Here is a 144,179-nt window from a genome sequence, read left to right on the forward strand (position 1 = left end):
ACTGCTTATGTTGTAATACTTTGGATATTGAGGATGAATACCACTTTGTTTGTATATGTAGATGTTACGCTGATATTAGAAAGAAATATTTAAAAGCTTTTTATTATAGACATCCATCAGTATATAAATTTATACAACTTTTAAATACAACTAATAAAGCTTTATTTCATGTTTATTTTCACGTTGGCAGTATATATGTGAACTATGTGAATTAGACGATGTACTACGTACAAGTCTGAATAAAATATCTGTTCTGTTCTGTTCTGTTCATAAATTTGACATTTTGTTACAAGCAAAAACGTAGCGTCTTTACAACAAAATACTGGGTAATACTGGAATGCTGATTTTTTTTTAGATAAATAAGCTGATAAAAATATCCGAAGTTATGGCGTTGTATCTAAAACTTTTTTTTTTATTATTTTCCACTCATTGTGCAAGGGGAAGGGAAGTAAAACTAATAGATATCAACACTTGTTTGTTGCAAGAGTTGTCATTCTTTGTGAACATTGCAAGTTAAACTTGCACAAAATTCACATTCTTGGTTATTTGAAGGATTTAGAAATCAATTTATAGACTTTCTTAGATGTGATTCCCTGCACATTTTCATTAAAATAAACAATTTCGAAGCGTTTGGTCTGAACAACCCTTATAATACAGCTGCCCATTCTTCGAAACTTAAGTTTGATTTTGGCCAGAAAAACTTATGTCTGTCCATATATATAATACTGATTTATTTGATTTGAAGAGTAAATGGATATTCATTAGGTGACCCTAGTACAAAGACATGTGTGAGGATAAAGATAAATCGAAGTGTTAAAGAATGTTTTTGTAATAATGAAAGGAAAAAAGGAACATAACAAACATTAAACAGGATAGTACATGCAGTCACCACAAATAAATCACTCGACGAAAAAAGAAAAAAAAAAAAAAAAAAAAAACGTGTATAGTCTAGTTTTGCATATTTTCAGTGTTTTTTTTTTTTTTCGTCGAGTGATTTATTTGTGGTGACTGCATGTACTATCCTGTTTAATGTTTGTTATGTTCCTTTTTTCCTTTCATTATTACAAAAACATTCTTTAACACTTCGATTTATCTTTATCCTCACACATGTCTTTGTACTAGGGTCACCTAATGAATATCCATTTACTCTTCAAATCAAATAAATCAGTATTATATATATGGACAGACATAAGTTTTTCTGGCCAAAATCAAACTTAAGTTTCGAAGAATGGGCAGCTGTATTATAAGGGTTGTTCAGACCAAACGCTTCGAAATTGTTTATTTTAATGAAAATGTGCAGGGAATCACATCTAAGAAAGTCTATAAATTGATTTCTAAATCCTTCAAATAACCAAGAATGTGAATTTTGTGCAAGTTTAACTTGCAATGTTCACAAAGAATGACAACTCTTGCAACAAACAAGTGTTGATATCTATTAGTTTTACTTCCCTTCCCCTTGCACAATGAGTGGAAAATAATAAAAAAAAAAAAGTTTTAGATACAACGCCATAACTTCGGATATTTTTATCAGCATATTTATCTAAAAAAAAAATCAGCATTCCAGTATTACCCAGTATTTTGTTGTAAAGACGCTACGTTTTTGCTTGTAACAAAATGTCAAATTTATGAACAGAACAGAACAGAACAGATATTTTATTCAGACTTGTACGTAGTACATCGTCTAATTCACATAGTTCACATATATACTGCCAACGTGAAAATAAACATGAAATAAAGCTTTATTAGTTGTATTTAAAAGTTGTATAAATTTATATACTGATGGATGTCTATAATAAAAAGCTTTTAAATATTTCTTTCTAATATCAGCGTAACATCTACATATACAAACAAAGTGGTATTCATCCTCAATATCCAAAGTATTACAACATAAGCAGTGTCTTTCCTCACGAGGAATTCGATTTCTATTATATCTGCCAGTCTGTATTCTGAGGGGCAGACCACTCATCCTAAGTCTACAGAAATAGAATCTAAAACATCTTGGCAGAATATCTAAATAACGTTCATATTCAAAAGAACATTTAACATTTTTATACATATACAAAACAGAGCTGTTTTCCAAATTAGCATACCATTCTTGTTTAACAGAGTCAATAATGCGACATTTAAATTCGCGCAAAAACATATTCTTATTTATACCGCTAGAATTACCAAACATATATGAAAATCCATAATCGTTCAAAAGCTTTTTGCCGTTTGAAACCCAGTTTTTAAGACCATTATTACTATCATCCACTGCTAAATTATACACTGTTTTTAATATTATATTATCAGTATCAACAATTTTCAACCAATACTTTATTATTCTTACATATCTATGTACATATAAAGGGTATCTTCCCAGTTCACCATAGACACTGGCATTACATGTATTTGGTCTCACTTTCAGTAACTTTTTGCAAAATTTTAGATGTATTCTTTCAATTTCTTTGGACTTAGTATAGACCCAAATTTCACATGAATAATTCAATATAGATGATACAAAAGCATCAAATAGCTGACATAATGTTTTGGGACTGAGATCAAATTCCTTACATTTATACAAAAGTACATTCATGGCCTTTAGAGCTTTACCGATCAAATGTTCTTGATTTAATATAAATTTACCCGTGTAATTAAATATAGTACCAAGATAATTAAAATCATTAACTACTTCGATTACGTGGCCATTATAGGTCCAATACTCAGTGGCTAAAAGTCCACCTCTTTTACGAAATACCATAATTTTCGTTTTTGACGTGTTTACTTTAAGACCCCAGTTATTACAGTATAAATAAAGAAGATCTAAAAGTTCTTGTGTTTCTTCTGGTGTTTTACCAATAATGGCCATATCATCTGCAAACAAAAGAAGTATTAGGACTATATCATCTAAAAGCAGACCGGACTCAGCATTATTTTGTAGATATAACTCAAGATCCTCTACAAAAAGAGAAAATAATAGAGGAGACATTACCTCCCCTTGACGTAAGCCGACAGCATATTGAAAATAATCAGAATAGTTAGAACATGATTTAACACAAGACTTAACTTTTTCGTACATATCACGTATTATTCTAAGTAATCTACCTTGTATTCCACATTTATACATTTTCAACCATAATCCATTTCTATAGATAGTATCAAAACATTTCATCATATCAACAAATATAATATATAGTCTTTTATTTTCATTTAAATATTTTTGAACTAGTGATGTAAGTATAAATATAGCGTCTACAATAGACCTTCCTTTACGAAATCCGGGCATCCGAAATTGTGTTATGTTCATTACAAAATTTCTCAATCCGTGTATTGATAATAGTAGTAAACAATTTTGACAAACAGCTAACAAGTGTTATACCTCTATAATTATTAACATCTGACTGACTACCTTTCTTATGCAGAGGAATTATAATGCCTTCAGTCCACTTATCGGGAAAATATCCCGAATTCAAAATACAATTAAATAAATCACTTAAATGAAAGGATAAAATATCTACACTTTCAATGAAATATTCATTTAAAAGACAGTCACTAACATAAGCTTTACTACGCTTCAGTAACTTTACAGCTGATAAAATCTCGCCAACAGTAATTGGCTGATCTAATTCAGGGAATGATACATTTGGATTACTAAAATCATTATTCTTACAAAAATCTTCAGCCTCATCATTGTAACAATCAAACAGTTCATTGCTTATGTTAGAAAAATATTCTCTGAATTGTTCTAATGGTATTTTATTTCCGAGCTTGACCGAACCCTTCTTAAACAATTTCCAAAAATCTCTTGGTTTACTTTTCTTTAAATTTTCTATTTCAGACATTTTCTTTCTATAATGAATATTTTTCTTTTTACGTAAGACATTTTTATAATAAGATTTATGATCACACAATTGTATTCTATTTTCATCAGTTTTATTGCAATTAAACAATCTCAGTGACTCTAAATATACATTTCTTGCTTCAACACAATCCTTATCAAACCAATCGGCATGATTTATCGATGTTTCTGCTTCAAAATAATTAACATTCTTAAATTTATGAATAGGTGTAATTCATGACAGGAAATATTTTTAAAGGTGTAATTATATTGATCTGTATTATGTGGTTTCAGATAATCACGATTATATTTTTTAAGTCAAATATTTAGTGAAAATCATAAACATGGTAATTTTGAAGACTGAATAAGCACTTTTTTAGAAACGAACTAGCATTAATGGAACATCTTTGTCAAACTCAAGATACTGTCTAATTACTCCCCCACCCAACTTTACATTAAATAAAGAATATATCTGGATATATTATAACTGTTGAATGGCATATAAAGATACTAGTGAAAGAAAAAGATTATGTGCATTGAATCTATTGAATGGTCCACTTTGACCATTACAAAACGATAGATCTTTTACTTTTTTTTACTTTTAAATTGCTACGGTATATGATAGTCTAATAGTACAGAGAAACTTTATTGATGCTCCGAAAATACTATCTGTGTCCTAGGAGTCATGACAAAATGTCTTGTACTTTTAAAGCTGCGACAGAATCCACCATTTGTGTCTAAGAGAAGGACAGAACGATGGAAGAACGGATGGATAGAGAGAAAAAATAATGTTCATGTTCTCTCATTGTCTTCTTCTGTAAACCAAATTTTATATAAAAAATAGCTCTTGTACTTCCTAAGTTATTACACATCAGCTCTTGATGATAGTGATCAATGTATCAGACCATAGGTCAATTGTCAAAGCTTTAAAACTTGGAAACAGCAATTAAATAGAAAAAAAAACCCCAAGAAACACGAGTTTCTAAGATTAAGAGAATCTTCCTGTTGTCTATCTACCTGTTACTTGCATAGAATGAAAATGTTTAATGCTTCGGTCAGATTAAATTAAATACTTGGAAGCATAGAAGGAAACATATAAAATAATAGCGGATTTGGTTTGATTGATTCTATCCACGAGAGCTAATGAAATGTGCAACAACCTCACACTCCATAGCTCTGGTTTTATACAGACACTGGAATAACAACTGTCATTCATATTGTTGAAATAACTCGTTAGCTATCAAGTGGAATAGATTTTAAGTATTTTACATATTTGATAAAAGGCATGACGCCCTATATAATTATGTATATTTATTCCTTAAATAATTTTCTAACAGTACATAGAAAGTGAAAAATGTCATATTATGCTGCTAAATTGCAGACCGAAGTCAATCAACATTGTATCATTAACATCATTTTCGCGGCATAATCATACCAACATAGTCGTGGTGAAGATAGAGTTATTGACCATTCTTACACGACTCGACTTATATGTCGGTTAAAAAAGAAGGGAGACATTTACAGTTTGTCGCCAACATGCGGACTGGCGTCGGTTATGATATCTTAATTTACATTTGGCGATATCATGAAGTACTAGTATGTAATATTTCAATATATCACTAGATACAATTTATGTTATCATAAAACGAATTAATCATAATGATTAATACAAAATAAGTTAGATATCACAAAACAGTAATTTAATAGTGAAACGGCGCCCGATAGGTATCCATGGATGTAAGGACGTAAGAAAATAATCGTATTTAGAGATATCCAGTATTCTGTTTTATATTCGTATGATATATCTTGAACTTTAAAGCAGCATGCCTCCAGATCATTCGACAACAAAAAATAGAATTTTTTTTAGATATCTTGAAATAAATGCTATATTTCTTAAGAAGGCTTTAAAACTTAATTACTGACAAACATTATGTTACGGAAATTTGCTGTTTTTACTACTTTTTACGATGAAAATCGAAAAGCATTTGTCACGCTTTTACTCCAGGTAAACTGTCTCGATTATAAATATCTATATTTTGAAGTCATTATTCGCTACTTCAGCTATAGCGCTAATGGTTACGACGACGGGAAAATGTCTTTATTGCCGCGGCGGTCCGGGGTTCGATTCCCGACGCGGTCATATTTTTTTCTTGATTTGGAACTTTTAAAATATTTTAGAAACAAAAATTCATATTCTAATGTTCATAATATGACCAAACTTCAATTTGAAAGAAAGATTATTTTTTAGCCAAATCTGGAGGCATGCTGCTTTAACATTAATAAACCCAATAAGGCGTAAAAAAATAGTTTGTTTCCGGTATCCCGACCTACCCTAAATTTTTGGCCCGACCCTAAATGTTTTTATGGCCTTGGAGAATTTTTTTTCAATTTTTTAACAAAATGTTGCAAAACTGCACTTTTTATGCTTTAAACATGGTCAGTGATGTTAGAAATCAACTTACTGATGCTCTAAAGGCATAACCCTCATATTTGTATTCATTTTTTGACACAAAAATAGTTTCCGAAAAGTCTCACTTAATAAAAAATAAATTCCAAAAAAACCCCAAATTTTCCGACCTACCTACCCTAATATTTTTTAGCATGTTTCCGGAAACAAAGAATTTTTTAGGCCTAAATCAGAATCTCCAAGAATTCCTGACCATAATGCCGATGATCTTTTGTAACCTAAATATTATTCTATATCAGTCAGGCCATACCATCCGCATTTTATCAGACTATATAATGACAGGTAAGAAGGAATTTGCTGAGATAGTAAAAGCGAAAAAAAAAAGTAAGAAAAAAGAAAAATATTTACTAAGGGAAAGTGAGTTGTCAATTTTTTCATAGCCAGTGCATAGACTTCTACAAGACACTAAATAATGAAGATTGGCAGGTCAAACTTTACAGAATGTCTTTGGAACTCAAAGAAATGTATGTGTATTATGTTGAAATTTCAATGAACCGACAGAATGACCCCCCAGGTCTTTTTAATTTTCTTCATACTTCATAGAAAAATAATTGTACATATACTGCGATTTATTTCGAATTTCTACATACCAACTTTCATTTTCCAACAAAATGAAATAGTTTCTGTGCTTTTTAAAAGAAATTAAAATGTTCACTTTCCTTAGTATTGGACCTTTAAAAAATCTTGTCGGTAGCCAGACAACGTAATAATGTGCGATGCCGAGTCCATCAATTGGTCATGTAACCTGGCTCTGAGAAGATATTTAGTCTATATACATTTTCAGTCCTCTATAAGTCCTATCGCCGCGTCCGACCAGGTGACACCAATGCATTGCTGGCTGTGAAGATAGACACTGGCGTCATAGGTGTCGAAGGCTACAACCAGCTTGTGCCCATATCAGGTACCATCAAGGAAGACATGAAGAAGATCGTCATAGCTGTTTTCTTCCGACCCCTCCCTCCACACTCTCCCACCAACCGCCTGCCGGATAGGGTTGACAATACGTAACTAAACATGACTTCCGGAGAAATTCTCCATACTTTTTAAGCTGAAGTATGAAAAGGCCATCTTCTTCGTTGTTGGGGACTTCAAACACACAAACTAACCTTACAGAACAGAGTTAACCAGACATTCTTGGATATTACCATGAGTCAGGGGTGGGCTAGAACAGATTTTCGACTTTCCGACAAGGCTACTTCAATACCATTACGCTAATCTTCACCACCCACCCATGCTACAAGATACGCTATAAACATCTGTCACTTACTATATCAACGGTGACCTCTGAACAATACATCTTCGTATAGAGAAGAGTTGATATTAATAGATGACACCAAACACTAATTGCACAGATTCACCAGCACATTCTTGAAGGTCACACATTGATCAGTCGGTGGGGATGTAGACATTGTTCAAGTCAGCCATCATGTCATCAGTAGAGAAGTTTGCTCCAGTTCCAGGCAAACTCATCCATGGGTTGATACGAGACCAATACACTCAGAGGGCCACCAAAAGAACCACAGAGACAAACAAGTACAGACTCTGGTGTATATATATATATATGAAACTAAAGGCATCAGCTCACTAGGCCACGCGCCAAGTTGAGGAAAAGGTCAGTAAAGACATGACGTCCAACCAGAATGGTTTTAATTCACACAGGAACCTGAACTTACCAACTAGGAAGGCTTCCTACAGAGAAGGCGGACATACTGAATGACCCTTCTGTCTCTGTACACTAGAGAAGACACATACTCCGCCCCAGTTAAAGGCCTTAAGTTTGATTTTGGCCAGAAAAACTTATGTCTGTCCATATATATAATACTGATTTATTTGATTTGAAGAGTAAATGGATATTCATTAGGTGACCCAAGTACAACGACGAAAAAAAAAAAAAAAAAAAAAAAACACTGAAAATATGCAAAACTAGACTATACACGGGCACTAAGAAGCAAAACATATATATATGAATACGAAGTGTTAGTAAAATCCAATCATGTACGTTTTTATATTATCCCGGCAATATTTCATGATAGAGAGACAAATATTTGCAAAATTCTAAATTTTCTGACCAACTTTAGAGAGGTGGTCAGGGTAGTATTAAATTTTGTCTAAAGGTCTATAACTATGCTATATCATTCAATTGTAAAATTCGAAAATATGAGGAATTAAGCTATGCACTGATCTTTCCTCTGAAATTTGATTTAAATCCCATAAGTAGTTTAGATACATTTCCCAAAAATGACCTATTAGGGGATGTAACTACACCAAAAACATTCAATTAAAAATACCGACAGAATGCAAAAGTTGTCTTTAGATTGAACCTTCCTATAACATTTGGTTGAACTCCAACCAGCAGTATTAAATAAATCCGGACAATTTGGAACAGTAGTCTGGACAATATATATATAGGTCCAAATCTCTGCAAAAAATCACTGAAATGTAATTTACCCGTAAAATATGCGTAGCTAAGCTTGGTCATTGAAATTTCCATTAAAAGTAGAGACCTGGTAGTTTGGAAAATTTCGTTTTACAGAATTACCTTTAAGGTGCCAATTACTTCACAAAAAAGCATGTAGAAGTAAAACATTGACAATGTGCGAAACAAATTTTGATACTGAACTTTCCCATGAAGTTTAGTTCAAGTCCAACAGTAACCTAGAAGACTAGTAGTTTGAACATTTCATGTATTAACATGTATTATAGTAATCTGGACATTAGCACGTTTTATAACATATTCAACCATAAAAACCCGTTCAGTATGCTGTAAGTAGCACTCTGCTTGGAACGGAGTTTCACGGTAGTATGGGAGAAATAAATAGTGCGACAAACTTTATCCAAATAAGGCAGGGGCCATAACTCTACCAAAACCACTCAACCGGAAAATGCGGAAAATGCCGAAAATACGAAACTAGCCTTGATACTAAACCTCTCTAAATGTTTAGTTGAGATTCAATAATAATATAGTTTCAGCTATGCAATCCTGGCAATTCACAGATATATACTAAAGACATGATTAATATATTTGCGATTTCATAGCCCCGCAACTCCGACGGGTGTAACTGAAAATCTTCAAAGGCTGAATCACGACATTCAAATCCCATTTGAGTAGTCCAGACAGTCTTTATCAAAGAAGTCATAACTAAAATAAGAAAATGCCGATATTATGCGTTTAAAAAGCGTTGAAATTGAATCTTCCTACAAAGTTATGTTGAAATCCAACCGTGCACACAGGGGCGATGCGGGAGAACAATTGATAGTCTTTTGAGCGCCGATGAGTTCTTTGGTCAACGATTTCGGCTAGCTTGGCTTGCATATATCAGTAGTATTTATGATTGATAAAGAGGCGAAAGATATTGCCAGTGTAACTGTGGAAGTCTGAAACTGAAACTCTGAATCAATACCTATTTTACACAACGGCGTTGAACAACAAGTTTTAAAACATAAACATGTCATTATGATACATCTTGATATCGTAAAATACAATTTAAAATATCCAAATTACGTAAAGAGTACATTTATAAACCGAATTTTATTGAATGGCACAACTGAATGCTCCCCTTAGTCCCTGGTATGTTGGACAATGTGGAGAGTCTATGTCAAATAAATCAGATTGAGAGGGTCCAGAGAAGAGCCGCAAGATTTGTCACCAGCCGTTATCACAACACTAGCTCAGTCTCAGACATGTTAAATAATTTGAATTGGCCAACCCTAGAAATCAGAAGAACTAAGGCAAGACTCATCATGTTTTATAAAATAGTCCATCATATTGTAGCTATTTACCCTGATAATAATTTAATGGTCCCTACAGGTTCAAGAACAAGGTATGGTCGCATATACACATTCAGGCACATTGGAACATCCAAACTCCTACAAATTTTCATTCTTTCCAAGGACTGTTAGCCAGTGGAACATGTTGCCTATTACAGCTCATGAAGCAACCACAGTTGACACGTTTAAAACCATCGTCACTGTGCCTGTTATTCAACCATAGAATATTAAACAGCAACTATTCATTCTACTGTAAAAAATTTTATTCTAATTTTGAAAAAAAAAAGCTTTTAGTATGACGTACCGTTAGGGTCGAAAATGCCGATTTAGCTTTAAGACAATTCGATTTAGTATGACCCAGGGTCGGACATATTCAAATTAGTATGACCCTGGGTCAGACATATTCCAATTAGCTTTAAGGCAATTCGGAATTAGTATGACCCTGAATTAAGATAAATCTATTTAGCTTTAAGACAATTCGAATTAGTACGACCCCTGGGTCGGATATATTCCAATTAGTATGACCCTGGGTCGGACAAATTCCAATTAGCTTTAAGCTAATTCCGAAATAGTATGACCCTCAATTACGGCAGCCATCTTTAGTACGACCCTGGGTCGGACATAGTTACAATTAGTATGACCCTGGGTCGGACATATTGACAATTAGTATGACCCTGGGTCGGACATATTCCGATGGTCGTACTAAATATGAAATAGCTTTAACTTGAGCTAATTCCGAACCTGGGTCATACTAAATATGATATGTCCGACCCTGGGTCGTACTAAATGAAATAGCTTTAAGCTAATTCTCAACCAGGGTCATACTAATTAGAATATGTCCGACCCTGGGTCATACTAAATCGAATTGTCTTAAAGCTAAATCGGCATTTTCGACCCTAACGGTACGCCATATTTTAGCACTTGTAGCTCTACTATTATTTGCGTATGTACAAACACTATATTTTTAGTTGTTTTAAATTCACCAGCGCCTACACATAATCTTCATTATTATGAGGGAGTGGTGACTTGCCAAAAACAACGACCAAGGGACGTATGCCCCAACCCATCCCACCACCAAACAAAAATAGAACCGCCCCTGTTTACAGAAGAAGAAAAGTATTTTGAGATCACCCCTAAGAATTAAACGGGCACATGTCAGTAGCCGTCCGCGCTAAATGTAGTCCTCAATATTTGTATTTTTCTCTCGCCAGTCGATAGTTTCTTTATGAATATAAATACACTGTATTCATAAAAATATATCAAAATGTATATTTTTTAATTGTTCTGTCAAAAATACAGAGTTTTTTGCCTTCATACAGAATTTATGACGCGTAAGGATATCTTAAAATTAATTGTCTGTTCGGCACTTAGTAGTGTGTGGGCCCTCTGGCGGGGATTTAAACAGTAGGCGAACGGAAATACATACCGGTCAGTGTGTTATAAAAATAGACAGCAATTTTACAGGTAGATCTATATATACTTTACCATTGTTTTAGCTTCTAAATTCTGCAGAATTATTACTGTATTTTATCAGATGTTTATTCGTGTCGCGTGTAATTTCGTTGTTACTGCAGTGGCATTGTTCAAGCGGTTACGTGTGCATGTAGCGTGACGATTTTATTTACATCCTTGCTTCCGTAACTTTTCAGATAAGTGTTGAGTGACTTAGAGAAATGTTCAAGTTTTTGAGGAGGCATCCTCCTAAAGAAACCGAGGGACGTGAAAGTCAGAAAAAGGAGTTATTTGGTTTTCGCAGGGTAAGAGTTTTTCTTTGTTGGCACAGCCATTATTATTTAAAAGAGGGAGATGACTCACCCTTCTTTTTGTTTACACAAGAAATCAATTGCATATTATTTTTTGTCTTTGATTTCTGTAAGCACATACTCCTGTTATTTCAAGTTGAAATGATACAATTTAAACGTGCTTACTATTCAGAACATACTTTTCTGAACAAACTGGTCACATAATTTGATTGATTTATGAATAATGTTGTCATACAAGATCAGAACTTTGTATGTAATTATTTTATCCAAAAGCTATATGTTAATGGCCATAATCCATGGACCATACTGCTAAGAAGAACTTTAATGTTGCTTATCAGGATGGCTTATACTGTTATAGGTCCTATGATCTGATACATTGATCACCCATCGTCAAGAGGAATACAGGCTGACTCGGACCATGGCTGATTCGGACCAGATTTACTTGGCTTATTCAGCCCAAATTGTTTTAAGTTTTCCTGACACTGATGTCATGAGTAAAAATAACATTTATGAGTATTAAGTTTAATGTCTCATGCAAAGAATAATTAAAATCATTTAAATGCATAAATGATGCATTTTAGTTTGTCAAAACTTCTTACCTGCTTGTACGGTGTATATTTTATCCTACCATCATACAAGATACAGCACAAAATCCGTCCTCTAAGACTCTAACAGAGCTCCAGATAAGATGCGTATTTGCGTAAATACGTTTTGAAATTTACAAAAAAACGCATTTAAAATCAAACCTACGCGTACTGATACGCATTGAAAAAACGGGATACGAATTTTACTTGATTTAAGTGCGTAATCCAATTTTATCGTAAATCAAGCACATTTTTGTATTCGAGTTCAACAAATAAAAATGGTGTCTCATAAAAGCAAACGCAAACGATATCGTAAAGTAATGCCATTTTCTTCTTCAAGTATATTAGTGTGTGACAAGAGATGACTCGGACAATGCCTATCGCTAAGCACGTGATCTATGATATATATAATAGGTAACTGTTGAAAAAGCCGAAGCACCATACATGTTGGTGTTTCTGAGAAAAACATTGACAGTCAAAGTATCACTGGCTGTTGATATATCGCAGTGGTCAGTAACTGAAATTAAGATGTAGTGTAAGATGTAATGTATGCAGTAAACAAAATGTTAAAACTATTTGAATGAAGGCTAAAAAATATTCAGGAAAACAGCATTGGTCGACAAAGGCACTTCAGCGGAGCACATGAATATCAGAAAATTATACAAACGAACAGTTATTATTATTACCCTTTTAAATGATTTCGAATTCTGAAAAACCATTTAGAATTCTAAAATACCCTTTTGGAAAAACATCTAGGAGTAAAATACCATTTGAAAAAAAAACTAGGGGGTAAAATACCCTTTAACCTAAAATCTTATCTGGAGCTCTGCTCTAATAAATTTTGCTAAATATCTAGTCAGTGTCAAGATATCACTTTTGCGGGAACTTTTGAAATCACATATTTTATCAAAATTTTGCATTTAAATCATCACCATTGTATTGGAAATGTCTGAACTTAGAAAATGAGGTGTCAAATCAAAGGTTTTATCCTGAAACAAAAAAGTTATTGCTATTTTTCACTTTTACAGCACTTCAGCCGAAAATTTTGAAAATATTTATTTTTCGTATTTTTCATTGAAACTGTTATCATTGTATTGGAAATGTTCTAACTAAGAAAATAAATGGTAAAATCACAAGTTTTTATCCGGAAACAAAGAAGTTATTGCATTTTTTCGATTTTCCACAAACTGAATTACACTTGCAAACGTCATATTATATGACGTCAAGTCTGCACGCTGTTGCTCTTTCCAACGTCCTTTTCCCAATTTTCTGAGCAGGTAGGATAAATGGAATATTAGATTACTGTCTGAAAAAGTTTAAATTTATTAGGCTCATCCACGAAAAAATATATGGCTCGGCAGAGCCTCGCCTAATATATTTTCTTCAACTTGCCAAATAAATGTTTATGCCTTCTGGTTAGGGATGAGGCAGCTCTGAAATGTACAGTACAGAAAACAATGTTTAAATGTAGGGAAATACGCAAGTCTGACTGAAGTTTCTGCATGCAGAGTTAAACACAACAAAAATTATAAATTGTTGGCTTATATATATATATGGATGAGAATGATTATCACCTCTAATTGTTTACAATTTATTTTCAGCTGATTGAACATGGATTTCCTAGCAAGCCATCAGCTCTTGCCTTTGACCCCAAGTTGAAGCTCCTGGCTATTGGAACAAAGTCTGGTGCTTTAAGAGTGTATCCTTTTTGCTTACATGTTTTTACAAAGTTTTTATATTTTACACTGCCACTCTGGTGCATAATTATAGAAAATAAAGTAAAAAAATGTACTTCAGGATGATTTCTTAAGATCAGATAAGGGAGATACTTGAAAGTGGTGGATCCATTACAAGTTTAGTTTTACCTATCTAGGTCTAACATGATTATTTGATAGACGAATACATGTCAGAATTGCTTAACGAGGCCCTAAATTTAAGTTGTAGAAGAAAAATGTGCGTCTAATTACAGATCAATACCACTCGTTCTTTGCATTTCAACTTGACAAAATAATGAAAAAATGAACTAACTGCTCCATTGTAACTTGTGAATCAATGGGCTTTGTGTATCCTGTTTAAAGTGGTTTTGAAAAAATATTTTCATAGTGCAAATGAAGCTGAATGTTTTCAATGGTGTTGTTTAAATGAAGCAGTCAACCTCTCGTATGTTTACTTAGAGGATTTTTGGTTATTTGTCAAATTTTTCTGATCACTTTGTGCCAGACACCAAATGTTATTACAGGGTTGCATGTATTCATATAATGAGGCATTGTTCAGATTGAGTCATTATTTATTCAAAGGAGGACTGAAAAGTTGGATTGTTTTAAATAGAAGCTTAATTTTGGCATATTGGTATTTTCTAGTCAGTAAACTTGTTAAAAGGGGAAACTGGACTCTTCTTGTTTTCTGTTTATTAGGGGAAAAGTAAATTGCATGGCCTAGATCAAATTTAATGAATAAAATTCCTTTTTTGTACATGCAGTGACATTTTTCCTGGTTTTTGCATAGATCTATTTTAGCAGCTTTAATGTGTTAATGGTTATATGAGGTATTTAATTATTCAAAGATATAATGTGCAACATCTGTTGCTTCTGGTGACATGTTTGTATGGATTTTAATAATAATACCATATGACTAGTTATTCAATATGTGAAAAAATAGCTATATTTACATGATCTGTTAAAGTTTCAGTTTTGGGTATTTTTAAAGCCAGTGTACAAGAACTTGACTCATGTCTTAAAGGGTATCATCTGTTTGAAATGTTTAAATGGGTAATCAGATTGCAGTTGTTTCGGTGAACTTCACACAACCCCTCTCCCACACCCTCATAATGCGCTGTCATCTGGTTTATATGAATTAAGGACTCCCATTAATTCTTAATACTCAGCGAGAATTTGTTGATAAAAAATGACAAAAAAGGATTCATGATGGATTTTATCATTAAACTTACCTGGACATGTTAAATCAAATTCAATTACTACCTTATGTTATAGGCATATTGTACCCTAATCTTTGAGAGCAAGATAAAAACCATATTGGTTTAATGAGTCATCATGTACATCATGATTTGTGAACCTTCCGTTTTGCAGGTTTGCCCATTTAGAAAAAAAATAGCGATAATTTCCTTCATATGCACAGGTATCATTACTTTTTATCTTTCAGAGCCATTGTTTCAAACTTTCTGGGGTATTGAAGCTTTGTTTGTGTCATTTGTGTAAACTTCCACAGATCCCTTTGACAGTTCATGAATTATAATCTCTTTATCTTGCTTCACATTGCATGGTTCTAAAAGTTTGTTCAACTGCACCATTGTTTACCTGTCAAAACAAAATAAAGTGTTAACTGTTTCCCTAACATCTCAATTGAAAGATTATCGCCTTAATTTGGCCAAAAATTTCGTTTTTGTAAATCTGTTTTTTGTGCTTTTAAGTTTAACTGCTCTAATGGTTTTCAGTTAGAATGGTAACTAAAGAGATTTTGTTAAAGACGACAGATGTATTACTTTAAATGTGATTTTTGTACATGTTAGTTTGGTAATATTTGTATTCTGTTAAGCAGTCTTAAGCTTAATGTTGTTCAGTTTTTTTTGTTGTTCTAGTTTTGCTTGAATACATATATTATGTACATTCATCATTTAAGAGACATAAATTATAATTATTCAGTTTTAATATATAATGATGACAGTTACAGCTGTCTATTTGGCTTTGGATGATGAGTCAGTCATGCAATGAAAATATTTCATGAGATATTTATCAGAAATAGTTTTGATTTATATTACATTACGAGTCAATTATGCTTTGATGTCTCTGGCTTTATCTTAAATACATTCAAGAAAAGCATATTTGCAAATAAATATTTGTTTATTATAAAGTCAAATTGCCTGCTGCACAGTAAATGGGCCAATTTTTTCAAAAAACATGTAACTGCATTTTATTTATAGAGGAACATCTGTTTCAAGTTTTGTTAAAACTGTTTTCAATGTGTCTTATTAGTATTCAAATGCTGCAGTAAAAAAAAAATCACATAATCAACCAAAAAAAATTTTGAAAGCCATTTTATGGCTGAAAATAGGCCGTTTTTTCATGTAATGCGTTAGCATTGGATTTTTACACTTTTCAAAAAATGCTACACTATTTTCAAATAACAAAATATAAGTTTGATTTGAATACCTTTAAACAGATAATTTTATTAGCTTTAAAATGATGTAGAACATTGATGATCACTGAAGTCGTTACATTTTTATGAATATGATAATAAAGAGTGACTCATGTAACACCGCTGTTTTTAACAAAAATGCTAAATTTTGAACTGAACACAAAATGTCTTAATTTTACATATTCAAAATAATTTTCTTGCTCACTGTCTTACTATGTTTTTGTAGAATATGAAAAAAATGCTTGCAGCACTTATCAATTGACATTTTAGTAAAAAAAGTCCATTTAAGCTCCCAAAAAACCATTTGCGTGAAAAAAAGTGTAACGTCCGTCCCCCACTATTATTTTATAACTGAATATGAATATATTGATATTAATTACTTTCATATATGCTTAATGACATACCTATCATGAAAAAATTAAAAATAAATAGATCTGCAGCCTTGCTGGGGAAAAAATGACGAAATATCAAAAGTTATGTGTAACGTCCGTCCCTGTAACGTCCGTCCCCCTATATATGCTTTTCTTAATCATGTACAAAATGTAGTGTTTTCATGTTTTGATGGTAATATCTGATACTATTATTTCACAAGAGTATGTAAAAAGTATGAAATTATCAAAAACAATGTTGAAAAAAATTTTTTTTCCATACTTTTGAGGATTTTAAATTGAAAACTAGAAAAAAAACTGAAAATTAGAGCAAAATCTTTGTTTTTTATGCTATGTGAGGAAATTTAAATGAAATTAACTCCTGTTTGATAGGACATGCATCAGTAAGTAATAAATATATAAAAAGATTCACTTAGATTTATATGATGTTGTATCATCTTCATCTGAAACATAGGGGGACGGACGTTACAGAAAAGGGACGGATGTTACAAAAATTGTGATAATTGAATACTTCATATGTTCTGATTTTGTTATCCATCAATAACTTTTTGAAGGTTATATATTGATAAATAAAGATGCTGTGTGTTAAATCATTCCCAACAAAGCATTTATTTACAAATATGAGGCCATTATTCAAAAGAATAATATGTCACATGTAACGAGACCTCTGCTGGAACAACAGTTGGCTATAAAAACAACATGAGAAAAATATACAAAACTGATAAAATGGATCCACTTAACTGGGCCCAGTTTATACATGTATATATCTCTGGATCCTTGTAAGATTCTAAAAACAACACTTACCCTCTTAACGAGTCTTGTATAAACACATACTTTGGGAAAACTTAAGCGTTATACAAGGTGCCATAAAACTGGACCCTGTATATACATTTCTGGATCCATACCTAGTCTTTGTAAAAACACTGACTCGTTAATGAACCTTGTATATACAAAGTGATTTCTTTTGAAAAACTGAGAAAGGGGAGGAGCTTGCTGTCATATGCAGATTAGGAGTGGGACTAAATGTGTGAAATTCTTTTAAGTTGAACTAATTTTATGATCCAGGCTCATGCCAGTGATGATGGCCATATGGTTGTGTAGACCCTTAAATTGAATAATTTTTTTTTCTAAATTATGCTCATTTCATAAACAAAATCTGATGTGTCATGGCAATGAACCACAGATATTTTAAGTAAATGTACCAACTGTTGTACAGGGTGCAGGGTATTTTTTTTTCAAACTCATATTAAGGACCCAAATAGTATTTGTCATTACGACATATTTTCCCCTCCTAATGGATCCTTCCTTCAATCCCCAAAACTGGGGAATAGAAAATACTGTCTATCTAAATGTATTTTCAGCATTACTTTCAGATTACATACTTAAGGGATTTTTCTTAATCTATGTATATGAGTATGATTTATAGTGGTATCTGTGAAATTCTAAGTGAAACAAAATGATCCTCCTCACCTCGGTTAAAAAAGTGTTTGATGTCAGAGCTCTTATCCCCTTCTTATGCTGAGATGATGATTGCTGTCACTTTCTTAAAAGTGTATGATAGTATATGATACATATCATTTACATGTTCATGAAAAGAAATACATTTGTATTTTAATACGTTTTCTCATTTTGTTCTGTTTCGTTTTGTTTTATTCTTCAACATAGTTTTTGCAAAAAAAATTGTTAGAAATTATGGTGAATTTGTAACGTCCATCCTAATTTACTTAACTATAGCAGTAAGATGTACCATTACCACACACATATCTTTTATTGAATGACATTAGCATAATAATGAAAATTTAGAAACACTTTTCATTAAGTCAGTGAATACATAAGACGAACACTATCAATTTCCTGATTAAAAAATATTACTGTTTTCTTTTTCCCTCCATATTTTAAGACTCTAATTCAGCATATTTCTTTTTATTTTATTACTTTGTATCATTTTTCATTCATCTAGATAGGTTTAACATTAACAAAATCTGTTTTTATTCAGTAGAGCCACATTAAAGCTTGAAAAACAAATGTATATAATTAGTGTAACGTCTGTCCCCTCAAAATGTAACGTCCGTCCCCCTTTGCCATCAGTTTCTCTTTACTAGTTTTGAAGCCTAAATAAAAAAGAAATGTACAAAAAACTTAAATGTTTAATAACTTATGTTCTTGTGTTTTCATTTAAAAGGTTGTTATCCAATTAAGTATAATATTATAAATGGTAACAGGAAAAATATGAGTATGGCTGTTTTTTCCTTCTCTGCTTCGACAGGTAAAATAACAAAAAAAAATTTTTTCCCAATTTTTGGTAAATTTTTTATAAGTTTCTTGTAAAGATGTACTGGTTTATTGATTTGGTGAATTTTCTCATCTTAATGACAGTAAACAGCTTCAGAAACAAGCTTTTTACATTCCCATGTAACGTCCGTCCCCTTGCCCAACCACTGATAGAAAATGATGTATAAAAACAAAAATTAGCAAAAAGTTATCTATTATTTTACTTTTTCATGAAGTTAAAACATATAACTTCATGAAAAAGGCTTAACAGGTAAGAAATCTTTAACTTTAATTTTTAACTTTGATGCTAACACATTTGGCCCATTTACTGTGCAGCAGGCAATATGCACTGGGGTGAACTAATTGAGGTCAGGCATGTTGTGTATAAATTGGGACTTAATTAGAGTGCACACATGGCAAAATTACAGGACATTTCTTTAATGAGGCAATTAAGACATTTTGACACTTTCTTTGATGGTAACTAATAAGGCCACATTGTGGTAAAGCTGTTAAGTTGTGCAAAAAAATTGTTGAAAACTGCAAAAAGCTATCCAGGGAAGTGGTTTTTAGAAAGCATGAATGCTTTCACGTCGCTCATTTTGATTTTAAAGTCTGATTTGTTTAATTATAGTAAGGTATGATATAAACAAAGGAATATATTTAAAAGTGATGGTTCATATATATTCGGACAGAATTTATACCTCTCTCCTTATTAAAGTTATTGAAAGGTTGAAATTAGGTGAACTATGAAGCATTAAAATTGAGAGAAAGATCAGGAAAAAAATTGCAGACAAGAATTTTCTTACAGTCTTGCATGTCACACTGCAAATAATATTGATTGAATCTTAACTAAATGATAATTCTTTTGTTTTGTTCACTCTCGCATTGCTATGCATGTTTAGTATATTTTAGTTCTTATAACGATGAACTGTACATGTTCAAGTTATATCAATTATAAATTACTGTTCTGTTCTGTTCTGTTCTTAATTTCTCCAATGGTTGGAATATTATCCAGTATAGGCAAAATGCTGAAGTTATGTTAATTGAAATTCAATTATAGATTATTAGATGATAATTAACCAGATGTGGTATCTACACCTATTGTTACGCTATTCTAGACAGGTGCATGCACAGTTGGCAGTTACTCCATTTGTAATAATATGTTGTAATTATATCAACCAAGAGTAAATTATCAACATTCCACGCATACATTATTTTCATCGGTTGTAAACATTGCCAAAATATATTTGTAGTAGTTACTACAATAATTGAAGTTGGTAGAGTTTCAAGATTTATATACCCATCATTCACACCAACTGTGATTATTGCTAAATAGTTTTTATACCATATAGTGGAGCAGGATATTGCAAAAATACTTCAGTTGATGATACAAGCATCAAATTTACAGGACAGTAACTACCTGGCATGCGCTTTAACATAAGATCAAGGGCCACTTGAAATAATGTCGTTTTCAAGATGGCCGCCGCGAAAACAAAATGGCCGCCATTTTGTATTTACTTTTCAGTACTTTATTTGAGGCAAGCATGTAATACATTAAAACGATAGCAATTTTATGCCCCCAGCATCTACTGATGCCGGAGACATATAGTGATTGTCCTGTCCGTCCGTCCATTCGTTCGTTCGTTCGTTCGTTCGTCCGTCCGTTCGTCCACACGAGGTTAACCAAATGGGACCGTTTCATCTTGCATCAATACCCCTTACTAGAATGATTTGATACTAATACAGATGTAACCTGTGACCATTCCTCATCTTTAGACATCACCTGACCTCAGTTTGACCTTGACCTTGACCTCATTTTGGACTAAGGTTGCTTTACATGGGCCATCTCTTGGTTAACCACATGGGACCGTTTCGTCTAGCATCAATACCCCTTACAAGAATGAATTGATACAAATACAGATGTAAACTGTGACCATTCCCCATCTTCAAACATCACCTGACCTCAGTTTGACCTTGACCTCGTTTTGGACTTAGGTGCAAAATCTACCGACAAGGATGCCACTGGGGGCATCAAGCGTTTATTGAACGCAGCTCCTTGGTTTTATTTATACACTTTCGTTTCAGTTTAGAACAGAATATCAATCTGTAGTATTAATATTCTTTTAATTTGTAATCATTTTTTTTATAACTAAGCTCATGGCTTAGACATCTCAACACTTAAGTTTTTATAACTTGCAGTTTTGTTTTCGAACAATGATAAAATCTGGAGCACACCAACCAATATAAGTTTTATATACATTTCACTCAGATTACATTCAATGCAATAAATTAACATCGTTAGTAAATGCGTCTTATAAACCACGAGGGGATACAGCGTGAGCACTTGCACAGTCAAGAGCAACATTTTCTTATAAGGCAAACCTTAAGAAACTAATTCTGTTGATTTACTATACCCATGAAACTATACACATCGGAAATCGTGTTCTAGACGAAACAAAAAAAAATATGCATATACTGCATTTAGTCATTTTCTTAACAGTTGCAACATCAAATTGCTGTGCATAACAGATCTAAGTGGTGGCACTTGCAATTTCCAGTACAGGAAGTCTTTTTGCAGCCACACCTTTGAAGGACCTGGAAGCATTCAGATATAACCGACAATTCCATCCGATAAGGGATCCACACATTGTTCTGCTTCAGCCATCCCCAGTTTGACAGAGGCGGCAGTTGCTGCATGGTAACAGCTGCTTTACCCTAGACATGGCCTGCCTGAAAAATTGCTCGCTTGATGAATTGTTTCAGAGCACTTTTTGTTGGTGGAATCGCATTATACGCTCTTTGTTTCCGGGCAAACAAATCAAGTCGGGCTTCATCCATCTTGCATGTAGTGCTTGATCGAGCATACAATATAACTAATTTTTTTTTCTAATGTATCCATTTCCTACTCAGTTATTGTGTATTTGGCAACACTGAGACTATGAAATACTTTGAACTATAGCTGTTTCACAAACATTCCATTCCTGCCATGCAGATTTCTTGCCCATGTCGACAAATGCAGAAACAGTGTCGCAACGGGTAAAAGCAAGAAACAATGGCAATGCCTCTGAGTGAGGACCAAGTAAGCAAGCCACAAAACACCAATACACTGCCGTAGCAAGAACTAACTAATAATTGTAATTGTTCGGTTTCCTGTCAATGAGGCATGCTTTGCATGAACAAAGATACGATTATCGGCTTCTTCGTGATTACGTGGAGCAAGCGCATTTCTGTTTATATATAAATTGCAAACAATATCAGCACCTTTTGTTGCTGTGATCATTTTATTGGTTTGCACAGTTATCATTATACCCCGAGATATCTAGGGGCTATTCTGGATTCCAGTCCGTCCGTCTGTATACGGAATTTGTCTGCGCTATTTCTCAGCAATTATTTGCCAGTTTTCAATCAAACCCTGTTATTATTATCAGTACAAAGCCAAGTTGCGCCTGTGCGAAGCGGGTTCCATTTGGATGATTTTTCACTTAGTTATGGCCCTTTATTTTTCTTTCTTTATATGTATATGGAAAACTTTTGTCCGCGCTATTTCTCGGTCATCATATGCGAGACTTTTATCATTTTAACTTTAAACCTTGCAGTTATCATTCGTACCAAGTCAAGTTGTACATGTGCAAAGCATGTTCCATTTGAATTATTTTTCACATAGTTATAGCCCTCTATTTTTTCTATATATGTATATGGAAAAAAATGTCCGCGCTACTTATCAGTCATTGTATGTCAGACTTTTATCACACCTTGTTATTACTATGATCATTGATACCAAGTGTAGTTATGCATGTGCAAATACGTTCCATTTGAATTATTTTTGACTAAGTTGTCGCCCTTTATTTGTTTCAAATACGAACAGAGTTACACTGGATTTTTTAACATACTTTATTTGTTAAGTATAACTAGTTGATGACCCTTGGTGATATAATAAAATAAAAAAGTGGAAACCCATAGGTCTCCAAACACGACATAAACGAAAATATTGCAGGCTTGATTTGATTTGTGGTTATGGAGCCTTCATATCACAGAAACTGCCAAAAGACAAGATTAAAAAGCAGATTACATGGTCCCATGTCCATGACCTTGACCTACTGACTTAATTTCTTCTTTTTTTAAGATATTGCCATAAAATTCGAACCACTTGTACAGTTTTGAACAAACATTTCAAAACTGATTTTCAGTGACCTTGATCTTGGCCTACTTTCTTCTTTTTAAGGTACAGCAGTGAAGTATGTAGATCTTATACAGTTTTGCACACCATTTTTTGTGCGTCTTTGTACATTTTCGCCCTGTACAATATACAAAGCAATGTATCATATTTTCAATAACCCTGTTCCTCTGACAATAAGCTGATATCTGGGGGTATTCATCACCATTAGTGATACGTCTTGTTTTATCCGCACGAAAACTAATTAGTTTAGTTTTATTTTCAACGCATCTAAGAAAGCTATTCCATAGGTCTTCTATTAAACTCTTTTCGACATTATCAAGAGTTTGAAATAGAACATAAACAAAAGCACAGATACTTAAAATTACAATGATATATTCAAATTTGGTATCTGTTAATACAAAGTATGTACTATTATGATTTGAAGGCCAAGGGACTATCCTTTTACCGCCTTCAATATATATTTTAACATTTTGCTGTATGGGATACGACTTGTTTTTTTTATATACATATACGTATTGAAGTTGTCACTGAACCCCATGCTGAGAAATATGACATTATGAACTATATCAGTGTGCCCTTGTAGTGTTTGTAGTTCATTCTATATAATCATTACACATATCATTTAATTAAAGATTTTGTTTCAACTGATAAGCAATGGTTCAGTATTGTCATGATTTTGAGATTGTTTCTCAGTGAAACAAAGCAAGAAATGAAGGACAGAACAGAGAAGAGATTGAAAAGAAGAGACGTCCATATAAACCATATTAGCTTATTTCAGGCCAATATCATAATAATATGCTTTCAGGTTTATCTGGGACCAGGATCTAATCAATAGCCGATGGTTATAGCACTGAAAGTAGAAGACTCACAAACATTCCATTCCTGCCATGCTTGGCCGTGATAAGAACGTTATCTAAAAGTCTGGCGGTCATTTTAAAGATGGCGACCTTCTTAAATGGGTCGATATTTGGAAAAGGCAACATTAAAAATAAAACTATCGGATTATGGGAACAAATTGATAGGGAAAAACATGTTACATCCCAAAAAATATGATATTTTAGAAACTTACAGATCCTGATTATATGAAAAATGCCTCAATTCTGGCAGCCATTTTGAAATTTGGAGGCCATCTTGAAAATGGATGATTTTTAGATGGCCCTCGATCATTTTTGAATTTGGGCCATATGATGAACATTTAATGTAAATTTCATACTTGTATCATCAAGTGAAGTATTTCCTTAGATTTTCACACTAAGCTGCTCCACTAATAAATGTAGTTAATGCCTATTTATTTTAGTTGATACACATAAATTGCAGTATACTATTGTGCCTTTGAAAATAATTTTCATAGTAATTAAGTTGGGTGTACATTGTGTAGTGAAACATTCAAGGATCACTTGAAGAGCAATTCTTGGGGTCACACATTAAACCAGAATCCACCTAAAAACCGGAATACACGGGAATACACTTTCTATAACCGGAATACACCTGTATTTTTTTTAATTAAAGGTATTTTTGAAGTTTTTTTGATATAATTCAATTATATATACCATAAATAATCAACATACCAAAGGAAAATAGAATACGTTCACGCAAAACGATTTTATAAGAGATTGAAATTCGGCGACCGCGCGGGAAATTACCATAACCGAAATACACCCGTATTTCTTCAACAAATGCTATTTTTGAAGTGGTTTATGATTGAATTCAAAAATATATATCATAAATAATTAATTTTCAAAATGAAATTAAAATACTTTTGTGCATTACGTTTTGTACATGATTGAAAATCGGCGAAGGCACTGGAAATTTGCGTATTCGTAAATGGATTTCCATGCCCTAAAATTCTCTAATGTACACCCGTATTTCTTAAATAAATCGTATTTTTAGGGTTTATGATAGAATTCAGTCATATCTAAAATAAATAATTAATTTACAAAAGGAAATTAAAATGCGCATAACGTTTTATACAAGGTTGCAAATTTGTTGAGCGCACGGGAAATTTGCGCACTCGTGGATGAACCATAATTTTGTTAGTTCTTTCAAGTTTCGATTTTTTGGTTCAAATTATTTCAAAATAGTCTTTTTATGCAATAATATAATATTCCTTTATGAAATATAGTGTAACCATATCAGCTTCTTTAATTTGTTATTAAAAGCGATTGTGCATAAACTGACAGGTAAATGTGTCAAACAATTATAGCGGATATCCTAGCTGTATGACTTATTTGCCCTTAAGGAAATTACATTATTGTTTAAGAAGAATATCTTAAAAGTAAAGTGTCGTGTCAAAAATATACATGTACAAAGATGCATTTAAAACCGCAACGACATCATATTGCTTTATTTAAAACCACATTTCTATTTACGTTCCCGAGGTAACGTAACCTAACTTATTATGCCACACTAAGAGAAATCTGTTTGCCAAAAATTGTTTTACTCCATTTATTTAAATTGCTGCTGCTTTTTCAGAACAGAACAAAACTTTTCATTATTTGAGATTTTTTTTATTCTGTTCTTTGTACTTTTCTGGTTAAAAGTCTGAATATTATGGCCATAGTATGTATCATTTATTTTACTTTTAGAAAGAAATAAGTAATTAAGATCGCGCTGTTTAAAGTTTTACAAATAATTATGTGAAAATTCGACCGTTTTTATAGAATTTTCCCTACATTACTGACGATATCTTATTAAAATCGTTATAGAATTCAAACTGTATAACTTCTTAAGCGGTGTTGAAAACTTGAAGCGATAATATTAAAAAATGAATGCACTACGCGCGTTTTTTTTTTTGGTACGTGTTGATTAACAAAAGTAACGTCGTAATTAGATATTACGATAGGTCACACGTGCTCGTGGAATGGAAAATTACCGGCATGATGTTTTGTATTTACGATTCTCGGGTAAATTCCAGTCAATCCAAATAATAAGTTTGTTCACGTTTTTCACGATGTAATTTCTGAATTTTGGTTACGACGTAAAAACACTTTTCCTAAATTTCCGGAGTTGACTGGAATTAATAAAACTGATTTTAACAAAATAAGGAATTCTGTAAATGAAACACTGAAAAAGTATTTCAAAAGACTATGTTGATAAAGGAAAACGACTACGATACCCGAGACATTATGATCGAGACTTAGTGCATCCTGAAGAGAAGGAAGGAGTAATGAAAATGTTTAAATCTACAATACATCGCTGTTTTAGCAAAACATTGAATTAATATTGATACGTTAAAGTACATGAAAATAAAAAATTATACTGAATGTACCTGTTTTTCTTCAATTTTTCAATTTGCAATTATAACGACAAGTATGAAATTAAATAAAAGCTTATCATATTTAACTGCACATACCTTGTCAGACATTATTTGTCACATGTCGCACGTGTGTGCTTACAAATATACTGATTAATTGATATAATCAATAGGTGTGATAATCCAATCAAACTCTATCATGACTAATCAGAGGCACGTGTTTGTTACGCTGCATATATTCAAAGGATATTAATTGTGCTTTGGAAGTATCATTCATAGTTTATTTTCTTTTTTATTTGTTAAATGAAATATGAAGAAACAATTAAATAAGTTTCAGTAATAAACACATGTGACATGCCCTTTCCGATCCGCGCGATTTATGTCGGGACCCGTATTTTCTTTATGATTCATTTAAAATCGAATATTGATAAATTTTTTATCTTAAATTATTTTCTTATTGTTTGAAGAAACAATTAATTAAATTTTAATAATCAGCATTCCAGTTTCTAGTCATAGCGACGTAAGCGTAAAACCTTTCCGTAAGGTCGTAAAGTTATAATCTCGTATACAGAATTAACTTTTAATAAACTTCTCTCAAATATTCATTCATATTTAATCTGATTGAACATGGTTCTACAACTTACAAAAAATGATAAAAAGTGTTTATTTAACAGAATACTATTCATTTTTTTAAAAAAGGACGAGTGCATTTATGTTATGGAAACTTCCCGTGCGCTCGCCGAATTCAAATCTCGTATAAAATCGTTTTACGTTAAAGTATTTTATTTTCCTTTTGTGAACTTATTATTTATATTATACACGAATGATTTCTGGAATAAACCCAACAAAAATACCATTTATTAATAAAATACGTGTGTATTTCGGTTATGGAAATTTCCCGCGCGGTCGCCGAACTTCATTCTCGTATAAAATCATTTTGCGTAAACGTATTTTGTTTTCCTTTCGTATGTTAATTATTTATGATATATATGATTGAATTATATCAAAAACCCTTCAAAAATACCTTTAACTTAAAAAATACAGGTGTATTCCGGTTATGGAAAGTGTATTCCGGTGTATTCCGGTTTTTAGGTGGATTCCGGTTTAATGTGTGACCGCAATTCTTGTGGTCTACGGTCGTTTTCCTCCGAATGTTCTCTTCTAGTTTGAGACCTCAAGCAGTCTGCAGTTTACTTTAAAATTAGACTGCATTTTATACATTTTTAGTGGGTCGATTTTCTAGCAGTAAAACATTCTTTGCGCACACTTTTATAGTGATTATTTCCTCCACCTCTCGTTTTATTGAGGTTGTTAAATAGTTGATTGGTTTGTTTGTAATGTCATTCACCCTGCAGTTGGTATTTTTCCTGAAAACAGATACTTCTAGTGAAATGACTGGTAAAATGTACATGTATTATATATGTCATATGGGCTATATCAAAGATAGGTACAGTAAAAGCTGTCTTAAATTAAGCAGCCAGCCAAGGGAGTACATGTATAATGAATTATATATTTGCAATACATATACAAGGCAACCTTTTTGTCTAGTGTTTGACCTGACCATATTCCAAACCTGTTCTGTTGTTATTTACCAGTCTAAGACAGTTCATCCCAGGTGACTTACATGAGAAAGTACAGTAGATACAGTCAGATGTCAACAATGATTATAGTTTTATTGCTCACCTGGGGCCTCTAATGAGGTAAATGGAATATGGTGTTGGGGAGGGAACCTGGATCTGACCGAACCAGTTCCTGGTTCATAGAGCAGTTTTAGAGATGTTGCTTGTTTAACTAATCAAGTTCTCTATATACTTAAATTGTGTAGAAAGTTTGGAATCAAATGTTTTTCTTGTTGTAAATTTATAGAATTTCCATTACCAAATGCCAGTTCTTGAATAGATAGACTTTCCTCAAACTTTTCACCAAACAGCCACCAACCTCATAATTTGTTTATAACAAATAACATCATAATGGTTTTAACTGGATATTTGTTTATGATAAGTGTATAGGTTAATATCTTTTCCCAGTAAGGTTTATGGTCAGGGTTAGGTTATTAGGTTAGAAGAATGTTAACCCCAGACAGAATTGATTTGGATTGATGGCTTAACTATGGTGTTACCCCAGGATAAAGGAGAAATCTATAGAGAATTTTTGCAATCCTTGGAGAAATGAAATATTTCAAATGTCAGGATTGCAAATTTGATGATATTGCAGATTTTTATCTTCACTTTTCAGATAAATGTCAGAGTCATCTCATATAAAAGACATCATCTAAGAAGAAAGAAATACTTTAAGGAACCAAAATGTCCATTTAGACTGTCATAGATCCTTGATCTATAGATATATATGTTACTTCACTTTATAAAATTTTGTAATAATTGGAAGTTTTTAAGGTCAGCTGCAGTTCTTTTGATTTTGATATAAACTTGAGTTTTATATACAATATCCATTTGATAGATAATGGGGGTATTTCAGCAATCTGAACCATAACTCATGGGCAAAAGGGAGGTAATAATGATTGATTTTACAAACTTGTGAATTATGGCTGAAATATTCATGAAGATGCAAATCTTTGATAGAATCTGATGTATTAAAATTGTTCTTATATTATTATCATTCCTAATTAGGCAAAGTGTGATTATCAAATTTATACTTACTCTTAAAACTATTATGAATTGGCAACCAGAATAGAAAAATCAAATTTCTAGAAATGTCTCTGATGAAAATCTTATATGCATTCAGAGCTCAGTGAACATTTTTAATATGAAGTTTCAGACAAATTCATAACTTTACGAAAATCATATTGACCATCTTTAAGTGAAAATGGTCTGTTTCAAATTGGTGTCCATGCTCAGTTTGACAGTAGAAAGAGTCCATACAGACTGCAAGTCTCAATTCTGTAGTTTCAGTTCTCTGACAAAGCGTAGTATGACATTCCCATGTCTTTGTCAGAAGTCAGTCACTTCACTTACTCTGTATATAAAAATATATGATTGTTTTTCCAGAGGACATCTAAATGTAACAGACAATCAGACAGATGCCATAGTTACCAGACTGTTGGGATCTAATAACTGTTCCCATAAATATGTAGTGCAGTTCTTGACTTCCTGATTGTTGCACTGGTGATATATTTCCATTTTGTCATTGTCTCAAAAGGAGGACACTTGGTGACATATTTTAGCTCATGGATTTTTCTCTTCAATACAGTTGTATTTTAAGATGACTAGTTCAAAGGGAAGAGTTGAAACACTCTCAGTGGATTTCCTGACATTCAGATATCAGCCTGCCTGGCAAGTTTACTCTTAATCATACATACTTCTTACCTGTGGGTTGTAATTGATACAAATAGAACTTTGGTTGAGTCACTAAATTACTCAGGATCAACTGGACATTGTGGTTTTTGGTACTTTTACCTATTGGGGGCGGGGGGGGGGGGGGGGGGGGGGGGGTGTGAATTACTATAGTAAATAACTATCTTATGTCCACACTTTGACCTGTATGCTGGCCTGCAGCCAAAGAACTTTCGTTTCATTCATGTCATTACGATTGTCATTTTAGTTTACAGAAATTTGAGCCAAGTGTATTTTCTTTAATTTGTATAGTGCATAACCATGTATGCAAAAGATTAAAATCACAGTAATACTTTTAAGAATGTTAAAAATTAGAAATTTTCAGATATTTAATGCATTAATTTTGAAATCTTTTACTTAACTAGGTATAGTTTATATAGGAGGGGGAAACATCAACATTATGGTGCTCAACCTCAGACCCAAATACACTTCCCTCCAAGTTTTTGGCTCAAAAGCATCATCTTGAAGAAAAAACTGTAAAGAATTCAGTAGTCGTCTGGTTTTGTATTTGAACCCAAACTTTGATTTAAAACTCTTATTAGTTAATGTGTTTGGCACAAAAATTTAAGCTTGTGTTTCAGTAGGGGGTGTCTGTGAAAATGCAGGCTTTAGTTTTAAAGTGACCAAAACATAAGTGTGAGATTTCTGTAGAACAGCATATAAAAATGTAGCAGAGTGAGCTAGATTGTAAGATTTTCTGAGAATGATTTCTGAGGTTTATCTTTCACTACATGCATAATGAATTAGTGAAATCTTGTGGCACAAAGATCAATGGATAGGTGTTGTGATGAATCATTTGATTAGATTATCAGGGTTGCTTACCCCTTAATCAGTGTTATATCTAACTTGAGATCTAGATCAGGAGAGTTCATGATTTTGGTCAAGGAAAGTTTTTCTGCCTTCAGGCTGTACATAAATTATTTTGTTTACAATTTCTTGGTGTAATTGCATAGAAGTTCTCTTCCTTAGGAGATTTGGCAAAAAATCTAAAAACAGTTATGGATCACATGGACCTTTTTAGGGTATGATTATCTGAATGAATTACATTTTAATCTAACTTACCATCAGATGGATTGCTTTTGTACAAGAAATAATTTTTAATGGAAATCACTTTAGTTGAACAGTAGGGAGGCTGACATGTTAACGTTACGGCCTCCCAGCAGCAGTATCAGCCCTTGTAATACACACAGATAATGTTTTCTGAAACAGTGTATTATCAGAGGCTACGGGGTGGGAATCACTTTTGGGAGGGGCTATTGTTTGGCGTGTGTCAGTGTTATAGTATGGTTGTATATTTGTACAATTTTGTTGTTTATGTTTATATATAAAGTTATAGATACTCTCCAGCTCATATTTCAAATTTCTCATAGCCTTATAATTATTATGGCTACAGTTATTTGATAAGTACTGAATAACAGATAGGTAGTGTAAATAGAGTAACTCATCCCTGAGCTTTTATATACATTCCTTTGCCTACATGTGGTATGTGACCTGGTTTTTCTCTCCTCAGTAAAAACTATGAAAATACCCAGATTATACAAATTTCAAAAGTTTAATCTACCGCAAAATTGTCACATTGACCGCATTATTTTTATAATTTGAAAAAATAACTTGTCAATGTTGTTTTTGAAAAGGTAGAATGTGCATACTTAAACAATTGTATTGAACTTATGTTGATCATCTGATGGGATAGGTGTTGTGTTAAATCTACTGTACCAATAAATAGCTGATTTATGATTCCTTGAATAATATATACCATTACTATTGCATTATATGGAATATATTGACATTTTTTAACCAGTTATATGACGTACCGACTTGCTCTTCACTGCTGTGGGTAGCTGAAAGTTGGGATGTAGAAATAGTTCATTTGTCAGCTGGCATAAAGTCCGGTCCTTCCTACATCCACAAAATCCAGCTTACTGCATGGTTAGCTTGATGAAAAATAATCAAAATTAAAACCCGTACTGATCCAGTTCAGTTAAAATTTGATTTTTTCTAGTCCTTCAGACTCATTTTGATTGAAGAGACCTTATTTCACAATGTTTCAAGATTGTTATCTGTCATCAGGCATCCAGATGTTTCATTTTTGTGTCTAGTTGCCTTTGTTGTTGAGCTTGTAACTGCCTGGAGGATGTTGGAGGCAAAACATGACAGAGATATGTAGGGGGAGGACAGCTTTGGAGCAGTTTAAAAAGTAGCAAAGTACATGCAAACAGATACAACAGGAAGATAAATCTTGTTTTGAAACTGAAATTTTATACTTAAATTCAAATATTTAATTGTGAAGTGTTCAAGGGCATTTTTTGCAGTTAACCTTCTCAGTTTTTTAGTTGTTGTGATTTGAATTATGCTAGTGAATGGGTGGTTGGGGGGAAAGGACCAGTTAGTATGGGTAGGAAAGTGAACTGGGAAAACTGCATTTCAAACTATGATATGACTTGACTTACCTATAACAAAATGTCCTACCAGGACTAGCCGAAGAGCATTTTTTTTAAGACAAGAGCATGGTTTTTGCCTCGGAATTGGATATACGTGTAGAAGCTTGTTACATTATTCATTCATATGGCAAAGTCCATTATACTAGTGCCCTGGTTTCAGTTTGTGAAATATTGATCATTACAGATTTAGTCATTAGGCTATAGATAGCAAAATTACCTAGAAACTGTGAGGCCAGGTAGAAATGTCATCATTTCCTATTGATTTTAACTTGATTACTCATTAAAGAGAACAAGATTATGTGCATCAGGCCAAAGGTAATATTGATCAGTTTTCAGAGTGTCAATTTTCTCCAATTTTCAAAGACTGATTATTGATTAGAAATGGTCTGGTTCTATATCTGGAGGTGTTAAGTCATCATGCAAGTTCTGAGATTAACTGCATTTAGAGGATGAGTAGAGTTTAATAGAATAAGAAGTCAATAAATCCTTGAAGCGTAGGAGTCACACAGAGTGAAGACTGAATTTTGATATTAGGATAAGCATATCTTTTTCAGTTCATTTTTGGGGATTTTAACGCCCACTGTACACTCTTAATGTCACCAGTGTCTGTGGTAGTGTTTAAGAATGTTCTGCACTTGATGAATTCTTGGCACAGTAGATCCTTAATTTATTATCCCCCGCCGATGAAATCGGGAGTGGGGTATTGAAATGGCGTTGTCCGTCCGTCAGTCCATCAGTCAGTCCGTCCGTCCATCCGTCCGCAGCCATTTCTCAGTAACTACTTGGTAGAATTTCATGAAACTTGAAATAAACATGAACCAACATACTTCGATGATGCCCGTCAAGTTTTTTTTTTGATTGGTCAATTTCCCTCAGAGTTATTGCCCTTGATTTAATAAAAAATGTCCGTCTGCAGCCATTTCTCAGTAACTAACAGGTAGAATTTCATCAAATTTGAAATAGACATGAACCAAGATACTGTGCTGATGCCCGTCAAGTTTTTTTTGATTGGTCAATTTCCCTCAGAGTTATTGCCCTTGATTTAATAAAAAATGTCCGTCTGCAGCCATTTCTCAGTAACTAACTGGTAGAATTTCATCAAATTTGAAACAGACATGAACCAAGATACTGTGCTGATGCCCGTCAAGTTTTTTTTTTTTGATAGGTCAATTTCCGTCGGAGTTATTGCCCTTGATTTAATGAAAAATGTCCGTCTGCACCATTTCTCAGTAACTAGCAGGTAGAATTTCATCAAACTTGAAACAGACATGAACCAAGATACTGCGACGATGCCCTTCAAGTTTTTTTTCGATTGGTCAATTTTCCATATAGTTATTGCCCTTTAATTGTTTAAAAATCCACAGATCTGTACATAACAAACCAACCAATTGGAAGAATTTCATTAAACTTCTTTCATTCTTTTCCATGAACATTTATTATAAACATGTGATGTTGTGTACCTACACCTGGTCACCACCTTACCTTGGTCCCCCCCCCACCCCCCCCCCCCCATTTTTTTTTTTTTTTTTTTTATTTTTATTTTTTTTTTTTTCATTTTTAGCTCATCTGATTTTTTGAAAAAAAATGATGAGTTATTGTCATCACTTGAGCGGTTGTCGGCGTCGGCGTCTGCGTCGGCGTTGCCTGGTTAAGTTTTATGTTTAGGTCAGCTTTTCTCCTAAACTATCAAAGTTATTGCTTTGAAACTTGGAATACTTGTTCACCATCATAAGCTGACCCTGTATAGCAAGAAACATAACTCCATCTTGCTTTTTGCAAGATTTATGGCCCCTTTTGTACTTAGAAAATATCAGATTTCTTGGTTAAGTTTTATGTTTAGGTCAACTTTTCTCCTAAATTATCAAAGCTATTGCTTTGAAACTTGGAATACTTGTTCACCATCATAAGCAGACCCTGTACATCAAGAAACATAACTCCATCTTGCTTTTTGCAAGATTTATGGCCCCTTTTGTACTTAGAAAATATCAGATTTCTTGGTTAAGTTTTATGTTTAGGTCAACTTTTCTCCTAAACTATCAAAGCTATTGCTTTGAAACTTGGAATACTTGTTCACCATCATAAGCAGACCCTGTACATCAAGAAACATAACTCCATCTTGCTTTTTGCAAGATTTATTGCCCCTTTTGGACTTAGAAACTCAGTTTTCTTGGTTAAGTTTTATGTTTAGGTCAGCTTTTATCCTAAACTATCAAAGCTATTGCTTTGAAACTTGCAACACTTGTTCACCATCATAAGTTGACCCTGTACAGCAAGAAACATAACTCCATCCTGCTTTTTGCAAGATTTATGGCCCCTTTTGGACTTAGAAAATATCAGATTTCTTGGTTAAGTTTTATGTTTAGGTCAACTTTTCTCTTAAACTATCAAAGCTATTGCTTTGAAACTTGCAACACTTGTTGACCATCATAAGCTGACCCTGTACAGCAAGCAACATAACTCCATCCGGCTTTTTGCAATAAATATTGCCCCTTTTGGACTTAGAAAATCATTTTCTTGGTTGAGTATTATGTTTAAGTCAACTTTTCTCATAAACTATCAAAGCTATTGCTTTAAAACTTGCAACAGTTTTTCACCATCATAAGTGGACACTGAACATCAAGAAACATAACTCTATCCTGCTTTTTGCAAGAATGATGGCCCTTTTTAGACTTAGAAAATCATGGGTAGGACAATATTTCTATTACACAAAAAAAATCAGATGAGCGTCAGCACCCGCAAGGCGGTGCTCTTGTTCATTTTCTATCAATATTTATAATCAACATGTAAACTGTTGTATCCTCACCCCACCCCCACCCCCAGCCCCACCCAAACAAACCATTCATTTTCTTTTAATTTGATTTTGACTAATGAAATTGTTTGCTTCTTGGTAACATTCTGAACTTTTTGCTGGATATATTTTTTTGCCATTCATCAACTCTGACCCTTTCGGCGGGGGATTCCAATTCATCGAATTTGCTTGTTACTAGCAGATCTATTGCTGTAGATTATATGTAACAGGCTGTCTAAAACATTCCCTGCACTGTTTTCCAGAAATTCAAGAAGGTTTCTCAGCAGTGTATACCAGTATCTCTAGAAGGTTTCCCAGCAATGTACCGGACTGTCTAAAAGGGTTCCCAGCACTCTACTGGACTGTCTAAAAGGTTTCCCAGCACTGTACCAGGCTGTCTAAAAGGTTTCCCAGCACTATATACCAGACTGTCCAAAAAGGTTTCCCAGTAATATATATGAACCTGAGGCTGTCTAAAAAGGTTTTCCAGCACTGTTTATAATATCAGGCTGTCTAAAACATTTTCGAGAAGTTCTAGGTTTCTCAGCACTGTATACCAGTATCTCTAGAAGGTTTGCTGTCTAAAAGGTTTTCCAGCACTGTATGCAAAGTTGTCTAAAATGTTTCCCAACACTGTATACCAGGCTGTATAAGACATTCTCAGCACTGTTTACCAGTATTTCTAGGTTTCCAAGCACTGTACTAGGCTGTCTAAAAGGTTTCCCAGCTGTCTAATTAGGTACACAGTACTATGTACCAGGCCGTCTTAATGGTATCCCAGTACAATGTACCAGGTTGTCTAAAAGGTTTTTTAGAAAGTTGTATACCAGGTTGTCTAAATGGTATCCCAGTACGATAAAAGGTTTTTCAGGCTGTCCAAGACTAAATTTGGACAATGCAGTCTGTCTAAAAGGTTTCCCAATATTATGTACCAGGTTGTCTTAAAGGTTTCTCAGCACTATATTCTAGGGTGTCTAGTTGTCTTTGACATTTATGTGTTTGCTGCTGTTTTATGTGCTAATCACTATGCAATTTCTTTGTTGCATCTACCAATAAATAAGGAAATTGCAGAATTCCAGGAAACTAAAGGTTATAGTTGGATCAATAAGTCTGCATTTTACAGTAATAGGTCTGTAGTGAAAGATACTACAATTGATTCTGTCATTTGGGAAGATGGTGCAAGGAGAAAATTGTATTTCCATAAATTTTTGTGTCACTGGTTTCCCAGTCAAGCAAGTTGATATGTTCAGATATTTGATGTCTTTGTAATCTTTTCTTTTGAAGAATTTAAATATGCACTATTTGTTACAGATAATTTGTTGCTATGCAAGAAGCATGTAAGTGAAAAAGAACCAGTAAAATAATTTTTGCATTGATTTGGAGGTAAATAGAGTAGTATATTAGGTCATCTGAGCACGAAAATTTGTGCTCAAGATGAGCTTTTGTGATCGCCCTACAGTGTCCGTCGTCCATCCATCGTCAACAATTTGACTGTTTTATATTTAGTGTTAACACTCTAGAGTCACATATTTTGGCCCAATCTTAATAAACTTGGTCAGAATGTTACCCTCAATAAAATCTTGGAAGAATTCGATATTAGGTCATCTGGGGTCAAAAACTAGGTCACCAGGTCAAATCAAGGAAAAGCTTGTTAACACTCTAGAGTCACAATTTTGGTCCAATCTTAATTAAACTTGGTCAGAATGTTATTCTCAATAAAATCTTGGACAAGTTTGATTTTGGGTCATCTGGAGTCAAAAACTAGGTCACCAGGTCAAATCTAAGGAAAGGCTTGTGAACACTCGAAAGGTCACTTATATGACTGTATCTTCATGAAACTTGATGATCTTTAGGTCAAGTTTGAATCTGGATCATGTGGGGTCAAAAACTAGGTCACCAGGCCAAATCAAAGGAAAAGCGACTTAACACTCAAAGAGGCCATATTCCTGGCCATAGCTTCATGAAAGTCAGAATGTTAATCTTGATGATCTTTAGGTCAGTTACGAACCTGGGTCATGTGGGGTCAAAAACTAGATCCCCAGGTCAAATCAAAGGAAAAGCTACTTAACACTCGAAGAGGCCACATTCATGGCCATATCTTCATGAAACTTAGTCAGAATGTTAATCTTGATGATCTTTAGGTCAAGTTTAAATCTGGGTCAGGTTGGGTGAAAGACTAGGTCACCAGGTCAAATCAAATGTAAATCTTGTTAACACTCTAAAGGCCACATTTATGACCTTATCTTAATGAAACTTAGTCAGAATGTTAATCATGGTGATCTTTTGGTCAAGTTCAGACATGGGTTATACGGGGTCAAAAACTAGGTCACCAGGTCAAATCAAAGGAAAAGCTACTTAACACTCTAGAGGCCACATTTATAACCATATCTTCGTGAAACTTGGTCAGAATGTTAACCTTGATGGTCTTTATGTCAGGTTTGAATCAGGGTCATGTGGGGTCAAAAACTAGGTCACCAGGTCAAATCAAAGGTAAAGCTTTTTAACACTCTTGAAACTAATTTTAAGTCTGAAACTCATGGGAATTGATCAGAATGCTTGTCTTGATGACCTCTAGGTCAGATTCGAATCTGGGTCATGTGGGGTCAAAAACTAGGTCACCAGGTCAAATCAAAGGTAAAGCTTGTTAACAATCTAGAGGCCACATTTGTGACCATATCATAATGAAACTTGGTGAGAATGTTAATCTTAATGATCTTAAAGCTAAATTCCAATCTGGGTCAGATGGGGTCAAAAACTAGGTCACCAGGTCAAATCAAATGTAAAGCTTGTTAACAATTTAGAAGCCACATTTATGACTGTATCTTCATGAAACTTGGTCAGAATGTTAATCTTGATGATCGTAGGTCAAGTTCGAATCTGGGTCTTCTGGGGTCAAAAACTAGGTCACCAGGTCAAATTACAGGAAAAACTAGTTAAAACTCTTAAGGCCACAATTATGACCATAAATTAATAAAACTTGGTCAGAATGTTAATCTTGATTATCTTTAGGTCAATAAGTCAGGTGAGCGATACAGGGCCTTCATGACCCTCTTGTTTATGAATCTGTTAGGTGCTAGCTGAAAAAGTGTTTGATCAGCATTTTTTTCTGCTTTCAAATTATACTGATGTCAAACTCGTGCAGTGTGTGAAAAACTGTGAAATTGTTTCATAATGTGTGTGAAAACCACAACTTATTTAATGGTGATTGTGTATGTCATTAAAATTATTTCACAGTGAGACTTAAGATCTTTATTAGTGTTTTGGGTTATGTTATCTTAAAACAGACTTTTATAATGTCATATTTATATTCTGTAGTTTTATACCCCACATGTTTTTCTGTGGTCAAAATCAAGTTAATTGGTTGTTTAGATAAGTGGATGTCATAAAAAAAAAACAGTTATTGCTTGAAAATGTGAAATTATTAATAAAGACGATTATTCATTAAAGTCAGGGATGCTGTTTTTTTTTCTTCTAAATATTGGAATGGAGATTGATGTGGCTGCATGGGGCATTGAATTGACAGTTTTGCAGGAATGGATACAGAAAAAGATATTGCACTGTGAACAACTAAGGAATTCTCGTTTCAGCCACCAGTTGTTATTTAGATAATCAATGGGCTTGGGGCTGGGAAAACAACTGACTTGTAGCAAAATTTTCAAAACCAATTAATATAGTGTGATCTTCAAAAACTTCAAGTACAAATTTTTGAGGTAATTATAAAGATAAAGACTGTTCAATCTCTATGTATAGGCTGATGTTCTGTTTTCTGGTTATTTACGTATCTATTCAGAAGATATTCATATCTACAAGAGGTTGTACTCATTATATATTTATACAAATGTTTATCTGATAACCTTGAGATTTTAGGACTTAAATTGTCTCCTCATGTTTGGTGATCTTTCTTATTATGTTTGAAGTGGGGTACATTTTGGCTGAGTGCTGATTGTAAGAGGACCTGATTTAGAATTTTTTGCTCCGCACCATTTTCAGCTGGACGATGGACTTCTCTTGTTCAAAATGTCAGCATTGTGTTGATACCCTAGGTATTCTTGAACCGTCAGAACCAATATGACTATATGGCAATAGGTGTCATCCCCTTAAAGACCCACCACAGCATAGTGACCTACTTTTTCCTTCCACATAAACTTCATGAAAATCCTTCTGATAATATTCAGGTATATATAATACTGCGCTACACAACAAGTTTTAAAACAGGTGGACAATTTTGTCCTTTCCTGTCACAACATCAGAACTTATTCAGTAAAAAGATCTTAAAAACATATAGATAAATAACTATATAACATTATAGAAACAAAGTGTCATCTAAACTTTAACCTAGATAAACCAAGTGCATACTTCTAAATTAATTTAATAAAATATTAAGACATTAATCATGCTTTCTTTGCCATATACGATATTCACTGTCAGTTTGTAAATAAGATATTTGTATTAAATTTTCTCAATTTTTTTATGCAAATCATGTATAATACCATCCAGAAAACACAAAAGAATACAGTTAGACCAAGTGATATAAAATAATATTTTCGTTATGCACCTATTGTTCGACAGGACAATAAATTTTCTAATGAATTAAAAAAAAAAGAAGATAAAATCTTATCTTGCAAGTGTTACATATTGTTATGTTTGAAATCCCAGAGGCAAAGAAACAAGCTAGACATTATCTAGGGCAATGATTTGTTCCCATTGTCAAGGTAATGGCCATTAAAATAGATCCTGGCACACACTATTGAAGATGACACCTTTTTCTGTCACATGTGAAATATGATCATCATTGATGCAAATGATGTTCATTTGGCTGTGGGAGAGGTAGAAGTTTTCCCAGAAATATATACACCTTTAGATACCTTAAAACTTTAAGATTAGTTTGAATTGTTATGGCATAACTTCTATTGAAGCTCACCTTCAGTTGTTAATATTTTGATATTTTTCCCATTTAAATGCAAAATTAATGTACATTGTTGCATTCTTTGGAGTTTTCATGAAGCTGAAGCAAACGAACTTGTCCTTCTCGACAGTTAAATTGCACTTTTAAATATGATATATACTGGCACATGATTCCTGCATTTTAAATATATATACTGAGGAATAAGTGCACTGTTGTAAATGAATAATGGTGATAATTTATAGTATGGCTATGTGTAACTTCGAAGGTGTACTGTGAGTGTCATAGGTGGTGTCATACTAAGGTTTTATGCTTTGTGAATTGAATTGTCTGCCCTTAGATTTTGCAATTTAGTCTACAATTAAATTGAAAAATTTTGCCTTCTTGCCTGAAGTAACTGACTCATTTCTGTCTAATTAATGTCATATTAAGTCCAGCCTGTAATTACAATGTAATCTGATCCAGTCTTTGGTCAAGATTGTTATCTTGTATGGTTGCTATCAGGTGATGGATAATAACTAGTATTGTTGACAATGGGTCATTGTCTTGTGGGATAAAGGGTATAGGGTTATAACTGGACAAGATTGTTGAAGTTGTTATAGTTGAAATATATCTTAATCTGTGTTATGACAGTTTTTTATGTATATTTTGGATCACCCTTTGCTTTAAATCACTGATTTTTTATAAAAAAGAAAATGAAATTGATAATATAGAAAACAGTGCCAGAATGATGCTCACTTTTTAAAATACAAACTAAAGACCCCGTGCCTTAATAGCTATAATCTGTAAAAACAGATCTGTTTTGTCCGGTAACTACAGAGGAATTAGTTAAAAAACCTTTAATTGTGGATAGCAAATTGATTCTTTGAATCACTTGCCCCTCACCACTGAATGTTAACTTTGAAAGTTCGCTTTTGGTGTAGAATTCTTCCATGTAAGGAGGCCATCAAGCAGGCATTCAGAAGGTCTCTGCACTCCCCTGTCTGAAATAATGCCTGGAGTGGCACCTTTGGGGTCTTCTTCCACCATCAAAAGCTGGAAAGTGACCTAATGATATAGAATTGTCTCAGTGTGCCTTAAAACCCAGGTAAACAAACAAATGAATTATAATGACAGTATCTGTTTGTCTCTTCAAAGGAAATTATATGAAAATGACTAGAATTAAATTGTATATTTCCTTGACAGTATGATACAGGTTTGGTGCACCAGGTGCAGAGTGGACAGGACAACACAAAGAAGATGTACAGGTGGCACAGCTTTTCTTCTTACCAGAACAGGTATGTGGGTGACTTGCTTCTTGCAAACTTTTAAAAACACGTTTCATCTATGAAATATTCCAGAAGTAATATCTTGCAAGTTCATTTGGACAGGAAAGGGCTTTCATATGACAGCTCTAGGTCTAGAGAAGGTGGAACAACTAATGTAGCACACTGGTCTCTCATAAGAACTGATTAAACTTTACACAAGCTTACAAGCATGTTCAGCTGCGTCCAAAATAAAAACTTGTAGTCACTCTCAGAAACAGTCCTGAATGTTGCAGTGGCAAAAACTTAAACATTTCCAAGTACAAATAGTGTTTTAGGCTGCTGTTTGTTCACGTTATTGGACAATGTCACAGTAAAGAAATATTCCCATGGTAATTGATTGCTGTGTCTAGAAAACTAGAGCACTTTCTTGACTTAGGCCGTCAGTCAGACAGATTATTAAGAAAATGTAATTACCAAGCAGCTAAGTAATATCCTCTGAATTTTTTTCTATCAGCTTGCCCACATTTGAAATTGCCTTGATCTTAGTCTGTGTCTTCAGTATAATTGCATGCATACAGAAAGAAACAAGGCTAGTAGGTCATTGAATGATTTTTATTTCATTCTTAAGTTTACATCTTTATTTCTGTTTAATTGCATATTATTATGTAAAACATTTGACAACTGAAATATATGGTGAAATCTGTCTGATGCACATGCCTCTAGAAAGGCTAAAATTTATCCGTTGTATAGAAAGGTTGTTGCTTTGCGGAGACTGGTTTACTATAATGAATCTGTTGATAGGTGTCGTTTAATAACAGAGGTTACAGTGTAATGACCAGATGACCTTAAAATTTAGTAGGGTCACAAATGACAGTTCATATTTGGCTTTCAATGACTGTATAAAATGCAGACTGGGACATGACCGCCGGTCAAGTTGTCACCAGTAATAAAGAGACGTAGAGAAATAAGAGCTTGCTGTTAAGGTGATAAAATGAATTTGTCTGAAGGATTTACAATAAGGTTTGCAATAGTAGCGGCCATAAAAGACAGAATTTTATCACTGTTTATACACAGTGTGCAATTTCTACTATCGCGCCATTATAGGAATAGCTGATAAAAGTTGTTGGTACTTAGATTTCAAGATGAGGTTTCGAGAAAAATAGTCATTGAAATAGTTAAAATAAAGTACTTGAAAAGTCCCTGAAAAGTACTTGAATTTTGTCTTGGGTGTTCTGTATGAAATATGCAAATATAATCGTTTGTAAATAAATACTGAGTCAGTTACTTCAGGCAAGGAGGCAAAATTTATCAATTTAATTGTAGACTAAATTGCAAAATCTATGGGCAGACAATTCAATTCACAAAGCATAAAGCTTACTTTTTTCAAAATTTTGCATCTAACTGTGAAATGGAAAAAGAGGGAACACCTTTCATATCACAAGTTTTCAGTAATTCATGCATTTGGAGAAATTTTCTTGCAGCTGATCTTCATAGGTTTGAAATGGTAGAGTTCTCTCGAAATAGCAGAAACAGTAGATTACGACCAAGTTAATAGCGGAATTACTCTTGTCTGGTCAGAGTAAATGATTGTTTGAGGACAACAATGTAATTACAGTCAATAATTGGTGTATGGGAATACAGGACTGCTTTAATACAATCTAACATATGGTCATTTTAGAGGAATGTTAAATATTGCCTCTGGTTTAGGAGCAATACAATAAGGCAATAAAGGCTAATTTAACAGGAGTAAATCATTATAAAAGCTGACTCGTAATTGATACCCATTGTAATGTAAGTTGAGCGCATGTCAGGGTAATTGATGGAAAAGCAGTAATGGTTGTCTTTTCCTATATTTATCACTGGGTACATATCCAATTTATTAGGAAGGTGATACCCAAGTAGGAATCATTCATTTAGAACATATTAAATGCAATTCTTTCTGTAATAAAATGGCAATATTATATATTCTAAAAAAGAAGTCAAATTGATAACTTACTTTAAATACAGTATCAATTTCACTTAATTATTTTTGCACCTTTATAGAGTATTTTGAGATGCCCCCTCTTATCAGGCAACCGCCTCGGTAGCCTAGTGGTAGAGCGTCGGCTTCGAGTGCGGGAGGTCGTGGGTTCGATCCCCGGCCGCGTCATACCAAAGACGTAAAAAAATGGTACTAGCAGCTTCCTTGCTTGGCGCTCAGCATTAAGGGGATAGTGCTAGGACTGGTCAGCCCGGTGTCAGTATAATGTGACTGGGTGGGGTATCATGCCATGTGTCTACGGCATGATATTCCAGTGAGGCAGCACTATAAAGTTGGGCATTGTGCTCACTGCTACAAGTAGACACCGTTGTTTATATGACTGAAAAATTGTTGAAAAAGACGTTAAACCCGAACACACATACACACTCTTATCAGGCAGGTTATTTTTCGAAAAAGAAAGAGTTCAAACACATTTGCCAGCATTTTGACATTTGATTTGCATTAGTTGTAAATGTGAACACAGTTTTTACCACCATAAAATGGGTGATATTTTTGTGAAATCACACCATCATTATATTTGTATGATTGTCACTGTTGGTATGTCATCAAGTGTAATGTTCAGATTTTATGATAAAAAATGAAAATAGTAAGGCAGTTAAACTGATATAAAATGAAAATAAGATGACTTTTAGATACTCAGTACTTAGCTGTATCGTGATATATGAAGCTGGGTTGTCGGGACATGTTTTAACATACTGTTTGGCAATAAGTTTTATTGATACACAGGGAAAGAAATTTGGATCTTCAGTTTTTGCAAATCAACAAGTGGCCCAGATGGAAAATACTCCATAGGTAGAAGTAAATACCTGACTGAATAATATATATTTAATGCAAGTTGCCACAAATACTGTAATACTATATTGAGTGGTGGAAGCAAAACAAGCCTCATTTGTATTGCACTAAGATCTCTGTTGCTCTCACTATGATATACAAACTACAATGAACTAGAAACAAGACACTGTAATGGATTGCGGTTGGGTTCAAAGTACAACTTCTAGTGTGAATCACATTGGAATTCCAATTTATTTAAATACACATACATTCCAAAAGATAACAGTGGTTTGATGTTATTATAAAACACTGAACAAGCCGTCTTGAATTCTGTCAGGCAAACTTGCCAGTTTCCAAAAATCTATGCATTGATTGCTTATAAATATATTTTGGGAAATGACTGTAAGATATTTTCTCTATTTCAGGGTCGTCTTATTTCGTTGTGTTCGGACAATAGCCTCCACCTTTGGGAGATCAACAACAGCAGAGATGGCAAGAGCTCCTCCCTGGATGAAGTTAAGCAGTTCTCCATTGAGAATAAGTAGGTTTCTGTAATTGAGGCATTACATTTACTGCATAGACAGAATAGAACAATTGAGCTCCTACTGAATATCGAGTAGCAAGAATAATAAAATGTGGCTGAGTTGTTTTGGTCACAGACTACAAACATAACTTGGTTGGGTATCATATCACATGCCTGTGACATGATATTTCATTGAGGCAGAACTATAAAGTTGGGCATTATGCTCACACTGTTGTTTAACCTTTAGCCTGCTGGCAGCAAGTTATTCTGCCTTTGCGACCAGTGCAGACCAAGATCAGCCTTCACATCCGTGTAGGCTGATCATGGTCTGCACTGTTTCCTATTCAGTCAGTACATTTCAGTAAACACCCCTTCAAATAATGAATGGTACTGCCTAAATTGAAAGACAGACCAGTCCATTTTAGGAATTTTAGCAGGCTAAGGGTTAAATAAACACAAAGTTGTTGCCTCTTACTGCTGTTGGTTCGAAACTGCATTTGGTAGGTAGAATTCTTCCATGTGAGGAAGCCAACCAACTGGCTTGTTGAATGTGGGTGGTTCTATAAAAATGATTTGCAGTAGGTCAGAAATATTGCAGTTATATGATACTAAGATTACATTGATATCTTCAAATTAGCATAGTCTTGATGGGTTGTCTGGCAGCATTAATTTCTTATGTTCTTTTTAATGAACTCAAAATGTATGTTACTATTTTTTGTATTACTATAACTGTGAATGAAGTATTCATGCTGGAAAACTGTGCTTGTGCATATAATCAGCTCAGAAACCATGAATATATTGTTTACCTGTTAAACACATTATGCAAGAGTATAATCATTCAAGTGATTTTGTGAATTATCAAGGAACAAGTTCAAACAACATGCATTTATCTCCGTAAGGTGTAAACAAAGCAAACCACTAGGGGGAAACAAAACTATGTACAAAAAAAGCAAACTATATAGAAACACAACTACATGCTGAAAGAAAGACTTAATTCTCTCAATGGGTAACTTAACTCGTGTTTGTTTCTTTGTACGTATTTACCTAGTCAGAGTTTTGAAAAACATCTAAGAGGTATTGTCACTTGATATATAGTGAGGGTTAAGATTTTTGTTTTGATCCATTTTTAGCTCACCTGTCACAAAGTGACAAGGTGAGCTTTTGTGATCGCACGGTGTCCGTCGTCCGTCCGTGCGTGCGTGTGTGTGTGCGTGAGTGCGTCCGTAAACCTTTGCTTGTGAGCTCTCTAGAGGTCACATTTTTCATGGGATCTTTATGAAAATTAGTCACAATGTTCATCTTGATGATATCTAGGTCAAGTTCGAAACTGGGTCACGTGCCGTCAAAAACTAGGTCAGTAGGTCTAAAAATAGAAAAACTTTGTGACCTCTCTAGAGGCCATATATTTCACAAGATCTTCATGAAAATTGGTCAGAATGTTCATCTTGATGATATCTAGATCAAGTTCGAAACTGGGTCACGTGCCATCAAAAACTAGGTCAGTAGGTCTAAAAATAGAAAAACCTTGTGACTTCTCTAGAGGCCATATATTTCACAAGATCTTCATGAAAATTGGTCAGAACGTTCACTTGATGATATCTAGGTCAAGTTCGAAACTGGGTCACATGCCTTCAAAAACTAGGTCAGTAGGTCAAATAATAGAAAAACCTTGTGACCTCTCTAAAGGCCATATTTTTCACGGGATCTGTATGAAAGTTGGTCTGAATGTTCATCTTGATGATATCTAGGTCAAGCTCGAAACTGGGTCACGTGCGGTCAAAAACTAGGTCAGTAGGTCTAAAAATAGAAAAACCTTGTGACCTCTCTAGAGGCCATATATTTTATGAGATCTTTATGAAAATTGGTCAGAATGTTCATCTTGATGATATCTAGGTCAAGTTCGAAAGTGGGTCATGTGCCATCAAAAACTAGGTCAGTAGGTCAATTAATAGAAAAACCTTGTGACCTCTCTAGAGGCCATATTTTTCATGGGATCTGTATGAAAATTGGTCTGAATGTTCATCTTGATGATATATAGGTCAAGTTCGAAAGTGGGTCACATGCCATAAAAAACTAGGTCAGTAGGTCAAATAATAGAAAAACCTTGTGACCTCTCTAAAGGCCTTATTTTTCATTGGATCTATATGAAAATTGGTCTGAATGTTCATCTTGATGATATCTAGGTCAGGTTCGAAAAAGGGTCAACTGCAGTCAAAAACTAGGTCAGTAGGTCTAAAAATAGAAAAACCTTGTGACCTCTCTAGAGGCCATACTTGTGAATGGATCTCCATAAAAATTGGTCAGAATGTTCACCTTGATGATATCTAGGTCAAGCTTGAAACTGGGTCACGTGCCGTAAAAAACTAGGTCAGTAGGTCAAATAATAAAAAATCTTGTGACCTCTGTAGAGGCCATACTTTTTATGGGATCTATATGAAAGTTGGTTTGAATGTTCATCTTGATGATATCTAGGTCAAGTTAGAAACTGGGTCAACTGCGGTCATAAACTAGGTCAGTAGGTCTAAAATTATTAAAATCTTTTGACCTCTCTAGAGGCCATATTTTTCAATGGATCTTCATGAAAATTGATCTGAGTGTTCACCTTGATGATATCTAGGTCAGTTTCGAAACTGGGTCATGTGCGGTCAAAAACTAGGCCATTAGGTACAAAAATAAAAAATCCTTGTGACCTCTCTAGAGGCCATATTTTTCATGAGATCTTCATGAAAATTAGTGAGAATGTTCACCTTGATGATATCTAGGTAAAGTTCTAAACAGGGTCACGTACCTTCGAAAACTAGGTCAATAGAAAAATCTTGTGACCTCTCTAGAGACCATATTTTTCAATGGATCTTCATGAAAATTGATCTGAGTGTTCACCTTGATGATATCTAGGTCAGTTTCGAAACTGGGTCATGTGCGGTCAAAAACTAGGCCAGTAGGTAAAAAAAAAAAAACCTTGTGACCTCTCTAGAGGCCATATTTTTCATGAGATCTTCATGAAAATTAGTGAGAATGTTCACCTTGATGATATCTAGGTAAAGTTCTAAACAGGGTCACGTACCTTCGAAAACTAGGTCAATAGAAAAATCTTGTGACCTCTCTAGAGACCATATTTTTCAATGGATCTTCATGAAAATTGGTCAGAATTTTTATCTTGATAATATCTAGGTCAGGTTCAAAACTGGGTCACATGAGCTCAAAAACTAGGTCACTATGTCAAATAATAGAAAAAATGACGTCATACTCAAAACTGGGTCATGTGGGAAGAGGTGAGCGATTCAGGACCATCATGGTCCTCTTGTTTTATGAATACTAAAGAGCTACAACTTTGAAACTTTGCACTCTTGTTTATGATCATTTGGCAAGTACCGGTAAGTAGGCCAAGAACATAACTCTCACATGCATTATTACATTTTGTATATAGAAAATTAGAATATTTGATTAGGTCCACTTTTTATGAATAATATAAGACCTATTTCTCTAAAACTTTGCACTCTTGCTAATTGTTGCAAGATAATTAGCAGGTATTAAAAAGAACCGTAACTCTCTTGCATTTTGCATTATTCCATCTCTTTACGTAATGTCTTGCAAGCATTTCTACATTTCCACTACTTGGCATATCAGGCTCCACATACATCATATTATATTAAATACTAACTATTTCCACACACCATCATTGTGCAGAATTAATTACCAGTTCATATAGTCAGTGATGACTAAATTCTTGCTTTTAAGGCAGGCCTGGCTATAGTTCCTTAGGTGGTACAAAACTTCCTTATCTTTTAAGAGCAATAACACTTGTTTTCTTCACTCTAAACATAGTCTCTTTGCATGTATAGGCTTTTGTAGGCTATTTTAATTATTGGATAGCTCGAGATATTTGCGAATCTTCCCCCCCCCCCCCCCCGGCAGTAATAGTCAGATTGATGATGCCATTAATGAAGAAGAATTGAAAGAAGAAAAGTTGTATGTGTAATACTCAGCATTAATACTTTTCTTGTTTGTTTTCAGCAAAATGAAGACAGTATCAGCATGTTGTCTAACAACAAACCATGAACAGCTGTTGCTGGGTACCGAGGGAGGTAACATTCTTATCCTTGATGTTAAAGCCTTCACTCTTATGGACCAAATCATTTACCAAGATGTTGTCATGCAAAAGTGAGTATGATTAGGAATGTATTGATTTGAAGTATTAGTCATAACCTCACAAAGTGAAGTATGAAAATGAGTGTAGAATTTTTCTAACTATGAGGTGGAGTAAGGCATATTTCTGCTTGAGGCCACCACTACCCCTATCAAACTGGGGCACTAATGAAATATCACAACTTGTACAATTTATGAACTAAATGCCTTTAAAGGCACTCGCTACAGTTTTTCCGGACGTGTCGATATTTACCCCAACACCGTGCCAATTTGGTTGTGTTTCTAATCGATGTAGCTCATTGCAGAGTTGGAGTGGTCTTCTGCACATGCCCGGAAGTGATTATTTAATGTCGCGTACGGCAAAAATTCGCAAATTATTGTATGTTGTATATATATGTATAATATACTGACTAAAGGTTAGGGTAAGTATCACCATAGTTACAAAATATATACATTTAAAGTACTTTTAGTTTAAATTGCTTCAATCCGACATATACTGGAGTCTGTAATTTATAATTTATACCGGCACTCTAACTCTGCATTGAGTCACAGCTGTTTCTAATCCCGTACCATACCCATACCGTACATCCGTATTCGTAAACTATAGGTTTTGTTTGGAGAAAGGCGGAAACTTTCATCTTTCTATGACATCAGAATGCTGCTTTGATATATCTCTAAGTCATTTGCTCAAACACTGAAAGAGTATTTCGTACCAACCTGCGTTGTATAAATGCCCGCATCACCCCACCTTGTTGTAATTTGATTTAAGCGAAATCTAATATGGTGACCTATCAATTTTCTTTTTGTTTTAGATTAAGTAGACATAACCAAAGGTATGTGCAGAGTTTGATTAAATTCTATTATGTGAAACTCGATAAAATAGCAGGAGTACCAACTTAAAATTGACAAAAATATGCAAAAATAGCCCTTGGGTCTGCTGAACAAGTATTCCTTTCTTTACAAAATCATTTTCTTTTGATTTCTCTGAGCATGTTTCAAATAGATATATTGTTTTCCATTATAAAATGCTTAGATATCAAATTTATGCTGATTATTGTACTTTACTGAAATATATTTTAGGATTATAGAAATTTTGAAAAATGTTAAAAATAGCACCATGTCTAGGGGCAAATTAAATTGTAACAAAGCTGGTGACCTAGTATTTTTATTTCATTTTTCAATACATCATAACATGGTCTTTTAATACAAAACATTTCATCAAAATCTATTATTGAGGGAAAAAAAACGAAACTGTAGCGAGCGTCCTTAATAGAGACCTGAAACAGAATTCTTCTAGGTAGCAGCGAGTTTCCATTTACAATCTTTGTTTATGTATTTGAAAATATTAAGACCTAGATGCTATAAGGGATAAACTTTCACATATATATATTGATTTGTACAGTAATTGTTATGATTAATATATATATATTTTTAAAACTTACAATTCAAAAATAGGAGTGACTGCGATAATATCATGTTAGAATGTCAATGCTTATCATGTAAAACAAACACTCACAAACATGATTCTTTCTCAAGGCTAACACGATTTAAATTGCATCACGAAAAACCTCTCAGTAAGTGACATAAAGTGCTCTTTTCAAGGCTAAGTAAATGATAATAGTCTTGGGAGTATTTTTTCATGAGGGACTTTCTCAAAATGATCAAAGTCCTAACTAGAATACATTTTGTCATTACAGTGTACCAGATGATTTCAAAGTGAACCCAGGGGCAGTGGAGTCTGTTGCTGTGCACTCAAAAGATCCAGACAAGGTATATATTTAATACTTATTTATCATTAAGTCAAAACAATAGATGATATGCCAGTCTTTATCTCAGTTAAGTTTAAAGATATTTGTGGTTTTTCTCCAAGACTGGCTGTAAACAATGATACACCAGTGTAATGTCTTTAACATCTGACAGTAAAAACATGACATTTGTTTCATATGACTGTATAAGCTGTTCTTTATTGTGAATTGTCTGCATTCCTAATTTATCATGCAAGATCTCTAATCAATACAGCTTTGTTACATGGTATTACGTATGCAGGTTTGCATGTAAATAAAACTTTTTTCTTTGGTATGATGTCTGATAAAAAGAAAAGTAATAAATATCTTGATGCAACAGTTGTGTCCCAGTATACCTACCTAGGTATGTGTGCATAAAATAAGTATAAAAATGTTGCATTGATTCCTAGATTTCATTCTGATTCCTCTCCTAGTTGGGAACTAGTATCCCAAATGGACCAGTATCTGGACACTTGTTATAATTGCTTTATTTAAGCTTTATTAGCTCACCTGTCACAAAGTGACAAGGTGAGCTTTTGTGATCGCGCGTCGTCCGTCCGTCCGTAAACTTTTGCTTGTAACCACTCTAGAGGTCACATTTTTCATGGGATCTTTATGAAAAATGGTCAGATTGTTCATCTTGATGATATCTAGGTAAAGTTCGAAACTGGGTCACGTGCTATCAAAAACTAGGTCAGTAGGTCTAAAAATAGAAAAACCTTGTGACCTCTCTAGAGGCCATATATTTCACAAGATCTTCATGAAAATTGGTGAGAATGTTCACCTTGATGAAATCTAAGTCAAGTTCGAAACTGGGTCACGTGCCGTCAAAAACTAGGTCAGTAGGTCTAAAAATAGAAAAACCTTGTGACCTCTCTAGAGGCCATATATTTCATAAGATCTTCATGAAAGTTGGTCAGAACGTTCACCTTGATGATATCTAGGTCAAGTTCGAAAGTGGGTCACATGCCGTCAAAAACTAGGTCAGTAGGTCTAAAAATAGAAAAACCTTGTGACCTCTCTAGAGGCCATATATTTCATAAGATCTTCATGAAAGTTGGTCAGAACGTTCAACTTGATGATATCTAGGTCAAGTTCGAAAGTGGGTCACGTGCCGTCAAAACCTAGGTCAGTAGGTCAAATAATAGAAAAACCTTGTTACCTCTTTAAAGGCCATATTTTTCATGGGATCTGTATGAAAGTTGGTCTGAATGTTCATCTTGATGATATCTAGGTCAAATTCGAAACTGGGTCACATGCAGTCAAAAACTAGGTCAGTAGGTCTGAAAATAGAAAAACCTTGTGACCTCTCTAGAGGCCATATATTTCATGAGATCTTCATGAAAATTGACCAGAACGTTCACCGTGATGATATTTAGGTCAAGTTCGAAAGTGGGTCACGTGCCTTCAAAAACTAGGTCAGTAGGTCAAATAATAGAAAAACCTTGTGACCTCTCTAGAGGCCATATTTTTCATGGGATCTGTATGAAAGTTGGTCTGAATGTTCATCTTGATGATATCTAGGTCAGGTTTGAAAGTGGGTCACGTGCCTTCAAAAAGTAGGTCAGTAGGTCAAATAATGTAAAAACGTTGTGACCTCTCTAGAGGCCATATTTTTCATGGGATCTGTATGAAAGTTGGTCTGAATGTTTATCTTGATGATATATAGGTCAAGTTTGAAACTGGGTCAACTGCCATCAAAAACTAGGTCAGTAGGTCTTAAAATAGAAAAACCTTGTGACCTCTCTAGAGGCCATACCCTTGAATGGATCTTCATGAAAATTGGTCAGAATGTTCACCTTGATGATATCTAGGTCAAGTTTGAAACTGGGTCACGTGCCTTAAAAAACTAGGTCAGTAGGTCAAATAATAAAAAAAAACTTGTGACCTCTCTAGAGGCCATACTTTTCATGGGATCTGTATGAAAGTTGGTCTTAATGTTCATCTTGATGATATCTAGGTCAAGTTGAAAACTGGGTCAACTGCGGTCAAAAACTAGGTCAGTAGGTCTAAAATAAGTAAAATCTTTTGACCTCTCTAGAGGCTATATTTTTCAATGGATCTTCATGAAAATTTATCTGAATGTTCACCTTGATGATATCTAGGTCAGTTTCGAAACTGGGTCACGTGCGGTCAAAAACTAGGTCAGTAGGTATAAAAATAGAAAAACCTTGTGACCTCTCTAGAGGCCATATTTTTCATGAGATCTTCATGAAAATTAGTGAGAGTGATCACCTTGATGATATCTAGGTAAATTTCAAAACAGGGTCACGTACCTTCGAAAACTAGGTCCATAGGTCAAATAATAGAAAAACCTTGTGACCTCTCTAGAGACCATATTTTTCAATGGATCTTCATGAAAATTGGTCAGAATTTTTATCTTGATAATATCTAGGTCAAGTTTAAAACTGGGTCACATGAGCTCAAAAACTAGGTCACTATGTTAAATAATAGAAAAAAACGACGTCATACTCAAAACTGGGTCATGTGGGAAGAGGTGAGCGATTCAGGACCATCATGGTCCTCTTGTTCATACATTTGTTTCGTTGTTTCTTCCATCAACTTTGTAGTAGCTTTTGATGATCAGGTTATCTTTAATATGCATTGTGTGAAAGATTAATGATCAAGAGATGCTTAAAATATTTTAATTACTTATTTCGATTTCAAAGTAATGGCAAATACTTGAATGCCCAGCTTCCGGGAAACTACACGGATATGATTTGAAATAATTTATGACTATATTAGAGCCCTTTCGGAATATCCATATTTTATGTCACTGTGGTGCTGACTACAATACAGGAATGTGTCTGGCTTATGATATATATTATGTTGGTAATACACTGAAGTATTGCTATAATTTTTTCAAAAACGTACTTAATTTCATGTTGTTCCTTTGGGCCTTTATGTCTGAGTGTTAAGGTCACAGACTGAATCAATCTCCGCTATGTGTATGAATCTTGCACAAGTTTCTCATGCGAGGAAGGCATTGATCTGGCTCACAAAATGGCTGTGGTTCTATAAGATACTAGCATATGTCAGAAATTATACTGTGTGAGACAAATACAGACTGTTTTCGCCATTAAAGCATGACATTTGCCAAATAAATGGGTATGACTCAAAATTCAAACAACTTCATGCTGTTCCTCCTGTATTCACAACGGTTACCCCAAAGGAAACTTCACAAAAATTGTTCCTATAATAGCAACTTTTGCAGATAGATTCCTTATATAAGTATTTTGCAAATTTCTTTTGCAGTTTCTGATTGGCTACAACAGAGGATTAGTTGTGCTGTGGGATATCAAGGCCAGCAACTCTGAACAAACATACAACTCAACACAGGTAATTTGTAAATGACAGTCCTTACAAATTCTTTGTATTACATGGTAGTTAAAGTAAAAATGAAAATACAATGTACAGATAAACATAAATTATTTATTATGCATTGGAATAACATTGTCAGTGTTACTTGAAAATATTTAAGGCAACATACTTTTTTAGCAACTGGAGTCATTATGTTGGTCACGGAGTGGAGAAGAGTTTATGAGTGCTCATGCTGATGGCAGCTACATTGTATGGAGTAGTTCAGACTCAACAGAACCAAAAGAACCTGCTCTCACACCATATGGTATATATTTACATATTCAGTTGGTTCAGACATAGTCTTGTATTTTATGTTTGGTAGGTTTATTTTATGTATGTATAGAATTTCCTCATTGGCTGTACTTTGAACACAAGTGAAAATATGCTTAAATTTGCTTGTTATGGTAGCTTAAATTAATGCAGACTTTCAGTTTAGGAGAAAATTTCAGAGGAAGCTATATTCTGTAAAAAAAACAGGAAGAGATACAAAAGCATGAGCATCATTTTACATGAAAACAATATTCATAGTGGTATAAATGTAGTAGTTTGTAACTGAACTTGCACAAAGTACCAGTTACACTGAAAATCAGCAAGAATGAATTTTTATGTCATCCCTCAGACCACACATGTTGTCTTTTTCTGGTAATAATAATTCAAAAATTGTCTTTTTTTCTACCGGTGTAATATATTAAATACTAAAAGGTATTATTTGTCTTATTTTTTAGGACCATTTCCCTGTAAATCAATTGGTAAAATTGACTGGAAAACAGCCAAAGCGTAAGTACTTTATCCTATATTTATCTGAAGTAATAGTGTTTAATGAAGTTATTGAATTATACATGCAAAATACATGATTTTGTAATAGAAACCAAAGAATGATTGTGAAATGTGTTGCCATTTCAGTGACCCCTTCGTAATATTTTCTGGAGGTATGCCGAGAGCCAGCTATGGTGATAAACACACAGTGAGCATCATGCAGGGATCCAATCATGTAGTTCTTGATTTCACATCTAAGGTCATTGATTTCGTAACCATGACAAGAGCTAATGAAAGTGATACTGAAGAGGACAGGGCAGGTTTGTGAAATCTAGATATATTATAAAAAATATATTTTCCAGATACAAATTGACACTTAAATGATTGACAGCTATTGACTTTTTATTGCTGTGAAATCATTGGTGGTTGACTAATTTTCATGGATTTTTAGGTTGTTATAATCCACAAAAATCGCAAGGAACAAATAAAATCCACATTAAAGTTACCATCAAAATTTAAAATCCACAAGTTCACAGCTGTTTTGTATCATAGTCCACAGTAGTTCAGTGCTTGGTGCACTGGTTTCACGAGCGAAAGATCACCTTGAGACTGGAGTCCTCATTTGAAATTACTAACAGTCTTCCTGATATGATTTTAAATGTACTTGACATGTGTGTAGTGTGCTTTGCACCATGCTCACTAAAGAACCAGCAGAAACTTCGGTACTTTGGGGATTATCCCTGAAAAAAGATGACTGTATGGACAACTGGTGTTGACTATAAATATACTTAGATACAAACAAGCAAAAGGAGGTACCATTCCTGGTGCACAAAATATTGAGGATCTTTTCAAAATCATGGTTCTACCCAGGTGCCTGCTCTTGATGAAATAATGCACTGAGGGGCACCTGCAGTCTTCCTCCACCATCAAAGCTGAAAGGTTGCCGTATGGCCTATAATTGTGACGGTGTGATGTTGCATCCAACAAAGACAAACAAAAAACTTTAAATATTAATCTTAGGGGGGTATTTATATTGTAATGCCAAAACAGTGTCTTCAACAATGACCGATTTTGATACTTTCTTCTCATTACAGAATATGATGAGCCACATTCCCTGATTGTACTGGCAGAGGAAGAACTTGTAGCCATCGATCTCGACTCTGACAAATGGCCGTCATACCAGTTACCCTACGTCAGTAGTCTTCACTCATCGGCCATCACCTGCTCGCAGCATGTCAGTAATGTACCAGAACAATTGTGGACTAAAATTACTGATGTTGGACAATCACAGATGGCTGCTTATTCAAAACGGGTAAGAGATGACTGTTAAGAACATTAAATACCAATAAGGTTGAAAGCTACAAAAAGAGATTGTAATTGGAAAAAGAGTTGTATCAGAAGTTAAAAAATAGTGTGTTGAGTCACAGTTTCCATAAAAGTTAAATAATTTAAAGCTACGATTTTATGTTAATTTCCCTGTTGACTAAATATGTATTGGCATTGACATGTTGTATTTCGATTTAAGTCATACTTTGAAATAGAGCTCTAAGTGTATAAGGTAAAAAATGGAAACACTTTGTAGTTTATGTTTTTAATACAGTCTGCTTTTAACACATGAGTACTTTACTTTGTAGCCATGGCCTATTACCGGAGGAAAGTGTGATACATCAGAATCTAGTTCACGTGACCTTTTGCTTACAGGGTATGTATGTTTGTTCTTAGCATAATCACTCTTCCTTGCTCTGACAAGGTATATTTATTTGTACCTCACCTGACCACTCTTATGCTCAAAGGGTGGGTACTTGCGTGCCTCACCGAATCACTTTTCCTCCAATAGTTTTCAAACAGGTATAGGTTGACACAGAATAGACTGAATCAAGGATCATTTAGAGTAAAGCTAAACTATGAGAAAAATAAAGGCAGAAGTGTCATAAGGGTAAGGTGTGAACTGCTGAGGTGGGAGTTGTGTTGTATTTGCAATATAAAAGTGTATTTCTTCTTGTGTAATTTATTTATGTGCACCTGTATATGATAATAGAATAGTATTGTTAATTTTCAATATTTAACTGAGAATGAAAATCACGAGAATTTAATCTGAAGTGCTTTCAACAAGTTTGTTACGTCTTGCTTTGTGTAATTAACCTTTAGCCTGATGGCGGTAAGTGATGTTGCCTTTGCCACCAGTGCTGACCAAGATCAGCTGCACAGGCTGATCATGGTCTGCACTGTTGGCTATTCAGTCAGTAAACACCCCTTTGAATAGTAAGTGGTACTGCCCAGATTGAATGGTAAACAAGTCCATGTTAGAAATTTAGCAGGGTAAAGGTTATATTTAGTTTGATATTTTCCAGTCATGAAGATGGTTCTGTGAGGTTCTGGAATGCTTCTGGTTCCTGTCTTCAGTTCATGTACAGATTGAACACATCCTCTGTGTTTAATGTTGAAGTTCATACACCAGATAGCAATGGTGAAATGGAAGAGGAATGGCCTCCATTCAGAAAGGTAAACACTTTGTTACGACTAATTAGATTTAACTGGGAAAAATAGTTACAATTTTTTTTGACATTCATTTTCATCTTGCTAAGTGAAATAGATAATGAAATGTGGGTGATTTTAAGTAAAAAATTGACAACAGTAAAAATTTATTTAGTATGATCTGAAACTAGGCCAGCACATTCAAATACCGTATTTGCTTCTACAAGTAAATATAATAACTAAAGATGCACTTCAGTGGGTGGCATACTTTGGCATATGATTTTTAACTTTATGAATTTCGAAACGCAGATAGTGCTTGAATGTATGTGTTCATCAGTAGCAAGAATTTATTCACAGACCAGAGTTACAAAGAAAACTGATTTTGACAATAACAAGTCATATTTCTTGTATACATACTGCTTCTACATAACATTTCACATAAACTGAATTGACTTTTATTACTTTAGGTTGGAACTTTCGATCCATACAGTGATGATCCTAGATTGGGTATACAGAAGATAGCTTTATGTCCGCTGAGTGAGACCCTGGTTGTTGCTGGAACAGCAGGTCAGGTCATCACACTGCAGATGGAACGAGAGGAGAGAGAACAAGAAATAAAACCAGTCATGGTGAATATTGTCAGCGACCGGGACAACTTTGTGTGGAAGGGCCACGAGGCTGTGACGCCTAAAGAAGGGGACGTTAAATATCCAGCAGGGTACCAACCTACCTGTATGATGCAGCTGTATCCCCCTGCAGCTTGTACGGCACTTGCATTCCATTCTGAATGGCAGCTGTAAGTTTACATAACATGAACAGACCCTGCCATCATTGATATTTGTTGGATTCATTGGTTGGTTTTATCTAACAAGTAAATATCATGGAACTCAATATCAAGGGAGAAATAAAATGCCCTTTTGTTTTATCTAAGGATACATGTATCTGGAAAAGGTCATATTGGCAAAACCACCGTGTTTTATGCCTATGAAGTTAAATTAGTTCATTTTGCATTAATTTTAATGTTTGAACTGTGGGTTATTGTATTCTTAACTGTAATAAACCAAAACTTCAGTGTGGAAACAATGGTTGATTTCTGTCCTGCAGGATTTTGATTTACGGTTCAGTGATAGGGGACTGACTGTCCTGTAACAGGAATGCTACTTTTCATAAATACATGTTTAAGTCGTTCCATACTAGTTATGTTTTGAAATCAAAGAAATTGTTGAAAACTATAAATTCCTTAATTTGTTTCTAAATTTTATGTCTCTAAGTACTTTGAATTTCTAAGCAGCCCAGTTTATGATTTACATGGATGTGGAACCTTTGATTGGCTTTTAATATAATAATTGTAGGTTCTAAACATTGCCTTGGATCTTGATATATTTCGTGTTTGTTTACAGGGTTGGGGCAGGTACTGCTCATGGTTTTGGGCTGTTGGATTACGTTCAGAAGAAAGAAGTAACAAACAGATGTACATTAAATCCACAAGGTAATACATGTTACTGAGCTGGGGACTTCTTTTTCTTTTCTGTAGCTGTCAGAAAATGTGAAAACATTCTGGTATATAGGTAAAATGTACACTTAAATTGTCCTATAAGACTTCTATAAATTGAGTCGACATTTTGACAAAGAACTCGAATGTCTGAAGGTAAATGTTAAAAGAAAATATAGTCTGGTATATTGCCTTGTATTACAGATTTGACAGGAACTTCAGACACAACAATGTCAAGAAGGAAATCTTTTAAGAAGTCCCTACGTGAATCATTCAGAAGGTTACGTAGACGACGATCTGAAAGAAGAGCGAAAGCTAAAGATGATGCTACAAAGGGAGATAAGAATATGTAAGTCTTTTCTTTCCATCGTGTTACTATATATTTTATAAGTTTAATTAAAGCTGAATAGTGATGTGCTGTTTATCTGTACAAAATTTTTATGTCAGCGTGACTGTTTATATCTAGGGAATAGATTTGATCTTCCTGTCTGACACCAAGCTGTATAATAGTGTTAGAGATAACTTACAAATACATGTTCAAAGACATTTTTCGTGCAACTTTACTTATTTACAAACAACTTGAGGACAATGCAGCACTAGCTGACTATTCATTACCTTACAAAGTGTTACAGTTCTGTGAAAAGCTTAATTTTCAAAATGTAAGAATACTTAAATTTTCTTTAAGTGAAGAAAAGGCTTCTCCTGAGGCAGGGCCCTCGGCATCAGCTGCAGCGGAACCCCCTGCATCGCCAACACCATCTGAGCCTAAACCAGTAGAACGTAGTGTAGAATTTAGATCTAATGAAGATTCTATGGCATCTATGGTTAGATGTCTTTACTTTGCCGACACTTTCATTGTAAATGGTAAGTTATCTATGAACTACTGCTTCTGTTAACTATAATTTCGCAAGGAATTCGTCAAAATGTTAAAGCAGAAATTTTCGCAAGGGTTTAATTTTCGCAATATTAGCGAGGCCCTACATTTCGCGAAAATTAGTCCTCGCGTAAACATTCACCATTAGTATAATTCTAATTCAAGCAGGATATCATTTTTACAATTTCGTGAAAATATGTGAGTTTATAGTAAATGTTTGAATGAATCGCCAATCCGGAAGCGGTGCTAAAAGTCTGAAAAATTTCTTTGAATCTCATTCACTTAGTTACTAGAATAATATAGCCAGAATTTGCTGCATGTATTTGAAGGATTAGGTTTTGTGGCTTTCAGAAATAAAACAATGTAAAGACTTTGCCTTGTTGCTGTAGAAATGATTGAAGTCATAGCAAAGTGTCTGCCATACTTTAAAAAGAAACCAGGACAAATTTGCTCCAGTTATACTGTCTACATTTTGTATGACTGTTTCATTTACATGAAAGAGGATGTAACAATACATGCGTTATATAGAGAAATAATTGCTGTGTTTACTTTGATTTAAGAAAGAATGGAATTAATGTTTTGTTTACACTCCTGTTTCAGGTCATACGCATAATCCATCATTGTGGGTAGGAACAAATGGCGGTCATGTATTCGTATATAATGTCACAGTCCCGAGTGGTGAGAAACGTAATGAAGATTCAGTTAGCTGTATTCTAGCCAAGGAAATAAAATTACGGCACCATGCACCTGTCATATCTATTGGAGTTATTGATGGTAAATCTAGGGTACTGCCAGATTCGCTTGAGGTTCAACATGAGAGAGCAAAAGCACCAGATACATCTTCACATCATTCCGTTATCATCTGTTCAGAGGAGCAACTTAAGGTGAATTGATAATCTATTTTTATAGAGACTCACAAAGTGATAGTCGCTAATTCTTGAATTTCTTGTAACCAATGAACTGCATGCAGATTGGATAATTTTTGCTTCATTGTTATTGTGCAGTTTGATTGGCTACAGACAAACCCATGTCGTGAAAGAAATTGGTTTTTCATAGTAGGTTATGCTGTGAGAAACAATGCTGCTTAATATTAAAGGGTGTTTTGATTCTATAATTGTGCATGAAACCTACTTTTCTTGTTTTTAACGTAAAAACAACAGAAGTGGCCTTCGTGGCTGAGTGGTTGAGGACGCTTTATTCAATTTGCTTGTCCCAAACCGCTGAAGAATCGAAACCTCAGTTGGGGTGTAGAATTTTTCATGTGAGTTATCTGTCCAGCTGACTTGCAGAAAGTCAGTGGTTCTACTCAGGTGCCCAACCATACTTGATAAAATGCCCAAAGGGTTTCCTGAGGTCTTCATCCACAATCAAAAGCTTGTAATAGTTGCAAAATGATGAAACAATGGAATCAGAAGTGAACTATCTCATTGCGACAGACATGATTAATCATTTACTTTTATTTTTCAAACTTTTGATGTTGTATTATATAAAACATGTGTCTTTCTACGGCTTTAAAGATATATTACAGTTTAATTTTTGTATGATTTTCAGATATTTACCTTGCCACATTTGAAAGCTAAATGGAAGTTCAAGTTGACAGCAGTTGATGGTTCAAGAATACGTAAGGTAGCATTTGTCAACTTCCGAAGCCGCTCAGATGAGAACTACTTGGAGAACGACATAGCTTGTCTGAGTAACCTCGGTGAACTAAGTGTATACTCTGTCTCAACACTGAGACAACAAATGCAGGCCTCAGCAATCAAGAGAGAAGATATAAAGTGAGTTGATCTTCAGTTAAGATGAAGATTTTACATAATATTTATTTGCATTTCACATTGAAATTAGAATCTCTTGACATTACTGCTAAATCATTTGAAGCTGGCAAGCAGTCAGTATTTGTATAATTTGATAAGCTGTTTATCAAACCTCTTGCAACAGATATGATTTATATTACCTATTTACCTGTGCTTTTATACTTATCATATTCGGCATCAGTGGCCAAGTGCTTGTGGTCACCAACTTCAACTATTTTGATTTGAACCCTCTTTGGGTATTCATGTTAGGAAGCTATCTGGTTAGCTTGTTGAAGGTTCTACCCATGTGCTTGTCTTTGCCTGAAATAATCATGGGCTCGTCCTTTTCTATATAAAGCATGAATCGCCATATGTTGGTGACTTAAACACAAACAGACAAATCATGTTCTTTGATGGATTTACTTTTAGTGGCATCACTTCATTCATCTTCACCAAGTATGGCCAAGGTTTCTTCCTTCTCACATCATCCGAGTACCAGAGGATCTCACTGTCAGCCCGAGTCCAGGGAGAGCCAATGTGCACCTTAGAGCTAGCCGAGGGTATGAGACCCGAGCCTCCACCGGAACCAGAAACTCAACCGGAACCAGAGGCTGGAGCCGAGGGTGGTGAACCAGCAAAGGAAGAGTAAGTGACTTGTACATTGTAATGTGTATGAAAGATACATGTATCCTGTGTAGTACAGCAGCTAATTCTTCTGAAGAGTAGAAATCTGTTAATCTTAATTTCATAGATTTAATAGTAAAGAAATGCATTACTTAGAATTGCCACAAGTTTCTCTGCATGATAGCTGGAAGTTTTTATTTGTGGCACTTTAACTAAATAGAATGTTTATAACATAACAAGTGTAAATCACATTAGAACTTCTTGCAAATTATGCTTGACCTGTCCACCCTAAATTGTAAGTGGTCCTCTGATAAAAAAGCAGTTCCTGGTTTTAATTTAAAGTATTCCTAAATCCAGTAAAAATAAATGGCAAAGTTGTGGTGATTCAGTTTTAGTCCATTTCCTGAAAAGTATGTGTTAGGTTCAAAGTTTTTTTAAAAGTTAAGTGATCAATTCAGAAATGTATTTCTTAACAATACCATTCTTTTCTTGTTTTATTGTGAATAACATCATAATAGTTCATTTTAATAAAATGTTGATATTAAAAATTCAATTGCACAATTGTTTTTAGAGTTTTTATAGGGATTTTTCAATTTAGACAAAAGTTAAATAAGTACATTGTAGTATAAAGTTAGCTGGGAAAGCTGCAGTTTGCAAATTTTCTTCCATAACTTATTGATATTTTTATAGGGAAGGGGAAGCAACCCAAGCAGAACAGTATGACAATACTGACATAACTGAGGCACTCAATGAGACCACTGATTCAATGGCAAATACAACAGTAGAGGCAGAAATCACTCAAGATAGTGTGGCAATGTAAGTTCTGGAAATCGGCATGAATTTACAACACAGTGCTGTATTCTGTCACTGTGCTAGTGTTTTACATACACCAGAGAGGGCTTTAATGATGTCTCTCTCTCTCTAAGATAAAGCTACAGCATGGTTGTAAATCGATTGTATTAGCCAGTATATGTGTTTGTGATGAAGATTTATAGTATAACCAGACATTTAATCTAACTAATACACATTACTTAAGAAATAAATGCTATTATTTGTATGTTTTTAAATGGGAATAAACCACATTGGGACTTATTGCAAATTTATGAATGGTGCTAGCTAGTATAAAATTAGTGGTTTCCAGGAAATGCAGGTTAAAGTTTCGCGCTGAATCGGGCTTCTGAAACATCTGCTTAGCCAAATAAGTCAAACTTCACATATTTATTCCAAATCATGAGATGATGTCAGGGCGTTACAAATTTTGTTAAAATTATGCCCTCTTTAAATTAAATTAGAATTTTTTGTTGAAGTTTTGCATGTAAGCATCTTTCTCAAAAAGTACTAAGCCAGATAAGTTCTTCACAATGGATGTCATTAGTAACCCCATAATACTGCTTTATCAGAGGAAATGAGACATCTTGGGACAGTTTAAAAGCACATCAATGCGTCAACTGAACTTGTCACACACATGCAAACTTTAGTCTGATTATTTGTATGTAGTCTTTTAGCAATCCATTTAAAACTGAGGGAGTAGTTTATACCATAAACTTCCATGCAATATAGAAAGCAGTATACATCATTTCTCTAAGAAAAACATAAGACGGGGAATATTGCGAACCTACTACTCCCTCAGTTTTAGATGGATTCAGACATTTAGCATTTGATACATGAAGATCATACAGCTCTTGATTGATAGCAAACACATTTTTTGTACAATACAGATTACTAACAACTTTTCACTTTTTGCCTTTGTAAGTTTTATTTCTGAATTAAATATTAAGTAAATCTGTATTAAGTAGCCAGTCAAGGGAAGCACAATCTGTCTGCTTTAAGACATAGAACTAAAAGTCAGTTTGGGAAGTTTGATGACTGGCTGCTTTTAGACAAGTAGCTGTTGAATGCAGGTTGCCACTAAGGCAGGTTCAACTATACTATCATATTTGTGTTCTGATTTTCAAAATGAAATCTGAATCTTCATAAGGCTGGCTGTCATTCTGCTTCATTCACGAGAAAATGACTTTACCAGTCTTATTCTATGGGAGGTATGGTGGATATTTGTAATTAGCAAATTTAAGACTTAGGCACTTGTTGAAGTAACCCATCAAAAGACAGATGAATTCACTTATATTGAATACTAATCCCTATATTATATTTAATACCTATATACATACAATTTACCCTGGAATGCTAGAAATACCACTGTATGTAAACTATTTACACAGAATTGATCACACGGGAGACACTAGTGTCACAAGCAATGTATCAGAAACAGCCCCTGCAGAGACGACACCCACTGAAGCTCCAGCAACAACAACAACTGAGGCAGCACCTGTAACTGCCACAGAACCAACACCAGGGGGAGGTAATTATTGTCAGAGAAGCTTTATTTATATTACGTGATGCCCTTTTTCACACTGGGATTTCTTGTATGTTCACACACAACCTGGGTCAAGTATGTTTTATATTTATTAATTTTCAAAAACTTTAAATGTGGTAAAAAGAAAAAAATATGCTTTTTTTGTAGGATTTTTTGTGTAAAAATTTTAAAAAAGAGATAATTTACATGTTGAAACATGAAATTTATTGACATTTTCAAGTACTGTATACATCTCCTTTTAGCATTGTTCTTTTAAACTTGGAACAAGAAATATATAGACGTAACTTGAGCAAAGAATATTTTGGATAAAGTAGCCAACTGAAACTTTATGCCTAAGAAATTAAAAGATCTTAAATGGTGTAATTAAAGAATCTTATTAAATTAACAATATTTTGATAGCAGTTATAGTTTAAAATAGTACTACTTCAAAATTCAACTTGGAAATTTTTTAAGGGGGCTGGTTGTACATATATATTGATGGGGAAAATGTAATTCTTATCAACACTATTTGACCCAGGTTGATGTCCAGCTTTTTGTATGCCATACGCTGCCCAGTAACCAGCATTTTATCATCTAACAATCAGCCATCTTACTGCTTCATCATTTACTCATTCTGTACCACCAGCATTTTGTCAGCTTCTCTTTTCCAAAGGAATGCAATACTGGAAATTTTAGCACAGCTTAATTCTTCCCTAGAGCTTTGCCCATATTTGGCTGTTTTGAAACTGGTTTGTTTATTTTCATCAAAAGAATTGTTTTATTATAAAAGCAGACCTGGTATGATTTTATGCTTTTATCCACTGGCGCCAGATCAGAAAGAAATGCCTCTGTACATGTTATACCCTACCCCTAGGTATTCTATAAGAACCATGGTCGTGAACGGGAAAATATACTTACCCATTTCAATCGCGTATTTCATATCTAAAACACGCAGTTCAGTAAATGTGTACTATTGATATTAAACAAGTGGTAATTTATCTTCCGTTGTGTACCGGTCACATTTCTTCAATAGTTCTTATCTTAGAAAAAGAACGTGTAGTTTACAGTTTTTTCACAGGTACACAAAAAACTTGCTTGAACTTCCCTGGTGAAGTTCCGTTCTAGATTATAGACACACTCTGATTGGCTGATGTGAAAATGTATGTCAGTCGTCATTTTACTACACGTGTACGCTAAAATGTTTATATGCAGCATAAATGTGCAAAATGAATTAAATAAACAGAATAGATGTATAACTATGTATGATTTCAAATTCAAAACTATATACAAGATGAATTTCATTCATCATTTCGAGTCTTATCGTAAAACTGTGAATATATTGCATTCTGTTTCTGTTTGTTTACATTTCGCTTAACATGTGCACACTGTCGTGACCTCTAGACCGGATGTTCATTAGGGAAGTTCACGCAAGTTTTTTCTGTAACGTTGACTAAAGCATAAAATATACGGAGCATCTCTGCAATATGGAATATTGAGACAAGGTGACTGGTGCACGATTGAAGATAAATTATCGCTTGTTTAATATCAGTAATACACATTTACTGACCTGCGTGTTTTAGGTATGAAATACGCGATTGAAATGGGTTAGTATATTTTCCCGTTCATGACCATGGTTCTTATAGAATACCTAGGGGTAGGGTGTAACACGTACGGAGGCATTTTATTTCTGATCTGGTGCCAGTGCTTTTATCTAGCTTTCTTTGAGTTTAGGGTTGACAGCTCTGACAGAACACAACACATTATTTCTATTGAAAATATCTACTATTATTAACCCGTACCCTGCTAAATTTCTATAATGAACTTGTCCATCTTTCAATTTGGACAGTACCATTAACTGTTAAAAGGGGTGCTTACCAAAAAGATACTGAATGAATGGCAAACAGTGCAGATCAGGATCAGACTGCACGGATGTGCAGTCTGATCATGCTCTAGACTGGTCGCAAAGGCAGAATCAATTGTTTCCAGCATGATAAGGGTTAATATTCTGAACTATTTTTTAGCTCGACTATTCATAGAATAGTAGAGCTATTGGACTCGCCCATGCGTCGGCGTCCGCGTCCGCGTCCCGATTTGGTTAAGTTTTTGTATGTAAGCTGGTATCTCAGCAACCACTTGTGGGAATGGATTGAAACTTCACACACTTATTCACTGTGATAAACTGACTTACATTGCACAGGTTCAATAACTCTGTTTTGCTCTTTTACAAAATTATGCCCCTTTTTTGACTTAGAAATTTTTGGTTAAGGTTTTGTATGTAAGCTGGTATCTCAGTAACCACTTGTGGGAATGGATTGAAACTTCACACACTTATTTACTGTGATAAACTGACTAACATTGCACAGGTTCCATAACTCTATTTTGCTTTTTTTACAAAATTATGCCCCTTTTTCGACTTAGAATTTTTTGGTTAAGGTTTAGTATGTAAGCTGGTATCTCAGTACTCACTAATGGGAATGGATTGAAACTTCACACACTTGTTCACTTTCATGATCTGACATGCACAAAGCAGGTCCCATAACTTTATTTTGCTTTTTTACAAAATTATGCCCCTTTTTCAACATAGAAATTTTTGTTTAAGTTTTTGTATGTAAGCTGGTATCTCAGTATCCACTAATGGGAAAGGATTGAAACTTCACACACTAGTTCACTGTCATGATATGACATGCAGTGCAAAGGATCAATAACTCAACTTTGCATTTTACAAAATTATGCCCCTTTTTCAACTTAGGAGTTTTTGGGTTAAATTCTTATATGTAAGCTGGTATCTCAGTACCCACTAATGGGAATGGATTGAAACTTCATACGCTTGTCCACTGTCATGAGCTGATAAGCACTCTGCAGGTTCCATAACCCTATTTTACTTTTTTACTAAATTATGCCCCTTTTTCGACTTTCTTATTCATTCAAGCGACAAGGCTGTTAAATAGTCAAGCGTTGCTGTCCTCCGACAGCTCTTGTTGATAAGTGGAAGGACATCAATTTTTGGTAGGTTTGTGATCTGGCAGAGCTGATAAAGAAATTTATAATAACTTCTGTTTTTGTTAATGATTACCATATTCATTCCAATTCGTGAAAGCAGTAAGTCAGATGTTCTTATATTGTTACTGTTAACTGTTGATGAATGCATGAAATATGAAATAACGAATGTATTTACAATTTATAAATGATGCAAAGGAAATGAGTTTGACCTTTGATTACTGGCAGTTGATTCAAAAACTAGAATGTATATGGTAATTTAGTTTCTGTCTGCAGTGAATACAGTTTTGCCATGGCCTAACTTCATATTGATTTCTAGCTTATTATTTCGACCTTTTTTACGACATGTTTAGTGTTATAAAGACCCGCATTAAGTTAGTGTTGTGTATCATTTTTGTTCCCACAGACGCGCCAGAACAAAACACATCAGATGACACGAAAGCTTCACAGCAGAAAGTAGAGGTGAGAAACCCATGAGATATTGTGATCCTAGTAATCCTTGGTGTTAGATAAAATACTCTGTATTAGCATCGCATCAACCTAACCAAATATTGTCTAATGTTAAAGCTTAAAATTTGTATCATTAAAACCATTTCCTCTGTACAATGTTACTAGTAATAAATATTACAAAAACATTTTTAGCTCACATGTCACAAAGTGACAATGTGAGCTTTTGTCATCGTGCAGCGTCCGTCGTCCGTGCATCCGTAAACTTCTGCTTGTGACCACTCTAGAGGTCACATTTTTCATGGGATCTTTATGAAAGTTGGTCAGAATGTTTATCTTGATGATATCTAGGTCAAGTTCGAAACTGGGTCAACTGCGATCAAAAACTAGGTCAGTAGGTCTAAAAATAGAAAAACCTTGTGACCTCTCTAGAGGCCATACTTTTCAATGGATCTTCATGAAAGTTATTCAGAATGTTCACCTTGATGATATCTAGGTCAAGTTCGAAACTGGGTCACATGCCATCAATAACTAGGTCAGTATGTCAAAATATAAAAAAAAACTTTTGACCTCTCTAGAGGCCATATTTTTCATGGGATCTGTATGAAAGTTGGTCTGAATGTTCATCTTGATGATATCTAGGTCAAGTTCGAAACCGGATCAACTGCAGTCAAAAACTAGGTCAGTAGGTCTAAAAATAGAAAAACCTTGTGACCTCTCTAGAGGCCATACTTGTGAATGGATCTTCATGAAAATTGGTCAGAATGTTCACCTTGATGATATCTAGATCAAATTCGAAACTGGGTCACATGCCATCAATAACTAGGTCAGTAGGTCATATAACAAAAAAAACCTTGTGACCTCTTTAGAGGCCATATTTTTCATGGGATCTGTAGGAAAGTTGGTCAGAATGTTCATCTTGATGATATCTAGGTCAAGTTCGAAACTGGATCAACTGCAGTCATAAACTAGGTCAGTAGGTCTAAAAATAGAAAAACTTTGTGACCTCTCTAGAGGCCATACTTGTGAATGTATCTTCATGAAAATTGGTCAGAATGTTCACCTTGATGATATATATTTAGGTCAAGTTCGAAACTGGGTCACGTGCCATCAATAACTAGGTCAGTAGGTCAAATAACAAAAAAGCCTTGTGACCTCTTTAGAGGCCATATTTTTCAATGGATCTTCATGAAAATTGATTAGAATTTTTATCTTGGATGATTTCTAGGTCAAGTTTGAAACTGGATCAACTGCAGTCAAAAACTAGGTCAGTAGGTCTAAAAATAGAAAAACCTTGAAACCTCTCTAGAGGCCATACTTTTCAATGGATCTTCATGAAAATAAGTCAGAATGTTCATCTTGATGATATCTAGGTCAAGTTCGAAACTTGGTCACGTGTTGTCAAAAACTAGGTCAGTAGTTCAAATAATAAAAAAACCTTGTGACCTCTCTAGAGGCCATATTTTTCATAGGATCTGTGTGAAAGTTGGTCTGAAGTTCATCTTGATGATATCTAGGTCAAGTTCGAAACTGGGTCAACTGCAGTCAAAAACTAGGTCAGTAGGTCTAAAAATAGAAACACCTTGTGACCTCTCTAGAGGCCATACTTTTGAATGGATCTTCATGAAAATTGGTCAGAATGTTCACCTTGATGATATTTAGGTCAGGTTCGAAACTGGGTCACATGCCGTCAATAACTAGGTCAGTAGGTCAAATAATAAAAAACCTTGTGACCTCTCTAGAGGCCATATTTTTCAATGGATCTTCATGAAAATTGGTTAGAATTTTTATCTTGATGATATCTAGGTCAGATTCAACACTGGGTCACATGAGTACAAAAACTAGGTCACAATGTCAAATAATAGAAAAAAACATCATACTCGGTTTAAAACTGGGTCATGTTCGGGACAGGTGAGCGATTCAGGACCATCATGGTCCTCTTGTTGTCGGTAACATTTTGTTCAAAATGGGAAAACAGCACAACAAACAAAATCTCTTTTCTGTATTGTAAACGTGAAATTAAGAAAAGCAAATGCTTTCAAGTCTTTGACTAAATTACTTGCCCTTCACCTGCCTGTTAGTTTCAGTCCTGCTTGGGTCATCATGTAAGGAGGTAATCCTTTTAGTTAGCCAGCGATGGATAGTTCTACTTTGGTGCCAGCTAACACAAGAAAATAATACCTCGAAAAGGATCTGGAGCTGTTCACCAAAAATATGAAAAGTCCAATTTGGACCTAAACTGTGCTTGACAGTCTTTATTCAGGACAAAAACTAGCTAGACCTTTATTCTTTTTCTAAGTCTTAATCTTTGTACAATCTTTCATCCTAAAAATGACTAGTACTTGTTTACTACTACTGTTCTCCAGTATTTATGAAAGATGCATGTGATAACACTTTATAATATATACTTCTGTTATAACAGTTTATAAAATGTGAAAACAAAACAAAACGGATTAATGATGAACTGAAAGATTGTTATATATCATATTATAAATAACAGACTAATATTGAAACAACTTCATGTTGTGCATAAATTTCCAGTACAGTGTATATATATATATATGGATGTTTTTATTGTAAGCAGCTAATTACCTGTAGAATTAATGCATTAACATGTTGCACTTCCATTGTATCATCCTGCATTGTAAATATATCAGTCAGTGTTTCACATCACAGTTCTCATATCACCACCTTAGTGCACAAGGGATATCTTCATTGACAAAATAGAACAGTTAATCACTTTGTTGCACTTAGGTGACAACTTGTGGAAATGTTCTTTTGGTGACGATTTATTGTTACTCATTTGCAAAAGACAGTATTGAACCTGTTTCTTTGATATTTTCATTGCACAGGTTTACCGTCATCTTTATGATCACTTTCATTTTGATTTAAATTTAAACTGTTTTCAGTATTCCAATAAATTTAGTTTACATTAAAGAAACAAATTGTCATATTTGAGTGTTTGAACACACTTTCCCAAAGACTCTAGATATGCTGCTGTAAAGGCTTGAAAAACTGCAGTTCTGCTATGCAAGTTTAGTGTCTGTTCACGATGTGAACTTTCTTAGACAAAACTAGGGTTACTATAACATAACATGCTTTGAACATTACCTATGAATAACATTGTCTCAGGGACAACAGTTTTGAATTTATCATTACTTTATTATTAAATTGGTGAACACAGGGGGAAAAATGTAGATGTCTTGAATATAAATTGAAAGCAGTAACTATTATATAAATGTAATATAGGAGTTTGGCTTTACAAAGAGCAAGTACCATAAATATCTGAAATTGGAAATGCTTCGAAATTGGTAGCAAGCCCATTTAAAAAAATAGTTCACATACTTGTATTTTGTGAAAGTTTGTTTATATTATAGTAATTTATATAAAACAAGCTGTTGTCGACCAGAAAGTGTAAACTGCTTTTAATTTTGATACTAGTTTGTTTTCGCACCTAAGACATGCAGGATATATTTGTTTGAAGTAATGAATTACCTTATAGTCATTGAGGCATGTTTACTGAAAAGTAAAACGCATTTCTAACTCATGGATATTAAAGTGAAATCTCACATTACCAGAATTTAACAATGAAGAAGTACATTGTTGCTTTGAACAGTGTCACATTTTGAAGAAGTGTTATAGTACATCTAAAGAAAGGTTTCATAAACATTTTTAGCTTGACTATTCATAGAATAGTAGAGCTATTGGACTCGCCCATGCGTCTGCATCCGTGTCGGCGTCCGCATTCCGATTTGGTTAAGTTTTTGTACGTAAGCTGGTATCTCAGCAATCACTTGTGGGAATGGATTGAAACTTCACACACTTATTCACTGTGATAAACTGACTTACATTGCACAGGTTCCATAACTCTATTTTGCTTTTTTACAAAATTATGCCCCTTTTTTGACTTAGAAATTTTTTGTTAAGCTTTTGTATGTAAGCTGGTATCTCAGTAACCACTTGTGGGAATGGATTGAAACTTCACACACTTATTTACTGTGATAAACTGACTTACATTGCACAGGTTCCATAACTCTGTTTTGCTTTTTTACAAAATTTTGCCCCTTTTTCGACTTAGAATTTTTTGGTTAAGGTTTTGTATGTAAGCTGGTATCTCAGTACTCACTAATTGGAATGGATTGAAACTTCACACACTTGTTCACTGTCATGATCTGACATGCACAAAGTAGGTCCCATAACTTTATTTTGCTTTTTTACAAAATTATGCCCCTTTTTCAACATAGAAATTTTTGGTTAAGTTTTTGTATGTAAGCTGGTATCTCAGTATCCGCTAATGGGAAAGGATTGAAACTTCACACACTTGTTCACTGTCATGATATGACATGCAGTGCAAAGGGTCAATAACTCAACTTCGCATTTTACAAAATTATGCCCCTTTTTCAACTTAGGAGTTTTGGATTAAATTCTTATATGTAAGCTGGTATCTCAGTACCCACTAATGGGAATGGATTGAAACTTCAGACACTTGTCCACTGTCATGAGCTGATAAGCACTATGCAGGTTCCATAACCCTATTTTGCTTTTTTACTATATTATGCCCCTTTTTCGACAAGGCTGTTGAATAGTCGAGCATTGCTGTCCTCCGACAGCTCTTGTTTGTTTCGGTGTTTTGTAATATGCTTACTTCACATATAAAAACAGGTTAAGTGTTATAAAACAAAACCATTAATTAAATGAGTAAAATCATTTCAGATTGAGGTAGTTGCAAAGGTAGAAGAGCTGAAGATTAAAGACAAAGTTGTTGTTGATGATGATCCTGCACTTGAAAAACAGAAGAATGTTGCCCTGCAGAATGGACATGATGAGGAGATTACAGCTGCTTCGTAAATGACCTTGACCTTTGCTGGAATGTGCATTGTGTGGAAGTTTTTCTTCTAATTGCTTCGGTTTTGTGTTCAGAAATATTTTAGTTGATTTGCAAAGGACTTGCCTGCTTTAGTTGAAGGTTTTACATTTGCAAAATGTAATTCCAAGTTAAGGGTTGCTGTGGATATTGGTCCATAGTAACATTGTGCTTCTTGAATTTTTGACTGCTTTTTAAATGCAGCAAGAAAAATGTGAATAGTAAAGAGACCACAAGGGTTTCATTTAGAAAAAAATATGGTTCATTTGTTTCAGAAATTTTATGATCAGTTTTACACCAAGATATTTATTATGCCTCACTTTATGGAAGAGGGGCTATATTGTTTTGCTCATGTCTGTCACATACAGTTTGTTTTCTGATCAAAAACTAGATAGTGCTTTTCTACAGAGGTCAAACATAATGGAATAATAGCTTTGGGGGTCAGTATGTCATGGTAAAAATGAAGACCTGAATCCCTTAGGGTCTATAGCTGAAGAATGAAACTTACAGCATGATTTTACAATGCTCAGTAGATGACTGGTATTGTTTTGTGGGTCATAGGTCAAAAATCAAGGTCAGGGCTTACTTTATGCTGAAAGTTACCCAGTCACTGCTGACAGGACATCATGGTGGCATATGTGTTTTATGAACAGCTCTTGTTTGAAATTGCAAGGTATAAAGAAATCCAGTTGTAGTTACCTTTTTGATTGGTGCAATTTGCTCATTTTCTTTGAACTTGCCTTACCATATGAGCTTTTCAGATCATTGACAAAGCCCTATTTTCAGCTTAGAAGATTGTATTTTATAAAGACTTTCTAGGATGAGATTCATACATCTTTTAAGTTACTCGAGACTTTGAGGGTTAGCTTATTTGCTCTATTAAATTTCACATTTTATGTCGATTACCTTCATTCAGTATTGTCATTTTTCTGTTAATGTATAATTATGAATACCAGTCTGTCCATTTCTATTTTATGTTACCTTTAACTTATCATGTACAAAATTTTAGAACTAATCATCTAGTTATTCACCATACATTTCATCCATACATGTAAGTCATCTCCATCACCATTATGTTGTAATGTTATGTCTTGTCCCAAAGAAAAAGTGAAAATTCAAAATTATGTGCAATGAAAACTAACTTCCAGTCACTATCAGAAAAGTGTTTTTAAAGAGTGTGAAGTAATGAAATTGTATTGAAATGAAAAGGCTTGAAGCTTTGTGACTTATTTGTATATGTGGTATATGTAACAAATTTTATATTGATGAATTTGTTGAGTTGTACTGAAAACCAGTCTTTATTGTGCAAAGTTCAGGGACTAAAATAACCTGCTTGTTTCGTGCACATTACAAGCTGTGATTCCTGTCTGGAGACCATTCATAAATCCATGCAGGTAGGAATCAGATTCCGTTCACACTCGATAGGAATACATTAATGAACCTATTTGCCAACTATTGATGCACAATAACACACTTGGCTGATACACCATATAGTCAAGTTTTGCCATTTTATATGCATTTTCATCCCATTTGTGCAGTAGGTCTATAAATAAACAGAATTTTAAATGAATTTAAGATCAGTATTTTTTTGTACATAAAAGGGCTGGATATCATTATTGGTACATTTTTATTATTTTTGTATTGGAATAAAATCTTAATATTTTACATGAGAATATATGTAATACGCATAATACATTATAGTACATGAATAACAGTTATATTGTAATGTTTACAAAATCTGTGTACACATTCTACGCAATATGGCCTAATGCATTATTATTTGTACATTGAATAAGAGTATTTAGTGATTCTAAATGGTTGTATTTTATTGCCAATAATATTTTTATTGTTTAATTGCTGGAATATAAATTGCTTTTGTGACCATTTGCTAGTATTTTTTCTTCCGATGGCAATTTTAGTTTTTTTTCTTTTATTAAAATGCAATAGATTTAGCATATTTTTATATTTACTCAATTGTTGTGAAAAAATTTAGTTGCTTTAGAAATTTTCTCTGTGAACAGATGTTACTTCTAAAAATATTGTAAGTTTTCCTTTTGTAATTGTTAAATTTGCATCCTCTAGTGTATTTAATTGCAAGTAAATGTATCTGTGCCTTCAACGCTTACAAAAGGTGTGACATTAATTCCTGTTCTCCTTCATTTAATGTTGTAAATCATATATGGTTCTAAGTAAAGTGTAACTCATAGTTACTTCTTTTCTCTTTTCTGGCCTATTTGTAAAACAGGGCAGGTCTATAATATAAAAACTAAATACTTCTAATTTGACTCGGTTGCTTGGTTCCGTATTTGCGTTATTGAAAAATTGGTAAAATCTTAGTTTAGTATACCTCGTGCTGTGCTCGTAGTATAATTTTCTAGCTGTGCTAAATTGATGTGAAAAATCATTGTTAAAAATTCTATTAAAATTGATTGAGCTTGTTATTTTCTAAAATCCATAAAGTAACCGTGCAAAGAATTGTTGCATCAGGTTATTCAACGTTTTCCATTTTATATATAATGGTTCTCCCCTTTTATGTAGACATACATGTAAGGCTTTAAGATTTTATTACTTCATTTATTTCTTGTAAAGCTTTTTGTGAGAGATGGTTCAGTGTAATATATGGTGGAAGCAATCTATGAATAAAAACATAAAAATTAAACTGTGTCTTGTTTTCTTACCAGTATCACTGACTCGAGTTCCTAGTGTTGCATGTTAACAAGTCAGCAAAGTTATGAAAACATGGGGAATGATGTTGACATCAGGGAACTTAAATTAAATCCAAACTGTGAATGGAATAGGCAATTGAATACAATGGTTCTTGTACACTGCACTTCCTGTACTAGCGGAAATGTGTCATGAATCGGAGATGAAAACGGACACACCACTAGTCTGGTTAAACGTGACTACAAAAATGCTGTTGATGGTATGGACAAAACATAGTTACCTTTTACCTTCTCCCTACTTTAAGGCTGAGTGGTTGAAATCGCTGACTTTAATCACGCCCTTCACGGATATGGGTTGTAGCCTTGTTTGGGGCGTTGAATTCTTCCATGTGAGGAAGTTGTCCATCTGGCTTACGGTAGTTCTACCTAGGTATTCGCCCGTGATGAAATAATGTGCAGAGTGGCACCCCTGATCTTCCTCCACCATCTGGAAAATCTATGTTTAACCCGACAAAAAAGTAACACAAGCATAAAATGGATTTTGTTATAACTTCATACATTGACAGGAAGTGCAGTCTACAAGAATCATAATTACTTTGCCTTTGTAATACTTTTAACCCGTTTGTATAGAGCATAACAAGAAACCTACCGAATGGACTGTGCAATGATAAAGGAATTTGGGAATGGATTGAAACTTCACCCACTTATTCACTATGATATACTGACGTACATTACACAGGCTCCATAACTCTACTTTGCATTTTTACAAAATTATGCCCCTTTTTCGATGGCAATTTTCAAAATAGGGACCTGTGCATGGAGTCCCGATTTGGAGAAGTATTTATGTAAGCTGGTATCTCGGTACCCACTAATTGAAAAGGACTGAAACTTCACACACCTGTCCACTGATACGATCTGAGATACAGTACACAGGTTCCATAACTCTACTTTGCATTTTTATACGCCCGTTTGAAAAACAGGACATATAATGGGAATGCCTCTGGCGCTGGCCGGGCGGCATAGAAAGACTTTGCCCGGAGCATATCTTCTTCATGCATGGAGGGATTTTGATGTTACTTGGCACAATTGTTCACCATCATGAGACGGAGTGTCATACGCAAGAACCAGGTCTTAAGTTCAAGGTCACACTTAGAGGTCAAAGGTCAAATTCAAGAATGACTGTCTGGAGGGTATCTTCTTCATGCATGGAGGGATTTTGATGTAACTTGGCACAAATATTCACCATCATGAGATGGGTGTCATGCTCAAGAACCAGGTCTCTAAGTCTAAGTCAAGGTCATACCTAGAGGTCAAAGGTCAAATTCAGGAATGACTGTCCGGAGCATATCTTCATGCATGGAGGGATTTTGATGTAACGTGGCACAATTGTTCGCCATCATGAGACAGAGTGTCACAAGAACCAGGTCCCTAGGTCTAAGGTCGAGGTCACACCTATAGGTCAAAGGATTCAAGAATGAAAACTTTGTCCGGAGCATTTCTTCTTGCATGGAGGGATTTTGATGTAACTTGACACAAATGTTCACCACCATGAGACGGAGTGTCGTGCGCAAGAGCCAGGTCCCTAGGTCTACGGTCAAAGTCACACTTGGAGGCTAAGCGTCATATACAAGAATGACTGTCCTGAGCAACTCTTCTGCATGCATGGAGGGATTTTGATGTAACTTGGCTCAATTGTACACCATCATGAGACAGAATGTCATGCGCAAAAACCAGGTCTCTAGTTTAGAATTACTTCCCTTTGTTGTTACTATAAATAGCTTGTATTGTAACTTTTTTATACCCCCACCAAACATGTTTGTGGGGGCTATATAGGAGTCGGTTTTGTCGCGTCCCGTCGCATCGCGAAATCTATTATCTCAGTTATTACTAAATTGATTTGATTCAAACTTAAAACAGATGTTCCACCTTATCACCCACATCATGTGACACAAGGTGCATAACTCTGACGCCAAGTTTTCATGAATTATGTCCCTTTTACTTAGAATTTAAGGTTAATTTTGTTGTATTTTCACTATATCTCAGTTATTACTAAATGGATTTGATTCAAACTTAAAATAGATGTTCCACCTCATCACCCACATCATGTGACACAAGGTGCATAACTCTGACACCAATTTTTCTTGAATTATGTCCCCTTTTACTTAGAATTTAAGGTTAATTCTGATGTATTTTCACTATATCTCATTCTGATTGGCTTAGAGCCAAAGGGAAGTAACCTTTGTACTGAGTTTCTTCCCCTTAAATTCCAGGAATATTTTTAGAAATCCTATTTTTAGATTTTCAATATTTTAGGTATTTTTTCTAACTTTTTTATTATAAGTCCTATACAAAAAGTAAATACATTTTTTTTTGTAACATGGGTTGGTAAGACACTTTTTTTGTATTCACTTCTAGTGTATCTCTAATAGTAGAGAATTTTTATATTTACTAATACTACTATACTAGTATTATACTGGTATTACGTATATGTGGAAGCCCAGGATGAAGTACTCCAAAGACGAGTAAAATTCTTTTTAAGTATTAAGCTTTTTTTGACATTTTATATTATTTTAAGTATTTTTAACATTTCTGGTGAGGGTATGAGTCACTCCTGTGACAGTTCTAGTTATTACTGGTCGTAGGGAAAAATCAAGACCACTTTCCTGTAGTACAACATGCATGTTAAATCCAATTTTGAGATGTATTTTGACCTATCTCTACCTGGTAAGGATTTTTGTGTGGACTTTTTTTTAAAGATTAACTTCCCTTAGTTGTTACTATAAATAACTTATGTTGTAACTTTTCTTATAACTGACCGTAGGGAAAAACCAAGACCACTTTTCTGTGGTAAAACATAGGTGTTACTTTCAATTTTTAGGTGTATTTTAAGGTATCTCTACCTGGTAAGGATTTTTATTGTGGACTTAGAAAAACAAAAGAATTACAATAATTACTAAACAACCACAGAATTAAAATTCCATTTGCAAATACAGGTGCTAGTGTATATTTGCTATGACGGGCGTATATTGTGACATTCTCGCACTCTTGTTACAAAATTATGTCCTTTTTTGACATCAGTTTTTGGTCAAGCTTTTGTATGCAAGCTGGTATTTCAGTACTCGCTGATGGGAATCATTGAAAATTCAAACAGTTATCCACTGTTATGGACTGATATGCATCTTACAGGTTCCACAACTCTGTTTTGCATTTTTACAAAATTCTGCCCCTTTTTCGACTTTCATATTCATTCAATTAAAAAGGCTGTTGAACTTGTTTTATAGGGTAATTTTTTCACCCACATTTCTAAAACTAAGTAAAACTGAAAAAATGGGGTACTTTACAAAACATGTAATATCTCACTTAATCCTACATGTACATAAATTACAGATCTTACAGCTCGCCATGAATACATGATATAAGTATTGTAACCTTAGGACGGCCAGCACAATTTTATACAGTCTCGCCAGGCATATCGAAGTAGGGTACCCTATGTTTTTGACAACACAGAAAATGACCTCAGATGACCTTCAGCTTTTCCCGGAAGTAAAGAAAATGAAAGTACACAGACTGAACTTGAAAACAAGTCACATTTGCATTGGGAAATAGCCAGGGTTCACGCGCAGGTGTCACCCCGTCAAAATGTGTGCGCGTGGACTTCTTTTTTTTTTTTCTTTTTTTGCTAATGAGTCAATTTTCAGCATCTTCTAACGATTTGAAAATGCCTGGGCTTTAGCTTTTCATCCATGAAAACATAATTTGCGCTCGGAATAAACACACATTCCACAGGGGTCTGTAACGGAGCAAGGGTACATTGAGATTTTTGGAACTTCGTCAAATCGTTCAAGAGGTCTTTTTTGATATTGTCTAAAAGTGTCGGTGTATGCTTCGGATGTCCGATATTTCCGTATTTGAGAGCTGCAGACCTGGACATTTCAGACATGTTTTCAAAATGAATTTCGTGTGATAAATGTTGATTCTTAGGAAGCGTGAAAGGCCATCTGACGATGATACGTTTTATTACGTTACGGCCGCGGAAAGGATATACAGATTCCGTAAAATGCATATTTTATAGCTATTTTTTTTATAAACGTGTTAAAGTTAAAGAATCTAGTAAAAAGACTCATTTTTAGAAAAAAAGATTTTCCTATATAAGCATAAATGTCACTAACAAATCTCTTTCATTTTTACTCTTTGACATAATTACCTACCCACTTTTTTTCCAGGGAAAAAACGTATTTAAATCTACAAAGATTTTAAAAATGTTTTTTGCTGTTTTAATGACACACAAGAATGCTTCAAAGTGGATAAATTTGGGTTCAGTGTGCATCTAAGAGATATATTTAGAAGAAAAAAAAACCTTTGAGAAATAGTGAATTTTGATATTTTTAGTTCTTTTTGTTTCAACTTATATGTGAAGTTGTGCACCTGGTGTTTTAATTGTAATCTCATACACATGCAGCAAGATCACGGTTACGGCCCTTGACATCAAAAAGTCTATATTATATTTATAGGTGGTATAATTATAAAAAGCACAAGTTTCAAATTTGACGTGTGATACTTTAACCTTTAAAACACATCCATACCAGCAATACCATATATCACAAAACTCATTTAATTCTTCCTGAACAAAAATGCCACCCTCCGGATCTAGACCAAGCACTGACATGTAAAGACGATTATTACTAAAAAAAGTAAATATCCAGATATATCGGTAGTATCATCATGAACAAACGTGTGTGTGCAAAATCCAAAATGTCCAGATTTAAAAAGTAAGAACATTCTTCCCTCAGATAAAACCTTTTATTGCCCATATAAAGTTCTTCGAGCCTCAGTCATAAGCTAATCAGTAAAGTTATCACATTCAATTTTAAGATTATTCTTTACCTTCTTCAAACACGATGGTATGACGTACTTTCGTTTTTCTAGTAATCAGCTAATAAGACGATAACCAGTGTTTGATTTTATAGTGATAAATGTGCTTTTGTGCGAGTATGATTAGGTAAATGTGCAATAGCATCAGAATAGCTGCTACAATCTGATTTCTTTCAGTTTTGGATTTTTCACTAGCTTATAGGTAATGTATATAAAAAATTTTATGCATGCAGATGGGTCCTTAAGCAAACATGTCTTTAGACGCATCTGGATCAGCAATTTCTTTATCTTGTACTTGAAAAGCAGTTAGATTGATTTTGGGCAACACATTAACAATATATGAGCCGTGCCATGAGAAAACCAACATAGTGGCTTTGCGACCAGCATGGATCCGGACCGGCCTGCGCATCCGCGCAGTCTGGTCAGGATCCATGCTGTTCGCTTTCAAAGCCTATAGCAATTAGAGAAACCGTTAGCGACCAGCATGGATCCTGACCAGACTGCGCGGATGCGCAGGCTGGTCTGGATCCATGCTGGTCGTAAAGCCACTATGTTGGTTTTCTCATGGTGCGGCTCATATCCCAGTACATTAATTTAATTGCTTTAAGCTGTGTCTGTTTCTGAGACAACATCGCAGTCAATTTCCGATTCCTACGTATGGCAACAATAACTTATCCAATTAACATATATGTATGTTTAATGTATTGACGCATCAGAGAAAAAGCCTCGGGGCTATATTCCACAGTGTCACATGTTCCCGTGATGATAGTCGCTTAGTTCTGAGATCTGTTAACCGAATATTGACATGGACATAACAAGAAATATTTTTCAAATAATTTAACGCAAGTCCTTTACTATGAAACAGTACATTCTGTATTGTACAGGCATTTTGGTTTATCTTGATTCAAGTAGGATGTCGTTTTACTATTTAATGGCACTTTTTGATATAAAGTTAAGAATAGTTATGTATTTATTGATAACACACACTCGAATGTCTCATATTCCAACATTCTGAATATGGAATATCATTTAAGAAAATAGTTTATCTCAAGAATTTGAATACTTGCATGTAATATGAAATATTCGAAAATGTCACAGCAAACGCATTCATACAAGTACGACGGACAATTAGAAATAAAGTTTCAGAAAAAATATGTACATTGTTTAATTTTGAAACTTTACAAGCAATATATACCCTTATTTAATACGATGATTTAGATTAATTTTCCGATCCGTATCTATGGCTACGCAGTGCAGTTGCTATAAAACGTTATGAAAAATAGTTCAATATATTTTCTGCCGAGGCCTCAAAACAGAAAGCGTATCGGTATGTCAGCACAGGAAAAAAAAAGAACTTGTACCAGAAGAAATTAAAAACATTGCTATCTACGTTCAGTAACGTCAGTACGCATCTCAGGCAACACCATATGTAAGACAAAATCGCATAGCAATTAAAAGAAATGCATTATATAAATTGCCAAAACCGTAACGGAAAATAACGCATGTAAAATAAATAAATAAATAATAATAATAATAATAAATTCCTTATTTAAAGAGCGTAAGACTCAATAAGTTGCATACATAACATACAAATCTTATTTTCAATGAGGCCCTCTAACAAACACAAAACCATTTACTCATACAAATGAAAATGTCACAGTCATTCCATAGAGCAGACTTGTAAAGAAGATAAACACATGTTAACAGTCACATAACATTGAAACTCTACACTGTATTAATTAAAAGAAAGTTTCTAAGTAAATATTTAAATGAATTTACTGTGCTAGCATTTCTAATTGAGTAAGGTATATCTTTCCAAATTTCTACAGCCATAAAAGAAAACGAACGTTTAAGAAAATTTGTTTTATGTCGAAGGTGTTGTAGATCAAAATTCGTTTTAAAACGAAGGCTATAGTATGTATTGTCACAAATTTCAACTGTGTCACAAATATAAGAAGGTGCAAGCTTATTTAATGCTTTATAAACCAAAACACCAATATTGTATTTAATCCTGTTTGGGAAAGTTAACCATTTAAGTTCACAAAAGAGAGTACTGGACGATGTCTGGAAGGATACTTTCAATATGAGTCGAGCTCCCTCTTTTGAATTTTAAAGATTTTTTCTATTTTTCCTTTAGAGCAGTTTCCCCATATAGTTGATGCATAGTCAAAAATCGGTAAAATGTATGAGTTATAAAACATATTCTTCATATCAGCATTTAGGTATTTAGATATTCTGTAAAATAGACACAGTTTGGAGTGTATTGTTTCACACACCTTTGCCCAACTTAATTTTTTATCGATGTAAACACCTAACAATTTTTGACATGATACATTTTGAATACAGTTATCATTTAGAGTAAGATTTATGTTTCTTACTTTATTTTATTTCTTGTTGGTACCAATTAGCATACTGGGTGTCTTATTCGGATGGAGAGCCATATTGTTAGACGTGAACCAATTATTAACTTTGATAATATCAATTTGCAATTTTCTTTCAATATCAGATACGTTATGGTCGCTTACATGCATCGTATAATCATCGGCATACATGTCGATGTTTGAGTTTTTGACAACCAATGGAAGATCGTTTATTTATATATGAAAAAGAGCAAGGGAACAAGTATAGATCCTTGTGGAATACCAGTTTTTATATACGATAAAGAAGATTTGACATCATTTATTTGGACATATTGGGTTCGATTCTTCAGGTACGACTCAAATCAGCAGTTCACTAAAATGATACAGTTTCATTTTGTATAGGAGAATGTTATGATCCACTAAGTCAAAAGCCTTACGGAGATCTAGGAATACACTACCGACTATTTTTCCTGAGTCAATGTCTTTAGCCCATTTGTCAATTAATACAGTAAGGGCCGTTTGGCAAGAATGCATTTTTCTGAAACCAGACTGGGTGGTATGTATTATATCAGTTCTATTGAAGAAATTATGCAGCTGAGTAGCAATATGTCTTTCGACTACCTTGGAAATGGTTGATAATATGGATATGGGTCTGTAATCGTTCATTTCCTCCTTAGAACCAGATTTAAAAATTGGAAATACTTTAGCTTCTTTAAGTTTGTCTGGAAAAAACCCATACTGAATGCTGCTATTTATGATGTTAGCTATTGCAACAGTTACAGTGTCGGAGCAAAGTTTGATAATTCTGGGGCCAATACCATCTGAGCCGGTAGCTTTGTTACTGTTCAGAGATTGAATTATCTTTTTCACTTCAAATGGCGTAATATAATCAATAGTAAATTGAGAATCTTTTAATTTGTTATTTAACATAGTTTCCAGTGGCTTAAAAACTGATGGTTTATAGGTACTTTTGCAATGTTTATGAAATGATCATTCAAAGCATTTACTATCTCTAGTTGATCATTTAATGTGATGTTATCTTTCAAAATTATGTGTTACTAGGAAAAGATACAACTTTGTCTTTATCATTCATTGAAATATCTTTTATTTGCTTCAATAAAATGTTTGAGTTTGTTCCAATTGAAATAGCGTTGTTATAAAAATTCAATTAAGCAGAACAGAACAGAACAGAGCAGAATATCTTATTTAGATTTTAGCATTACAGCTTATCATCTGTCTCCATAACATATTAACAAATGACATGCAAAAAGAGAATGAATGGCAAGTACAAATATATATACATATACATGAGAATGTAAACAAAGTGTTATGTCATTTATACAGGAACATTTATACTCCTATCCCTTAGTTGAAATGCTTTAATAATATAATTTGATAGTCGATGTAACAGTACTTTATTATCACTATTTATCAAGTTTATAAACTTGAACATACTAGGAGAACTCGTAAAAACTGATGGTAAATATTTTTTCTCAACTGTCTGTAAGCGTCACATACAAGCACAAAATGGTACTCGTCCTCTAAGTCGTTCCTTACACACATATGGCGCTGCTCTTGGAATGTTTCGATGTCTCCCCTGCTCTATGTGTAGTGTATGCGAGGAAAGTCTAAGTTTTGTTAGTGCCTGTCTATGTTTCACATTGTCTAATATACTTAAGTAGGCAGATACTTCAAAATTAGATTTAATTTCTTTGTACAGTGAATAAGTGAATTTACCTTGTTACGCCAGAGCTTATAATTTGTAAAGTCGTTAGAAGATTTATATCTGTCCCTTAATATCCTAGCTTCTTTTATGTCATCATTGTACCACTGCGGTTGAATTTGTCTTTTTATACGTTTAGTCTTGTGAGGCGCATGGTTTGCAAGTATATAATTTAGGATATTATAGAATATACAATCGTACTTTCCATTGAAGATCTTGACTTCTATACATACATGTACATATATTATCGTGAGCATTTAACAAGCTCGCTCAAAAAGTTTAGTATCAACGGACTCACCATTTTGGAGTATCGAAAAAACATCTAAGCTGGAATTAGATGCATCAGAAATATCTCAGCGATAAAGACATTTTGTCGTATGACAGAATAATGTCTGTCCCAGATACGCATTTAACTTAGTCGGCTAAAATGATGGATAAATAATTTATGAACACAATACCATGGTACATTTTCTTTTGCTGGTGAAATTCTGATGTGGTCCCGGGTCCCATAAGCAACATTACTATAGTTACTCAAATTCTTAGCATCTTTTATTTTAGTCGTTATGTTCTATGCATATGTAAGATTGTGTTCTTCTTGATTTTGAAATAAAGGCTCCGTTGGAATTTTCCTGGAACTTTCTGACCGTCCCTTGTATATGTGTCATCTGCATAAACAGTCAATAAATAAAGTCTTGGTTCCATGTACACCGCCACGTGAGCACGTATTTTGATGTTTCTAAATTGTATTTTGAGCGCTGCTCAACTCGGGGCTAGTGGGCGTGGACGGTAGCATGTATTTCCACTAACATCTATGGTGTAACATTTGGGTCAAAAGTCTGCCTTGCGGGCGCGCACTTTCCAAAATATACGCGCACGTATAAAATATTAAACATTTTGTTGAATTGTATTTCAGTAACATTGCTTTTTAATAGTTCATGAGCAAAGTAACATTGTACAATAACTTTTACAAGGTTTTATTGTTATTTCAAGTATCACATAAAAAATTACACAATATTTACAATATTATAATTAGAATACAGTAAAACAATACATCCGTCCAAAGCACGACATATAAGACTCTATAAACTTTGACCGCGTGGTTAAAGTCGCTGATTTTCAATCACTTTCGCCTCATCGATGTTGGTTAAAAACTTCGATTGGAGTGTATATACATGTAAATAAACGGCTTCAATATTTAGATTCCACAAATCTGTTGGGTATTCGTGTATTTAGGCTCACTCTAGAACAATTTACCGTATTCCCCGGAGACGTCTGTCCTCCATAAAGTATTGGCTTAGTCAGTCACTAACAAATTGTTGGCAATGCACTTAGACATGAAGAATGCTGTCATTATCTATATACAAATGAATGTTTATCAATTTCTAATATATGAGCATTTGGGTCCATTTTAAGATAGGTATTTGAATTCAATTCCAACGTAATCATGATAGAGAACATTGGCTCCGGCAACGTTAAAGTTATCGAGAGAAAATGATTATTTTGTTTTAGATTTTTTCAACAAGTCTGAATAATAATAAATTTCAAAGCAAAATCATCTTCATTAGTATTTTGTGAAAACAATTTTAAGCAGAATATTTTACGAAACAGAACATTATGTTATAATAACTTCATAGCAAGAAGAAGTAATTACCTGCTAATTGTAAAGTTCTTTTTGGATAATATCTTATATTAGCCTGTGGTTACACAGCCTCTTTACCCGATTAACATGTGTCATTAAAGTAATAAATTAGATATAATTGTCACCTACTTCATTTCATTACTCTCTCGGAATGCACCCCTAAATCTAAGTTCTAGAATCCTGTTTTGAATGTATATGCTTTAAATGTGTGTTATGTAACTGTAAAGCGCAATAGAATATTTTATAATTTTTGCGCTATATAAATGCCATGTATTTTTATTGCATGACTGCGGCATTTTCCTTTGAAGTTTTGTGTTTTCTAAATTCTGGTATCGCAACGGTTAGCCGTGCTCTAAATTCCGCTGCACACAGGTATCGCTCACAGTTTTCTCTTTCTGGGATGTAGAGCAATACACACAAATTAGCAAGTGTTGCTGTGATAAGTTATTGAAAATGATAAGCTATTTGAAATAATTTATTACTGTATTTCTGTAGTTAAGTTCTCTGCATCTTGATTTAAAACATGATTTTTTTAAGTAACATAAAAATATAACGGCAAAAATGATTATGATATTCTATATTCTGTTTAAAATTCAAATTTTGTTTCTGGCAAAGGTTTACAATATGCTCTAGGTGTTAATTCCATTGATACATAACCTTTGTTGATAAAATTAGCCACATGGGAAGTGTTTACCGTCTCTATTTCTCCAGGGTTCATGACCTCATTAGGGCCTCCCGGCAAATTCAAAATTTTAGCACTTAGTTTAAATTATTTTTGAAACTCTATTTCCAAACTTTTTGTTTTAAAAAATAATTACACTGATTAATAAGGAATGTTTCTATGTGTATTTATGCACTTTTTATAACATTTTTTTCAGTAGTTTATTTAAAATTTTGAAAAAGGGATCTCTGATGTGAAGCATGCATAATTTATATAAAAACCTGCCCATCGCCACCTTCTTGCTTTTATATGGCAGTTTATCATGTCATTGAAATGTTTCTAAGGGAGGCTCAAGAGGGGAAATATTTTTAAATATTTTAAATTAAAATATTTAAAAAATGTGTTCAGATTACTGTTTTCAATCATGCAATAAATCAGTTAGACAATACATACACGTGTGTTACCGGCGAGTATCATCATGCTTGGGAGATTCTCAGGGAACGTAATTTGATAGCAAACTCTCCTCTACGAGGCTCGTTTGCTACCCAAATTACGTTCCCTGAGATTCCCCCACGCATGATGATACCAGCCGGTAAAGCCCTCTACAGACGGTAGGTTTTTGTTGTACAACACTAATTATCTCAAAGATGTACAATTTTGAAAGTGTACATCTTTCACATACAGACAGTATTCCATTCCCATATAAATCACAGAGATTTACCTAGTAAATATAGTGCATCAGGTACTGAAAAGAATGTAACCATTAATAATAAAAAAAAATATTCACCATTTTATGTCCCATGAATTTAATTACCCATGACATAAATGAGCCATGCCATGAGAAAACCAACATAGTTGCTTTGCGACCAGCATGGATGCATATCAGCCTGTGCATCCGCGCAGTCTGGTCAGGATCAATGATGTTTGCTTTCGAAGTCAACTGCAATTAGAGAAACCGTAAGCGAACAGCATGGACCAGACTGCGCGGATGCTGGTCGGAAACGCACTATGTTGGTTTTCTCATGGCGCGGCTCAAATCATTTAACTTTTCAGTGTCATCCTTTTTTCCATTATGCATTAGAAGCCATTTCATATTCAGATTTGTGTTTATTTTTTGGGCAATTGTTTCTGGAATTTCATTCACTTGCCTCTTATCAACTAATTATTTACCAATTTGTTGCTTGTCAACGTGGGTGGTACGTAAGGCAAAACTTACGAAATAGAACATGTCCTAATCTGTAAGTCAAGACTTAAGATTTACGAAATCAAGGAATAGCATCATACACACGATAATATTTGGCTGTACATATTGAATTTAATTGGTGTTGTACAACAAAAACCTACCGTCTGTAGAGGGCTTAACACACTTTTATGTATTATCTAACTTATACGTATTTCTACATAAAACTTGAGGTTGAAACCCAGAGGTGAAAGAAACAATAGAGAGAGCCCTAATGTTCAATACTACAATTTGATGACTGCAGTTCAGCCCACGGGCGATCTCTTAAAGTTTCCACATGTTTTTTCGAGTATCCATGATAGCTGTAGAATTTATAGAAATTCGAAGCAATAATTCCTATGGGTAACGCGAGAACCAGTACACCGGTCACTGCGCATGCAGAAGCAATCACGTGACCAACGACACTATCTGGTGTGTAGTCGCCGTATCCGACAGTGGTTACGGTAATCAATGCCCAGTAAATTGCCGTAAATATATTAGACATTTTTTGATTTTGAAAATATTCTGCAGCAAACATGAAATAGCCGAATATTGTCACGACTATTCCTAGCAAGAAAGCTAGTATTTTGAATTCATGTATTGATGACCTGAATGTTAAACCCATAATCGCGAAAGCCGGAATACGTTCTGTAAAATAAAACAGCCTTGCAAGTTTTATGATTTGTAAATAGGAAAACAATAAATATGCCGCTATAGCTATCCACGACTCAAGATATTCTAAATTTATATGCAGGATACAGGTAATCCAGAAAGAGGCATATCCGAAAACTGTACATATTCGCGTGAAACAGACCATGTAAGACCTTTTGTTTTCACATGCTACGAAGCACAGTACTAGCTCCAAGGTTAGAATGATATGACATATAATAGTTACGTATATAAGGATATCATTGGGCTTCTGGGTCTTTAAAAACTGTACTGTTGTATTATCTCCACTGAAAAGGATCATAACTTTACTGAGAGACCTGATCTCAGCGTCTGTGAAATTCTGTTGAAATGTTGATACTGTTGACAGAGCGTCTGTGAATGTTGAGGCCAGTACCAGAAAAGACATGATTGTACTCCATACCTGTAGTTATAAAATTAATATATTAGAAAAGCTGAGTCATATGAACGATATCTTAAAGGGAATTCCTATGGTTTTTATGCGCATCTTTCTGCGCAGCCGACACTTTCTATGGAAAACTGAACTAAAGTCAACATTTGTCGAAACATGTTACAGACAATCTTAAATATGAAGTTTCTTGAATGAAATAACATTTTTTGATAAGTTTTATCAGTAATCAAATGTTGATACTGGTTTATGTTGTATTGACAAGTATCATGCCTGACAGATCCTTGCTATTTTTGAGGTTGTGTTTCACATCGCATTTTAGTACAAAGACAGTGTTGTTCATATAATGTAAGATAAATGACTTAGTACTGATAAATCAATATCACCTTTCAGCTTATTTAGTATTCAATTATAGAAATAATTAAGAATTTTTAAAACTTTTTTTAACTTCTAGCGCACATACATGTAATCAATTTGGCCAGGTTCGCTCCACTTTCCGTCCTAACAGGTGTTGTATTCTAGCGGTCTTAACAAAAAATTTAGTCTGGTGACCAATACATTTTTAGCCATTTTTATGTTCACAATACAATTATCTATACAAAAGAAAAACAGGAAAAAATTCTATGAAAGAGTTTTTTCAAAATTTAAAAAAATATTCTTTACTATGGGTATTTTTCATTGAAAAAAGTTCACAAAAGTAAATATGAAACAGTATTGTTTTTCATTTGTACCAATAACTGTAAGGATAGAGTATTACAAATATGGCTATAATATCAAATAAGTATATAATAAAATTTGTAAAAAGAAAAAAACCTTATTGCACTGTCTTGATGTATATTTTGGTTGGTATTTATAAAAAAGCAGAAAATAATGAAAATGTTGAAAAATCGCTGGCAGTTTCAGCAACAGTGGGTGTGTTCAAAACAATTTTTAACAGAAACGAGCCTGGTGACCTATTGTTTTTATTTGTTCATTGTTTTCAGCACAAAATTTCATATCATATATGTGAATTTAAAAAAATTCTATGAAAGGAAAAAAACTATAGGAATTCTCTTTAAATGAATGGAATATACAGCCTACTGCGCTTGAACTTGATACCAGTTTTATGAAAGAGTTTCATAATCAGACTCAAATGGATTTACTAAGGACAGGCTCAGTTACTTACCATTCTGAATTTATCTACTACTTTCCAACGCTTAATTTTCATTCTGTTATTGTTTCTTCTCAAGGGAAGGAACACTTATGGTGAACATGTCACACTTGACTGATCATGTAATGGATATAAGAGTAACGTCAAAGGAATCCGTTTCCCGTAGGGCGTCGCCATCTTGGACTCATGCATATTTATTCATTACAAAAAGCCTGTAGCCCAGTATGTGTTGACGCATAATCATATTATTTCAGTCTTTAGTGCAATGCAACTAACTAAAATAACAGAACAACAGGACACAATAATAAAGTTTAAATCATGTATCTTCTCTTAATGAAATGAATATGCATCATCTAAAAATAGACTCCCGCCAAAAAAATTACGTAATGTAATTGTCCCTGGTCACGTGATGTTTTAGCTTCTAACGTTTCAGATTAGCAAGTACTTTTTTTGCGTACTTTTTTCACTCTTCCTGATTTGTTTTTTTTTTTTTTTGACTCGTAAATGCATGTATGAAATTTCTTTTTGTTAAGTGTGCAGTTACTCGCTGGTGTAGTAAGCCGCGTGATGAAAACATCCGGAATTGAAATACAGACTGCAAGACGGATGCTTCCAAATAGGTTACATTCTAGCAATTCAATTTCTTCTTTATTTCATATTTACAATAAAATATTCAGACCTCATTTTCAGCATTTTAGAGCGTTTCAATGATATGAAAACCATATATGGTCATTTAGTATGACATGTCTTCTTATAAAAATAGAAAAATACTGACATGTTATGTTGTATATAAGAAACATAATCTGTTCTGAGAAACATCATCCTCTAAAAATGCCCTCATGAAAACAGCCGTTTAGCAATTACGCGTAGGTAGACATTTTTCGCAAAGAACAAAACTTATTCCAGGAAATTCACAATGCAAATGATCTAGATCTTTTCGCAATACAATAAGCAATTAAACTAAGCCAAAAATATAACTGTCACCTCCTCATGTCACTCATTATACCATATTTCATCCATAGCATGGAACTACATTTTGGACTACTTCACATGTAACACAGAGTAGTCACTTCCGGTTTGGTGTCATCCGTCCAAATAGCATAATATATTATTATTATTATACCAGATTTATATAGCGCCCTTTTCATGATAAACACGTTCAAAGGCGCTTTACATATACTGCAGCCACACAGGGTGCGAAATCATCCTCTACTAGTACAGACACAGAACGATCTGATCAGAGGGACAGAGTGAGATAAAGCCCCCAGAACAGACAGAGAGAACTTTTCAGATACAGACGTGTCCAGCTAACTTAGCCTAGCTCTTTTCGAATAGACAGTCTGGTTCTTTAACGTGCCCGGTGTATAGCACCGATACACGCGATGCCGTCTTTCCTGGGAAGAACCAGTACAGGCTTCTAATATATACTGCACTTGCTTATATTAAAAATAACAACAACAACAACTTTGGATTATGATAAAAATGATAATACTTAGATCAGTACTTAAATAGTTAACTTTGCACAAAAAATGACAGAACATATTTTTCTTATTGCATTATTAAGCATTTGTAACATTATGCTTAAACAATATCCCTTAAAAAGAATATTTTATATGCGCTAGAAGGAACCTTTTGGTAAGCTAAATCTTGTTCAAAATAATTGTTAACATAACAGTACTTAGCAAGCAAAACAGAACAAGACAAATACATCTATAAAAATAATATTAGTAATTAGTATAAACAGAAATCAGCTGGCATCGTCAGAAAGACGTGTGTACATTGCAGTTAATGTCATATCTATTTTTAGATAAATGGAGAAAGAAAAGAAGTGAATCTGATATGTCGTATCAGTTTTTGACGGTTAAGGAATACCCCAGGTGCCCATCTGGGCATTATTTCATCACGGGCGGGTACCACCGACCTTACGTAAGCCAGCTGTATTGCTTCTTCACATGAAGAATTCTACTTCCCAAGTGTAGATCGAACCAACATCGGTGAGGAGCATGTAATTAGAATACGCCCCGAGGAAATAATCGGACGAATATTATGCACGTGTATGTGTTCATATGTAAAGCAACTTCATACTTGCCATCTAAGAATGGCTACTGCATAGATCTAAGACGTATGATAGATCGTGTTACTGACGGATATGTGTCTTATAAAACTATTAATTAAGAATGCTTTAAATACTTCTAGTATTTTTTTCATACTTATAAAACGTAAGCATTGAAAGAAACATTAATCTGAAAATAAATGGGCATGTTTGAAAACGCATAATGAAATCACATGTTTACATGGAATTATAATAATAATAATAAGCAGGCAAATATAAAAGTGAGCCCGAAAAAAATCTAAACGAAGCAAGGAAAACGACCATGTGTAAAGCATACATTAAACTTACTTGTGCAATACGTGATGAACTGGGGTCATCAAGGAACAGCCAAAGTCTTTTTCTGAAACTGGGCTTCTCTTGCCTTATTACGTTCACACCCGGGGTTTGTTTCTCGTTATTCATCAGAGAGTCCATTTTTTCAATGTCATCTTCGCTCCGATATAATGCTTCCAAACAACAAGGAGCGACTTTGCGTAGAGGAATCTCCCAAAACTCTAGCTCTTTTTTGAAAGTTGTTCCGCAGCTATCATTGGGTATATGAACTGCTCCTTTACGGAAAGCATCAAGAATGTAGGCAAACAACAAGGGATTTCGATCAAAATAAAATTCATTTTCTTCCAAATCAAAATCATCTTTCTGTTCATCCAGTTTATCCAACTTTGACCCTGGAAACGCATTTAATGTTTTCTTACAGCATTTGAAAATTGTGCCGCCGATATTTAGTCGGACGGTTTCTTTTTCTGTAATATCCATTTTGAATTCGCATTTAAACCAAAATACTATAATGTAGCAGGTAGTTGTACATGTAGGACTATCACAGAGTAATGAATTGTACTGAATTCTTATGTCTAATTATCCGCAATCAGTGACAACCAACATCGGCTATGGAACCCACATGAGAATTTGTTGATTACCTGATCAAACCTGGTCAATACCCATGAATGAACTGTTACAAATGTAAGCTTACACTTTTTTTTTCATTTTGTTTGCAAACAATAGGACTTAATTTAGTTTCTGCTGAATGTCAACATGAACCAAATATGTATTTAAAAATCACAGACACCAGGGATTTGTTGATTCTGTCTCATTGTCTGTTGTTAGTTCATCTGATTGTACATACAACAGTTATTAGCATCTATCATTTCATTAAAACAAAAACACTAAGTGACTGCAAACAAAAATCAGGAACAATGTGATTTATTGAGTTTTGGCAATATTTAGTTAGAAACATGCCATTATTATTCTAGTCTATCAAATATGTAGTGAAACTCTTTAGTCTGTCATTATGGCTAAACATTTTTGTTGCGAAATAGTAGGACGTTTATCTTGAAATCTTACATGAAAATATCAGCTTTTTGAAAATATCAACTGATGACTATTTATGATATTATTTCCACTGAAAAGGATCATAACTTTACTGAGAGACCTGATCTCAGCGTCTGTGAAATTCTGTTGAAATGTTGATACTCTTGACAGAGCGTTTGTGAATGTTGAGGCCACTACCATTTTTGTTGCGAAATAGTAGGACGTTTATCTTGAAATCTTACATGAAAATATCAGCTTTTTGAAAATATCAACTGATGACTATTTATGATAAATAGACGTTATGTTTGGAAAAGGTTGTCATGTGAAGTGTTACAATTAATAGAAACTTTTATATTACGTACATACTATTGTCAAAAACATCTCGGAAATTTTTTTATACATTTCATGTAGTATAAGAGTTTATTGAATGTTTAACCATTAGCCTGCTGGCGGCAAGTGATTCTGCTCTTGTGACCAGTGCAGACCAAGATCCCCCTTCACATCCGTTCACTGTTCGCCATTCAGTCAGTATCTTTATTGGTAAGCACCCCTTTTAACAGTTAATGGTACTGTCCAAATTGAAAGATGGACAAGTTCATTATAGAAGTTTAGCAGGGTAAGGGTTGAATAGAAAAAAATTATAATGGTAATACCACTCACGTGAAAAGGTGAGAGATGAGTTTTAAAATACAGATATTTTCTAGTAAGTATTTCTGATATAAAGGTTTAAACCAGCCAACTATTATATGTTTCCTTTGCTTGAAATATATAAGAATCTCTGCTCGGCCTAGGAAGATATTTTAAACATGGAAACTGGCGATTGAATTTATATATATAACTTAAATAATTACTATTGGATACTCTTTATGACATTTCAAATTGCCGACCCACAAGCAAAACAAAAGATTATGATAATTTGTCACTAATGATAATTGCATATGGGAATATCAGCTTCGAGGGTCTCTCACTAAACAGAAACAATTACGGAATCTTGTAGTTCTTACTCCTTTACAACTGAACTTCAACAACTGAACACATCATTTCGTGATACACCTCGTGGTTTTGCCATAGTTACCATATCTAAAGCACGAGTAGAAGTGACGCCATTAGGCCAACGTCATAATTGTTTGCTTATTTTAGTAATATAGGCACATTGTAACGGAAATTTCAATTTCGTTAGGTTTTTGTTTTGTTATTTATAGTTCAGTTATATTATAGAGTATCATCAGAATATCTGCAGTAACTGTTTCGTTGGCCGTTTTGGGGCTTTTACTATTAAACCATTGTCAGTTGGAATATAAAGAGTCGAGCCTCGTATTTATTATTTTATTTAACTCGTTTAAAAAATCCAATATGAAAAGACACTCGTATAATATTCTCTATATACATCATGTTACGACATTGAGAATGTAAAAAAAGTAAGATTTTAGTGTCAATCTTTCAAATGAAACACGACCGCTTCAGCGCTTATTATATTAAAATTAGATAAGAGAGTAGTACAATGTAGGGATAACGCATGTACCAATGATTCCCGAGGGGTTCTGAAGATGTTATAACACGAAAAGAACATACGCTAACGCTATTCTAGCATAAAACGCGTAAAAACCAAGTCAATGAATATATTGTCCCTCAACGTCATAAAATTTCCATGGAATGCGCGGTAAAGTCTACGTTGTTTTTTAACGTTGACGCCATTTCCTTTTGAATTATCCGTTTTGGGGCCGTAATATGTTTACACTTTGCCACGGAACGCGCATATATAAAAAGGTGTTATAACAGCACGCGAGCGCGAGAATCTCTCTGTTAATACACGTTTTCTCTCCTTTTAAAACACCCCGAAAAGTGACAATAGCAGCAGTTTTATGCTAGAATATTTATTCTAGCATAAAATTGCTGTTATTGTCACTTTTCGGGGGTGTTTATTCTAGCATAAAACTGCTGCTATTGTCACTTTTCGGGGTGTTTTAACAGGAGAGAAAACGTGTGTTAACAGAGAGATTCTCGCGCTCGCGTGCTGTTATAACATCTTTTTATATATGCGCGTTCCGTGGCAAAGCGTAAACGTATTACGGCCCTAAAACGGATAATTCAAAAGGAAATGACGTCAACGTGATAAACAACGTAAACTTTACCGCGCATTTCATGGAAATTTAATGACGTTGAGGGACAATATATTCATTTACTTGGTTTTTACGCGTTTTATGCTAGAATAGCGTCAGCGCATATTCTTTTCGTGTTACAACATCTTCAGAATCCCTCTGGAATCGATACCAACCAATCCCTCGGGATTCTGCTGATGTTATAACACAAAGAAACATGCGTTATCCCTATAAAACACACAAGATTTACAAATAAAATTGTGCCATTCTTTTGGATATAATTATATGTTAACATCTTTAACAGTACAACATTGAGTTATAGTTTCATTCTGTTGGGACAAGTTTTATTTCTTCAATGCAACTACTTGATTCAGATGGGATACATTCTATCGTTTGTACAGAAGACTGTTTCTTATTTTGTGCATGTATTATAGTGTACCTATGGTAGTCATAGTACTTGTAAAATTTTGATACAATAATTCCGACCGGTAATGCTAGAACAAGCACACCACTCACTGCACATGCTCCAGCAATCACGTGACCTGCGATTGTGCTCGGTACATAATAACCATAGCCAACTGTTGTTAAAGTAATTAGCGCCCAATAAATCGCTGTGAAGATGTTGGTTATTTTTGAATTATGCAAGAATTCGGCAGCACACATTATATAAGCAAAAACACACACGAACATTCCTAGTAAGAAAAATAATATTTTTAACTCTTGTTTGGACGAGCTAAATGTTAGACATATGAGTCTAAACGCCGGGATACCTTTTGCAAAGTACAACAAACGAGCAATCTTGAATATAGACAAGTATCCAAATACAAATTGTACCATCAAAGCAGCATTATTTCCAGTTGAGATAGACGGTTATAGAAATCCAATAGGACATGTAACCAAAGCATGCTAAGAGGCGCGTGAAGCAGACGAACGACTTTTTGTTTGAACATACGATAAAGCCTAATACAAGCTCTAATGTTAAAATAGCATGAAATATGGCATTTGTATATAACAGATAACTTCGGGGTTTTTTGGACGCAAGATTTTCCAGCGTTGCATTATCGAAGTCCAAAGCGTCCGCAAACTTTGAAAAAAGCCTCATCTGTGATTCTGTGAAGTTTTCTTGAAATGCATCAACCGTAGACAGGGAATCAGCCATTGTCGCTGCCAGAATGATAAACGATATGAAGATGCTCCACATCTGAAAGGAAAAAACAGAAGAAAGCTGCATAACTAAAGATACACAAGAACAACGCCAATGAGTTTCAACGCTCGTTCGCCCGCATGCTTGAAATGAGACAATATGCAAGGCAAAGACAAGACACATTATGTTGTCGTTGTTTCGCCTTCCCTTTGACATACACAGAGGGGTCCATATAATCGTCTAAATGTCGCTTTCATAACAATAGAAAATAACTTGGGCTACCGCATTTAACAAAAATGAACGAATACGATGTTGGCTCAATTTGGTACTAAGTGACGTGTATTATTTTCATTTACCTACATTATTGGAAACTGCATATGTGTAAATTAACTGCGAGAGTCAATCGAAAGGTGAAACAGTGGCATGATGTGCGCCGTGTCCTCGTGTTGCCGCGTAGCGTCCCGCGACATGACAGAACGACAACATGACAGACTGCTTCATTGTCCTATCCTCGTGTTGTCAAGTGACACCCTTCCAACATTAGAGCACGACAAAATATGGCACTGACACGACAGAAAACCTTGTGCCGTCACCCTTCTTCCATCGTGCCCTCGTGTTACCGTGTCATCGTGTTGTAGCGCTAGATTAGTGCAAACACGACAATACGATAAAAATGGTTTATTATGTTGTTATGTTGTAGTTCTTTCGGGGCGCCGACACAATCAGCACAATGTGGCGGAAAAGCACGACCATACTAGAAAGATGCAGGTAAACTGTGTAGAAGAGAAAGAAATATACAAGGTATGTTTTAACTGCCACAACTTCTCTGAAATTCTATCATCTGGAACATCATTTCACGAACTTGACCTGATAATAAGCCCTTAAGTGTGATCTAAATATGCTTAAACTATACCTTGAAACTTAACACACGTGTTTATAATCATGGTGAAGGAGGTAGAACTACTTTTAAGCACTATTTTGAAAGGCTTTTTGCATTAAGGAATGACTGACTTTTGAAACTCTGTATAAGAGTTAAGAGTATGTTAGCACTACGGCTGATACTCCACCCAGAAATAATATTTCTGAGCATAACAGTAGATTTGAGAAAATGGGTATATGTCTGGTTTTTTTAACTAGTTTGCTGTTACATATTTTAATACAAAATTACTTTAATTTGTAAATACTAACTAGCTGGTTAGACAATTAATTGCCTTAATACAGTATTATAGCTTACTTGTGAGTTATTTCCCAGATTTACGAACATTATGGAAGATAATAAGAAATCGAATAATCCCTACAGAAGCGAAAATCAGGGACGGTATACAAGCATTACACTTTCACTTTAAATTAATAACGTACACCGTGACCTAGTGATTCGGGCATAGTGAATACTTAATAAAACAAATTTAAATGTCCACAAACTACTATTTGTCATGACGAAAACGGAACAATAACATTTTGGAAAGTAAAAGCATGAATCCGTGTGGCTATACGCTGGATACCATCAACCCTTTGTAAATTTTAAACTCATTTTAGATGAACTACCATGGACTCCATGTCCTCAACTATTGCACATACGCCACAGACCATATGTTGTTGCAGATATCGTATAATGATAACTACCTTAGATATTAAATTTTGCGGGCCTTTTGAAGCCATGAAATTGATCACTGCAACTGACTGTATAAATATATCTATTTGTTATTGGCAAATATGATAAATCATAACTTTTAAGCCCAATGTTAACAATGGCTGTGTGCAAATCAAAAGTGAATTGGAAAAGGAAATAAAACAGACAGAAAATATCAATAACATAAATGAGCAATAAAATTATTGAACTTCGCTTGGAGATAAATCTCTTCCAACTGCTATGATACTACGGGGCGTGATTAAAAAAGAATATCAACAGATAAGTATTCACAGTTCTACTGGAAGTGTACAGATAGAACCTAGATGTTTTAGAGATAGAAAAAAACATTAAATAAAGTCTAGCAATTGATTTCTACTGGAAGTGCAGTAACCTTAGCATGTGCTGACTTTGACACCTTACCAAAGCATATCTGGATGAATTTGGTTCGTCCAAGAAAAGCCATAGTTTGGTTCTGAAATCCATCTTCTTTTGTGACATTAGTGTCAAGTTTGAATCGTGTTGAAAACTTTGGATGAGCGAATTTACTGTCGCAGTATCACCTTCATTCCCGTATAAAGCTTGCCAGCAACATGGAGCGACGTAATGCGAAGGAATCTCCCAGAATTCCAGCTCCTTTTTAAAAGTAATTCCGCAGATATCCTTCGGCAAATGAACAGCCCCCTTACGAAAAGAATCGAGAATGTAAGTGTACAATATTTGATTTCGGTCGAAAAAGTATTCATTTTCTTCAAAATCAGACGCATCTGTTTCTTTATTCAACTTAGCTAATTTCGAGTCTGGAAAAGCTTTTAGTGTTTTTGCGTAGCACTTAAAAGTAGTACCTCTAATATTTATCCGAATGGTTTTGTTCAAAGTTACCGTTTGCTCCATTTTTTATATATTCCAGTTTCACATCTGTTTTTATCTGCGATAAGCTGAAAATTGCAAATCTAGATTGCGTTTCCTTAATTTACTATTCTCCAATAGTCCCCCTAGAATTGACCGCGTCAGTGATTTTAACAATTTAACGTTGCGCTATTGAATGATTTAAACAAACTATATAACTATATTTGTAATTAGAAGTTTCCATACAAATGTACTTAAAATAGTACCATTTTTTTCATACAGTAACAGTAAATTTAGGAACGGGGTTTGGAGTGGTTGGTGGTGCTTTCACATTTCGACGTGTAAACTATCTCAATACACATTAATAAAATTCTGATTAAAAGTATTTAATAAACCTTTAGGTTGACTCAGTCAATGTAATTGTGTAAGGCTTTAAACTGTCAAAATTAACATGTGAGGTGTATGTCTGAATGTTCTAGGATTTGAAAGTTATGACTTATACTACTGTACCGGTACGTTTGTGTTTCTAACCAGAAAACTTGCACAGCCAATCATATTTCTTTTCAGTGTTAAGCTGTGTAGAAGTTAAAGTAGAAATGCTATAAAATGGTATTTGAGAAAGGACCTGTAAAATGAATTCTTTGTTTAACCATCGCAGACTGTACCAACTTAAAGCAGCGAAATTCGTATAAAATCCGTCTTGTTTTCTTGGAGTATGTAGACAGCAGCAGACTTGCAACGTGTCAGCATAATGCTGAGTCGCCGAAACTAACAAGATGTTCCGAGAATCTGGCAAATGGAAATTCCTGTGTTATTTTAATGTAGGGATAACGCATGTTTTTACGTGTTATAACATCTGCAGAATCCCGAGGGATTGGTTGGTGCCCAAGCCCGGTAGGGACCTCATCGTCATTAAATTTCCATGAAATGCGCGGGAAAGAGTTGTTTTTTCACGCTGACGTCATTTCCTTTTGAATTATCCGTTTTGGGGCCGTTATACGTTTACGCTTTGCCAAAGAACGCGCATATATAAAAAGGTGTTTTAAGAGTACGTGAGCGCGAGAATATCTCTGTTAACACACGTTTTCTCTTCTGTTAAAACACCCCCGAAAAGTGACAAGAACAGAGTTTTATGCTAGAATACTCTTTCGTTAACTATAGCTTGCCTTTGCACCCATGAACTTGAATTAAAGCCTTACACATTTAGATTGCGTTTTTGCATATCGTATACTTATAAGCTTTTTATTCTGACAAATTATTTTTCTTGCATACCGTATTTTACAAATAATAGACTAAATAAAGCAATTAGAAATACTTTCTTTGTAACACTCTTTCTTATAATTAACGTCCGTAAGCAGAAGTGTCGTCATGACGTTTCAGTGACGCATAATAACAAAGTTCAACTTTAGTTTTATTGTTAATAGTGTAACGGTATGGTCGTACCATAAAATAACGAATTTTGAATCGAGAAATATACTTCAGGGAACGAGAGAAACTGTCAAGGTACCTGATTGTTTTCGTATTTTACATAAACAATAAATATTCAATGCATGAATCGCTAGTTGTTATAGTTGGCATGGGGGTGAAAAAAATTGGTTTTGCCGGCATGGGTAAAATCACTGGGAAACGCCGGTGTGCAAGAATAACTCTTATAACGGCAATAAACATGAAAGTGCTTAGTACGTAAAGTACGAAGTAAAATCCTGTATTTGCATATAATGTACATTAGCTTTGTATGAATTTTTGAAATCATATGTAATAATCGTTTCTCCTTCCTGTAATATGCAGTAATGTAAACATTTTTCTCGTATATTATTAACATTATATTATTCATTTAGATATTTAGGAACAAAAACACACTAAAGTGTATATTAATACTTATAAATGCATTTTATATTTTATGCTCATACTTTTCCTATTTTCCTTTTTTAACATGTTTGTGGTAAGAAAATGAATTGTATACGTGCATTATAAATATTTATCACCAAAAGGTGGAAATAAAGAGAATATACACATTGTTTAATTGTCTGCATTTGACTATCCCACAACCCAATGATATCATATTCTAATATACTTGTCTCTGTTAAAACACTCTTACGCTAGAATGACGTCACGTTAACGTGCGGTGACGTCAGAGTTTTTGTTGCGACAAAGAAAGAGCGCTTCTATATTCTATCTACTGTTTTAGATTAAGGGCATATTAGAATGGAATTAATTTATAGCAAAAGAGTGTTTTAACACTATTTATACACTCTGGCGGTAATACATCGTACAAATAATTATTACGCCCAACGTATAACCGCCCATCGTGCATAAATAGTGTTAAAACACTCTTTTGCTATAAAGTATTTCTTAAATATAAAACGTCATCAACATTATAACCCTGAGTCGTCATTGAGTAGCTTTAGAAAGTCAACATTACATTTCATTCGATTGCATCAAAGTCGTAATATCTTTTACTGTCTAATGAAGTGCTGATTATTATCTTGTTCGTTAAGTCATGTAGAAATAATTTGAATCACTGATGACTTAACAAAAAAAATAATTCCATTTCTGATCACTTTCATCAACTGGGAAATTTATGTAATGACGTCCGTTTGATATACACTCGATGTTAACACTAGCAACAGTTTGATATAATCAAGTGTTGTATTTGTATAAAACTGTTTTCTTCATTGCTTCTGGACAGGCTGGTGCTGTAATATATTATATTTTAGGTTAGAATCTTGATTTTTTAAACAAACTGTAATGTAATTTTCAAGAAATGTAGATATATACGCGCTGAAACAATCTGGAAAATAGCTGTACCAGTTTGGAATAATGATATAAACGTATGTAAGCATTATGTTCTTTTTATTGAAGTTCAGGTCAAAAATTAACATGGAAACAAATGTTTTGTGAAGGAATATTTAATCACAATGTTACAAGGGAATTGCAAATGTTCTAAGTATTTGATGTATTAAGAGATTTTGTCTTAGTGTGGAAAAGTAGCCCATATGTCAAGAGCGCCTCAGCCATCTCGTGGGACTAAACAGATGGCAAGGACATGTGCCGCCTCATGTACTATTCGGGCAAGTAAATATGGTACAGTGTTAATGAAATATTTGCCTTCCACCGTATCGTCCTAAAATTGGTCAATGTGAACGCTTGCGTCCATGAATGTATATAAGCAATCCCATTACTTTGACGCTGGTTTCACATTACTTTGCTGAATGAATTTTATATCTCCCAAGAGATGATTCTTACTTTTAAAACTAAATCTATATAGCTTTAGTACATGGTGTCGGATTCAATAGGAATATTTTAACCATTGTTTATTCATATAGTCGCCGGAAAATGACATTTGAATATCAGTTTTATATCTCCACGTGGAGAGAACATGTTTCAGTATTACTTACTGTTGCATTTTACTTGTTTACATTGTCTTTATACAGTTTTGGTGCCCGCTTCTGTTTAAACTTCGGATGTAATGAAGATAAAACATTGGTATTATATACCTTCGCGTCTATTAGAAGTTTATCTTGTTTAGCCTATGATACTTATAAGTAATCAAGAGTAGAATTTATTAAGCTTGAACATTTGTCCATAAGAAGAACAAATTCAGTATCCTAATTTAGATCTGCCTCACTAAGATAATCCCCTTTCGACACGCGTGGCATTTGATTTTGACAGCAAGAAATTTTGGCATAATATGATAATAGAAGGTACCTAGTTGACATTTTGCTTTGTAATACAATAATAAACAAGTGAATGAAGTATTGCCATGCAATACAAAGTCCCCTACTGGAAGGCACCTAATTTTTTCTACTGCAGTATAACATAATGATCTGATATCTGTCAATGATGTATAAACAATATTGTACTACATATACAATATGTTATAACATTATAACAACACACTTGGATTAAAATGTGCATATATAAAAACCCACAGTTGTTTTCATATTGAATTTTTTGGGCTGATTATAAAAATGTTATCATGTAAGTTATTTATAGTAACAACAAAGGGAAATTAATCTTTAAAAAAAAAAAAAATAATTATAATAATATAAGTCCACAAGAAACTCTTTACCAGGTAGAGATAGGTCAAAATACACCTAAAAATTGGATGTAACATGCATGCTGTACCACAGAAAAGTGGTCTCGATTTTTCTCTACCGCCAGTAATAAAAAAGTTACAATAAAATCTATTTATAGTAATAACAAAGGGACGTAATTCTAAAAACAAGGGTACCTCATGGTGGTGAACATTTGGTCCAAGTTACATCAAAATCCCTCCATGCATGAAGAAGGAATGTTCCGTACAAAGTCATTCTTGAATTTGACCTTTGACCTCTAAATATGACCTTGACCTTAGAGCTAGGGACCTGGTTCTTGCGCATGACATGTTGTCTCATCCAGGGGAATATTTGTGCCAACTGATATCTAAAACCTGCTTTGCATGACAAAGTTATAGACTGGACAGGAAAAAAAATCCTCTTGACCTTTGATCTCAAAGTGTGACCTTGACCTTTAAGCTAGGGTACTGGGTTTACGCACGACACGTTGTCTCATCATGGGAAACATTTGTGCCAAGTAATATTAAAATCCCTTCATGGATGGCAGAGTTATGGACGGGACAGGAAAAAAACTCTGTTGACATTTGACCCCCAATTGTGACCTTGACCTTTGAGCTAGGGGTCCGGGATTTGCGCATGACACGTCGTCTCATCATGGGGAACACTTGTGCTAAGTGATATTAAAATCCCTTAATGAATGTCAGAGTTATGGACCGGACACGAAACAGAACCTGTTCATGCTATGTTAACATTTGACTGCTAAGTGTGACCTTGACCTTTGAGCTAGGGGTCTGAAAGTTGTGCATGACACATCGTCTTATTATGAGGTACTTTGTGCCAAGTAATATTAAAATCCCTTCATAGATGGGAGAGTTATGGATCGGACAGGAAAAAAGCCTTGTTGACCTTTGACCTCCAATTGTGACCTTGACCTTTAAGCTAGGGGTCCAGGTTTTGCGCATGACACGTCGTCTTCTCATGGGGAACATTTGTGCCAAGTAATATTAAAATCTCTTCATGGATGGGAGAGTTATGGACCGGACAGGAAAAAAGCCCTGTTGACCTTTGACCTCCAATTGTGACCTTGACCTTTGAGCTAGGGGTCCGGGATTTGCGCATGACACATCATCTCATCATGCGAAACATTTGTGCCAAGTAATACTAAAATCCCTTCAAGGATGGGACAGTTGTGGACCGGACAGGAAAAAAGCCCTGTTGACCTTTGACCTCCTATTGTGACCTTGACCTTTGAGCTAGGGGTCCGGGTTTTGCGCATGACACGTCGTCTCATCATGGGGAACATTTGTGCCAAGAAATATTAAAATCCCTTCATGGATGACAGAGTTATGGACCGGACACGAAATTGCGGACGGACGGAATGACGGAATGACAGAATGACGGAATGACGGAAAGAAGGAATGACGGAAAAGAGCATTCCTATAGTCCCCAAAACTGGTTTTCAATCAGTAGGGGACTAATAATGAGTTTCCAGGTTTTACCAAAGTAGTCACATAGTGACTTTATTAAGGCACTTAAGAAATAAAGCGTCAGTGTTCTCAAGCATTATTACAGGTGCTTTGCATAGGAATTATAAAAGAAAACCAAAAGCTAAAATATTCAAACAATTGTCACAACGCACAATACTTTGAATTTCATTTAAACATTTGAAGAGTTGTATTTTAGCAAGTGATAATTAGTTCATTACACTAGCATCACTTCTTTTTATTTAGTAGCACGGATACAACTACCACCTTACATGCAAAATACATGCACATTTTAAAACGCATGCTGATAGTTTAGTAAGACAGACTATGTAGATTTTGCCTTAACCAACGTGACTAACGTGTGGAGCTATTAAATTAAAATACATATTATTTTTATATGTACATTTTTTCCCCAACAAATCCGCTCTGCTTCCAAATTAAATCTCGTATATATGGTTTACATATATGGGATATATGTCTAGTTACCGAAACACGTCCAACAGTCGGAAACAAAATCTTTTAAGCTTAAAAAATGATAAAAAAATGAATACATTTAGACTTAACTTTACGTATTTCCAGTTGGTTCAAGCAGAACAGGTGCTTATTTAATGCATACGAAAACAAAAGACCTTGCTGGAAAGGACAAAAACAGATCACTACGTTTGTACTGTGTTTTCTCATGGTGTGAAACGTTGCTTATGAGATTTTTTTTCTTGCCACTCACGCGACGGGCATATCACACGTTTTGTCAAATGAATGGCGCTACATCAAACGTAGCCTCGTTTCATTTTTGGAACAACTGTACTTCTAGGATAACAGACTTAGGCCAACAACAATGACGGTTGAAATATTGAGATAAATGAATCAGTTTAGACACCTAGACAATTTGGGTCATATGACGACTTTTCGTTCAGCTATTTGATTGTGGAGGATTACCCCAGGTGCCCCTTCAGGCACTGTTTCAGGCATGAGCTGGCACCTGGTTAGAACCATCAACTTCCCGAAAGCTAGCTGATTGACTTTCACACATGAAGAATCCAATGCGGAGGTTTCGAACCCACTTTGGTTAGGGTCAAGTGTTTTCAAGTAAACGACCTTAACTACTCGGTTACAAAGAGTCCTAATTTTATCTGGATCGGTTGTGTAAGTACTGGATCGGTTGTGTAAGTTCTGGATCGGTTTTGTAAGTACTGGATCGGTTGTGTAAGTTCTGGATCGGTTTTGTAAGTACTGGATCGGTTGTGTAAGTTCTGGATCGGTTGTGTAAGTACAGGATCTGTTGTGTAAGTTCTGGATCTGTTGTTTAACTACTGGATCGGTTGTGTAAGTTCTTGATCGGTTGTGTAAGTTCTGGATCGGTTGTGTAAGTACAGGATATGTTGTTTAAGTTCTGGATCGGTTGTGTAAGTACTGGATCGGCTGTGTAAGTTCTGGATCGGTTGTGTAAGTACAGGATCTGTTGTGTCAATAGACGACCACAGAAGCAGTTGTTCATAGGAAATTATCAAATAGTTTATTCAACTCAGTTTCCGTTCATATTGGTTTTAATTGTTGGAAAGGTGTTACATTCGAGCACCGTGTCAAATTTTAATATTCCCGAAGCTCGGATGTTTACATTCAACTTGACTTGCAAATACGATACGGGATATTGTTCGAAATTATTAAGCGTACTTGAGTAACGTAAGAATGAATACAAATTAAAATAGTATCCATTTAATTTAGATAATAATATGATATTGGCAAATACCAACGGTTTTTGATAACAGAATTAATTTAATTTATTTCCCAAGTGATTTGGGTAATTATGAATTATTGAAATTAGTCTCTAGTGGCAGTTCCTGCCTACAGCATATGTTTTCAAGAATTCCAGTGAATAATTAAAATCAATCGAAGTTTCGCCTTATGCTTATGTAAAACTGCCACTGAGCTTGAATATTTGCCAAAAGGAAATAGATCTACACTTTGTCCACGTATAAATTCAAAATGACATTTATTAAATTGCCGAACGGCATTATGGACTCACTCTCTTGAGAGAGGTCACAAGAATCGAGGTTTACGGTAGCGTTAGTAGCGGAGGATTCTAAAATTTTCGCCGGAAGCTAGTAAAGCGCATTTTCTTCGCAGTGAAAAGAGAACGCCATGAGATTGCTCAAAATTATTTTTCACTCAAAAATCCTACTAGGAAGGTTTTCAGTTAATTGCAGGAACTGGTTGCATTTCTTTTTTCCCGGTAAAATTGTGCAGTATGATAACACTTAATTTAAATTTGTAGTGATTATTTTCACGCGAATATTTTCACTTTCTTTTGAATAGTAAATTGTTTTGTTTTAAAAGAAATGAAGAAAATATAAAAAATATGATTTTTTCGAGCTCGCTTTGAGGCTTTGTTTTATTTCATGTTAATGGCTGATGATAAGTACCAACCATCGAGTCTGTGACAACAACGGTTTCATTACCTGAAAACAAGAGTTATCTGATTAGGAAATGCAAAATCGCAGTGAAGCACTTTAAAGTAGTTTAAATTGACTTGTAGCAAACGATTTATGTCTAAGTCTAAATTTCAAACTTTCAGGGCAATGACAAACACAGGCACATATTCATAACAGAAACACACACGCGGAATAAAGGGCGTCAAGAGTATGTAATCGATTAAAATATATATTATTCAAAATGTACATTCAATGAAATACTTTCCATATAATATTCCCGTATAAGAATAGGAGAATCAATTTTATCATAATAATGTATATTACTATTGGCACATATTATCATTATTTCCATATTATCACGCAGGCTACGAAGGAGTCGAGCACATATTTCAAACAGCTACGTGAAATTAATTCCACTGATTGATGATGGACTATAAAAGATGTTTGCAAGATACGTTATCGTCACTTTTAATGTAAAAATAGATATTTTTCAAAGTTAAACGTAACGAAACGTGAAGATACAACGGAAATATTTAAAATCGATAAACAGTTTGAGACACAGACATTAAATACAAGTTAACAATAACAACTTGCCAGTTTTAGTGTGTAAAAATGGAAGCAATATGGAACAGGCAATGAGTTTTAATGATAAAAGTATAGTCAGATTGAACGTAGGTGGAACAATTTTCCAGTGTCATGCGGGAACTTTAAAAACATTTTCGGATTCTGTTTTAGCCCGTCTTGACGAGAGAACGGACAATTTCATGACTGAAAATTCGGAATACTTTTTTGATAGAAACCCGTTAGCGTTTGCCTACATACTCGATGCTTCAAGGAAAGGATCGATCCATTTACCTAAAGATATGTGTGGTACAACATTCAGAGAAGAGCTTGAGTTTTGGAAAATTTCTCCGCGTCACGTTGCTCCGTGTTGCTTGGAAGCTTTATACAAAAGTGAAGAAGACATGTCGACAATGCAAAAACTAATACAGAATTTGAAACAAAACACAAACACTTGCTTATTACTTAAAACGAACGTGCGAATTAGGCAGAAGATTTGGTTATTTCTTGATGAACCAAGCTCATCGAAATTGGCTCTTGTATGTATTTTTCTTTATTTTGAATATTATGATCATAACTGAGCCGTGCCATGAGGTAACCAACATAGTGGTTTTGTGACCTGCATTGATCCAGACCAGCCTGCGCATCCGCGCAGTCTGGTCAGGATCCATGCTGTTCGCTTTTAAAGCCTACTGCAATTACAGAAACGGCGCAGGCTGGTCTGGATCCATGCTGGTCGCAAAGCCACTATGTTGGTTTTCCCATGGCACGGCTCATATTATTACAGCACTTATAATCAGTACTTGTTATATTACGAGTTGTTGCGTTGAGTAAATAACATAGCAGTAAGTTTTGAAAATCAAGCGGTAGTGGCAACAGAGATGCCTGTTCAGTAAGGAATATAATAGTGGCTTTAAAACGATTCTTTTTTAGTATTTAAGTCGTTTATTCTAAATATCTGGAAGCAATATGAAAAAGCATGGAAGATTGACAATTTATTACTGGTATATTATATTAAACGGTTCCTTTTTAGTATTTAAGTCGTTTGTTCTAAATATCTGGAAAATATGAAAAGATAGAAGATTGACAATTTATTACTAGTATATAATTATATTAAATCAATTACTACTACTGTATTGAGAACAGATGTTTTGTTTATTGTAGGTATGGGGAGCATTTGTATCGCTACTTATCGTGCTATCCATTCTGTCTGTGACCCTCTCTACATTGCCACAGTTTAATGTCGACTTCAGTGAGTCCGAAAAAGAGATCGTTCAGCACATTGCGCATGTTTTAGGAAGGGACGACAACGCTACGGACGGAACTTTACCGATGATGAAACCACACCCGTACATCATTTATACCGACTTCTGTATTCATATCATCCTTTCCATGGAGCTTTTGCTAAGTTTCCTCGTTTGTCCTAACAAAATGTCATTTGGCAAATGTTCCACGCGAATCGCTGTACTTCTAGGTTACATGTCCTTCTGGATTGCTTTTACGGTGGAGTATAACCTTTCAAAGCTGGACTCTGTTCACAAGATAAGAGCTTACATTGTCTTTAAACACATTTCGGTTTTAAAATTAGCACGCCTGCTGTACCTTACTAAACGTATTCCAGCTTTCAATATCATGGGTTTGACATTCCGCTCTTCGAGACACGAGCTGAAAATACTGGTATTTATGTTAGGTTTGTTGATCTGCATCTTTGGCTCTGTAATGTACGTTACAGAATTTATTCAGAACTCAAACTTTACAAACATGTTCAAAGCAATGTACTGGGCACTGATAACATTGACTACTGTCGGTTATGGTCATTATATCCCTGACACTGCCTTTGGTCACGTGGTTGCCGCCACATGTGCAGTGTGCGGAGTTGTCTGCCTTGCTTTACCTATTGGAATTATTGCCTCGTCGTTTCACACATTCTATAATTATCACAAGTACGCACAAAAGCATGTTAATCTTTATGGTGAAGAAACTATATGTCCACGTAGAGATCAAAAACAGTAATTTACTCAAAGATAGGTATCTAATTGTCAGGTATCAGTAATGCGGGAAATCACGGTTCCGACCCTCTCGAGTCAATGTCCCATTTTGAGAAACAAACAAGCGTACCTTAAATAGCTCGAGACATGAATGTACCCAGTATAGAAAAATTAATTGTACCCTATGCTTTGCATTACCAACTTTTAGTAACATCGATCTATCGGAAAATCGATAAATTTGCCTATATAAACAAAGAAGGAAAAAAATACTTAAACTTAAATAGAAAAAAAGTTCTATTTGGAAATCAAAAATTAGATACCCCACAAATTAAAGTTTAATTTATTCCGGATATTATGAATATTTTTTTTAAAAAATATCTTAATATTTGGTTGGTCCTTTTTGACTTTAAACAGACCCACCTCAGTTCATATAGACTCTGTAGGAAACGGGTAAAAAAACTGACTTTTTCAAATATAACAGATAAAATGAGATATTTTTCGCAAATAATCAAAACATCGATACCCCTAAAAATGTAGAGAAATTATTCAATTTTCGTTATGTGTAATTTGTTTTAAATTTTATAATGGTTTGTTTTGGTCCTTTTTGCATTTAAGTGTGTACAGTGAACATTTCTTAAAAAATTCCGGCTTCTTCCGCCGTTATCCGTAAGTACTCGGAAGCTGTTACGGAAAATATTGTCGTCTGCTAGTCTGACTTTGTCAGTACAAATTGTTATAGCTCAAAGCCTATGAATTGTAGGCAACTTCACATTGAAAAAAAAATTGAAAAAATCTGAGATTGTAATTAGACAAATTAAAACAAATTAATTGTTGAACTCAGAAACGCCGAAACCTAGATCCGCTGTCGTTTAAAATAACGCTATGGAGGATTTAGTATTCAATTCGTATTTAATATACAAAATGCTTTTAATTTTCATCGCAAAAAATACTTAAAGCAACTAATTCTTACGTGTTTCCATAAAATATAGTCTGTCAGTAATTGAGTTTCAAAGTATTCTTAAAAAATATAGCGATGATTAATTTCCAGATACCTATATTATTTTTTGCCGATCGATCTGGAGACTTTTTTTATTGCCGCGGCGGTCCGGGTCCGATCTCCGACGCGGTCATCTTTTTTTCTTCATATGGGATTTTTTAATAATTTTGAAACAAAACAAAATCATTTTCTAGTCTTCATAATATGACCAAACTTTAATTTGAAAGATAGCCTTGATGAACTGATAATTCTGCTTCTTTCCGAACCTACTTTGTATATATTGTTCTGTATTCTTAAATTAATGCGTGTTTTTGGTACATTCTTTAATCATTCGTTTTAAAAAATTGCGATATCTATTATTTGTTTTAGTCTCAAGATTGCACACAATCACATTAAGCATAAAATGATTTTATTGTAACAAATATCTTAATACCCTTTGACTTTTATTGTGTATTACAATATTGCCTAGGGGTAAACAATATCCGGTCAGTGTTGTTTCAAGGCGGGTCATAAAAGATATGTTACCACACTTACTATAAGTGATAGGTATTTTTATGGTGTTATGGTTTTTGCGTTGTAATATATGTCTTTCACTTTCTTCTGTCTTTATATAGTCTTTTCCCTTTCTTTCAGGATTTTTTTTTACGATTTTTACTCTTATTTCATGAATCGTATGACAGTAGGAAGAATCAGTACAAATTTAGAATTCGCATCGTTAATAGAGTTGTTCCGTACATATTTACTGAGTAAAGATCCTGGCCCAAATTTCACGAAAAATCTTAAGTTGTTACTTAGTTAAGTCTGCTATTCTAAAATTGAGATATTGATGAAGTTATTATTTAATGTTTTTTTCCCTGTAACAATATATTTATAGTTAAAGTATACTATGACAGTAGTATTTGTCAGCAGTACTTATTCAAGTCACGCAAATATGATATTTCTATTTAGGCACGATATAAGAAACTTAATCCTTACCATGCTAAATTTCAATAATGAACTTGTCTATCTTTCAATTTGGACAGTACTATTAATTATGAAAAGGGGTGCATACCAAAAAAATACTGGCTGAATGGCAGACAGTGCAGATGATGATCAGTCTGCACGGATGTGCAGGCGGATCATGATCTACACGGATTGCAAAGGAAGAACCAATCGTGTCCAGCATGGTAGGGGTTAAGTATTTCCTTTTAAAAGTATAAGTCTTATTTCTATACTTCTTTTTCTTTAAAGCGACCGGCCTCCAGATCGTTCGACAACAAAAATACTTTTTAAATATCTTGAAAATAAGCTATATTTCTTATGAAGGCTTCAAAGCTAATTACTGACAAACTTTATGTTATGGAAATACATGAGAATTTGCTGTTTTTACTACCTTTTACGATGAAAATCTAAAAACGTTAGTGATTCAGATTTTGAAAATATTTTAGAAACAAAAGCTCATATTCTAATGTTCATAATATGTGAAAGAAAGCGCGTATAGAGGAAGTATATTTCGGACAAAAAAGACGAGAGTTTGATATTTACTGTTATAGTGATAACTGTATAAACAATCAACACCTTATGAAACAAAATACATCATTTACATATTTGTTTCTATCTTCAACATGAGCAGACTGTCCAGCCATCATTTTGAAAAAAGGTTTTAATAATGATGATAGAAATACAGTATATTTCCCTTTTAAGAAATTTATTCGCTGTGTACAATTTCCATACTGGTATAGAATACAAGGGCGTGTTTTGAAAGTGTGCATGTTGAATACCTCTATGCGTACTTTTTACATAAACGTGCTTTTTCATACCAAAATAGTAATCACTAAACCTTACATTTAGATATCTCGGTGTATTTCTTGACGAAACGTTGAACTTCAAAGATCATGTAAATCGCAAATGTCGTACAGCCATGTTGAATTACCTACAAATTAAGAACATCCGTAAATATTTAACAAAAGCAGCCACTGAAAGTTTAGTTTTGTCTCTAGTTATTTCACATCTGGATTACTGCAATGTCATACTGTATGGTGTAGCTAACGGTGAGGTGAGTAAGATGCAACGTATTCAAAACATGTGCGTTAAACTTGTCCTTAACAGGAGGAAATTTGACAGTTCTAAACAAGCATTGTATGACCTACATTGGTTGCCGGTGACAGCAAGGATTGCGTTCAAGATACTTTCTTTCATGCATAACTGTCACATTGGCAGAACATCATATATTTAACAGAATTGCTTACACAGTATACTCCTAGTAGACAAGGTTTGAGAAAATTCTGAATGTCGTTATGTTGTTCCATACAACAAGTGCAAAACATTCAATGATAGAAGTTTCTGTACTATTAGTCCAAAACTGTGGAATGAACTGTCGTTAGAACTACGCAAAAGTAAATCACTTGACACATTAAAAAAATCTTAAGACACTGTATTTCAGAGACTTCGTGTCATTGTTGTAAATTTGTTGATACTTGTTTTATATGCGATAGCGGCAGATGATAGTTTTTAAATTTTTGTAAAAGGTTTTACATTTCAACATTTATATTTTCAAGGTTTGTTTGATTCAATGTAATTGTTGGTACAGGCTCTATGGGTAGGGTAGTGTGTAGTATTTCTTTATTTTTCAAATAGTCTGTGATAGCACCATTATCCAGGGGGTTTGAACCACTATATGCAGCCTGTCTGGGCGTACCATGTAAGGCTTTAAGCACTGGTATTCGCAATAGAGGTAAAATGACCTCGGGGGGAGGGGTGTGGTCATGACATTTTGTTTAAATAAGGCTGTTATGATTGTTATTATTATTGTTGTCGTTATTATAACTGTCATTGTTATCATTATGTACAACGCCATTGAATATGTCATTGTATATAAATAGGCGTCTAATCAAATTATTCAGTTTCAGTTTCATTTATAGTATAGTTTTTCTTTCATTCATTGCGGTTTTGCATAGCTTTTAAAGCTACTCGCCCACACTTTGGGTGAACTGTTTCAACATGTTTATTTCCAATTTCGCATAGAATGCATATATGGCACTGAAAAATGATAAAATGGTTGAAATTAAATGTTGCAACGGTTTACTACCCTCTGCACTATATCTTGCAATACTCTTATGGCAATAACTTTTGAACCACAAGTCAATTTCAGAGTGCTCACTTTATATCGGATTTTGAGATGAATTATTTTCCCTCTAAAATTTCCCCTTTAAGCGAGGGGTTTCTAAGGCGACAAAATTGTCAACTAACGGCGGCTGTTCATTAAAATAGCAAACATCTTAGAACACGCTTTACATGGATATTGGCATGTAATGTGTACGTTTCTTGCCTCCATTGCGGGGAAAGACAGGTTTATCCGGGTAGATCACGCGACTTTTCCCTAGAGATAAGCTAAACACGCGCATATTGTCGTCATAATTTAACGTCGTATTATGATACTATAGCGCACGAGCGATTTTCAATTCGCAATATGTTTGAAAACGTTTCAATATTATTAACGGTAGATCTAGATATAAAAAAGAACTCATTTAATATTTAACATATCTGCCTGAGTAAGGTAGATAAAAAATCTCCGGTTAGCAATCGGTTTTTCCATTCCACGCTGTCCCTCGGGCTTAAGGAAATCTTGTCTTACACAGGCAGGTACTCTTACATAGACGACTATGTCAGCAAAAGCGTCCAGTCAAGCGTTTTGTCCTCTAGAATGCTCCAACTCCGGATAAACAAGATTCATGGGATATAGACCACAACATCAATGTAATTATAGCTTCATAGATGAAAACGTATTTTGACTGTAATTTTTATTTCATAAACATTTATGAGGTTATTAAATGTTAATAAAATTATCAATAATATAGTGTATTGTTACCACTGAAAAGTCTAACAGACAAATAGATATACATCTAATAATTGTCAGACTGAATTCATTGTCTTGGCTTTTAATTCTTATTCGGTTTGTAAGTTATGTCAATGCCGAATATACGTATGGACATGGCATGAACCTTGAATTGCAGTAATCCGCGTCACTAGGGTAGATTCTGTATTGAACCGCAGCGATTCAATGTATTTCATGTAGCTGCTAAAGTCTCGTGTGTGTCTCTGCCCCTTCAAATAAAATGAGCCGTGTCATGAGAAAACCAACATAGTGGGTTTGCGACCAGCATGGATCCAGACCAGCCTGCGCATCTGCGCAGTCTGGTCAGGCTCCATGCTGTTCGCTTTTGAAGCCTATTGGAATTGGAGAAACTGTTAGCGAACAGCATGGATCCTGACCAGACTGCGCGGATGCGCAGGCTGGTCTGGATCCATGCTGGTCGCAAACCCACTATGTTGGTTTTCTCATGGCGCGGCTCAAATGTTTATCCTGTTTTGAAGTACTTGACGCTCTAAGGTATTTTATATACAATTGAAACTATGGATATTGAACGTATACGTAGTTGATAATTTTCATTCTTACATAAAAAACCTACTTTTTTCACTACGTCCATGTAGATCTATCAACGGGAGAGAAATCGTATGCAAACAAGGCAATTCATGTGTTGTTAATAGATGAATTTTATTTTTGAAATGCTTTGTATTTCCGCACAGACTGACATCTGGTATCTGCGTCTTGTTTCTTCCATAATAAACCATTCTTGTAGCATAAAAGATGCAATCTAATCCATAGTATGTTTTACTGTATCAGTTACCAACATGGAATATAATGGGTACTATTATAAGCAGAATACTAAACACTTTACATGATATCCTATTTATCTTAACGTTTAAAGTAACCATGGCAACAGAGCTGTTTTAAATATGTTATATCTTGCTTTTTATCGTAATTTCCTAGAAAAAATATTAAATAAAATTATTTTTCTCGTTTATATGTAGCTTCAAAACATTTTATTTCTAAAGTAAGTGATATTTATGTTCATGTCAATTTTTTATCTAAACAAATTTCAAAGCTTAAAATACTTGCAGTTCCTCTCGTCTGGCATTTTTATGGAAAAATCATTGTGCTTGTAATTATTATTCTCATGGATAGTGTTGAAACACAGATAAAAAGCCGAATCTGTGTTCCTTAAATAGACCAGCGTATACGCCTTTGAATTTTACATTTAGATATATAAGTTACCGGATTCGTTAGCATGGTAACATTAATTTAACTCAATAAATCACTATTTTCTACTCAAATTTGAACAATTTTAGATCATGATTTTAGTATATAAGTACCAAATTATCAATGGAAACGGAAAAATAGGTATTACAAATCAAACTGCCCAGTCTTTATTTGAAAATGGCCGTAATAAATAACCTTTCAACATAAGTTAACGTCATCTATTTTCTTGCACTCCGCGTAACACATAAAAGCAGCAAATCATTATTCAGAGCGAAATACTCATACAAAATTTTTCGGCAAATAATGGCTGTTTAGAATACTAGTATTTTTATTGGAAAAAATGCTCAGAGTAACGTACTTTCAAGATAAAAGCTATTAATTTTGCACGGTAACTGACACGTAACATCATGTCGTCGATGACGTCGTTTTAAGGCAACAATATTTCTCCAGTAATGCATTCCTTATTCCAGCATAACTGAACCATTATGCATCAGATCAGAGATGTTTTCAGATGAATAAATATACAAACACATTTTAGTTTGTCGGAAACGTTGTCGTAAATCGTCACGTTAGCTTCCGATTGGACATGCGCACATACAAATGTTAAGGTATACTATCTCATTAAGAACAATTATAGAACTGTTGTAATAACAGCTTCGTATACAAGGTGTTATACCATTTTAACCGTACTAGTTAGCTTAAATAAAAGTCCTTAAAACTTTAGGTGTCATTCATTTATTCACTTCCGTCCTTCCTATTTCATCCTATTACATATTAATATATAAAAAGTTGCTACAGTTTAGATTTAAGTTTATATGAACAGTTCAAATTTTATATCCAAAAAGTATTCTATTTCCAGCTTATTTTCACGAAATTTTCTAAAAAAGCATATTGCTTACTACGTAATCCTCTTTGTCGATATTTGTTATATTGTAATCATGACAATAAATATTATTTGAACCAAACTGTTAGTGAAAATAATAATTAATTATAGAGTAAATGACCATTGTATCGAACTTAATATTGATTTTTATAATGTATATTCATATGCCAATAGAGGTTTACATCAGATAAAAGGGGTAACTCGTCAGATACTGTAACAAAAACTGGGTTTCGTTTCTTTTGTTATTATACAAAGTCAGACATACATTTTACATTAAAGTCCGTATACTTATATTGAGAGATTAAAATATCAGTATTTTGACATTTTATTCATATTAAAGCATTCATCGTCATTACCTAAAATTATTAATTTGTGCTCTCTGTCGCTCGAAGGGGAACAACCCTTAAAGTCTGAAAATGAGAGATTTTCTGTATTTACTCAGCTTTGATGCATATCGATGTTGATCTAACTGTCGGAGAGATGCCTACCATGATGTGGGATCATCTAGTGTGTTCATTCCAACATGATTAATGCTTTAATAAAGGTAACGCATTTAGATTTATTATACCTCACATAAATGTCCAAAGCAAATTTCCCATTAATTTAACTTGAATAATAAATCATATTCCCCAGTGATTTTATATCACATGCGCAAAATCGTAATTTTCAATTTCTGCGCAGGTGATATGATCCATAATTTCATATCACATGCGCAACAGTGTTATTTTGTTTTTCTGCGCTTGTGTTATTATTTTTTCATATCACCCGTTGAGAGATTGATAGTTTTGCATTGATTAAAAGAGTGAGTCGATTAATTTTCAGACGAGGCGCTTATATAATTATACTTTAGGATTAAATTATCCTTTTCTGCTGCTCTTGCATGTGCGAACACGGCCGAATTTTCTTTTTTATGCTACGTGCAAAATATTTCGAAAACAATTTTTCATCAAATATTGAATCGTAACTACCACAATAGGTTTGGAAATGATATAACTAAAAAATGAGTGCTCACACTTATATGTTTCGTTTAGAAAAAAAAAGAAAGTTATCGCCGTTTTTCGAACGCTACTGACTGATGCAATGTTAAAATATTAGAATAAATATAGGGGTCAGCTAGAAACGTCTCGATTAAATCTATCAAAAATGTCTTATTACACGGCAAATTCGCCACAAATTATAAATGCTAACAAGTAAAGACTCTTTAATTCTGTCTTCATTATTAGGTTAGTAATTACTTTTTAATGTTAAATAAATTACTATGTTGATTTTCCAGTAAATGCATTGACCCTTATAATCTTTCGGTATAATAAAATAAATATTGCTTTCCTGAGAGGGTGATATGAGAAATGTTCACCCCTCGAAATATGAATATAGACCTCGGCTGGCGCCTCGGTCAATATTCATATATCTCGCGGTGAACATTTTTCATATCACCCTCTCAGAAATGCAATATTTATATAATATATACATACCAAAATTAAATAAATATTTCCGACTCGATCATCTGGAATAAAAGACAATTAAACATATACTCGTATTAACAATAAAGGGTAATGCCCATCAAAGTGATTAAACGTAAAGAACTTCAGTGTCATGATACCATCGTCTACTATTATTATTATTAAAGACAATAAAAAGGTTATGAAGTGCATGTCGTGAATGTTGTGCGACGTGCTTTTGTGTTCGATGCCAGTTTCCGTTTTTAAATAAAGTAATTCCCAAGTATTTAAATTGTGTAACTGTTTCTACTGTTTCATTGCTTAGTTTGAAATTAAAACTGGAATGTCTTCCTTGTTCAAATATCATTATTTTAGTCTTTTTGATATTAATGATCATGCCCCATTCGGAACAGTATCGGAAAAGATCATCGAGAATTGATTGTAACGCTTCCGGTGAGTGTGCAAAGAATACCTCATCGTCCGCGAACAAAAGTACAAATAATTTTATTTCATCAATTGTAAACAAATTGTCAATATCACTATTAATATTGTTTACCAGATCATTCACAAAGTAGAGAAAAAGAAGGCTTGAACTTGGGTCTCCGTGTTTTGCGCCGATATTAGAATCGAAAAAAGGCTGATGTCAATTTTCTATATTTAACTGCTGCACGGACAGAGCTATACATGCTTTGAATTGCTAAAATGAACCTTGAACTTACGTTTTCTTGAAATAGCTTTACAAATATGTACGATCTATCTAGTTTGTCAAAGCTTTTTTCAAAATCAACGAATGCTGAGTACAGTTTTTTACCTTGTGAAAGTGTTTTAGCGATGACAGAATGCAGTAGAAATATACAATCAGCAGCTGACTTTCCCTTCTGAAAACCATATTGATTATCAATGATCTTATTATATTTCTTTGACCAATCAGTCAATAGATTAATATCCACGACACAATAGGTTCATCTGAATAGTAAATGATAATACATTTGCAACAGAAATGGTATATATACAAAATGCATTAAACAAGAATGGCGTAATTTGTAAGTTGTTTTTGTTTGCATTTTTTTTTCAACTCGTGCATTTAACAAAACTGTTCTTGTTGCTGTTCAGAGTACCTTGAGAAAAGCTCTGATCACCAGTGTTAGAGCTTAGCTCAAAGAAGATCATTTTATTAACGAACTTTAATGACCGTTCCAAAGCTGTGCCCCTGTTAGTTTGCTATCTGTTGGATGTAACAGAATTTAAATTTTGATATTTTGATATTGAATTCGATGAATTGTAGAAGTGCGACAGCACAAGAGCTGTTTCTAAATCAGGCCAATAGGAGTGATCGCCGTGACGTCACGCGTTAACATCTGTTTATCTGGTGGTTTGCAAAACAAATGATTTTAACACCGTTTGCGTATTGAATCAGAATTTTTAATTTTTAATAACTTTTTTGCTCATTTATGGATTTTCAAAATTGAAAAAGATTTGAAATACTAACAATCTTCATATTTTTGTATCCAAATATCTTTTTTTCAATGAATAACCGTTTTAAATGACATATAATTTTAAAAGCGGCGTAGTGATTTTCACAACCTTTAGAAAAACAGTGTAAGTTAAGCGTTCATAATTAATCCATTTTATTTCGAAATAACAATTAAAAGAAATCAATAAATTGCTTGTTTTATAACCTTTCCATTGATCAAAAAAATATTTATGTAATTTGTGTTTTAAGAAAGTTTAGACCGTTAGAAAAACATCACTGTTTACAAAAAACATGGACGGTCGGCTTCTGCCCACCCGATCACTGTCTTATCAGTTCTAAAAATAGAATTTGTATACAAACACGATCTCTCCTATTACCTTAAAAATAAAACAACTTCCATTCCATCGGGATCTTTGATGTTTGCTTCCTTCAATTTTCCTGTTATATCTGTCATTCAATTATCAGAGTGTATTTCACAAAATTCTAAAATGACACCCCTTAGTTCTACAACGTTTCTCATTTGCCAAGTACTGGCATTTACTTCTAAAGTATTGTCTGCTGAAAGGTCATAAAATACTGATGTCAAACTTCAAGAAGATAAATCAGGTAATTTACGACGACCTGTTTATTGAAGCAGTACCTTCAATCGGATGTTTCCTTAGAAAAAAGGGTGAGATTAATAAAATTTTATGATTCCAGAGGCTAGTTCATTTACAGCGTTTCAAACATTATTATTCCGATAGCATACGATTATCTTAGTAAAATCAACATTTTATGTTACCTACGCGCGAGATGTTGAATTTGTTAGCAGAAGACGTGTAGTTCCTTGGATTAGAACATGCTAAAAGAAAATACTGCCTTAAACGTATTATTCTATCTTGCGGTGGCACTAATTGGCATGACATTTACTCACAAGACAGAGCAGACACAATCAATGAAACAGCAATAAACAACTAGACAATATGGAATATTCTTTTCTCGATTACATTCACTGAAAGGAGACTTTTGAGGATATTTATTTCTCGGTGACATTAAGAACTGTCCAAAAGTAATTACTGCGTCACCGTCTCCTATTATTTGCGGGAAATATCTTGCATATTATAAAGTAATGTATAGTCCCATGTGATTCTGAATTTTGAGCGTAATATTATTCACGAAAGTAAGTGTTTCCCAGTTTGAACACCGGTCAAAGGTATCTAAGTTTATTAATATGGCATTTATGGAACCTAATAGGAGGGAACTATTCATTAACAGTAGTGCATTGACATTATTTATCTGATTATCGTCTGATGAACTGGTATGACATCAAATATCCATAAATGCTTTGATTAATTGATGTTGCACGCTAGTTTGACGTCATATATGATGTTACATTGCACTCAGAGTATCAGTTACGTTTAGAATTATCTTAAGGTAGTGAAGTACTGAAAGAAACGACAAAATTGAAAAACGATTAGTAAGGAAACACGCATTTACTACAAAAGTCAAATGCTAAATATCTTGATGAAAATTAATTGTCACAAAGAAAATTTCTTGTCAAAGTCTCCCAGTCTTTTCCCAGCCAAATAATTGAATCATTTTTAATTGTCCAATCATCTATATAGAAACTAGAAGTGTATGCGACTCAAGATCTTTTCCATTTTGCGTACATCTTAGATTCTTCTGAATCCATTTTCTTACCAACAAACGACCGCCGCCATAGGTAGATCATCATTATGTATTAGTAGATACATGTTAACATAGTATACGACTGTGTCAGGAAAGACAGTATATTATGATAACAAATCCCTTGAGATCGTTTTGTCTGTATTCCGCTAAAACACAAAACGTTTAATATGAACAATTTGCGTGTCCAAAGACATTCTACGGTTCCATATAGATGTGCTTTGCTGCAGATGGAATTGATTTTCTTAAAATGAATTTCAACACGTTGTTCACACATTTTCTCAAAAGTACAAAGAGAAATATATTGATTAATCATGACACAGACATATATATATATATATATATATATATATATATATATATATATATATATATATATATATATATATATCAAATAAATAAAATGACTTCACATGCCTTTTCTTTGTCTATATATATATATATTTCATTCTGATAAAGATTTAAATAGAAATTTTAATTTTACATATTGAATTTAACTCGAACCTTAAACATTAATTAAGAAAAAGGCAATCGAATCACCATCGTCACATTGATACCAAATATAATAAGTCTTTTTTTCTATTTAAAGGTGTAACTCGTTTTTGCTTATTTTTCTTTGAAACTACTATGGACTATTGCAGATACTATAGACTACATAAAGACGACTCTCCGGTCCTATGCACCTGTCGCTTTCCATGCCAGATGTAGTGAAAATTGGCCAAATCACCCAAATTTTATAGACCAAAATTAGCCTAACCGGGCCTCACTTTGAACTCTGCCATTCATCCATTTTGTATTTTTAAATCCAATTTTGTAGCATATATGTATAGTGCGAACATAGATGCATACCCAGGTGGTGTGGAATGTGTCTCCCAACCACCACTTTATTTCCCTAATTTTCACTTGAAAAAAAGCGGATGGATAACAGCCGAGCGTCTGGTCGACTTTTTGTTATGATGTTTATGTTTTAGCCTCAACCGGAAGTACGGAGCTAGGAATTTTAAAACACCCGCCATGCAGAATCATTAACCGTTCCTCATTCCCCAGATATATTAAAGAATTAATAATGATAAATAACCAGTAAGATAGATATGCCTTTATAGCTACCCTGTCCTGTTTATACAGAAAATTGACCGGGGCCAAATTACGAAACCGCTCCCCTTCCACCTTAAGTTTTTAAGATGTTTAGATAAAATAAAATGTAACCTGTCCTGAATCCTAAGACACTTATAGTGATATCAACTGAACAAAAAGTGTTGCCGTACCTTGCAAGATAGCCGGTGAATAAGCCAACAAAAGTGCCCACCCCTCCACGCAAAAATCAGCCAAAATTTGCATTCTGAATCAAAGTAACCCCGAAAAACTATTTACTGCCTTTAAAGTTAATTTCACATGATATTTACATTTTAAAGCCTTTCAAATGTTAAAACCATGTACTTTTAACATAATTTTGGTATACAAATGCAGATTACCGTACTTATCCTATCGGGACACCCTTTAAAGGCCACCCATCCATCCTTTGGGGCCACCCCAGCCACTATATAGCTTAATGGCATTGCTAGATATAGACACATGTGTTGCTTTTAAACAAAATGGCATGAATAGTCATTATCTAGGCACTAATTTCTTCTTTTGGCCGTTTTATGATACGAATCCTACTGGCTGGGGGTCCTTAGCTTCATTATTATATGGCCACCTACTGCCATTTTGGGACTCGCTGGGCCGAATTTAGTACTCTGAAATGAATAAAAACCACTATAGGTTACAGCTCATTCCGTAATGGGTTTAAATACATGCAAAAAGTCAATATTTGAGTGGTTTGAAAATTTGTCTATTTTCCTTAAGGTGGCAGGGGAGTGCAGATTTGCGAATTCCACATTGACGTGTGGGTACCAGTGTTGAAATATCCATAGAAATCTCGTTTTTGCTTATTTTTCTTTGAAACTACTATGGACTATTGCAGATACTATAGACTACATAAAGACGACTCTCCGGTCCTATGCACCTGTCGCTTTCCATGCCAGATGTAGTGAAAATTGGCCAAATCACCCAAATTTTATAACCAAAATTAGCCTAACCGGGCCTCACTTTGAACTCTGCCATTCATCCATTTTGTATTTTTAAATCCAATTTTGTAGCATATATGTATAGTGCGAACATAGATGCATACCCAGGTGGTGTGGAATGTGTCTCCCAACCACCACTTTATTTCCCTAATTTTCACTTGAAAAAAAGTGGATGGATAACAGCCGAGCGTCTGGTCGACTTTTTGTTATGATGTTTATGTTTTAGCCTCAACCGGAAGTACGGAGCTAGGAATTTTAAAACACCCGCCATGCAGAATCATTAACCGTTCCTCATTCCCCAGATATATTAAAGAATTAATAATGATAAATAACCAGTAAGATAGATATGCCTTTATATCTACCCTGTCCTGTTTATACAGAAAATTGACCGGGGCCAAATTACGAAACCGCTCCCCTGCCACCTAAGACGTATTTCTGTATGACCATTTTCTCATTAATTAGCGTACGAGCAAAGGAGCACTTGGGCCCGTGCGACCACAAAATTACTGAAAATGTATCCTTAACTTGACACAACAATTGTGTTATCTTGTTACTTCTATGGAACGTGAGTTCACTTTCCTGAGCCAAATCGAAAAGTAAACAACAAAATTTGGGCAATGAAAAATTGTCATAGACCAAGTATTGCAAAAAGGCTATCAGTGTGAAGAATGTGATATTATTCAACATCCAGCACATCAAATAGAGGCGCCCAAGGAAAACCTGAAAGTGGAATAGTTTTACAGGAATCAACTACTAAAGAAATACTTAAGTACATGCCTCTGTTTAATGACAAAACTAACAAAAATAACATGCTCTTTATTTAACAGACCTGGCGCTATGCGACTGTTTCCTTTTTCGAGACTAACGCATCATTTATCTGATATACCTAAATCTGACTATGAAAATACATTAAAAAATTAGGTAGGACGCCTGCACTTAGTGTAAAAACAAAGGAGAAGACACGGAAACAAAGACAATTTTTTTCAGTATTTTTGGGATCCGATAACATTTCATATGAAACACATTTAGAACACCATAGCACATTATTGATATCTGATTGATATCTGATTGCTCGTCTTGTGTTTAAATCTTCTTCGCAGATATTCTTTCAGGTCTGGACTCAATCAAGTTTAGAGTGTGAAAATATATATGTTATATATTCCGTGGGCGATGGTTATAATTTATTGAACGGTATCCGTTGACTTTATTAAAACTGAAACGTAATTCGTGTCTAGAGAACAATGCTTTTCCGGGGAATTAAGCTCCCCGGTGGTGGTTTTGCCAATGACCGTTCAAAGGCGGTGCCCCATTGTGTTCCTTTATTTGTTTGTTTTGTTGTGTGTTCACTTTATGTGTGTTGGTCGTGTGTGCGTCCGATTGCTGGGTTTACGTTTGTGGGGCTGCGTTTTTAGAACGTGGCTTTCCCTGTTGGATATTCTATTTTGTTTTTTAATAGATTCATCCAAAGATAAAGATAAAAAATTGGAAGTATCGTTATTTAACTAAATCCTCTTTCTTTTGTTACTTATTAATAGCATCTCTTTTTTATAATTATTTCATGAGCTCTCTGACACAATATAAAATTTAATCATTGGAAATAGGGATGGAAGGAAATAGATTCTGGTAAAACAGTCACAATGAACGGTTTGACAATAACTATGAAATAGAGTTCACACTTGGTAAACGTTATTCTTTTGAAAACTGGCATAATCATGCATAAAGTATGCAAGTTAAAATTAGAGACATATCTAAAAACTGAGAAAATTTGCCGCTAGTACAACGTTCTAAAATAGGATATCCAATTGTCAATCATAAGATGCTCATCTTTTGTGAATTTTGTGGATGTTGGAATTAAACGATATAAAGTGTTTTTTTTAAAAATCATTATTCAATTTTGTTGGCTACAGATATATATCATTTTAATGGTATAAAAGACATTGGTTACTTAATAATAAGCACTTTAGTTTCCGCAGTTAAACAAAAAAGAAGACAGTAATATACGTACTCATTCTTCAAAGTTTCTAACATTGCTGATTGCTTGTGCCAAACCTTAGACATCACCTTCTATATTGTTGACTGGCATGCATAATATACTATGTGTTTTATATCCCTTACATAGATGTTGCTCCAAAAGAATGCGACAATTGACAGAAGATAGCTTTGATTCATGTGGAGAAGTTAGCAACTGCATGCAGAGACCAAGCTGGTACTGCTACAGAATCTAAGAACACTAGTAAGAGTCAATCGCTCGTCGTTACATACTGAAATACTATTGTAAAATACGGCACTATACCCGCCCCTACCCCAGTCGTATTTCAGTCTCGGCGTTGAAACGTGGGTCCAGAAATACAAAAGCGTTGATAATGGGGCCAAGGTCCTTGAATATTGTTATAGCGTAACATGGTATTTTAAGTTTATTTTTATAAAACAAGATAAGGTTTTGGGACTATAAATTGTTGATTTTCTATTAATATTAAGTAGGTCTATTGTTCTAATCAAATTTACCTATCAAACATGTCAAAACGTTTCTGCCACAGGGTTTTATTATATTTACGATTTACAGAAAGAAACCAATAAACCCAGACTTAATTCATAATAAACAGGAAGTTTGGCGATGTAATAAAGTAATATTACATGGGCCGTCTAGCATTTCTTCTACATATAAATGTATATTTATATTTATATGTTAAAAGAGAGAGAGATGTTAGAGATGGAAAAAGATAGCTAGATAGACTAAGGTTACTTTAAAAATGAAATAAAATACTCTGTTAATTTTGGTTATGATACTGTATGATGATTTTTTATTGTGAAAATAAATTCAAATTGAAACTTTGTGTTTTGTGTTCTTGCGTTAAGACGCATTGTCCGCCTCAAAGAATATTGATTTTACACAGGATGTTCGTCGATAAAATGCAATTATAGTACAAATGACTCATCCATATTAACAACTTGTAATGTTTAGAAATGTTTTATTCAAAAATCGATGAGTGATATGACATAATGTAAGAAAATTAACAATTTGACTTCTTTAAAGTTAAAACATCACAGTCACTGACATTTTGAAGTCAATAAAGTCGGGACTACTTACTGCCTTTTAGATGTCGACTGTTTTTCTCAGGAATCTTTATAACTTTTTTTTTATCTTTTTTATCATACATTTTCTATAACATTGAATCGCTTGTTCGTGTTAATGTAAAAAATAAACCCTCTCTTTTCATCTGACATGAATCATCAAAATCTAAATCAGGCAACACATTGAATATGTGAAGCGCCTGCTTTTGTTTTTAAATCTGTTAATACAAACTGTCATAAAGGGAAACCCTACACCTCTTTACAAAGACCATTTTACACACATAAATCTTCAAATGCAAGAAAAATGTAATTTCTGTCAATACTGATATATCTGTTTAGTTCCAGTAAGTAATTATGTTTAAAGACCTAATGATATTTTACAGGCAATTTGTCTTTACTATAGTATTTCGGAAACACCCGAATCCCCTGGGAGGGCGTGACATTGTATTGTTCCCGAAAAAAGAATACATTTATAATGTGATATCTATAATGCTTGGACAAAAACTGTTTATTTGGATTATTAAATGTTCTATAAAAGATGGGTGATTGCAGCGTTTGCCTGGATTACGCCAAAACCTGAAGGAAAAAGAATGAAAGATACGACTTGTGTATTTAACAAGAAAATCTAACTGAAAATTCATAAAACGCAGTATTAGGAAAATTAACCATTCATAAAACAAATAAGGCACTTTTCTTTAATGTTAATATTCAACAGCTTTAATTGTAATTATTTTTCCTTTAAAACTATTCCTCTTAACTAAATCATACAAACACCAATCATCAAAAGTAATCCATTTTACTAGAGACTGTCAGTGTTTAACTCTTCTGTGACTGACTGATAAGACCTGGATTACAATTTCAATCACTTTAAGAGAGGTTAAAATGCTACATTTATGTCATCGACATTTGTTAACTGATGACGAATGCTATTCTTGTAAAAAATAAACTACATCATGATCATGAATGTAATTTTGATGACGTGTTCCTGAAAAAAAAAGGATTTTATCGTCATATTTCTGTACCGAAACTCAGATTCTTTTTAACATCGATCAAAGACGAAAAATAAAAACTTAGGTATATCATAAAGTTTCTGGGTGATTCAATTTTCCATTTGTATTTTGTAAGGTTATAAAACGTTTTTAAAAAAGAGATTATGAACTGATTTTTCTGAGACTCGGCGCATGTTTAGTGTTCAGACCTTTCCAGATAGACAGTATGCATTTGACTGTGTGTTGCTTTTTATCTACTGTAACATTGTGAGGGCTATTAATGAAGTTAATGGCGCACTATAAACAAGTTCAAACTCCCCACAGGTGTTTTGACGTTAAAAATTTCAAGGCAATTTTTATTTGCTTTTTGCCCTTGTTGCCTAATTGTTTTAGTTTGTCTTTGTATTTTGTGTGCATTCACATCATCATACAGTCACTGTTGTATAAATTTTTGAAGTGACAGTGTTTTTGGTATGGGGCTTTTCCCTTTCGACATTTGTCCTTATTAGTTCGGACAACCTACCAGTCTTTACGTACTATGAAATCGTTAATTATTACAGAGGATGAATGTTTCTGGATTTCTTGGTTGCGTCAGTACATGCATTATTAACTTTTACCCTGCTAAAATGGACTGGTCTATCATTCAATTTTGGCAGTATCATTTATCATTTGTAGGGGTCTTCACTTAAAACTTACTGACTAGATAGCGAACAGTGTAGACCATGATCAGCCTGCACATCCACTTGCCGCCAGCAGGCTAAATGTTACTCTCATTTTCCTAACATTTGCAAACTCTGTTAATATGATGTTAGAAAAAACATCTTTTTATTGATAACGCATTATAAACAAATGTTGATAATGTATTTTTATTTTATTATATACTAATAAACTTTGAAAATGTGGCAGTTGAGTCCAGTAAGTCCAGGTGTGTTCAAAGATAATCTGTCATGAAATTATCTTGGGGCTTTTTTACAAAGTAATTTTAAGTAACCTGTATTGGAAAATAAACAGTGCCGATTGTATTGAGGTCAACTGCCATATTATCAAAATTTATTAATGCTACTTAAATAATATAAACTAAATATCCTTATTATACGGTGTTCCGTTGGGGCCATCGCAGTTTCGCGTTGTCGTCCTAAGGGCGAAATCGCGAAAACACGATATTTTTACGCGGAAACGCGATATTTTGACGCGAAAACACGATGCTACAATGCGAAAACACGAAGCAAAAATATCGCGTTTTCGCGCTGTTAATATCGTGTTTTCGCGTTTTCGCCCTCGATCTGCCATCGTCTTTTCGTATTTTCGCCTACGTGACAAGCAGGGCGAAAACGCGAAAACACGATATTGATAGCGCGAAAACGCGATATTTTTTTATCGTGTTTTCGTGATCTTGTATCGTGTTTTCGCGTTTTCGCCCTCTCAACTGCAAAGGCGAAAGTGCGAAAACACGATGTTTTAATATCGTAATTTCGCCTTTCGGTTGGACTTGCGCAAATGCTTGCAAGACATTTCGAGAGACCGTGAATTCGATACATTTCAACCCAAACTCCTTGGACATTTCGATCCCTCCTTGGACATTTCAACCCCAATCTAATCCTTTTTTCAACACCTATTCTTTGATATGCATAGTTATTAATCCATTTTAGAGTTAACTGATAAAGATAATAATTATGTATAACATGTAATGGAATGATGAAATCGGAATTGAGTTGATCTTTTCTTTTTGAAGGTGATATAGGTTTTGATTTTTTAAATATTAAGATAACTGTTATTCAGTATTATCCGTGTATATGCTTGCTCGCCTCATAAGCCTTTCATCCCAAATCTGTCAACTATGATCCCGACAGTCATTCCACCTGAAAATTATTCAAGTTTTTAAATGTAGGGATAACGCATGTTTTTCGTGTTATAACGTCAGAATCCCGAGGGATTGGGTGGTGCCCGAGCCCGTAGGGTAGAACTTGCTAAGACTTTATTGAATGTGCTTCTACATGAAATCTGTTTTGTAATTAGAAGACAGTCTGAAGGATATACTTACGTACCAGTTTACAAGTATTTTATTTAGAGCATGGAAATGTCTCTAAATGTATTCCTCTTTTTTGTAAGTATATATATATAAATATTGTGTGAAACTAGGCGATGCTCTTGTTGAAACACGCACTAAGTGTATAAAACGGCAATGTTTAGCCGTATCAGCACTTAGAAAATGGTAACATACTAATAGAAAAACAAATCAAATTATCAACTTTAAGATGTCATCGTCATAATCTCAAATTAAGCCCCCCTCCCCCCACCCCACCCCACCCCACCCCACCAAAACAAAAAATAGAAACATTCATTTGGATTGGCGAGAAATGTAGGGCCACATTCGTAACAGATCGCATTAATTTTATAACAGATTTCGTACGTATGCGATTGCATTCGTAACAGGTAAAATGTGTTACGAATGTGTTTGTCCAACATGGGGGTTGACATGAGAAGCATATATGTATCATGTTGAGTTTTATACTGCAAATGTTCAATCAGTTGGTTGTCATCGCAACATCATTAAATGACTGCCATAAGCACCATCACAAGTTAGCGTCGTCGTCGTCGACGTCAAAAACGTCATAAAATTATTTGAGCCGCATCATGAGAAAATGGGCCTTCGGGAATCTTCAAGGCTTTGCAACCAGTGTTGGTCCAGATCAGCCTGTGCATCCGCGCAGTCTGATCATAGCCCACACCGTTCGCTGTTATTTCAAGAAGGCTTATTCTACCTGAATATGAAGTTTTCCGACCCTTATTCAGATGCACAAATGCAAGGTAGGCCTTAATATACAGTTTCCGGAAATTCACAAAAATGTCCGAATGTCAATTTTCCCGTGACTTGGCTCAATTTTTATTATCATACTGCCACTACCACTACCACTATAATATGATTACAACTTCAGCTACTTCTACTGTTACCTCGACTAACTTAAATGTAGACCCACATGCTCAGGTCACTGGTTTGAACCCGGTGGCGACATACATTTGTAACTATCTTTCGTTATCCAGAGCTGTCTCAAGTTGGGTGACAAGCAGGAACTTACTATGTCCTGGGACAACTTATATACAATTTGTCATGGACGGAGTCGTTAGCCTCAAGTCTGGGAGGGCTCGACCTTGTGCATGCTGCAAACAAATGTCTATGAGATTTTAAGTAAATACACCTTAGTTTTTTTCATTACCCTCACCCCAACTGAGCTCGCTTGTAAGGAAATTGACGTTCGTTTATTATAATCACGCCGTGAAATAGCGGAGTTTGTGCGTTCGTGCAGTTATATATAGGGTATTGTCCTTGGTATAACTTGCCCAAATTATTTGGTACAAATGATCAGCAAGGATAGAAGGTTTGTTGCGATCATGATCCATGTTGCTATATCCAAGATCATGGTCACAGCTTTGAACTTAGATGTGTTTTGTTATTTAGCTGTAATATATACATTTGTGTCCGGACATAACTCGCTTTAGTCAGATTTCCAAATACCTTTGGTACAAATAACCACCATTTATTGACAATTTGTAGTGATCATATTACACCTATTACTGCAAACGACTAAAATTTTGGTACCCTGTAGAATGGTTTTGATGAATATTATGTTTGTTTGTTGGATTAAGAGCGCCTGTTTTCAACAGTATGTAGATAACACAGTTAAGGGCAGGGGATGTTACCATTGATCCTACAACGGACCAATCCAAGATAATGATGATGATGATGATGATTATGATGATAAAAATGTCAAAATTTCCAAATTATAAAAAAAATCAATACAACAGTATCTTTATGTTAGTAACAGACAACTTCCCAGCTTGAAACAGCACCGATAGGCGAAAATCGCAACAGATACGTGTTGTTATCACCCGGTCTCGAACGTGTATCCCTCGACACACTAGTCCATGGTTAGTTCCACCCATTAATATTAATTGAAATTATACCCTGGCTTATATACGAATTTAAACGACGGACGACGTACAAATGATGATCACAATAGTTCACTTTGTCGCTTCGTACATGTTAGCTAAAACATGTTACAAATGTGTTTCAGATGTAAAAATGCACTTTTTTGTTCATTTTCCGATTGAAAATGACATGTGACAAATGTGATCAGATGTCACATCAAAAATCGGCATCGATCACATTAGTCTCAAAAATTGTTACAAATGTGCTTGATTTCTGTTACATATGCGATCTCATGCGGCGATATATATAGTCAGAAAAAATGCTTGCATTCAGATTTACAACAATATAAAAACATATTGAATATTCTGCTATTATGCGAACTAAAACTTGTTTCTTTTACATTTTCACCCTACTGATAGAAATAGAATAACCACCCAAATCGCATCAATACTTTTTTTGCAAGGTGACGACCAGGTGTGGGTACACAACTTCACGTGTTTATAATAAATGTTCATGGAAAAGAATGAAAGAAGTTTAATGAAATTCTTCCAATTGTTTGGTTTGTTATGTAAAAATCTGTGGATTTTAAACAATTAAAGGGCAATAACTCTATGGAAAATTGACCAATATAAAAGAAAATGACGGGCATCATCAAAGTATGTTGGATCATATTTATTTCAAGTTTCATGAAATTCTACAAACTTGTTACTGAGAAACGGCTGCAGACGTGTATTTTTCATTAAATCAAGGGCAATAACTCTAAGGAAAACTGACCAATCCAAAAAAAAAAAAAAAAAAAAAAAAACTTGACGGGCATCATTGCGGTATGTTAGCTCATGTTTATTTCAAGTTTGATGAAATTCTACCTGCTAGTTACTGAGAAATGGCTGCGGACGGACATTTTTGTGCATTTTTCATTAAATCAAGGGCAATAACTCTAAGGGATATTGACCAATAAAAAAAAAACACTTAAAGGGCATCATCGCAGTATCTAGGTTCATGTCTATTTCAAGTTTGATGAACTTCTACTTGCTAGTTACTGAGAAATGGCTGCGGAAGGACATTTTTCATTAAATCAAGGGCAATAACTCTAAGGGAAATTGACAAATCCAAAGAAAGCTTGACAGGCATCATCGCAGTATGTTGGTTCATGTTTATTTCAAGTTTCGTGGAATTCTACCAGGTAGTTACTGAGAAATGGCTGCGAACGGACTGACGGACGGACAACGACATTCCAATACCCTACACCGCCCCCCCCCCCCACTCCCGATTTCATCGGCGGGGGATAATTAATAGAAAATATATTTACATTTTTTGAAGAGGGAGAGGAAGGGGGGTTATGTGTGTGGGGTTGGGGTGGAGGAGAAACGAGGATAATGTGGGCACAGGGAGAATGAGACTAAGCCTGATGATATTAAGACACATAGGATATTCCTCCCATTGAAGCTGGATAGTCGTCATATGACTTTAAATGTAAACCCCCAACAAAGAAATAGAGCCCTTCGCTTTTTACAGTGCACTAGCATAAAACACAGTAACACTGTATAGGTTAACTGGCTGCGAGTATATAACAAGTGACACGGACAGGTTTAAGTCTCTCTTGTGCGTCCCTTTATATGAAGTGGCTTAACAAGATCGGTGCAGTTCATATTACTCACATGTGCATCAAATTGCGATTAAATGTCTTTCAACCCATTGAGGTTCGATAAGTTGGTGGCTTATATCTTACATTTTCCCGTTCGAAAATATATTTTGCAACAGCTTTTACTAAAAAGAAACAGACTGGGCTCGGCTGGGCTAGTTTAGCCTATATATTTGATAGAAGCCACTCGCTTTGTATACGCCAGAAGGGACGTATTATGTTATGACACCGGTATCTGTCCGTGCGTCCTTCCGTTCGTCTGTCCGTCCGTCCGTTAGCAAATTCTTATCCGCTCTGTAGCTTTTGGACTCCTTAAAGGATTTTGAAGAAACTTGACACAAATATTCACCACATTGAGGCAACGTGCAGAGCGCATGTTTTGGATTGCTCGCTTCAAGGTTAAGGTCACACTTAGGAGTCAAAGGTCATATGACTTTGTTTCATGTCCGCTCTGTAATTTTGAACTGCTTGATAGATTTTAAAGAAATTTGGCACAAATGTTCACCACATCGAGACGACGTGCAGAGCGAATGTTTTGGATGGTTCGCTTCAAGGTAAAAAGCCATACCTTCGTGCGTATATTGCTCCGCATTGCGTTGCTCTTGTTATCTCTTGTTATACTGTAAAGGTAAGTTGTCTGCAACTGTTTAAAACAAATGTTATATTTGTAAAGTACGGTTGTATGTATAGCACGCACACTTATGTTGTTTTTACACTTATCACGAGCAATCGAAATAAGATATCGTGCAATCGAAATGAAATTAGGAGTCGCGAGCTCGAGATGAGATGTCGAGCGCTTGAGATAAGATTACGTGTGTTCGATATAAGAAGTCGTGAACTCGAGATAAGAAGTCGTGTTCTCGAAAAGAGTTGTCGTGCAATCGAGATTTGATTTCGTGACCTCGTGATTAGATGTCATGCGCTCGAAACGCGCCAATGCGACACGAAGCATGACAGTATGGTACGACACATGACATGTGACACGACGCGCGACATTGATGTCACGACGTCGCGTCGTATTGTCGCTCATCGTGTGCCGAGTGTCGCACTGTTGAGCTCCCCCACCCACTCCCTACCCCACAGTTGGCTGTAAAGTTACATATACTCATCAAAGTTGCACACAGCTATTTTTTGAAATAATATTTTCCCATAATTTAGACCCAAACTGCCCACCAGAGGTCAACATACCTGTATTTCAAAATTGTCCAGGAAAAACCTCTGCCCCCCTCCTCCCTACCGCACATAGAATTACGTAGTACTGGAATAATTTTAGTACTGTGGCGAGTACCGCGTTAGTGCTCAAACCTTTAAATATTAAAATATTAACGTACCTATGGCGCGGGACCAGTGAAAAGCAAGCGTGCAGTTCAGAACGGTATGCTATTTCATCACTCATTGCATACTCATTCATGCAAGCATACACTCATCCAATCTTGTCTCTAAGTAAAGACTGTTGAACTTACCTTATTTTGCTGTGCGACATTTAGCGTTGGTGTTGCGACATATAACGGTAGGCAAATTTTTGCTTCATTTAACCGTTAAAGGTGCGACATTTAGCGGCAGACGATTTTGCGCCATTTAATGGTGGTTGCGACATTTAACGCTAACATTGCGACATTTAACGCTAACATTGCGCACACTGGGTACCGTTGTAAAATTGCATTGTTTTATAACTGAGTGACTTTAATTCAGTTAAAAGCCCAGATCTTATTTGGAAAGATGTCCGGGTACTGGCAAAGTCATTTTGTTTTTGTAATGTTTGAATGAAATTATAACATTTGAATATGCAAATGAACAATTTTAAGCATGGTTCAACATAAACTAGTTCTGCACAATTTTATAAACCGAAAGTAATGAAGTAACTTCATTGTTCTGGATAACATAAGACTCGTCATATATGATCGAAAATCTATGTATGAATTATTGGTGTTCATGCGTATAATAAAAGAAATTGTTTAAAAATTTAATTGGTAAAATGTTGACAAAGGAAATAATTCCAAAAATGTTTTCAAATCAGACAGAATTTTTAGACATATATCATAATATCTAAAAATGCACATAGAAATATACATTTTAGTTGGCTATATATTCCAATTTATATGTACATAATTCAAAACGGTGATGAGAAGTTTTGATAAAATCTGCAAAGTAGAAAGTTTTCTGTTTGCAAAAATGTTATCGAATATCTTGTGTTTTACTTTGTACACATACCTCATGTTACAATTTTCTCTGAAAAGGTCACATGTCCTACTGAACAGAACATCTTTAAAAAATACTTCAACTATGTTAAAATAGTTTGGCTATAAATGTATATGCGCATTTTAATACGAAATAAATAATATGTTATGTTACATTTGCGATTGGAAAAGTGGAACTATTGCCGATAAGAAAAAAAAAAAAAAAAACTCCAGCTATCCTAAGATCGCGTCTCTCGAATTTACGGTCTCTCAAAATGTCTTGCAAGCGTTTGAAGGCGAAATTACAATATTAAAATATCGTGTTTTCGCGCTTTCGCCTTTGCAGTTGAGAGGGCGAAAACGCGAAAACACGATACAAGATCACGAAAACACGATAAAAAATATCGCGTTTTCGCGCTATCAATATCGTGTTTTCGCGTTTTCGCCCTACTTACCACGATGGCGAAAACACGAAAAGACGATGGCAGATCGAGGGCGAAATCGCGAAAACACGATATTAACTGCTCGAAAACGCGATATTTTTTGCATCGTGTTTTCGCATTGTAGCATCGTGTTTTCGCGTCAAAGTATCGCGTTTTCGCGTAAAAATATCGTGTTTTCGCGATTTCGCCCTTAGGACGACAACGCGAAACTGCGATGGCCCCAACGGAACACCGTATTATTATGCATTGTAAATCAAAAGTAGCTACATAATGACTATGCTTTGTAAAGGGGTTTTGAACTATCATAACATATATTTATGAACTGTCTGATACATTTATAACTTTGCATGGAATCCCTGTTCATTTATGAACGGATAAATTACAAAAAGTAGTGCAAATTGCTCTTTAGTTTCTGGCTACATTAGCAATCAATAATAATCTGCAAATCCTCTTAAATAATTACTGCAGGCGCCAAACGCGGACGGTAATCCATTTCTTTCAGTAACGGGTATAATATAACTCCTCTGTGACCCACCAATAAAATATGTTGGGTCCCTACTGTATGTGATCCCATCGTCAAATATAGTAAAATATTATATTGAAAAATGCACTTTTCCGTACTAGTGTCGATCTATGTTTTTAAGTCTTTCAATGGGACGGATATGAGCCTAAAATTGTTCTCAAGCCAGTATTAACTTCCAAGTACATGGTGTCATTCTCCTGCGATCTACCGATATCAAATGGATTAAATTTTCCCTTGGGTCAGTGACTCTGTTTAGATAACGACAAACGCTCTAGCTCTCAAAACCAAACAGCGTAATTTTCATAAATCATCTACAGCTGTGTTCCAGAAAGGCGCCACCCTCCTGTAGTTCTTTCGTAACTTATTACGACACTTCTAAAGAAGTGATCTATTATTTTGTTCTAATAAGTCAGACGCTTCTTTAATTATTAGACTGTTTAAACACCAGCAGAGCGGTAGCTGCGATAACTGCAAACATAATTACAAATACTTAATGCCATAAGGTATAACAGGAGATCCAATTGGGCCTTAGTTGCTCACCTCAGGAGAAATGTGACTTTTAGACCTCGATTCTGAGCAACATTGGTATATGATATATATAATTATGATGCTATGGACCAAGTTTGATGACATTCCATCAAGCGGTTCGTGAGAAGAATGTTTCGAGTTTTAGCTTTAGTGGCTCTTAGATAAAGCCAAGGCTACCCCTACACCAATTTGAAAAACAATGAGATCAAATGGGAGAGAATCTTATGATGAAGCTTCAGACAAAGATTGATGTAAAACTGTCAAGTCGTTCATGACAATTAATCGTTTAAAGGTATTTCTATTTTTCAAGTAGCCCTTATAATGGACCGAGTGCTCCTATTTGAACAAAATTGGACGAGGCCCATATAATAAGGTACATTGATAAAATTCCTTCAAGCGGTTCATGAAAAGAAGTTTCCTATCTTAGCTCTGGGGGCTCTAAAAAAACAGTGCAAAGCCTGACTATTTGAATACAATTTATAGCGGTCTGCTACTGACCAGGTTTGATGTAATAATGACCAGTAGATAGGAGAAGATGTTCATGTTTAAGTAAGAATGTTTTCTCCAAGACCCAGGCCAATGAACAATGAACGATAGACGACGGACCCAGGGTCATTCACCTATACTAAGAGCTCACCCTGAACAAAGTTTCCATTTTAACGTGTCAAACTTTTTAATATAATATTTTCTCTTTAAAAAGTAGTAACTTTGCCATTTAAATAAATTCACTCACGTGCTGCCATTTATGCAAAGATGATTTTCATTTTCGTACGCATAGCCCACGCTTTATTCTACGTTATCCGGATTAATGACGATACGCTATTACTTCTGGTTTATCAAAGTGCAGAATGACTTTAAGCCTAAACCTATTAAAAAGGTTTGTTTTGTGTCAAGTTTTGTAAACAGCTAAATTATTCTATGCATTAAGGTCTATTAAAGGGAATTCCTATAGTTTTTTATGCGCATCTTTCTGCGCAGCCTACACTTTCTATGGAAAACTGAACTGAAGTCAACATTTGTTGAAACATGTTACAGACAATCTTAAATATGATGAATTTAGAATGAAATAACATTTTTGGTAAGTTATATCAGTAATCAAATGTTGATACTGGTTTATGTTGTATTGACAAGTATCATGCCTGACAGGTATCTTGCTATTTTTGTGGTTGTGTTTTCACATCGCATTTTAGTACAAAAACAGTGTTGTTCATATAATGTAAGATAATTGACTTAGTACTGATAAGACAATATCATCTTTCAGATTATTTAGTATTCAATTATAGAAAGAATTAAGAATTTTAAAAACTTTTTTAAACTTTGAGCAGACATACATGTAATCAATTTGGCCAGGTTCGCGCCATTTCCGTCCGAACAGGTGTTGTATTCTAGCGGTCTTAACATAAAATTTAGCCTGGTGACCCATACATTTTTAGCCATTTTTATGCTCACAATACAATTATCTATACACAAGAAGAAAAGAAAAAATTCTATGAAAGAGTTTTTTCAAAATTTAAAAAAATATTCTTCACTATGGGTATTTTTCATTGAAAAAAGTTCACAAAAGTAAATATAAAACAATATTTTTTTCATTTTTACCCATTATTGTAAGGATAGAGTATTACAAATATGACTATGATATCAAATAAGTATATAATAAAATCTGTAAAAAGAAAAAACCGTATTGTGCTGCCTGGATGTATATTTTGGTTGGTATTTATAGAAAAGCAGAAAATTATGAAAATGTTGAAAAATCGCTGTCAGTTTCAGCAACAGTGGGTGTGTTCAAAACAATTTTTCACAAAAACAAGCCTGGTGACCTATTGTTTTTATTTGTTCATTGTTTTCAGCACAAATTTTCCTATCATATATGTGAATTTAAAAAAATTCTATGAAAGGAAACAAACTATAGGAATTCTCTTTAAACGATCTCGAAAAAAAACCTTTATTATTCAACCGATACTATAAAACGTTTTGTTGTAGTACAGTAAATCTAAATTTTTAGATAAAATGCAATCCTTTTACAACCAAGTTTGTAGGCGATACCGCTTGTGTCCTGTGACTTTTCCAAACACTTCTCATCTGGCTTGTACTGACCAGGAAGATACTACTCTGTACCCGCTTAATGTATTCAGACTTAACGCTGCAGTAGAGTTAGAAATGCTACAACACAGGAAATAAAACAGCGCTATGATCTGCAAAATGTTCAAACCAATCAGATAAAACATTCGAATGTTTATAAATACTGTTTACTCTCACATACAAAAAATGCAATTAATGTCAATACTTTCAATCTTGTTTAGTTCAGATTCTATGATGTTGATAAACAGTTCTGTTTAAAGAGGTATTGAAGTGTTACAGGCAATTTTTCTCTTACCTGCAGTTTTGTAGGTGAAATGAAACATGAACAGAAACTGGATAAGATTTTAGGTGTTCTTTGTAAAGCTAATTTTGTATGTATTAAACTTGAGTAAAAGCAAAATATTCAGTCTTATTTAACTATCATTATACAGGATAAAATGTGCAAGATTTTTAACTTAAAAGCGTAAGATGTATTGGGAGATATAATCGTGTAAAAAAGCTGTGTTGCTAGTACACTCGCTAAAACAACTTTTCTATTGATCAGTCTTGGTTAAATGTTCAATAAAATTGAAGGTAGTGTTTGTACATTTACCATATTTACTCAAATTACGGTTTTCTTGATAGTTTTCATAGAAAGCACTTGAAATAACGCCTGAAAACGCTAACGCTGACATTGATGTATTTCCTTAATGCTTGAGTAAAGCTAATAATTACTATATTGCTTACCCTGACTTTTTTCAAAATTTCTTTTCGCCAATTTGCATTAAATAAATTCGTGATAGTAAACTTTTCGAAGATTCTCTTGAATTGAAATATAGCACGTTAAATTGTTATATTTAATAATGGTCTAACGGTTTTTACATTTCCTACATTTTGCGATGCATCTCAATCTAATTTGTGGAGACAAAGCAATTTATTTAAAGTATTTTTGTCAGACAGCTAATATAACACAATTTGTTTGTAAATTCAATAACATCAAATAAATACAATAAGAGAGGGTATTCAGATAAATATTTCATCAAAACAGGCTTACAAACGTGAAATTTTGTCAAGATGAAGAAAAGCAATCTTTGGTAGCTGATTTGTTTAATACAATAAGATAAAAATTATTTGTAGTATGGACGACTCCTTGAAAAAATTAGTTTACAATATTGTACAGACGTCATATAGCTTCATGATTATTGAAACAGATATACAAACCATAAGGCGTATACATTTGATTCAAAACTAGAAAACAACAATAAACATAACTGGAAACAGTCGATATACTCTTGTGCCTGTCCTTTCATGAAATTAACTGTTAGTACAGAGCTAATTCAGCTGTAAACAATGTACTTCAAATAAGCATTTGAGCCGCACCATGAGAAAACCAACATAGTGCGTTTGCGACCAGCATGGATCCAGACCAGCCTGGACATCCGCGCAGTCTGGTCAGAATCCATGCTGTTCGCTTTCAAAGCCTATTGCAATTAGAGAAACCGTTAGCGAACAGCATGGATCAGATTGCGCGGATGCGCAACTGGTCTGGATCCATGCTGGTCGCAAATGCACTATGTTGGTTTTCTCATGGCGCGGCTCATTTTTCTTTATAGGAAAAGAACTATTCATCTTTACGTTCAGTAAAGACTGGTTAATTTTGTTAAAGTGTATGTATGCTTTCGTGACCATTTTCAGAGTAAAATGCTACAGTCTTTATGGGCAACTGAAATAGTGTACAACTCGGAATAAAGTTCAGTGCCTGTACTATGTATACAATACCTGAGCATAAACATTTAAGATATAACTAGAGATTGTTTTTCACGAAAAACGTATGTCCCCCACCACCAACCACTCAGAAACGCAGAAATTGTAAACTGTAACAAATTAAGGGACCTAACCCCAGGGTAAAATCACTGAACGATAACATTCTAACGATATACTAATACACAACTAGGCTTAACAGTGGTTACTCCTGTGAAGATTTGTGTAATTCCAAACTGTGGTATGGAAAAAGGTAGCACAGATCAAAGAATTTGACAAATCAAGGGTTATGACGCCACTGAATATCATTTAATCAGAACATGACGATGGTATACACAACGCTTCTTGCTAATAACTCGTGAGGTGATATTTGGTGAAATTCAGCGTAATTGTGAACAGCTAGTAATGTATGAAAAATCAAGGGTCATAACATAATGAACAAGAAATGTCGGAGGACAGCAACGCTCGACTATTCAACAGCCTTGTCAATTGAATGAATACAAAAGTCGAAAAAGGGGCATAATTTTGTAAAAATAGAAAAAAGGGTTATGGAACCTTCACAGTGCTTATCAGCTCATAAAGTGAACAAGTGCGTGAAGTTTCAATCCTTTGCCATAAGTGGATACTGAAATACAAGCTTACATACAAAAACTTAACCAAAAACTGCTAAATCGAAAAAGGGGCATAATTTAAAAAAAGAGCAAAGTAGAGTTATGGGACCTACACAGTGCATGTCAGATCATGACAGTGAACAAGTGTGTGAAGTTTCATTTCATTCCCACTAGTGAGTACTGAGATACCAGCTTACATACAAAACCTTAACCAAGAATTTCTAAGTCGAAAAAGGGGCATAATTTTGTAAAAAAGCAAAATAGAGTTATGAAACCTGTGCAATGTAGGTTAGGCTATCACAGTGAATAAGTGTGTGAAGTTTCAATCCATTCCCACAAGTGGTTACTGAGATACCAGCTTACATACAAAACCTTAACCAAGAATTTCTAAGTCGAAAAAGGGGCATAATTTTGTAAAAAAGCAAAATAGAGTTATGTAAGCTGTGCAACGTAGGTTCGTTTATCACAGTGAATAAGTGTGTGAAGTTTCAATCCATTCCCACAAGTGGTTATTGAGATACCAGCTTACATAGAAAAGCTTAACCAAGAATTTCTAAGTCGAAAACGGGGAATAATTTTGTAACAAAAGCAAAATAGAGTTATGGAACCTGTGCAATGTAGGTTAGTTTATCACAGTGAATAAGTGTGTGACGTTTCAATCCATTCCCACAAGTGGTTACCGAGATACCAGCTTACATACAAAACCTTAACCAAATCGGGACGCCGACGCCGACGCCGACGCCGACGTATGGGTGAGTCCAATAGCTCTACTATTCTTTGAATAGACGAGGTAACAAATACTGAATCGAAACATGCCGATGATATGTATAACTAGGCTTGGCACTGATAACTCCTATAAGGTTTGGTGAAAATCTGCCTAATGGTGAAAGAAAAGTTGCTAAAATATCAGAAAACTTATCTTTAAATTATTATTATTATTATACCAGATTTATATAGCGCTCTTTTCATTATAAACACGTTCAAAGGCTTTACATATAGCAAACGCAGCCACACGGGGCGATCTGACCAGAGGGACAAAGTGAGATAAAGCCCCAAGAACAGAGAGAGAGAGAGAGAGAATTCTTTTTTAAATACAGACTTGTCCAGCTAATTTAGCCTAGCTTTTTGCGAATAGACAGTCTGGTTCTTTAACGTGCCCGATGTATAGCACCGATACACGCGAAGCCGTCTTTCCTGGGAAGAACCAGAACAGGCCTCTAAGTTAGGTGGGAGACACTCAAGAGCATCTCAGAAATTTCCAGTGCCTGGACCGGGATTCGAACCCCAGACCTCTGGATTGACAGTCAAGCGCGTTACCACTAGACCACCGGCCCACCTATTTAAAGGGAAATACCTCCCCGAAAATATACATAGTAAGACCTGGCAATGATCATTCCTGTAACGGCTGGTAGAAAGCCGCCCTTTTATATAAAAGAAGTGGCTAAAACACCCTATAATTTAACGAATCAAGGGCCACAATTATGCTGAAAGTCACAGAACCAAACATGCCTAAGAAATGCACAGCTAGGTTTTGCAATGATCATTTTTGTGAAGTTTGATGTAATTTTCCCTGGTGGTATCGAAACAGTTGACCGGACAAGGTAAAATTCGACAAATCAAGGTAAAATACCACAGATCAAGGGCCTTAACTCCACTGAAAATCACTGAACTGAAACATGCCAACAATGTACACAATAAGGCTTGGCACTGATCACTCATGTAAAGTGTGGTGGAATCCGCCCAATAAAAAAAGAGACGTGGCCAAAAACATAATAAAATTTGAAAAATCAAGGGTCATAACTCGGCTGACAAACAACGAACGATATGCACAACTAGACTATGACCATCCTTCTGAAGTTTGGCATAAATCTTTCCAGTGGTGTCTGAGGAGTGGCGTGGATAACACTGTGATATACAGACAGAGGGACAGACTGATAGACAGACGGCAGCACTAAATTATACGTTTCCCCCACTACGTGTGAGGGACATAATTCGGTTACATTGTTAATTGTTATGCTTGTAACAAGATAGATAACACAAGCAATGAATAGTTCATATGTTTAAGATATCAACATCTCACAATTAATAAATTTAAGATATATCTACTCAAAATTATAGCCGAACGTCTCGAAATTGCATTCTTACAGTTACAACAGTGTGTTGTCGCATCGTAATCTTATCTTTTTTTCCACTCTGTCATAAGTGATTGATCACAAAGCATCCCGATCATAATTAAAGAGTGACTTTATCATTAAGACGTAACTTGTTAAGCTATTATCAGAATACGGTCTTCGAAAAGCTGTGCGAAGTTCAATATAACTACCGACCCTAATTAATCACAAAAATGTATAAAATGATAAATCGATAGGAATCCTGCAGAAATCAAATAACTGAAAAAGATCTTCTACGTCTACGTTACTACGTCAGCGACAACAGAGGATGGCAGGATTTAAAAAGTGTTGACTATGTGTACTTCAATGACAGTAAAGATCAAATGAGTTAGAGTTGCTCAAATAAATAAGAAAGTTTAGGTCTAATGATACTCTTTTGAACGTGTATATGTACATGACAAGATTCAGATACCTCATTATATTGCTTTACACTGCATAGTAGTATGTGTTTTTGTCTGTACTGGTATATAATATTCCACCTTATGCCTACCCCAACAGTATAACATACAGACCTTCCAAATCCCCATCGCCACCACCACAAACAACATAAAAAGCAGAAAAAAGATTTTTACACCGTTTAATAATACCAAACAAGTGTTTTTATTTGTTACATGTAACGAAATAAAAAAGGAACAAAAACGTTTTAGTAATCTAACTCAGAAAAATGCAAAATATGAAATCATATCTATTACATATAATAGTTTAATAAACCAAATTTATCGCGTTCTTTTAGTACATATATTTCAATAAATCCTCTTTATTTTGGTTTAAACAATATTTATTTTCAAGCAGGTATACAGCAAACATATATTTACACAAATCAAGGATTGAGTAGGAAGCTAAGCTTATTTAGAAACTCTTTCCTTATAAATAGCAGGGATAGCTGGTAACTTAGAAAATAAAGTATTTATAAACTATGGAAAACATGCAAATGAAACATGCATATCAATAATACATTACCAAAGCTAGACAACTATTTATCT

General features: G+C 34.4%; 2 protein-coding genes across 5 annotated transcripts; one reads left to right on the forward strand and one right to left on the reverse strand.

Moving 5' to 3' along the window:
* The first annotated feature begins 11,379 nt into the window (after positions 1-11,379).
* On the forward strand, positions 11,380-75,329 carry LOC123564651 (lethal(2) giant larvae protein homolog 1-like). 4 transcript variants are annotated; one of them, XM_053537317.1, is made up of 25 exons: positions 11,381-11,516; positions 11,702-11,809; positions 14,001-14,098; positions 41,319-41,400; positions 44,608-44,723; positions 48,720-48,866; positions 50,549-50,621; positions 53,891-53,974; positions 54,134-54,260; positions 54,721-54,772; positions 54,899-55,071; positions 55,846-56,063; positions 56,386-56,453; positions 57,103-57,253; positions 57,694-58,022; positions 58,627-58,715; positions 58,923-59,067; positions 59,404-59,582; positions 60,193-60,476; positions 61,144-61,370; positions 61,815-62,030; positions 62,700-62,825; positions 64,229-64,368; positions 67,766-67,821; positions 72,520-75,329. In XM_053537317.1, exons 2-25 carry the CDS (start codon positions 11,726-11,728, stop codon positions 72,652-72,654), a joined length of 3,399 nt encoding a protein of 1,132 aa, XP_053393292.1. In that variant the 5' UTR covers positions 11,381-11,516; positions 11,702-11,725; the 3' UTR covers positions 72,655-75,329. The 4 variants fall into 4 exon arrangements, with proteins under 4 accessions (XP_053393294.1, XP_053393292.1, XP_053393293.1 ...); XM_053537319.1 differs by lacking the exon at positions 64,229-64,368 and having other exon boundaries at positions 11,380-11,516; positions 72,520-72,743; XM_053537318.1 differs by lacking the exon at positions 67,766-67,821 and having other exon boundaries at positions 72,520-72,743.
* A 5,479-nt stretch (positions 75,330-80,808) lies between these two features.
* LOC128549786 (potassium voltage-gated channel subfamily S member 2-like) lies at positions 80,809-92,898 on the reverse strand. Its single transcript, XM_053527366.1, has 3 exons — positions 92,434-92,898; positions 88,703-88,897; positions 80,809-80,856 (listed from the first exon to the last, which is right to left on the reverse strand). Exons 1-3 carry the CDS (start codon positions 92,896-92,898, stop codon positions 80,809-80,811), a joined length of 708 nt encoding a protein of 235 aa, XP_053383341.1.
* Between the last annotated feature and the right edge of the window lie 51,281 nt (positions 92,899-144,179).

Source organism: Mercenaria mercenaria, chromosome 2 (assembly GCF_021730395.1).
Source record: "Mercenaria mercenaria strain notata chromosome 2, MADL_Memer_1, whole genome shotgun sequence".
Taxonomy (NCBI): domain Eukaryota; kingdom Metazoa; phylum Mollusca; class Bivalvia; order Venerida; family Veneridae; genus Mercenaria; species Mercenaria mercenaria.

Excerpts from the sequence above, each read along its gene's own strand:
- LOC123564651 (XM_053537317.1), top strand. The coding sequence starts at position 11,726 with ATGTTCAAGTTTTTGAGGAGGCATCCTCCTAAAGAAACCGAGGGACGT. Across the intron at positions 58,023-58,626 it reads TTCCATTCTGAATGGCAGCT|GGTTGGGGCAGGTACTGCTC; the intron begins GTAAGTTTACAT and ends GTTTGTTTACAG. Across the intron at positions 61,371-61,814 it reads ATCAAGAGAGAAGATATAAA|TGGCATCACTTCATTCATCT; the intron begins GTGAGTTGATCT and ends ATTTACTTTTAG.
- LOC128549786 (XM_053527366.1), bottom strand. The coding sequence starts at position 92,898 with ATGGATATTACAGAAAAAGAAACCGTCCGACTAAATATCGGCGGCACA. Across the intron at positions 88,898-92,433 it reads GTTCATCACGTATTGCACAA|GTATGGAGTACAATCATGTC; the intron begins GTAAGTTTAATG and ends TTATAACTACAG. Across the intron at positions 80,857-88,702 it reads CCAATGATATCCTTATATAC|GAATCGGAAATTGACTGCGA; the intron begins GTAACTATTATA and ends TGCCATACGTAG.